Source organism: Martes martes (assembly GCF_963455335.1).
Source record: "Martes martes genome assembly, chromosome: 8".
In the NCBI taxonomy this organism is placed as follows: domain Eukaryota; kingdom Metazoa; phylum Chordata; class Mammalia; order Carnivora; family Mustelidae; genus Martes; species Martes martes.
In genome coordinates this window covers 90,108,366-90,252,544 of record NC_137895.1, presented here as the reverse complement: position 1 = coordinate 90,252,544, position 144,179 = coordinate 90,108,366, and the positions used below count along the sequence as shown (strand labels likewise).

The following is a 144,179-nucleotide window of genomic DNA, read 5'->3' as shown; positions in this document are numbered from 1 at the left end:
CTTATTTCACTCAGCATAATCTCTTCCAGTCCTGTCCATGTTGCTACAAAAGTTGGGTATTCGTCCTTTCTGATGGAGGCATAATACTCCACAGTGTATATGGACCACATCTTCCTTATCCATTCATCCGTTGAAGGGCATCTTGGTTCTTTCCACAGTTTGGCAACTGTGGCCATTGCTGCTATAAACATTGGGGTACAGATGGCCCTTCTTTTCACTACATCTGTATCTTTGGGGTAAATACCCAGCAGTGCAATTGCAGGGTCATAGGGAAGCTCTATTTTTAATTTCCTGAGGAATCTCCACACTGTTCTCCAAAGTGGCTGCACCAGTTTGCATTCCCACCAACAGTGTAAGAGGGTTCCCCTTTCTCCACATCCTCTCCAACACACGTTGTTTCCGGTCTTGCTAATTTTGGCCATTCTAACTGGTGTAAGGTGGTATCTCAATGTGGTTTTGATTTGAATCTCCCTGATGGCTAGTGATGATGAACATTTTTTCATGTGTCTGGTAGCCATTTGTATGTCTTCATTGGAGAAGTGTCTGTTCATATCTTCTGCCCATTTTTTAATATGATTATCTGTTTTGTGTGTGTTGAGTTTGAGGAGTTCTTTATAGCTCCTGGATATCAACCTTTTATCTGTACTGTCATTTGCAAATATCTTCTCCCATTCCGTGGGTTGCCTCTTTGTTTTGATGACTGTTTCTTTTGCTGTGCAGAAGCTTTTGATCTTGATGAAGTCCCAAAAGTTCATCTTTGCCTTTGTTTCCTTTGCCTTTGGAGACATATCTTGAAAGAAGTTGCTGTGGCTGATATCAAAGAGGTTACTCCCTATGTTCTCCTCGAGGATTCTGATGGATTCCTGTCTCACGTTGAGGTCTTTTATCCATTTCGAGTTTATCTTTGTGTACGGTGTAAGAGAATGGTCAAGTTTCATTCTTCTACATATAGCTGTCCAGTTTTCCCAGCACCATTTATTGAAGAGACTGTCTTTTTTCCACTGGATATTTTTTCCTGTTTTGTCAAAGATTATTTGACCATAGAGTTGAGGGTCCATATCTGGGCTCTCTACTCTGTTCCACTGGTCCATGTGTCTGTTTTTATGCCAGTACCATGCTGTCTTGGTGATCACAGCTTTGTAGTAAAGCTTGAAATCAGGTAACGTGATGCCGCCAGTTTTATTTTTGTTTTTCAACATTTCCTTAGCAATTCGGGGTCTCTTCTGATTCCATACAGATTTTAGTATTATTTGCTCCAGCTCCTTGAAAAATACTGGTGGAATTTTGATTGGAATGGCATTAAAAGTATAGATTGCTCTGGGCAGTATAGACATTTTAACGATGTTTATTCTTCCGATCCAAGAGCATGTAATGGTCTTCCATCTTTTTGTGTCTTCTTCAATTTCTTTTAGGAGTGTTCTGTAGTTCCTCGAGTACAGATCTTTAACCTCCTTGGTTAGGTTTATTCCGAGGTATCTTATGGTTCTTGGTGCTATAGTAAATGGAATCGATTCTCTAATTTGCCTTTCTGTATTTTCATTGTTAGTGTATAAGAAAGCCACTGATTTCTGGACATTGACTTTGTATCCTGTGGTAGCTCTATTTTTAAGTTTTTAAGAAACCTCCCTACAGTCTTCATCAGTGGCTGCCCCAGTTTGCATTTCAACCAGCAATGCATGAATAGGGTTCCTTTTTTACCACATCCTCACAAACACATTGTTTCTTTAGTTTTTGATTTTAGACATTCTGACAGGTGTAAGATCATATATTATTTTAGTTTGATTTACATTTCCTTAATGATGAGTCATGTTGAACATCTTTTCATGTGTTTGATGACCATCTGGATGTCTTTGGAGAAATGTCTGTTCATGTCTTTTGCCCATTTGTTAATTGAATTGCTTATTTTTCAGTGTTGAGTTGTGAAATTCTGTGTATACTTTAGACACTAACCCTTTATTAATATGTCATTTGCAAATATCTTATCTCTTTTGGTGGATTGTCTTTTAGTTTTATTCATTATTTCCTTCACTGGGCAGAAGCTTCTAATTTTGGTGAAGTCTCAATAGTTTATTTTTGCTTTTGCTTCTGTGCCTCAGGAAACATATCAGGAAAAATATTGTTATAGCCAATGTCAGAGAAATTACTGCCTGTGCTCTCTTCTAGGATTTTTATGGTTTCAGGGTCACATTTAGGGCTCAACTCCATTTTTTTGTTTGGTGAAAGAAAATCCTTTTTTTTTTTTTTTTTTCCGGTGTAAGAAAGTGGTTTCCTTTCCTTCTTTTGCATATGGCTTTCCAGTTTTCCCAACCTGCAAAGACTTTTCCCATTATGTATTTGTGAAAGAATAATTGAATCATGGGTTTATTCTGGGTTTTTTTATTCTGTTCCATTGATCCATATGTCTACTTTACTGCCAGTACAATACTGTGTTGATTACCACAGCTTGGTAATATAACTTGAAGTCTGGAATTGTGATAACTCCAGTTTTGTTCTTTTTCAAGTTTGCTTTGGCTATTAGGTTTGTGTGTGTGTGTGTGTGTGTGTGTGTGTGTGTGTTTCCATACAAATTTTAGGTTTTGTTTTATTTTGTGGGGTGTTTTTTGTTTTTGTTTTTGTTTTTTCTTTTGTTTTTTGGGGTTTTTTTTTTGGTTTGTGAAAATGTTCTTACTATTTTCATAGGGACTGCATAAAATGGTTAGATTGCTTTGGTAGTATAAGACATTTTAATAATATTTCTTCTTCTTCCAATCCATGAGCATGGACTATCTTTCCATTGATTGTCATTTTCAATTACTTTCATCAGTGTTTTACAGTTTTCAGAGTAGGTCTTTCACCTCCTTGGTTGAGTTTCTTCCTAGACATTTCATTATTTTCAGTGTAGTTGTAAATGGGATTGCTTCTTAGTTTCTCCTCCTGCTGTTTCATTATTGGTATATAGAAACACAACAAACTTCTGTACATTGATTTTGTATCCTTTGATCTCAGTGAATTCATATATTGGTTCTAGTCATATTTTGGTGGAGTTCTAAGGGTTTTCTCTATGTAGTATCATGTCATCTCCAAGGAGTGAGTTTCATTTCTTCTTTACCAATGTACATGAATTTTATTCCTTTTTCTTGTCTGATTGCTGTAGCTAAGACATCTAGTACTACATAGAATAAATTGTGACACTGGATATTCTTGACATCATACTGACCTTCGAAGAAAAGGTCTCAGTTTTTCCCCATAGAGTATGATGTTAGCTGTGGGTTTGTGAATATGGTGTATGTTTTGTTGAGGTATGTTCCTTCTACATCTATTTTGTGGAGAGTTTTATCTTGAATGCATATTATACTTTGGCAAATGGTCTTTTTGCATCTATTGAAATGATCTTTTGATTTTTATTCTTTCCCTTGTTGATGTGATGTATGATGCTTGATTGACTTGCAAATATTGAATCATCCTTGCATCTCAGGTATAAACCCACTTGATCATGTTGAATAATTTTTAAAATATATTTCTGGATTTGATTTGCTAATATTGTGTTGAGGATTTTTGCATCTATGTTCATCAGAGATATTGGCCTGTAGTTTTCTTTTTTGTAGTGTCTTTATCTGGCATTGGTATCAGCATAATGCTGGCCTCATAGACTGAATGTGGAAGCTTTCCTTCTTCTTCTGTTTCTTCAAAAAGTTTGAGAAGAATAGGTCCTAACTCTTTTTTAAATATTTTCTGGATTCACCTGTAAAGCCATCTGGTCCTGGACTTTTCATTTGTTGGGATTTATTTTATTGATTCAGTATTGTTACTTCTAATTTGTCTGTTCAAATTTTCTAATTCTTCTTGTTTCAGTTTTTGTAGTTTATATGTTTCTAGGAATTTATCCATTCCTTTTAGGTTTCCCAATTTGGGGGCATATAGTTTTTCATAATATTCCCTTGTAATTCTTTGTATTTCTGTGGTGTCAGTTCTAATTTCTCCTCTTTCATTTATGATTTTATTTGAGTCATCTTTTTTATGATTAGTCTGGCTAAAGTTTTTTTTTTAAACTTTATTGATCTTTTAAAACACACAGCTCCTAGCCTGCCTGCCTGCTTTTCTTCCTTCCTTAATTTCCTTCCTTCGCTCCCTCCCTCCTCCCTCCTTCCCTTCTTTCTTTCCTTTCCTTCCCTTCCCTTCCTTTCCTTTTCTTTCCTTCTTTCCCTCCCTCCCTCTCTTCTTTCCTTTCTTCATAATTTGTTTATTTCTGTTTTATTTTTGCTCTAATCTTTATTATTTCCTTCCACAGAGTTTGAGTTTTATTTATTCTTCCTTTTCTGGTTTCCTTACATGGAATGTTAGATTGTTTGAGATTGTTCTCACTTCTGAGGTAGGCCTGTATTGATCTAACTTTCCCTCTTAGAACTACGTTTGCTGCATCTCAAAATTTGAAACAGTGTTTTCATTTTCATTTGCTTTCTTGTATTTTTTTTTATTTCCTGTTTTATATCTTGGTTGTACTATTTATTGTTTAATAACATGTTATTTAACCTCCATGCATTTATGTTCTTTCTAGGTTTTTTCTTGTGGTTGATTTCTAGTTTCATAACATTGTGATCAGAAATGATGCATGATATGACTTCAATCTTTCTGAATATATTAATATCTGTTTTCTGGCCTAAAATGTGATCTATTCTGGAGAATATTCAATGTGCTCTTGAAGACAATGTGTATTTTGTGTTGGAATATTCTGAATACCCCTATTAAAAATCACCTGGTGATTTGGGTAGTACCTGGTGAAAATTATCATCAAAGCTAGTGTTTCTTTGTTGATTTTCTGTCACTGACTTATCAGTTGATGTAAATCGGTTGTGAAAGTCCCCAACTGTTATTGTCTTACTACTGATTAGTTCATTTATATTTCTTACTAACTGCTTTATGTATTAGGTGCTCCCATATTGAGTGCATAAAAATTTGCAGTTGTTATTGTTTCTTGTGGGATTGTTACCTTTAGAATTACATAGTGTCCTTTGTCTTCTGTTCCAGTCTTTTTTAAAAGTCTATTTTGTCTGATATAAATATTGCTACCCCAGATTTCTTTTCACATTCATTTGCATGATAATATTTCCCCATCCCCTCACTTTCAATGTTTGTGTCTTTAGGTCTAAAAGGAATCTTCTCCTAAGGATAGCAAATAGATGGGACTTGCTTTTTTATCCATTCCATTACTCTGTTTTTGATTCGAGAGTTTAGTCCATTTATACTTAAAGCAATTATTGATAGGTATGCATTTATTGTCATTTTGTTACTTGCTGATGGTTATATTTGTAGTTCTTCTCTGTTCCATTCTTCTCTTACTCTCTTTTCTCATGGCCTGCTTGATTTCTTTAGTAATATACTTGGATTCCTTCTTTTTTGTTTTTTGCATATCTATTACTGGCTTTTGATTTGTGGTTACCATTAGGTCTGCATATAACATCTTCTGCATATAGCTCTCTATATTAAGCTGATGGTTGCTTAAGTTTGAACTCATTTTTGACTCCTCTCCCTCCCATGTTTTAAGTGTGTCTTTTCATTTGTGAGTCCCTTGACTGAAGTTTACAGATAAACTTACTTTTTATTGCTTTTGTACTTTCCACCATTTTCCTCTTACTTATGGACTTTCCTTCTCACTCAAAGAGTCCCCTTTAACATTTCTTGTAGGACTGATTTAGTTGTCGTGACCTCCTTTAACTTTTTTTTTTTTAACCTGGCAAACTGTTTATCTCTTCCTCTATTCTGAATTTTAGCCTTGATAGATAAAATATTGTTGGCTGCAGGTTTTCTTTTAGCACTTTGAATATATCATGCCATTTCTGGCCTGCAAAATTTCTGCTGAAAGATCACCTGATTGCCTTTTAAGAGTCCTTTTGTATGTAATGGCCTTCTTTTCTCTTGCTGCTTTTAACATTCTTTACCACTACTTTTTGCAATTTTATTTAATATGTGCCTTGGTATAGACCTCCTTAGGTTGATTTTGTTGGCGCATTTCTGTGCCACCTGGGTACAGATTTCTGTTTCCTGCCCCGGATTCAGGAATTTCAGGATTCCAGCTATTATTTCATCAAATAAATTTTCTGTCCCCCTTTCTCTCTTTTCCTTCTGAGTTTCCTATACTGTGAATGTGACTACAATTGATGAAGTAACTGAGTTCCCTAAGTCTATTGTCATTTTGCATATTTTTTCTCTCATCTGCTCAGCTTGATTACTTTCTGTTACTCTGTCCTTCAAGTTGCCAGTTTGTTGTTGCACTTCATCTTGTCTATTTATTCCATCTCATGTGTTTAAACTTCATTTATTGTGTTCTTCATCTCCGATTGTTTCCTTTTAATCTTTTTGTTAAGGGTCTCACTGAGGTTCTCCACTCTTTTCTCAGGTCCAATGAGGATCTTTATGATCATAAATTGAAATTCTATATCAGGTATATTACTTATCTCCATTTCACTGAGGTCTCTTGCTGCAGTTTTGTCCTGGTATTTCCTCTGGGATATATTTTTCTGACTTATCATTTTTTCTAACTCTCTATTTGTTTTTTTTTTTTGTGTGTGTGTTAGGAAAATCAGCTATGCCTCCTGCTTTTGTAAGTAATAGCTTAATGAAGAAGAGATCCTGTATGCCCTGTGGGGGAGTGTCCCTTATTCACCAGAACCTGACACTTAAGGGGTGTCTCTTATGTATGCTCTGTGTGTCTTCCTATTGTATATTGGCCACTTTTCCCTTCATTCTGATCATCTTAGTGGCTTTCTTTGTCTCTTGTGGGCAGTGTTGGGTCCCTGAGGTATTAGTGGCTCAAGTGGGGGCTGCCTTGGGCTGAGTTTAGTCAGACCAGGTGTTTTCCAGAGATGCAGTAGCACCAGACTGCATGGTGCTTCTCCCATGTTGTCCCCTAAGAAGCTTTCCTTGGTGGGTGGAAGTGCAATCAGTCCAACTGTCTTCTCCCAGCCCACTGCTAGGGCTGCAGTCTGACTGGAGTGTAGTTATCTTCCCCTCATCCCAGGGGCACTTTGGAGTGGTGCTGGCTCCTGTCAGGTCTGCTTGCACCCTGCCAGGCTTGTGCCTGAAGTGAATGGGCTCTGGCCAAGAACATATTGGAGGAAGGGGGCACAGAATGCCTGGAAAGTTTGCATGATAGTGAGAGGGAACATGTTGCCATCACTGGGGCTGGGTTGGTGAGGGAGGGTTTTGACAAGGTCTGTGCAAGTCTTCCATGGGACTGGGCCCACCAGCACCACTAGGACAGCCCTGCAAAGTGCAAAGATCCATTGATGCAGTGTTGTCAGGGTTTGTAGTGGTACTCTGGGGAAGGGCACTTGCAGCACCAGGACTGATGCAACTGTGATTGAAAAGAGCAGATCTACTGACGATGGAAGGATGGTCAGTGTGGGTACTGTGTAAGAAAGTTACATAGTGAATGTTGGTTCCCACAGGTAGAATGTGTTTATGCTGCAGGGTAGGTGAGAGAAATGGTGCCTGTCACCTCCTTTGCTCCTGGAGAGTCTCCCAGGGATCTCCATCTCTCCAGGATATGCTCCCAGATTAGTAAATAGCACTTCACATATGCCCCAGGTACTTTTCTTGTAAGCAGCATATCAATTTTTTTTAATCCATTCTGATACCCTATGTCTTTTGATTGGAACATTAATCCATTTTCAATTAGTAATTACTGAAAGATATGAGCGCATCCCATTGTATGACCTATAAAGTCGCTCTTTTTTTTTTTTAAGATTTTATTTATTTATTTGACAGAGAGAGATTACAAGTAGTCAGAGAGGCAGGCAGAGAGAGGAGGAAGAAGGCTCCCCACTGAGCAGAGAGCCTGATGTGGGGCTCGATCCCAGGACCCTGAGACCATGACCCGAGCCGAGGGCAGAGGCTTTAACCCACTAAGCCACCCAGGTTCCCCAAAGTTGCTCTTTCTTAGATTGTCTCTATTCTTTTCTAGCCTTTGTAATTTTTGGTCTCTCTTTCTGCTCAAACATTCCCTTTTAATGTTTCTTGAAAGGCTGGTTTAGTGGTCATGATCTCCTTAATTTTTTGTTTTTCTTGGAAACTCTTTATTTCTCCTATTCTGAAGGACAGTCTTGCTGGATAAAGTACTCTTGGCTGCTTATTTTTATTTTATTTTTTTTTTAAATTTAGCATGTTGAGTATATCATACCTTTTCTTTCTGGTCTGACAGGTTTCTGTGGACAGGTCTGCTGCCACCTTTACACACCTATCCTTAAAGATTAAGGACATTCTCTCCCACACTGCTTTCAAAATTCTCTGTTTATCTTTGTAGTTTGCATATTTCACTATGCTATGTCATTGTGTTGACCTGTTCTTGTTTACTTTAAGGGGAATTCTCTGTGCCTGGACTTGAATGCTTGTTTCCTTTTCCAGATTAGGGAAGTTCTCAGGTATAATTTGTTCAAATAAACTTTCTGCCCCATTTTCCCACTGTACTTCTTCTGGTACTCTTATGCTATGGATATATTATTTTGGTTCATGGACTTGCTGAACTCCCTAAGTCTACTGTTGTGGTCTAATAGCTTTCTGTCCCCTTCTTTTCTGTTTTAATATTTTCCATACTTTTATCTTCTACATCACCTATGCTTTTCCTCTGCTTCTTCAGTTTCTGTATTGATTATATCCAGTCTGTTTGAATCTCTGCTTTAGCATTTTTTTATTTCAGCCTGACTAGTTTTTAGGTCTCTTACCTCTGCATCAAGGGTTTCTCTGGTGTCTTCTATGTTTTTTTCAAGTCCAGCTAGTAGTCTTAGAACTGTTGATCTAAATTCTTGTTTATATGTATTGCTTATATCTGCTTTGAACAAGTCCCTGGCTGTGATATCTTCCTGATCTTTCTTTTGGGGAGAATTCCTCCATCTTGTCATCTTGGTCAAGTTTCTATCTTTTGCATATTATGAAAGGTTGTTATATTTCCTGTACCTCGGGGTAATGCTAAATTAAGAAGAGGTCATAGAGTGTTCAGGGCCTGGCACTTGAGGAAGTGTTTCTGGTGTATGCTGTGTACTCAGCTGTTGCATTTTGGCTGTTCTTTCCCAAGGTCACTCCTCTGCAGAGTTCCTCCATGCTGGCAGTGGGGATTGCTTGGACCTTAATCTAGATGAACTTTGATTTGTTCATTGAACAAAGCCTAGAAAAAAAAGGAAAAAAAAAAAAGAAAAGGAAGAGGGGGTGGTCTGAGAACAAAAGCCTGCTCCAAAAATAGAAGGAAAGGGAACAACAACAAAAAAGACAATTAAAAGAAAAAGAACCCTACAGCTTGATTCCAGAGAATATGAGAAAAAAAGGAAGAAAAAAAAAGAAAAAGAAAAAAAGTCTGATTTTAAAAAGATAAAAAATATTAAAGAGAAAAAAGGAAATAAAAAAAATGAGCAAACAAACAAAAATTTAAACCTGATTGTAAAGGAGGGGGGGAAAAGCAAAAAAAAAAAAAAAAAACGGAAGGAAGAAAGAAAGAAAGAAAGAAAGGTAATTCTGCCTGTCCTATTTCCAGTGGAACTGGAGGGAATGGTGTGGGACACTGTAGATCAGCAAAGGGTGAATGCAGCTTCCTGCCTGTACTGCTCTTTTGGGTGAGAGTCCTACTGTGCTGTCAATCTGCTCCAGTAGAGAAAGGACTTAATCAAGCACAGGGCAGCAGGGTTTGATGTAAGTGGCTTCCACCTCCAGTGGGGACTGCTGTGTTGCTCTCTGATGTACGACAGTCTGGTAGCAGGGTTAAAATGGTGACACTCCATTGTCTAGTCCTGGACAGGGACTCTTAAATCCCCTCTGTTCAGGAAGCCCTCACACTAAAGCAAGGGCCATCTTGTCCAAAGATATAGCTTTCCTGCATTTGTCTCTGGTGTGGATGGGGTTCAGAATTCCAAATCCCATCCACTCCCTCCTCTGTATTAGAGGATCACTGCACTTTTTGTTCCAGAAAACCAGTCCCCTGGCTGGTCAGTTCACAGATTCTATGCTGTGACTCCTCGAAAATCAACAACCAGGTTAGCCCTCCTCAGCACACCTTAGTCCCTTACAGTTGGAAGTCCATATGCTGGCACATGAAGGATCTTTGTCCTTGGAGAGGATATATACCCTCTTCCAAATGTACTCTGGGAAGGGGAATGATCTCTCCCAGTGAGACCCTTGAGATCCCTACACCACTTTGTGCACTCTCCTTGGCCAGAGCAGTCCTTTTTTCCAGGAGCAGAAGATACAACTCTGCTCTGATAAAAGTCCAGCACTTCTGGAAACTCAGAATTTGAGCTATGCTCACTGTTTGCAACAAAACAAAAACAAAAACAAAAAACAAAACAAACAAAAAAACACTGTGTCACTCAGTTCCCCCCAGCTCCCAATCTGTGGTCTGAGGGGTTTCTTCTCGTGAAACCACAATGCTGCACTCTCTCAATCCCCCTCTCCCTCTCTCTATTTTCTCTTCCTTTGGAAAGTGTTCCCTGCCCTCTGTAGCAGGACAGACTTTCTCTCCCCCAATTCACTCCCACTCACCTCATGCCTGCCATGCTATTTCCCTCCATCTATGGAAATCTTTCTTCCAGTCCTCAAATCATTTTCATGAGTATTCCAAGTGATCTGACTTCAATATAGCTGTGTTCCAGGAATGAGAAAAGCCCAGATCTCCCTACTTCTCTGCAATCCTAACTCCTGAACACCACCCCCCAGGCATTTTTCAAACTGCTGCTAATCTGTAGGGCTAATTGTTGTGCTGTCTCTTTAAGGACAGGGACTTAGCTTTCTATTGCCCTCCAGGCTCTCCCACCACCTAGCCACTGATTTTTAAAATTCCAAGTTGTAAGATCTCATGAAATTCAGTCCCTCTGGTTTTCATAGTCAAATATTATAAAGATTCATCTCCTTCCAGGCTCCCTGGTGTGATAGGCTATTTCTCTCCTTTCTCCCCGTCTATGAGTCCCAGGGTCTGTTTAGCTCCCCACCTGTCTTTGCCCTTCCTACTCTCTTCCATATGGTCTCTTCTCTACCTTCAGTTGTAGAGTTTGTTCTGCCAGACTTGGGGTCATTCTGGATTATTTACATGATGCCAGTGTTATCTAGTTGTATTCATGGAATGAGGTGAGTTTAGAATCCTCCCACTCTGGCATCTTTCTAGCCTTTTGAACCACATTGTCTTAATAACATTTATTTTCCTTATTCTAGGCAATTTCTCCTAATATCCAATCAAATATATGTCAGAACATCTCATATGTACATTGTTTTGTGAACTCTTTCTTATTTATATTATCTTGCCTTTCTACACTGTATTCAAAACAATTCATTCAGAAGTATTTTCCTGTTGACACATTAATCCCTTGAATACATCAATCAGTGGTTTAAAGTATACATAAAATTGCATTTCAATTATTTTAACTCTCATTTCATAAGTCCTATTTTTCCAAAATGGTTTCTTTAAAAAAAAAAAAAAAAAAAAGGAGTTTCAGGGATGCCTGGGTGGCTCAGTTGCTTAAGTGTCTGTCTACCTTTGGCTCAGGTCGTGATTCCAGGGTCCTGGAATCCAGTTCTGCATCTGGCTCCTTGTTCAGTGGAGAGCCTCCTTTTCCCTTTGCCTGCTCTTCCCCCTGCTTGCAGTCTCTCTCTCTCTCTCCCTGGTAAATAAATAAATAAAATATTTAAAAAATAAAAAAGAAGTTTCATGTCTTTGGAAAGCTAAGAGTTTGAAAGATACAGGTTACTGAGTTGTGTTTTAAACCAATTAAAGAGAGTTGAGGAGAGCATGGAAAGAAAAAAAGTAGTGACAGTAATAATAGCTAAATTTGATGCTTTTTCAAATTCAGATTAAGAAATAAGCAAGGAGACATTTAGTAGGAATAGAATATTTTTAGGAATGTTATCTCAATGGAAATACTAGTCCAACTTTTAGTCAATAATATCATGAACGATTTAAAAGGTCTAATAAATAAGAGTGCATTTGCTACTACAATTTTCAAATTATGGCCAGCTAATTAAAAATAAATAAATAGAGATTGTTAGACAACCTGAAAATCTGATTATGCCATACTTAGAAAAAGAGAGCACTGAAAATGAGAAATAGAGTCCATAATTAGGAAATTCCATTTGAGATATTTAGAAAAAAAAATTCTGCAAAGAACTTATTATTATAGGAGAATTATCTGTACCTTTTAGAGACTCTAATCATAGGTTAATGCCATAATCACTTAACCTAAAATAATGTTGAACTTAATAATATGGATGTCATATTCATGGTACAACAATGGTAAACATTTTTAGTGGAGAAAAGATTTTATACTATTTTTTAATTGACCAAAAGCTGAGACGTTTCTTGAGACAAAGCATGGGAGTTTCCATAGATTCTTTTGAATAACAAATAAAAACTTTTCAGTCATGGGAATTTTATTTATATTCTGGAAGACTAAATTGATAAATGAACACAAGTAAGACTAAGACTGTAATCAGATAGAGAAGTCCATACTATTCTAATTTATTTTGGAAAAATTAATTTAAACCTACTAAATTCATTGGCAAACCAACTGGTAAGTTTGGCACAACCTTAGTAATTTTAAGCCAAGAAGATATTAAAAAACAGAAGATTACAGGAACTTTAGGTAAGGATGATTACAAGCAGGGGTAAAATAGTACTGTTAGTACTCTTACTTTGTATTCAGAGTGCTCAAAATGTAAACCACATCCCAAGACTGTCCAGATTAGGCTTAAAATATAGGTTTAGAAGATATTAAGATTACTCATTGGAGTAATGAGTACTAATGCTTCCTGAGTTTACATTTTCACTAATCTTTTTAGTTATACTTCTCTCAAACTGATTTTAGCTTCATTGACCTAGCTCTTCTACTGTGCATAATGAATGATAATATTAATATCTTCTATGGTAAATAACTACTAGTAGTTATATAACTAAAGCGCGGCTTCCCGATGGCGCACAGGAAAAGAATGGTGCACAAACAAGTCAGCTGCAAGAGAATGGGAGCAGGGGATGACAGTAGAAAAGACTGTGACCCCAAACAACTCCTCAGTCTCATATTTATTAGAAAGTGGGTAACAACCAACAAAGCCAGAGTAGAGAACACATTGACCATGAGTCTTGTAAATACGTAAGAAGAAAGGCAAAATATGTCTGGTTACATAGTGCATGACCTATAGTGAGCAAGCTCAAATGAAAGGACTGTCTGACTAACTGCTGATGCTCTCTGGGGCAGGGGACATAACAGAAAAATGAAGCAGGTGGCATTCTGCCCTGAAGGGCCAAGCATTCCCAGCTGCTAGGCCTCCATGAAGCAGGCCTTGATCTGACCTGAGTGAGCCAGGCATCCCAGCTGCTGGGCTTCAAGGATGGATATCGTCCTCTCTCCCAGACGCCTGTTGCCAGTACATGTTTTTCTTAAGGCTCTATCTAAGCATGCTTGGTAACTAGTATAATTTCTCATAGGTTATATTTAAAGCAGTACTTTATTCTGAGGGATGGTTATACTAAAGCATCTTTGGATTGTTTAATGATAAAATAATGGCTTAACTTGGAAGTATGTTTAAAGTATGTTTAAAGCAAAGTCATTTGGGTTGACCCATAGCAGGGTTGAAAAAAAAAAAAAAAAAAAACACTTTGAGAGCCTTAAGTTTTAATCTTATTAAATTGTCTCAATATATGTATCTTGTATTCTTTTCTGTGCTTTTTTTTTAATTTCTAAAATTAGATAATGTTCCTGGATCATTAGATTTATTTTCTCAAAATATTAAAAGTACACATATAAAGGATCATGGAAAATGTAATCAGTGGTTTACCTGTTATTCCTGAAATCATTCATGATTCAAATATCTTTTAAGATCTAGTCCATTAATGAACTATACAAAGTATTTAGATAATCATTTTCAAACATATTCAAATCAAGACCCATAGTTAAGATAAAAAGAAATAAAAAATGGCCTAATATGCATATTTTTTATTAAAAATGAAATATGATATGGATATATGAAGACATTTTTATTATATTTAATATTATAACACTCTGTTCATGACATAGAAAGTTTTTGAAAATCCTAGATTGAAATCTTAGATTATGATCTATGGTTCAAAAATCCATAAGTAAATATTTATTTTAATTCTACTATTTTGGTTTTACTGGGGTAGCTATATATGTATATATTTTTGTCTCTTCAAAAACTGATGTTGGGAAAACTGGTCAGCTATTTGCAGAAGAATGAAATTACACCACACACAGAATTAAACTCAAAATAGATTAAAGATCTGAATGTGAGACCTAAAAGCATAAAAATCCTAGAAGAGAGCACAGGCAGTAATCTCTCTGAACCTGGCCAAAGCAACATTTTTCTAGATATGTCTCCAGAGGCAAAGGAAATATGTTTCTGCAACAATCGTTATCATGTCTATAATTTAGATATTGAGACACTGTTCTCCAGTTTCCAGGATTGTGTGCTCTTAGGGCTGAGTTTTAAGTTTGATGCCATTTACAGATTTCATTTTCTTCCCAGATTTTGGTGGAAGCTGATGACCCAGTCACTATTCCTGAGCTTAATAAGAGCTATGATTATTGCTATTCTTAATATATATTCTTTTAAATGTGACCAGAAGAAATAAATGTATTTCCTGTCTTAGAAATATAAGACTAGAATTGCCTTGGTTGTAAATAAAAGCAAAGTTCTTGTTTTGTGGGAAAGAAAACAGAAGCCAGAGATACTAATATTCACAAAGATAGATCTATATCAATATATAATTTGTACAGCATGCTGGTCCATTTATATCATTTTTATATTTCTTATTTAAAATAACAATTGCCTATTTTTTTTGTTTTTTCTTTTCTTTTTCTACTATGTTCACCTTGCCTTTTTACTCTCAAATTTCCCTGAGGACAAGAAGGAATTCATAAAAGAGGTTTTTTTTTTGTTTTTTTTTTTTTTAAGATTTTATTTATTTACTTGAGAGAAAGAGACAGAGAGAGAGAGAGAGAGAGAGAGCGAGCAGGGGAAGTAGGGAGAGGGAGAAGCTGACTCCCTGATGAGCTGAAAGCCCCACCCAGAGCTAGATCTCAGGACCCCCCAGATCATGACCAGAGCTGAAAACAGATGTTTAACCATCTGAGCCATCTAGATGCCCTATAATACGGGAGGTCTTTGATGACAAAATATCTCAATATCTTCTTTCTAAAAGACTAAAACATAGAATCAATAAAAATTCTCTCTAAAATTAACTGTGTAAAAACCACAAGTTGTTAAAATGTAATCTATAAGACATTTATCCATCATGTTCTTTCTTCATTCTTAGCAACAGCATTTTGTCTATGCTATAAGTTCTTAATAATATTTGCTATATTATTTTCTTCCTGTGGGATGAACTTGGCAAGTAAGTAGGGGCTAAGTGTTAAACTTGCATTGTGACTCTTTTTTTCCTTCTATATTTTTCTGACAATCAGCATTCTTTTCATTTAGGAATAGACACATATTTGTTATTAGACACCAGCAAAACTGGCAGATCAAAAGGCAGAGATTATTAGTGTATTTTAACAATGACTGAAATGTTAAATTATAAAATTAGTGATCCTAAATATACTGATGTGATAACTTGGAGACCTCTGTAATTTATTTCAACAAAATAACCTTTGGAATGGGGGAGAGATAAACACATTCATTGACAGTATGAAACATACTTTCTTTTTGCTATTTTAATTATTTAAGTCATAAATGTAACCCCAGATTTTCTTAATTTACTTAAAATGTGAGAGGCAGTGCACTCATAATCTACTTCAGGAGGTTTTTGTCATGAGTTTACCCTTGCCTCTGTCACGTAAAAGCCTCTCACACTGAGAAAATGCAGGCTTGATTGCACACAAGCTTTCTATAGCCTCTGCTCTCAGCAAAGAAATTTCTTTCCATCACTTTTATCTTTCCATATTACCATAAACATTGTTCTGACCTAAACTCCAAGAAGTACAATTGTAAACCTCTGAGTTCTAAGAGATTTCCAGGGAGTAAAACCCTATGACTGGAAGGTAAAACACTTCACAGCTCCCTGAATAAGATGAAGATTGAATACTATCCAAAGACAAAACAATTTTACCTTCTCTGGTCATGGTATAAATCCCTGAGAGACCAGAGTAAAGAAAGGAAAAGGTGCAAAGAGAAATAAACTCAAGAAGCATAGTGATGCCATGACAGGTATCTTTCCAGACAGCTAACAATATAGTGAAGTAAAAGCAGAAGTGTATTTAGCAGCAACCCAATCAACACAGTTTCCCTTTGTCTGTACTTACTTTTCCTGATATACCCATGGAGCTCAGTCTACACTCAGCAAATAGTTTATTCTCAGTTGCCTTGGGACTGTTAAATACAGGTCTGAGCTGCACAGTAGTGGACCCTCCACTGAAGGTAGCACCCAGGCTTTTTAAATTTATACATCTCCATCATTATAAAATAGAATGAATAAATAAACAATTCACTTTTGTTGTGTATTTTTAGTATTATCTTTAAAGTGAAAACAGATCTTTGAAATGAAAATGTCCCAAACAGTTACCAAATTTATTGCCCAAAAAAACAAAAAACAAAAAAAATTTTCAAACTTCAGTGTTAGGCTGTTGCCCTCTTTCTTTCTTTCTTTCTTTTTTTTTTTTTTTTTCTTTGTGGTAATTTTTCTTTTTTCTTTTCAAAAATTTTTTATTTATTTTAAAAATTTCTTTTCAGTGTTCCAGAGTTTATTGTTTATGCACCACACCCAGTGCTCCATGCAATACGTGCCCTCCACAATACCCACCACCAGGTTCACCCAATCTCCCACCCCCTCCCCTACAAAACCCTCAGTTAGTTCCTAAGAGTCCACTGTCCCTCATGGTTCGTCTCCCCCTCCAATTTACCCCAACTCCCTTCTTTCCATCTCCCCATGTCCTCTGTGTTATTCCTTATGCTCCACAAATAGGCGAAACCATATGATAACTGACTCTTTCTGCTCTGACTAGGCAAAATCTCTTCCAGTCCTTTCCATGTTGATACAAAAGTTGAGTATTCATCCTTTCTGATGGAGGCATAATACTCCATAGTATATATGGACCACATCTTCTTTATCCATTCATCCATTGAAGGGCATCTTGGTTCTTTCCACAGGAGACTGTGGCCATTGCTGCTATGAACATTGGGGTACAGATGGCCCTTCTTTTCACTACATCGGTATCTGTGGGGTAAATACCCAGTAGTGCAATTGCAGGGCCATAAGGAAGCTCTATTTTTAATTTCTAAAGGAATCTCCACGCTGTTTTCCAAAGTGGCTGCACCAACTTGCATTCCCAGTGTAAGAGGGTTCCCCTTTCCCCACATCCTCTCCAACACATGTTGTTTACTGTCTTGTTAATTTTGGCCATTCTAACTGTTGTCAAATGGCTAACAGATGCATGAAAAAATGTTCATCATCACTAGCCATCAGGGAGTTTCAAATCAAACCACATTGAGATACCATCTTAGACCTGTTGCCCACTTTCTTTCAAGAACCATTCAGGATTAAATCCTATGCCAGATCTAAAAGTCTCATTAAAAATCCTTGATCTTGTCAACTCTCAGCCCCAACCTACTTAGTATATCCACACTCCATGTGACCAAATCTGGATCTCATTATTCACTTGAAAAATACCTGCTCTGTGCTCAACAAACTTACTTATGCTTTCTTTTTTAAGTTACTATTTTTTTTTAAATGAGTAGAGTTGACACACAATGTTATGTTAGCTTGAGGCGTACCACTTAATGATTTGACAAGTTTATACATTATGCTATGTTCACCACAAGTGTAACTACATCTGTCCCATTACACTGGTATTATAATATCATAGATGGTATTCCTTCTGTTGTGTGTTTTACTCCCATGACTTATTCATTCCATAACTGAAAGCCTATATCTTCCTCTCCCTTCACCCATTTTACCCAACCCATCACCCACTTCCCCTCTGGTAACCATCAGTTTGTCCTCCATATTTACACATCTGATTCTGCTTTTTGTTTATTTATTATCTTTTTTAAAGAAATCACTTATGAGGAGAATCATATAGTACTTGTCCTTCTCTGAGTTATTTCACTTAGAATAATACCCTCTTTGTCCTCCCATGTTGTCTCATGTGGCAAAAAAACAAAACAAAACAAAACAAAAAAAACAAGAAAACCCAAAAAACCAAAACCCTCATCCTTTTCTTTGCTGCATACAATTCATGCACCTATCTATATCTCACCTCTTCCTTTTCCATCTTTCTACTGATATTGATTTCTATTATAATAATGCTGATTTCTATTATAAATAATGTGCAGTAAACATAGTGGTGCATATATCTTTTCCATTTAGTGTGTGTGTGTGTGTATGTGTCCCCCCACCCCAGGTGGAGTGTCTAAATACCCTGTATGGAATCATTAGATCATAAGGCATTCCTATTTTTGACTTTTTGAGGAAATTCTATAATGTTTTCCACAGTGGCTGTACCAATTTACATTCTCACCAAGTACATTTGGGTCCCTCTTCTCCACATGCTTGTCAACATGTGTTACTTTTTGACATTTTGATTTTAGCCATTCTAACTTGTATAAGGTGACATCCTAGCATGGTTTTGATTTTTATTTCCCTGATAATGAGTGATGTTGAGCATCTTTTCATATGTCTGTTGGCCATCTATATGTCTTCTTTGGAGTGATGTCTATCAGATCCTCTGCCCATTCAATGAGATTGTTTGGGTTTTTTGGTGTTCAGTTGTGTAAGTTCTTTATATATTTTGGATATTAACCCCTTATCAGGTATATCATTTGCAAATCTCTTCCCCCTTTCCGTACATATTATTTTTGTTTTGTTGTGCAACAACTTTTTATTTTGATGTAGTCCCAATAGTTTATTTTTGCTTTTGTTTGCCTTGCCTTAGGGGACATATCTAGAAAATGTTTCTATAGTTGATGTCAGAGAAATTATTACCTGTGATTTCTTCTAGGATTATTCATGGTTCCAGGTCTCACATTTAGGTTTTTAATCCATTTTGAGTTTGCCTTTTTGTTTTGATTTTTTCATATTTTTTTAGATTGAATGTGTGGTGTTAGTGGTCCAACTTCATTGTTTTACATGTAACTGTCCAGGCTCCTAGCACTGCTGTTTGAAAATATTGTTTTTCCCCATTGTATTTTCTTGTCTCCATTGTCATAGATTAATTGACCATAGAGTCATAGCTTCTACTTCTGGGGTCTCTATTCTCTTGTATTGATCTATGTTTCTAGTTTTGTGCCAGTACCATACTGTTTTGATTACTATAACTTTGTAGCATATCTTGAAATCTGGGATTGGGATGCTTCCAGCTTTGCTTTTTCTCAGGATTGCATTGGCTAATTTGGGGTCTTCTGTGGGTCCCTATACATATCAGGATTATTTGTTTTTGTGAAAAATGCTTTGGTATTTTGATAAGGATTGCTCACTGAGGTCTCAAGCCACTGGACCCAGATCCTACTCTAGTCTTTGCTTTTTGGATAGATGAGGAGAGGGTCCCTGCAGCTCTTCAGGTCAGAGGAATCTATTCCCAGTCCCTCAGTAGTATCCCTCCTCACTTATGTTTCCAGTAAAGGTGGGGGTGGGGCTCCCTTTTTTACTGTGTCTCCCTGTTTATTCTGCGCTCTTGCCTTTGTCTTTGTCTTTGGTTGTTCAGAAGCTGTTCTGTCAGCCCTAGTTCTTCTTCAGGAGGAATTGTACTACTAATAGGTGTAAATTGGTGTGGTCTATGGAGGAGGTGTGTTCAGGGTCTTCCTATCTCACCACCTTCTCCATTCAAAAGAACATTTTAACATCTTGAAAAGCCTCAAGAACACTTGAAACTTTAGCATTTCATTTTTAATTTAAGGATAATATATGCCTAATGTAATGAGAAAATAATGTCAAAGAATGAAGTGTCAATAGTATTTGGGATATATAAAATGGCCCTTTGATTTTTGATCAATCCTCACTCACATTTTCAGTATAACTGGGATTAAACATTTATAGTATATTCTACCAGAGTTTTCTTTCTACCAGATGTTTTCATATATATTCCCTCGCACAGTCACATTCATACACTCAGACTTGTCTTTTTCCTTATATAATATGGTAATACATATTTACTATAGAAAATATTCTGTAAGTTTCCTTTTTTTAGTTAACAAAGTGTAGTAGATATCATTCATGGTCAAATTATCATCCACTTATAATTGCATAGAATAACAGGGGAGATTTCTGTATAATTTAGTAGTTTCATTGTTGGTTATATTTGAGGAAATCAGGTTGGTACCAATGCATATTATTAGCTACAGTGCTAAAGCCTTTTGTATGCATTCATTTGCAAGTATATAAGTATTTGTACAATATTTATGTGAGGACTGAATTTTTTAAAAATATATTATTTATTTATTTTCAGAGAAAGAATGAGAGAATGAGAGTACAAACAGGGGGAGCAACTCACAGATGGAGAAGCAGGTTCCCCGCTGAGCAAGGAGCCTGAATCCCAGGATGGTGTAATCATGACCTGAGCTGAAGCCAGATGCTTAATCACTGAGCCACACAGGTATCCCTGTGAGTACTAAATTTTGATAGATATTTCAGAATTTCTCTTCCACAGACAAGAATAAAGATGTTTCATTGCATGCTAACCATCATGGATATTGAAGATCATTTGCACATTTTAAAAATGGAAAAGCAAAAATGATGTCATAGCTCACCTAATAATAAAGACAGTATTGTAAAGAACAGATCACATTGCCGAGATTTTGAGGTTAATGAGGTCCAATACCTTTGTAAACTTGCAAAACTTATCCACGTGTCTTAGCATCAATTACTCTTCTCATAAAATGAGACCAACCATCTTCCCTCCTAGGATATTGTAAAGATTAAAGGAGATAATGAATGAAAGCACTTACAGACTAGTTAGGATACAGGAAGTTCTTAGTAGATGAATGTTAAATACTCCTTTAAATTTCATATTCTCCAATTATTAGAGAGGTTGAATTTTTTTTTAACCTAATGTAGTTTTAATGAGTTAAGCACAGGGTCATTCCATATGCTCCAATATGTATGTTTAGAAACACATATATTTTAACAAAAGAAGATTTTACTTGAGAGGTGGGTCAAACAGTGTCATTTCAATGACTTAAGCATAAGGCAATCTCCATATGCTTCTCCACTTAAGTTTACATACACTTATAGCTTAATAAAAGAAGATGCTGCTTGAAAGAAAGATTATGAACAGTGGAGTTTCAATGAGCTAAGCACAGTGATATTCCCATGTACTTCTAAACTTAAGTTTACAGCACTTTTATCTTTCTAAAAAGTTTTTATTTTGATTCCAGTTAGTTAACACATAGTGTAGTGTTAGTTTCAGGTATACACTATAGTGATTCAAAACTTCTGTACAAAACCCAGTGCTCAACACAAGTGCACTCCTTAATCCACATCACCTATTCACCTCATCCCCCTACCCATCCACCTCTCCTCTGGTAACCATGTTTGTTCTGTATTCTAAGAGTCTGTTCCTTGGTTTGTTTCTCTCTCCCTCTTTTTTTCCCTTTGCTCATTTTTTCCCTTAAATTTCACATATGAGTAAAATTATATGGCATTTTTCTTTGTCTGACACACTTATTTCAGTTCACATAATATTTAGAGAGATTGAACATTTTAATAATTGTATTTCTCATCCATGAATTGCTTATTCATAACTCTTCTTCACTTTGGGGGTTATGTCTTCTCATTTATTAGTTGGAGATATTTATGTATTTGGACATAAACTCATGGTGAATTTCTTTTGTTGAATCAAGTTTTCAGAACCTCTCCTTAACTTATTTATGAGGTGCTTTTGCTCAAAAAATTGTATTATGAGTTCATGGTGACCTATTCTTTTAGAGCACTTTTTTTTTTTTTTTAAAGATTTATTTATTTATTTGTCAGAGAGAGAGAGAGAGAGAGAGAGAGAGGAGCGAGAGTGAGCACAAGCAGACAGAGTGGCAGGCAGAGGGAGAAGCAGGCTCCCTGCCGAGCAAGGAGCCCGATGTGGGACTCGATCCCAGGATGCTGGGATCATGACCTGAGCCGAAGGCAGCTGCTTAACCAACTGAGCCACCCAGGCGTCCCTAGAGCACTTTTTTACACCTACTTCAAAATCATGTAAATATTCGTTCATGTTTACTATTTCTATGGTTTTGCTCTTCCCATTTGCCTCTTTAATCCACCCAGAATTTGTTTTTATGTAAGATATTAATCTGTTTTTGTTTCTTTTAAATAAATAATCAACTTCTCTAATATCATTAGGCTAGAGACAACATGAGAGTTTGGACAGTGAGTCACATAGAGCACCAAAGCCATGGTACTCCCTGCAAGTAATGTTTCTAGCTCAGAGAACATGGGTCTGAGAAATTCATACTTCTCATTTTTCAGGAAAAAGAAAAATGGGTTTCTTAGTATCCTCAATATAAGTGTCTAATTTTAGCAAGGCCAAAGCACAGTAGTATTTGACCCTTTTCTGCAATTTCACTTCACCCCATCCACCCTCACCTTTTCCATTCCAGAACACCTGTGGTTTTCTTTCCTTATTTGTTTTAATAATCATACTTTTTCTTCTTCTTTAGGGTGTTCATAGTCATATATGGTCTTTTCCTTTTGGCAATTCAATTCATTTCTACTCATTCATCCATAACACTTTGTTTGTTTTTGTTGAATATTGCTGACACACAATGTTACATTAGCTTCAGGTGTACAACATTGCAATTCAGCAAGTCTATACATACATTGTGCTATGTTCACTGTGAGAGTAAATACCATCTGTCACCACACAGCAGGATTACAATAGCATTGACTACATTCCCTCTGCTGTACCCTTTATTCCTCTGACTTCTTATTCCATAAGTAGAAGTCTGTACTTCCCAATCCTCTTCACCCATTTTGCCCATTGCCCCAACAGCTCCCATCTGGCAACCATCAATTAGTTTTCTGTATTGATGGGACTGTTTCTGTTTTGTTTGCTGGTTTACTTATTCATTTTGCTTCTCTGATTCTACTATAAGTGAAAGCATATGGTATTTGTCTTTCTCTATCTGGTATATTTCACTTGGCATAGTATCCTCTATGTTCATCAAAGTTGTAAATGGCAAGATCTCATCCTTTCTATAGCCAAGTAATATTCCATTGTGTGTGTGTGTGTGTGTGTGTGTGTGTATACATATGTGCATATATATATATATATATATATATGTATATATCCTCTTCTTTATTAATCTATCAACATACACTTGGATTGCTTCCATACCTTGGATGTTACAAATAATGCTGCAAAAAATGTAGGGGGGTGCATATATCTTTTGGAATTAGTGTTTTTGATAAAATATTTTTATTGTTTACAATGGCAAGCAAAGTGATTTGTGTTCCAAAACCATTGGTTTTATATCCACTATTATAAGTCACTAACATGGAACTGACAGTTTTAAAGGAAAACACATCTCAGCCACTCTCATGAATTTTTCCATTTCTTCCAGGATGCCCAGTTTGTTGGCATATAATTTTTCATAGTGTTCTCTTATAATTGTTTGTTCTGTGGTGTTGGTTGTGATCTCTCCTTTGTTATTCATGATTTTATCTATTTGGATCCTTTCTCTTTTCTTTTTGGTAAGTCTGGCTAGCAGTTTATCAATTTTATCAATTATTTCCAAGAACCAGCTCTTAGTTTCATTTTTTTGTCTTTATACCATTTATTTCTGCTCTAATCTTTATCTCAACTCTGCTACTGCTAGGCATTATTTGCTGTTTCTTTTTTAACTCCTTTAGGTATAAGATTACATCATATATTTGAGACTTTTCTTGCTTCTCAAGGTAAGCCTATACTGCAATACACTTCCTTCTTAGAACTGATTTTAATACATCCTAAAGGTTTTGGGCTTTCATACCTTTAATTTTATTTGCTTCCATGTATTTTTTTTTTTTTAAGATTCACATATTTATTTCAAGGGGAGTCAGGCAGAGTGAGAGGGAGGGAATTCTCAAACAGACTCCCTGCTGAGTGTGGAAGCTGACTTGGGTTTTGATCCCAGGTTCCTGAGATCATGACCTGAGCCACAATCAAGAGTTGAATGCTCAACTGACTGAACCACTGAGGTGTCCCCTGTGTATTTTGTTAATTCATCTTTAATTTCCTGGTTAACCCATTCATTTTTTGGTAGGATGTTCTTTAATTTCCTTGTAATTGAGTTCTTCTTGAATTTTTTCTTGTGGTTAACTTGAAGTTTCATAGTGCTGTGGTCTGAAAATATGCATGGTATGATTTCAGTCTTTTTGTTCTTGTTGAGGGCTGATTTGTCAGCAAGTATGTGATGTATTCTGGAGACTGTTCTATGTGCATTTGAGAAGAATGTGTACTCTGCTGCTTTAAGATGAAATTTTCTGAATATATCTGTTAAGTCCATCTTGTCCAGGGTGTCATTCAAAGCCATTGTTTCCATGTTGATTTGCTGCTTACATGATCCTTCTCTTGTTTTTTTTTTTTTCATCTCTTGTTTTAAGTGGGGTGTTGAAGTCCCCTATTATCATCAATGAAGTTCTTTATGTTTGTTATTAATTGGTTTATATATTCAGGTGCTTCCAAGCTGGGAGCATAAACATTTACAATTGTGAGATCTTTTTGATGGTTAGACACTTTAATTTGAATATAATGCCCTTCTTCACCTATTATTATGGTTTTATTTTAAGATCTAGTTTGTCTGATATAAGCGTGGTTACTCCAGCTATCTCCTGACATCCATTTGCATTATAGGTGGTTTTCCATCCCCTCACTTTCAATTTGCAGGTGTCTTCAGGTCTAAAATGAATCTGTTGTAGGAAGCATAAAAATGGATTTTTTTTAATCCATTCTTATACCCTATGTCTTTTGATTGGAGCATTTAGTCCATTTACATTCAGAGTGATTATTGAGAGATATGAATTTAGTACCATTGTGTAACCTGTAGAATTGGTATTCCTGGTGACGTTTTTAAGTCCTTTCTAGTCTTTGCTGCTTTTGGTATTTTTTTTTTTTTCTCCATTCAAAGAACTCCTCTTAAAATTTCTTGCAAGACAGGTAAGTGTTTAAGAATGCCTTTAGTTTTTGCCTGGAAAACTCTTTATCTCTCCTTCTGTTCTGAATGAAAGCCTTGCTGGATAAAGAATTCTTGGCTGCAGGTTTTTCCCATTTAGCACATTGCATATTTCCTTCCATTCTTTTCTGGCCTGCCAAATGTCTGTGGACAGATCTGCTGAGAACCTGGTCTTTCTGCATTGTAGGATAAGGACATTTTTCTCCTTGTCCTTTCCAGGTTTCTTTCCTTATCTATGTATTTTGTGAATTTGATTATGATATGCCTTGATGATGGCTGGCTTTTGTTGAGCTTAATGGAAGTCATCTGTACTTGGATTTTGATGTCTGTGTCCTTCCCCATATTAGTGAAGTTTTCAGCAATAATTTCTTCCAAAAAAACCCTTCTGCCCCTTTCTCTCTCTTCATCTTCTGTGAGTCCTATGATATGAATGTCATTATGTTTCACTAAATCACTGTATTCCCTAAGTCTACCTTCATAGTCCATTATCTTTATTTCCCTCTTCTTTTTTGTTTCATTATTTTCCATACTTTTATCTTCTATATCACTGAGTTGCTCCTCTGCTTCATCCATTCTCCTTTTCATGCCCTCCATTTGTGCTTACATTGCAGTTATAACATTTTTAATTTTGGCTTGACTACATTTTAGTTCTTTTATCTCTGTAGTTAGGAATTCTCTTGTGTCTTCTGAGCTTTTTTCCAGCCTAGTCTGTATCCTTACAATTGTTGTGGTACCTCTGTAAACAAGCTCTCTCCCTGCCACTGCAACACATGTCTTAAACTTTCTTGAACCATTCTCCAGGGCTTCAACATGAGATCTTTGGTGTTCATTTCCTCAACATTCTCTCTGGTACTCAAACTTTTCCTTCCTTATGTCTTTTATTATTTTTAAAAGCTATAATTCCTCCATTATCTCCTTTCTTTTCAGGGTCCTTACAGAAATCCTGCTTTCACTTGAACCCTGAGTGATGTAGGACCCATGCTATAAGAATTTGCAAATTTATGATTTCTTATAATTACAAAATTTTGTGATTCCATATTTAACTGACAGTATAACTTTAAACCAAATATTTTGATTCATGAGAGGTTAGCAAAGACAGGAGGTAAGACAGTGTCTTATTCCTCAGCAACTGTTTGCAGGTATAAACCCCAAAAGATCAAGTAGCTACTAGCACAAAGGAGAAAAGTAGGTTGTGTCTTGCAACATGCTGCATCAAAAAGGAGAGTAGCAGATGTTAATTAGTAAGGAGGAGAGTGGGGGGTTGGGTGAGCCTGGTGGTGGGTATTAAGGAGGATGCATATTGCATGGAGTACTGGGTGTGGTGCATAAACAATAAATCTTGGAACACTGAAAAAAAATTAAATTAAATTTAAAGAAAAGGAAGTTGGAATGAGATGCCAAAAAGAGCAACAATGGTGAATGGTGAATGGTGTTCCTCTTCGTGTATCCTTCTTACTTTTCTCTAAAGACAGTTCCTGTAATCCTATAATTCCAACTGCCATGGAGAATGGGAATTGAGGAGTAGAGTCACCAAGGCATAGGGGACTAACCTCCCTGCCCCAATTAATTTTCCCTTGGCAGACACTTATTTCAGAAGGACATAATGGGAGGATACAGGCTTTTAGGCATTGGCATTTCAGAATATGGTGTGTACTTGATATTACACTGATCAAATCAAATGATTTAGTCTTGTGGAGAGATTCCTCAGAGAATAAAAACACCAGCACGTGGTAATGGGGGAGGGAAAGCTGGCTATGACAAAGGATGCTAGAGATTCTAAATTTCCTAAATCAAATATGCTAAATGTAGATTTGGCCAAATTGCATGAGCAAAAATGAAAGAGGTTAAGGATGCACACAATAAATTGGGTGAGCCTCCAGAATATGGCTGAGCAGAGAAACCAGACTTTAAATCTCACAATTTCTGATTTCTTTTATAAAAAGTTCCAGAAAAGGCAAAAATAATGTATATGGCCTAAAGACATCAATGGATACCTGAATCCAATGGTTGGCATGGGGAATATAGGGAATGTCTCTGAAGACACAAAGGGAATTATTTAATATGATGTGGATATTCTAAATATGCTTTGTTAGTAGTTGTCTAAATATATTGGATTAAAATTATTGCATGTGCTTTTATGTAAGGTACATTAATATATTTCATTACATTGACATAACTATAATGAATCAATAATATTTAATTTATAGATGGTTTAAAGTATGGGAAGATCCCCAAACACAGACATAAATAAATCATACCTTGAATTTCTTCCAAGATTCACTAACATTTGTATAATATAAGTGATTTTGACCAAAGCCTGAGCTTCAATTATTTCTACACAGAACAACTGACAAAATTTATAAATATTATATATTGCAATCAACTTCTTCTAAACTCCTGTTCATATTGACCCTTTTTGAATCCTTCCTATGAATCAAAAAATGTTCTTAGTGACATCTAGAGTAGTAAATCCTTATGAGAAAATTTTCAGTTTACTTTGTCCAGATCCATCAGAGAAACCAGTATCCATAGCATCTCTAGATTTATGAAATGTATTTCTAAGATTATAAAACTTGAAAGCCAGAATTACACCTTAATCCACATACTGCCGAATGGTGGTGTTAACAGTCATGGAAACAATACTAATTGTGATGTACATCTCCATTAGAGCTCTGGAATGGTCAGGTGCTTGTCAATGAACAACAATATTTTGAAAGGAATCTTCTACTGAAGAGTAGGTCTCAACAGTGAGCTTAAAATATTCATAAGCCATGTTTGTTTGTAAACAGAGGTACTGTCATTCAGACCTTGTTATTCCATTTATAAAGCACAGGCAGAATACATTAAGCATAATTTTTAAGAGGCCTAGAACTTTCAGAATGGTCAGTGAACATTGGCTTCAATTTAGAACCACAATCTGCAATAGCCTTAACAAGAGTGTCAGCCTAGCCTTTGAAGTTTTGAAGCAAGGCATTAGCTACTCTTTATCTGTAAGTCTTCATCCACTATAAGTCTATTTCATTGGCATTGAGTGTATGGTTTAGTGTAGTCACCTTCATTAATCACTTTAGCTAGATCTTCTGGATAACTCACTTCAGCTACTACATCAATCCTGCTTACCTTGTACTTTGTGTTATGTAGATGGTTTCTTTCCTTAAACCTCATGATGTGTGCTTGCTTCAGATTTTTTTTTTTTTTTCTGTAGCTTCTTCACCTCTCTCAGTCTTCATAGAATTGAAGAGAATCAGGGCCTTGCTCTAGATTAGGCTTTGGCTTAAGGAATACTGTGCTTGATTTGATCTATCCAGATCAATAAAAATTTCTCCCTATCAGCAACAAGAATGCTTCACTTTCTTACCACTCATGTCTTTCACTGAAGTAGCACTTTAATTTCCTTCAAGAGATTTTCTTTGTATTCACAACCTGGCTAAGTGGTACAAGAGAAATAGCTGTTGGTCTATCCTGGCTTTTTATTGTGTCTTCCTCATTAAGCTTGATCATTTCTAGCTTGGCTTAAAATGATAAATATGATTTTTTCTTTTACAAGAACACTTCCAGATCACTTAAGGTGATTATTTAGCCTAATTTCAATATTTGTGCATGTCAAGGAATAGAGAGGCCAAAAGAGAGGGAGAGAGAAATGGGGAGAGCTGGTCAGTGGAGCAGTGAGAACACACACAGCATTTGCTGATTGTAGTTGCTGTCTTATATGGGCAGTGTTCATGGTGTTCCAAAACAATTACAATAGTAACATCATAGATCATAGATCACCATAACAAATATAATGATGAAAAAGCTTGAAATATTGTGAAAATTACTACACTGCAATACAGAGATGGACAAATGCTATTGGAAAAATGGTGCCAGTAGATTTGATTGATGCAGGATGTCATAAACCTTCAACTTGTAGGAAATGCCGTTATGCAAAGTGCAACAAAGCAAAGCACAATAAAATGAAAATGAATAAACTATACCTCTACCACATTTTGTTTCTCCATTCATCACTTGAAAGTTACTTATGTTTTTTCTACTCTTTGACTCATGCATGACATGTCTATGAAAATGTGTGTTGAAATTTTTGTGTGAACATATGTTTTCAATTCCTAGAAGAAGAATTTCTGGGTTATATGGTAACTCTATATTTACCTTCTTGATGAGATACCAAATTTTCCAAATGGCTACACATTTTACATTCCCACCAGCAGTGTATGAGGATTCCAAATTCTGTACATCATCACTTGTTATTCTGTACAACAGCACTTCTTACTTTTTGTGATATATATAACCAACATATATGTACTCATATATGTACAGACACCCACACATACACATACACATACACACACACATACGTAACTGTCCTATTGGTTGTAAAGTGGTATGTCACTGTGGTTTTGACTTACATTTTCCTAAATACTACTACTCATTTTTTTTTAAAGATGTTATTTATTTATCTGACAGAGATCACAAGTGGGCAGAGGCAGGCAGAGACAGAGAGAGGGGGAAGCAGGCTCCCTCCTGAGCAGGGAGCCCGATGTGGGGCTTGATCCCAGGATCCTGGGATCATGACCTGAGCAGAAAGCAGAGGCTTTAACCCACTGAGCCACCCAGGTGCCCCAATACTCCTATTCTTGAGCATTTTTCCATGTGCTTTTACCCATGTGTATATCTTCTTTAAGTCCTTTGTCTAATTTTGTTGAGTGTTTGTTTTTCTACTGTTCAGTTGTAGGAGTTATTTTATGTAACTTTAACCATGGAAGTGCCACATTCTATCCAAGAAAATAACAAAACTTAAAAAAAAAATTAAAGAGGTCCTAAATAAATAAATAAATAAATACCTCATATTATTTGATAGGAGACCTGACATTCTTAATTAAGATGGTAGCAGTTTCTAAACTGACCCACAGATTCAATATAATCCTTATTAAATTTTCAAGTGCTCTTTTTGCATAAATAAGCAATCTAATCCTAAAATTCATATGGAATTGCAAGTGGCCCTGAATAGCCAAAACAATATTGAAAAAGAGGAACAAAGTTGAAACAGTCATACTTTCCAACTTCAAATTTCATATAAAGCTACAGTGATCAAGAAAGAGAGAATAATACAGGCATAGCCATTGAGCAATAGCTCAAAGGAATAGAACTGAGAGTCTATTATAGACCCATACATTTATGGTCAATTGATTTTTAACTAGAGTGCCAAGATTATTCAAAGGGGAAATAATAGCTTTTTCAACAAATCATGTTATGGTAACTATTTTCATGCAAAAGTTGACTTTAGTCTCTACCTCAAACCATACACAAACATTAACTCAATAGAAATCAAAGACCTAAAAGTAAGATATAAAACTATAAAGTTCTTAGAATAAGCAGCAGGTATACATCCTTGCAACTCTGGATTAAGCAATGATGTTTTAAGTATGACACCAGAAGCACAAGCAAGGAAATAAAAAATAAATTAGAAAATTTACTTCATCAAAATTAAACATTTTATGAACAAAGGACACTATCAAGAAACTGAAATGACAACCCAAAGAATGAGAAAAATAAAAACCAAATCTAATAAGGGTCAAATAATTTTTAAAGTGCTTATTGGAAAGCTTTGGGGGCCTTGAATATAATAACATGAACTTATTCCCTTGTAATTGCCTTAGAAAGGAAGATGGTTAACAATGTTGGCTTAAGGGGTGTCTGGTGGCTCAGCAGTTAAGTGTCTGCCTTTGGCTCAGGGATCTAACCCCACAGGAGTCTTCTCATCCTTTTCCTTCTGCTGCCCTCTCACTCTCTCTCTCTCAAATAAATAAATAAAATCTTTAAAAACAAAAAACAGTGTTGGCTTAAAATAGTAAAACAAATCAGAACACAAACCTGAGCTTAAATTGTTTTCTTCTCAGAGCCACATGGATAGGATTACAGCATTAAGTACTTTTTTTCACCCTTATTTCTCTGATGGCCCATTATATCCAATATGGAACGCATTATATTTCATGGATTTCTTTGCACGTCCATTTTTATTTTTATTTTTTTATCTGACAGGATACCGGTAATACTCACTTCTTTAAAAGCATTTTAAGTATAAGTGAGTACGTGCAGGAGTATTTAAAATATTTTTAAATATTTTTTCAATGATCCCATATGACCAAATGTCCAACCATTCCGCCTTTTTTTTTTTTTTTTTTTTTTTCTAAATATCTCTGTAACCATTTCCTGGAGCTTCAGATTCATTGACATTATTACATTTCAACTCTCAAATAACCCATTTAATTTAAAATATAAGCCTTCTAACTTGCCTCCCAGATTCCAATATCCAAAAACCCATCCTCAACACATTTAACATAGTGTCTTTGTAAGGTAAAAATCTACTTGCATAGGTTTTTGTATTAAAAAAGAAAACTCTCAAAGGTGTCACCTGCATTAGAATCACCTACTATCCATGTTTCTATATTGTACTCCAGGTAAATTGAGAAGACATTTTAAGAGTGAGAATATTGACTTGTGTGTGTGATAAACAAACCATGTGTGTGATTCTTAGTCATTTCAAATTTTAGATCTCTAAACCTACCAGATAACGTCCTGCTACATTTTAGAACATATGAGCTCTTTATGACTTGAAGCCTGCCTTTTTTTCTTTCCGTGTTGAAACAGGTGAGTCACATTTGAAGAACCTCGTAGAGTTCCAGTAATGTATATTGTTATATTGATGTCTGTATTATTCTTTAAAATTCTAATGATGAATATCTATTTAAATTCATTTTTTGAGGAAGTCAATACCATGTTTTGTAGAATAAAAGAAATTTCACATTTGTGTTGATAACTCAAGATAATACTCTACTATAGCACAGAAAGGAATGCATTTAACCATAAAGAGAAGTAGGAAGAAAAAGATGCACTGTGCTGAAATGTTTGGTTAAAATGTTGTGAGGTGAAAAAATATTATGAGGTGAACTAATTGAAGGACAGAATAAGTAAACTTATAAGATGGGTCAAAATGTTTATTTACTTTCTTCTTCAAGGTTTTAAAATTAAATTTCCTCTTCATTTTTTGAAAAAAGAGAAAATCTTTTGGAGTGTGTCCTTGAAAGCTTGTTTCACTTGCTGGTTTCTGAGAGTATAAATGAAAGGGTTTAATAAAGGGGCAACTGAGGTATAAATAACACTTACACCTTTGGATAAAGTCACCCTTTCCTTTGCTGTTGGTTTTATGTAATTAAAGATACAGCTACCATAGGTAAGGGAGACTACAATCATATGAGAAGAACAAGTAGAAAAAGCCTTTGTTCTTTTCTGAGCAGAGGGGATTTTTAGAATGGTCTTGATAATATATGTGTAAGAAAGAACCAGTAACAGCAACGTGACTAGGAGATTTATAAGAGATAAGACAAATGAAAGTAATTCCAGTAAATGAGTGTCAGTGCAGGAAAGCTGCAGCACAGGGGAAGTGTCACACATGAAATGATCAATTACTTTGGAAGCACAAAAATCCAGTGTCAGTCCTGAGGCCAATGGTGGAAACGAAAGCAGAAAGCCAACTGTCCATGAACTGAATAGAAGTTGGTAACACACTTTGTTGTTCATAATGATGGGGTAATGTAGAGGTTTGCAGATTGCTACATACCGGTCAAAAGACATGGCAGCCAGTAGGTAAAATTCTGTAATTTCTAACAAGAGGAAAAAGAATAACTGAGATGCACAACTATTGTAGGAAATTATTTTGTTTTTAGTCATGATGCTTATCAGGTATCTGGGAATACAGACTGTTGTCAATGAAGCTTCCAAGAAGGAGAAATTTCGGAGGAAAAAATACATGGGAGTCTTGAGGCGGGGATCTAGCAAGGTAAGAAGGATGATGGTTAAGTTCCCCACCACACTGAACACATAGTTTAGAAAGAAAAATATAAAAATCACAATTTGTAATTGTGGGTCATCAGTCAATCCTAGGAGAATGAATTTGATCTCTCTTGACTGATTCCTCATTTCAGACCTGAGTACTATTGAATAGAGATAGGAAGACAACTTTAGAATTGGAAAAAAGAGCATTTTTACAAAAGCTACAGGCAGGGGGAAAAAAAAAAAAAAAACATTGTCAGAAACGTAAAGAAGTTTAAAAAAATTGATCCAATTTAACAGGATAGATGATACTTAAAACTGTATTAGCCTAGGTCAATCTAACTGATTGCTGCATTTAAGTGACAGTTATGATAAGAACACTACTAAACTTTTTCTTTTTCCCTATTTGAACTTGAAAGATCATTTAAATTTTAGCTGATTATTTCTGAATGAGGTAAATTCTCTTTCATTTCTAAATAGAACAAAAGCTTGACCTTAAGTGTATTTTCTATGTCTAGCTTAAAAAAATCATTGAAAAATTTCTCATAACATCCAGAAAATTAATACCAATATCTGTATGTAATTTGTTCTTCAAAAATTCTTGGCTCATTAAAACACTTAAAAATTTGTGAAATATGGAAGTAATGACAGTTACACACTATCTCTATGATTGAAATATTCAGATATATACCATTATTTTGTCCTTATGCAGTACTTCCCCATTGTTCCTTTATCTCATTTCACTTATTATTTTTCGTTCATTTCAAATACATCAGTCTTCTCAACAGTTGCATTTAATCATGAAGTTTTGACTGTTACATCTACATAAAAATAGAAAAGTAAATAACAGTTCAAAATTCAATGGATATTACTTGACTTTTACTTGTGGCAATGCTTTCATTTATGATCTAGATATTTACTGCAAATTATAAGTGACTTACCATATCTAGAATACGTTGATATAATTTTCCCCTTATGGGAATATGGTAGAAACAGGGGTCAAAAGTAAATGATGAATATTCTATCTCTAATAATGTTACAAAAAATTCAATGGTTTAAGAGGAAAGTTAATTCCAAAGCATTTCTGCAGAAAGATTCTAAAAATATATATGCATACTAGAAATAATATTAATCTGTTAATAACTTTCACTCTCACTGATGGTCATTAAAATGACAGGACCCAGATATTACAAATAATTAGAATCCTCTTTCAGGCTGGATGAGATTGATTTTCTGTCTTTTTTCTTATGTATTAAGATGAAGGTAAATGTCTCTATAAAAATACTAAGTGAAAATATAATGCTCTAAATGAAAAGTGATTTGGGGCAATCCCTCATATGAAAGGAACCCAAATTTTGTAACAAAGAATTCTTGCTTCAAATTGTGCACTAACAAAATGAACAGTTTTATTACTTTGCTCATAGGATACACAGGGGATTAATTAAAAAAAGAAGAAGAAGAAGAAGAAGAAGAAGAAGAAGAAGAAGAAAAGAAAAAGAAATGCCCCCTGGAGACTCATATCAGGAATATCAGTTGTGTGAAAAATAAGACAACAACCAAAACAAACAAAAAAAGAAGGAAATAAAAACTACTGTGAATTGCCTTAAGCACAAAACTGAATTTCTTTAACTACAAAACATATTCTCCCAAAAGAGAACTAGAAGTAATTTAAACCCTATACTTAATGACAACAAGAATTTCAGATATTCCAGTACCCTGGGACAGTATGACCATTTCTACACATTAAGGGGGTTTAGCGCAAAGGGAAACTGTTCTCTAGCTTCCCCAGTCAATAGTAGGGTTTCATTAACTAGTGAATTAACTATGCCCCAAATTGGAGGTGTAGGGCAGTACTTAATATTTTGCTATTTTTTAAATTTTGATATAAAATATAAAGAAGAAAACCAACCAATAACCATGAAGATCATTTATTCCCAGATCATTTGTTGATCCATCTGCTATTCGATATAATAGTACGTGTTTATAACAAAAAAGAATATTCTACTAGATAAGCATGATATAGCCATTAGTGTCAGGACATTAACATTTGTAGATTATTAACGTACTTCTCCAATGCTATTTAAGTTTCACCAGTGACTAAAAGTTTTTTTAATAGAAGATAATACAACTTAGACTTATATCTTAATTTAATTACCATAATGTTTTAGTTTCCTTTAATTTGGAAAATTCTGTAGTCTTTCCTTAACTTCAAGAATATTGATTGAAATGTTTTCTTTTTTTTCTTCTTTAAATTAACTCTAAGTACATTTTAAAAAATTTTGAATCCAGTATAGTCTACCTACAGTTTTATATTAGTTTCAGGTGTACAATGGAGCAATTCATTAATTCTATACATTACACAGTGCTCTTCAAGGTAAGTGTGATCTTGATCCCTTTCTGTACATGCACACTTGAGCTGCTTCTATATTTTGGCCATTGTAAATAGTGCTTCAAAGGCAGAGTGCACAAATCTTTTTAATTACTATTTTCATACTCTTTGGGTAAATGCCCAGTCGTGGAATTAATGGATCATAGAGTAGCTTTATTTTTAAGTTTTTAGGATGCCTCATATTGTCTTCAACAGTGGCTACATCAATTTGCATTTCCACCAATAATGCACAGTTTCCTTTTGAATTTATTTTTGATTTTTGAATATATTTTTGATATAAGAAAGTGGTCCAGTTTCTTTCTTTAGCATGTAGTTTTCCAGTTTTTCCAACTCCGTTGGTGAAAAAGACTGTCTTCCCACTGCTTACTTTTGCCTTCTTTGTCAAAGAGTAATTGTATCCTGGGTTTATTTCTGAACTTTTTATTCTGTTCCATTGATCTGTGTCTACTTTCCTGCCAATACCATACTGTTTTGATTACTATAGCTTTGTAATATAACTTGAAGTCCAGAATTGTGATAACTCCAATTTTGTTCTTTTTCAACTTGCTTTGGTTATTTGGGTTTGTGATTTTGGTGGCACCCCTATCTAGAACAAATTTTAGAGTTGCTTGTTTTAGTTTTGTGAAACATGCTGTTAGTATTTTGATAGGGATTGCAGTAAATGTTTAGATTGCTTTGGGTAGTATAAACATTTTAACAATATTTGTTCTTCCAGCCCATGAGCATGGAATACCTTGCCATATGGTTGTATCATCTTCGATTTCTTTCATCAGTGTTTTACAGTTTTTAGAGTACAGGTCTTTGATCTCCTTGGTGAGGCTTTTTTTCCTTATTTTATTATTTTTGGTGTAATTGTAATTGAGCTTGTTTCTGTTGGTATGATTTATCCATTCATGTAAATAGGGTGTGAAAGTCACTTACTACTATTGTATTATTATTGATTAGTTCCTTTATGTCTTTTATTAACTGCTTTGTGTATTTGGTGCTCCCATGTTGGGTACATAAATACTTAAAATTGTTTTATTTTCTTGTTGGTTTGTTCCTGGCGTAATTAATTAGCATCATTTGCCTCCTTTTACAGTATTGGTATTAAAGTCTATTTTATCTGATATAAGTATTGTTATTCCAGCTTTCTTTTCACATCCATTTGCATGATAAATGAACAATATATATTTCTTTGAGTATAGAGAGTAAGAAAGGAGCAAATATATGAAGAAAAAAATCAACAAGGAAACAATAGCATTGATGACACAATGGATGGACCAGATGAATTTAGCAGTTGTATTCAGAATATTCCAGCCTAAAACAACAGAATACACATTCTTTTCAAGCGCACACTGACTACTCTCTGGTATAGATTACAGGTTAGGTCACAAAAGAAGTCTCAACAAATTAAAAAAAATCAAAGTCATACCACAATGCTGTGAAACTAGACCACAACACTATGAAACTACAAATCAACCACAAGAAAAAAAAGCAGAAAGAACATGAATACATGGAGGTTACATAATGTGTTACTAAACAATAAATGGGTCAACAAAGATAGCACACAGAAATTAAAAAAAATAAAAATACATGGAGACAGTGAAAACGAAAACCTAATGGTTTAAACCTTTGAGGTGCAGCAAAGGTGAATCTAAGAGGAAAAAAATATGAGAAGGTGTTTTAAAACTGTCTGGTATGGTTTCTACACAGATTTTCTGTAGCATAAACTACATATTGTTTTATATGTTCTCTCTGCTGCTGGCTCACTGGAAATAATTCAGTGCTAATCAAAATTGCTAAAGCAGGACTGCTCATAAAACACTAAGGAATATAAAAGATCATATACATTAGTATTGAATTTGAAAAGGAATCTTGGGGACAGTGTCCAATGAGACAGGGGAAAAAAAAACAACAACAACAACAACAACAAGCAAACAACCACACTAAGTAAAGTTTGCTTCCCTTGACAATATTTTTCAGAGATTAACAACCAAACATCTAGTTCCTAATGCATATCTCTACTGAATGTGCTACCCCCCCCATGCCAATGTTTAAAAACTGATAATCTACTACATAGTACTAAATCCATTCTTGTTTTTTTTAATTAAATTTTTTATTTATTTTCAGCATAACAGTATTCATTGTTTTTTTACCACACCCAGTGCTCCATGCAATCTGTGCCCTCCCTAATACCCACCACCTGGTTCCCCCACCCTCCCACCCCCACCCCTTCAAAACCCTCAGGTTGTTTTTAATTTAAATTCAATTAGCCAACATATAGTAGTACATCATTAGTTTTGAGGTAATGTTCAATGATTCATTATTTGCGTATAACACCCAGTGCTCATCCATCACGTGCCCATTTTAATGCCCATCATCCAGTTATCCCATCCTCCCATCCCCCTCCCTTCTGCAATCCACAGTTTGTTTCCTAGAGTTAAGAGCCTTCAGAAAGGATGAATACCTACCATTTGCATGACATGGATGGAACTAAAGGGTATTATGCTAGGTGAAATAAGTCAGTCAGAGAAAGACAATTATCATATGTGGTTCCATTGTTTACTTAATATTTTTAATCTGCCTTCCAATAAGAAAGTTTGGTACTGTAAGACTGCTAATACTTCATACATTTTTTTCCTTCCCACTCTGTTGCTCACCAGCAATGGACCTCGAAGAGCTTCTTGTTTTGTTTGATTAGAATTTTAATGTATTTGCCAAGTATAATATTAGGAATTAGTACCTTCCCCAACTAGACTATAGTAATATATTCATGACCAAATGAAATAATGTGAGTGTAAAACACCAAAAAAATTGTGCAGGTCCTAAGTAAAAGCTGTAGATTCTTTCAGGTTCCTACAGTTTTAAATATGCATGAAATAAACACAACTTTTTGTCTCTGTTTTGTTTTACAAACCAGTTACCACAAGATCTAAGGCAAATTACTCAACCTTTCCAAGTATCACTTTGCACACCTATAACAGAGATAATCAGTCTATGTTACCATATAGCTGTGAAGATTAAACATGATATTATCTAGGACATACCTGGTTAATTGTTCTTTAGAGAAGAGATATTATTATTTATGAAATTCCTATCAAACATTCATGTGGCATAGGTGTAATGGTGACTGCCTACAGCTCCATCTGTTATATATTTAAACAAATAATACAGATTTGGGAAGCCTGGTGGCTCTATTGGTTAAGCGTCTGACTTCAGTTCAGGTGATGATCTCAGGGTCCTAGAATTGAGACCCATATCAGACTCCCCACTCAGCAGGGTACCTGCTTATCCTTTTCCCTCAGACCCTCTTTTTCTCCTGTTCATGCTCTCTCTCTCTCTCAAATTAAAAAAAATATATTTTTATTTTTTATTTTTTATGATTTTTAAAGCTTTTATATATATATATTTGACACAAAGAGAACACAAGTAGGGGGAGCAGCAGGCAGAGAAGCAGGCTTCCTGCTGAGCAAGGGTCTGATACTAGGATTGATCCCAGGACCCTGGGATCATGACCTGAGCTGAAGGCAGCAACTTAACCAACCGAGTCACCCAGGAGCCCCTAAAATCTTAAATAATAATAATAATACAGTTAAACAAGGGTAGTACATAAAAAAGACATAACACATGCCCTGAGCATAGCTAGAAAGGAGAAGACATATGACTTTTAAATAATTTATAAGCAGTAAAATAAACACTCAACTGAGCATGAAGAACGGGACAGATACTGCAGTTTGTGTGTACAAAATATGATTGTTGGATAATTTATTTCATACTTTTTATAGCTTTAAGAAAGAAAATGTAAGAAAAAGAAATGTGTTATTAGTAATGGAACACAAGATTTTAGAATAAATCCATGAAAAGAGTGTTTACTCAAGTCTTTACAGTAAAAATAAGTATTTTTATTATTTGGAACACTCAGGAAAATGATTCTTGCTTTATAGCCACTGATGTCCTATCTAGTCTTACAAACCAATGAGGAAATGGAACCTATAGAGGGTTTGAAAGAAAGACACAACAAAGTTACTTTAGGTTTAAAAGAAAGCTTAAGGAAATGAGCACATCATAGCAAGTATTTGGGAGATGGATATTAGAAGATACTCTAGAAGTTGAAATTTTATTTGTCCTTTATTGGATCTTCACAATGACAACCATTCATGTTAATACATGATTTCATTTGTTTCTAGAAAGCAGTACTTTATGAAGCAAGTTTCTGAAAGCTTGTTTTACTTGCTGATTCCTCAGGGTATAAATAAAAGGGTTCAACATGGGGGTAATTGAGGTGTTGAGAATAGCTACTCCCTTGGTCAGTGATGCTCTTTCTTTTGCTGAAGGCTTGACATACATGAATATACAGCTCCCAGAAGAGATGGAAATGACAATCAAGTGAGAGGAGCATGTGGAGAAAGCCTTTTTCCTCTGACTAGCAGATGGGATTCTCAGGATGGTGCTAAGGATGCACAGGTAGGAGAGAATCACTAATGCCAAAGTGAAGAGCAGAGTGACAAAAGCAAAGTAAAAGCCAATCATCTCCAAAAGCCATGTATCTGAGCACGAGAGTTGTAAGATGGGGAAATAGTCACAAGAGAAATGATCAATTACATTGGAAGCACAGAAATCTAGCTGGAGGATGAGCATGAGTGGTGGGAAAATGGTAAGAAATCTTCCTAGCCAGGACCCAAAGACAAGCAGGGTGCAGATTTTTTTGCTCACGATGGTGGTGTAATGAAGAGGCTTGCAGATGGCAACATAATGATCAAAGGACATGGCAGTGAGAAGAAAAAATTCAGAAACATCCATGAAGATGAAGAAAAATAGTTGAGCTAAACAATTGTTATAGGAAATGGTCTTGATATTTGTAATGATTGTACCCAAAAATCTGGGGATAGAGACACTGGTGAATGTGATTTCTAAGGAGAAATTCTGCAGGAAGTAATACATAGGAGTCTTGAGATGACAGTCTATCAAGGTGATGATGATGGTAGGTTTCCAGAGACACTTAATACATAAGCCGTAAATAAAAAGATAAAGATTACAACCTGAAGCTGTGGGTCATTTGAGATGCCCAAGAGAATGAACTCTGTAATCATTGCATGGTTTCTCATACTGCTTTTAAACAAAATCTGTTGAGAAACAAGACAAAAAGAAAGAGTGTGTGAACAGTAAAGGAATTGAAAATTTAAGAGTTCCTATTATTAGCTCCAATGAAATGAAGCAATGGAACATTTTTCCTGTGTGCAGTTTTGCAATATCCACTCAGCCTGTTAAAGCATAAATATTTTACACATCCTCTCTTGAAATGGAAAACCATATTCACAGGTCTATGTTAAAAGCCCCCTCAGGGGCACCTGGGTGGCTCAGTGGGTTAAAACCTCTGCCTTTGGCTCGGGTCATGATCCCGGGGTCCTGGGATTGAGCCCCGCATCTGGCTCTCTGCTCAGCGGGGAACCTGCTTCCCTTCCTCTCTCTCTGTGACTGCCTCTCTGCCTACTTGTGATCTCTGTCTGTCAAATAAATAAATAAAATCTTTAAAAAAAAAAGACCCCTCATGAGTGACTTTACATAACACCTGTACCTGTCACCAACTTGTCTACATATGCAATATATTTCTTAATTTTTGTTTATTTATTGTTAGCTTAATTTCACTATAGTTAACACACAGTGTTATATTCATTTCAGTTGTACAATATAGTGAGTCAACAATTGCGTACATCACCCAGTATTCATCAGGACATGTGCACTCCTTAATCCCCATCCCCCATTTCTCCCTTTCCCCCATGAACCTCCCCTCTGGTAATCATCAGTTTGTTCTCTACAGTTAAGAGTTCCTGGTTCCTTGGTTCCTTGGTTCCATATTTCACATTGGATACTCCAATGGGAAAAAAAAGCAGTCTCTTCAACAGATGGTTTTGTAAACTGGTCAGCTACATGCAGAAGAATGCAACTACACCACTCTCCTACACCATACACAAAACTAAACTCAAAATGGATTAAAGTTCTAAAATGTGAGACCTGAAAGCATAATAATCCTAGAAGAGGACACAAATAGTAATGTCTCTGAAATTGTCCATAACATTTTTCTAGATATGTCTCCAGAGGCAAGAGCAATATGTTTCTGCAAGAATTGTTATCATGTCTATAATTTAGATACTGAGACACTGTTTTCTAGTTTCCAAGGTTGTGTGCTCCTAGGACTGAAATGTCTAATTTTGAATTTTAACTCTGATGTCATTTCCAAACTTTGTTGTCTTCTAAGATTTTGGTGGAAGCTGAAGACCCAGTCACAATTTCTGAGCTTAATAAGCTTAATAATAATAAGCTTAATAAGCTTAATAATATAACTATGATTATAGTTATTTCTAATATATATTCTTTCAAATGTGGCCAGAAGAAATAAATGTGTTTCCTGACTTATAAATGTAATACTAGAATTGCCTTAGTTATAAAAGAGTAGAATTCTTTATTTATGTGAAAGAAATCAGAAGCCAGAGATATTATTTAATACATAGATGAAGCCATACAAATAACATAATTTTTACAGCAAACTGGTACGTTTATGTCATCTTCGTGTTCCTTATTTAAATTAACAATTGACATACTTATCTGTTTTTGTTTTTGTTTTTCTTCTTAAACTATGCTCACTTTGTCTTTTTGCTCTCCAAATTTGTCTGAGGACAAGAGTTCATAAAGAAATTTTGTGATGACAAATATTTCCTTGTCTTTTCTCCAGAAGATTGAATAGGTAGAATCAATAAAATTCTTTGTAAAATTTACTTTTAGAAACCACAAATTATTAAAATGTTATCTGTATGACTTTTATCCATCACATTCTCTCTTTATTCTTAGGAACCAGTATTTTATCTATGCCATAAGTTCTTGATAGTATTATCAAGTATTATTATTTTTTCCCTATGGGATGAACTGGCTGAGTCTGTAGGGGATAAGTATCGTTTGTATTATGGCTTTTTTTCTTTTAATTTTTCTTGACAATCAACATTCTCTTCTTTTAGGAATAGACACGTATTTGTTATAACATACCAGCAGAATTGGCAGATCAAAAGGCAGAGATTGTTACTGTGTTTTGAACAATGACTGAAAATATTAAATTTTACAGTTAGTAACTGTACATATACTAGTTTGATAACTAGCAAAATTGGCAGATCAAAAGGCAGAGATTGTTCCTGTGTTTTGAACAATGACTGGAAATATTAAATTTTATAGTTAGTAACTGTACATATACTAGTTTGATAACTTGGGGATCCCTGCAATTTATTTCAACAAAATAACCTCTGGAATGGAAGAGAAATGAGCACATTCATTGACAAGTGTAGAACGTACTTATTTTTTTGATATGTCTAATGACACAAGTCTTAAACATAACCCCAGATTTTCTTAATTTTGCTGCTTCCAGTCGGCAAACGGGAGAAAAATGAGGCACAAACAAGTCAGCTGCAAGAGATTGGGAGCAGGGGACAACAGTGGAAAAGACTGCTGCCCTGAGCAACTCCTCAGTCTCGCTTTTATTAGACAGAAACAATAGCCCACAGAAGAGCCGATGAAGGTCAAATGTCAGTCATATGCCTTGTAGATAAACAAGAAGGAGGGCAAAACATGTCTGTACAAGTAGTATAAAGTTTATAGTTGAACAAGCACATTCAAAGGACTCATCTAAGTAGCCACAGGTGCTCTCCGGGGAAAAAGGGGAGATAATGGAAAAATGAAGCAGGCTGCCTTCAGCTTCAAGGCTGTATATCATCCTCTCCCCCAGAGACCTGTTGCAGTATTTGTTTTTCTAAAGGCTCTATCTAAATGTGCTTGGTAACTAGTAAAATTTCCCAGGGGTTTTATTTTAAGTAATACATTGTTCTGAGGGGCAGTTGCATAATTTACTTAAAATGTGAGAGGCCGTGCATTCATAATCTATTTCAGGTTTTTGTCATGAGTTCACCCTTGCCTCTGTCATGTAAAAGCCTCTCACATTGAGAAAATGCAGACTTGATTGTATGCAAGCTTTCTATAGTTTCTGCTCTAAGCAAAGAAATTTCTTTTTATCACTTTTATCTTTTCATATTACCATAAACATTGTTCTGACCTGAACTTCAAAAACTACTATTGTAAGCCTGCGAGTTCTTTAAGAGATTTCCAGGGAATAAAGCCTTCTGACTTGAAGGTAAAGTATTTCACAGCTCTCTGGACAAGATGAAGATTGACTGAATACTATCCAAAGACAAAACAATTTTACCTCTCTGGTCATGGTATAAATTCCTGAGAGACCAGAGTGGAGACAGGAAAAGGAGAGATAACCTAAGAAGTATAGTGATGCCATGACATGCATCTATCCAGACAGCTAACAATATAGTGACATAAAAGCAAAAGTGTACCTACCAGCTGATCCAATCAATCTGGTTTCCCTTTGTCTGTCCTTATTTTTCCTCATATTCCCATGGAACTCAGTTGACACTCAGGAGATAATTTATTCTCCGTTCCTTTGGGACTAGTTAAATATAGTGCTGAGCTGCACAGTAGTGGACCCTTCAGTGAAGGTAGCAGCCAGACTTTATTAATTTATACATCTCCACCTGTATAAAGAAGAATGAATAAATAAACAATTTATTTTTGTTGTGTACTTTTATTACTAATCTTAAAATGAAAATAGAGTTCTGAAGTAAAAATGTCCAAACAGTTACCAGATTTGTTAAAAAACAAAAAACAAAAAACAAAAAATCCCAAAACATTTTCAGACATCAGTGTTAGGCTATTGCCCATCTTCTTCCAAAAACCATTCAGGATTAAATCCTCTGCCAGATCTAAAAGCCTCTCCAGAAATCCCTTATCCTTTCAAATCTCTGCCCCAACCTGCTTATTATATCCACACTCCACGTCACTAATTTTGGATCTCATTATTCCCTTGAAAAATGCCTTCTCTGTGCTCAACAGATTTACCTATGCTTTCTTTTTAAAGTTATTACTTTTAAAAAAATGTGAATATAGTTGACACACAATATTATGTTAGTTTCAGGTATACACTTAGTGATTTGACAAGTTTATACATTATGCTGTGTCCTCCACAAGTCTAGCTACAATCTGTCCCCTTACACTGGTTTTATAATATCATTGATTGTATTCCTTCTGTTGTGTTTTACTCCCATGACTTATTCATTCCATAACTGAAAGTCAGTATCTCCCTCTCCCTTTCACCCCTTTTACCACTGCCCACCTCTCCTCTCACAACCATCAGTTTATTCTCCATATTTAAACATCTGATTCCGATTATTGTTTCTTTATAAATTTTTAAAAATAAGTCACTTATGAAGAGAATCATATGGTATTTGTCTTTCTCAATTTGAGCTATTGCACTTATGATAATACCCTCTATGTCTAGCCATGCTGCCTCAAATGGCAAGATCTCACCCTTTTTTATAGCTGTGTATTTTTCCATTACATATGTTGTATATACATACACACACTAAGAGATATATATGTACACATATACATATATATGTACATATATGTGTGTATAGATATAGATATATCACCTCTTCCCTATCCATTCATCTATTGTCAGACACTTAGGTTGCCTTCATATCTTGGTTGTTGTAAATAATGTAAAATAATGTCAGTAAGCATATGGGTGTGTATATTATTCAAATTGGTGGGTTTTAAGGGGGGTCGAAAATACCCAATAATAAAATCATTGGGTCCTAAGGTATTTCTATTCTTAATTTTCTGAGGAACCTCCATAATGTTTTCTACAGTGGGTATAATAATTTACATTCTTACAAACAGCATATGTAGGGTCCTTTTTCCCCACATCTTCCCAACATGTGTTATTTTTTGTCATTTTGATTTTAGCCATGCTAAACTGGTGGAAGGTAACATCTCAGTGTGGTTTTGATTTGTATGTCCTTATTGATTCATGATGTTGAGCATATTGTCAAGTGTCTATTGGCCATCTATATGTCTTGTCTATTCAGGTCATCTGCTCATTTTAAAATCAGATTGATTATTTTTTGGTGTTTAGTAGCATAAGTTCTTTATATATTTTGGAATTTAACCCTTATCAGATATATTGTTTGCAAATATCTTCTCCTATTCAGTAGGTAGACTTATTATTTTGTTCATGGTTTCATTTGTTGTACAACAACTTTTTGTTTTGTTGTAGTCCCAGTAGTTTATTTTCATTTTTGTCACCATTGCCTAAGGGAACATATCTAGAAAATTGTTGCTATAGTCCCTGTCAGAGAAATTACTGCCTGTGATTTTTTTTTTTCTAGGATTATTTATGGTTCCAGATCTCACATTTAGTTTTTTAATTCATTGAGTTTATTTTTTTTTTTTAATTTGAGTACACTGGGTTAGAAAGTAGCAGGTTTCATTCTTTCATGTGTAACTCTCCAGTTTTACTAGCATTTTTTATTGAAAATACTGTTCTTTCCCCATTGCACTTTCTTAACTCCTTTTCATAGATTAAGTGACAATATGATCATAGGTTTATTTCTTGGGTCTGTAGTCTGTTCTATTGATGTATGTGTCTGTTTTTGTGCCAGTACCGTACTATTTTGATTACTATACCTTTGTAGTATAACTTGAAATCTAGGATTGGGATACCTTGAACTTTATTATTCTTTCTCAAGATTGCTTTGGCTATTTGGGGTCTTCTGTGGTCCATACACATTTTACGATTATCTGTTCTTGTGACAAATGCTATTGGTATTTTGATAGGGATTGCTCACTGAGGTCTCAGGCCACTGGATGCAAATCCCAGTCCAGTCTAGGCTTTTAGGGTATATGGGGAGACAGCATCCCTGCAGCTCTTTGGTGCTTTTAAACTGCAGCTTTTTCTTCTGTGCCCAAGGACAGAGGAATCTATTCCCAGTCCCTCAGCACTAATCTTCCCATTTATGTTCCTAGCAAGGGGGTGGGGCCTCACTTTGTCACTGGGTCTCCTGTTTATTCTGTGCTCTTGACTTTGTCTTTGTCTTTGGTTGTTCAGAAGCTGTTCAGTCAGCCCTAGTTCTTCAGAAGGAATTGTACTACTAATAGGTATAATTTGGTGCAGTCTGTGAAGAAGGTGTGTTCAGGGTCTTCCCGCCACACCATCTTCTCCTATCAAAGATGCATATTAATATCTTGAAAAATCAGAAGAATATTTGAAACTTTAGCTTTTCATTTTCAATTATAGGAGTAGATTGCATAGAATACCAGAGGAGACTTGTATGTAATTTAACAGTTGCTTTGTTGGTTAAGTTTTAGGAAACCAATATCACATCACTAGCTATAGTGTTAAATCCAATTGTATACATTCCTTTGCATATATACAGATACTTGTAGAATATTTATGTGAGTCTAAATTTTGATAACTATTTCAAAATTTCCCTCCTACAGACAAAAATAAAAACCCATTGCATGCTAACAATCACAGATATTAGAAATAACTTACATATTTTATAAACGGGAAAACAAAATGAAGCCACACTTCACTTAGTAATAAAGACAGTCTCATAAAGATCAGATCGCAGTGTCCAGATGTTGAGGTTAAAGAGACCCAATATCTTTGTAAACTTGCCATCTGTCACCATACAACAGGATTACAATAGCATTGACTATATTCCCTCTACTGTACCTTTTATTGCTGTGACTTATTTATTTCATAACTAGAAATCTGTACCTCCCACTCCTCTTCACATATTGTGTTCATCACCCCCAACACCTTCCATATGGCATTTGTGATTTTGTCCTAATACATGTTCTCCATATTGTTCTCTGCACTGATGGGTCTATTTCTGCTTTGTTTCATGCTTTACTTGTTTATTTTGCTTTTTAGAGTCTACATATAAGTGAAAACATCTGGCATTTGTCTTTCTCTATCTGGCATATTTCAATTGGCATGGTATCCTCTGTGTCTATCAATGTAAATGGCAAGAACTCACCCTTCTTTATAGCTGAGTAATATTCCACTACACACACATGTGTGCGCACACACACACACACACACACACAAAACCACTTCTTTCTCTATTCATCTCTCAACATACACTTAGGCTGCTTCCATATCTTGACTATTGTGAATAATGCCACAAAAAATGTGAGAGTGCATAAATCTTTTGGAATTAATGTTTTTGATAAAATATTTTTATTATTTATAATACTAAGCAAATGATTTATGTCCCATATCTACCAGTTTATATTCACAATTATAAATCATTTACATGGAACCTACAGATACTTTAAAGGAGGACACAACTCAGCCACTTTCGTGATATATAGAGTGTTTAGCAAATGAGCTCAGAATTTCCTATAGCTGTGACATGGATGTGGGAAGATAGCAGATTAGAAGTTTAAATTTTTTTCTCTTGTTAAATCTTCATGATAACGTTAGTTTATATTAATCAGAACTTTTTGATTTCTTTGTATAAGACAGTACTTCAAGGACCAAACCTTTGAAGGTTTGTGTCTTTCTGGTTCCATAGAGAGCAAATGAAGGAGTTCAGCATGGGGCCAACAGAGGTATTGAGAATAGCTACTTCTTTGGTCAATGAAGTCCTTTTCCCCCCTGCTAAGTAATTAGCATATATGGAAATGACAATGAAAATCATGTGAGAAATATTAGTGAACTAAACATTTTTTTCTTTCACTAGCAGATATGATGTATATTGGACAATATCACAAATGCCAAAGTAAATAGCAAAGTAACCAAAACAAAGGAAAAGCCAATTACTTCTAGGAGCCATGCATCTGAGAAGATAGTTGTATAAGGAAAAGATAGGCACAGACAAAGTTATGACACTGGACGCACATTTATCCAGCTGGAACAGGAACATAATGTGTGAGGAAATGGTCAGGAACTTACACAGCCATGCACAGAGCACAAACAGGTTGTATAGTTTCCTGTTTATGATGGTGATGTAATGAAGGAGTTTACAAATGGCAACAGAGTGGTCAGAGGACAGAGCAGTTAGAATGGGAAATTCATTCACCTCCATGAAGATAAAGAAAAATTGTTGGACTATATAACTCTTATGAGAAAGGATTTTGTCCTAGGCGATGATTGTCCCCAGAAATCTACAAATACATAGAGTGGTAAATGAGATTTCTAAGATAGAGTAGTTTCATCTAAGAAACACATAAATGTCTGTAGATGAAAGTCTATGAAGTTTAGAGTAATGACAGCCAGGTTGCCAGTGACACATAATATGAATGTGATAAATAAAAAGAGTAAAATCACAAGCAGAAGATCGGGATCATCAGAAAGGCTGAGCAGGACAAAATCTGATCATTGTATGGTTGTTCATCCGTGCCCCCCCCTTTTTTTCCCTTTTTTTAAAGATATGTGACAATATTGATGAGTCTGGGGGAGTTTACGTTAAGTGAAATAAGTCAGTCACAGGAGTACAAAAGTTGCATAATTCCACTTATATGAGGTGTTATAATTAGTCTAACTCATGGAAATGGAGAGTAGAAAATTGGTTACTTTGGGATGGATCAGGGTGGGCAATGGGGAATTGCTGTTAAGTGGCAGGAGTTCAGTTCTGTATGGTAAATGAGTAGCAAAGATTTTGAAGATGAATATTGTTGAAGAACATTGTTTTCTGTACTACATTTTGCTTAAAGTTAACAGTACTGTATTGTAGATAGTCCAAGATGGTGGATGAGTAGGAGATATTAGTTTTTGTCTGGCCCCAGGAATTCAGCTAGATAGCTTTCAAAGCATTCTGAACATATGTGAATTCAATTGGAGATCTAAGAAAAGAAGAGCTGCAACTTTACGAATAGAAAAGTGACCAATTTCTGCAAGGTAAGAGATGTGGAGAAGTGAATCTGAGGTGATCTGTGGGTTGATAAGCTGAGGAGGGAAGGAGGCTTCATCAGCCAGCTACTGGAAAACAATATAGCAGAGAGCCTAAAATCAGAACTTTTAGAAGTCTGCTCCATTGAGGGCCATCCCGGTCTGAAAGGTGCTTAGGTGGTAGAAACAGGGTAGGATACTTGGTGGCACAGTGTGGTCTCAGGATCCCCAGAGTCACAAGAAGATCAGGATGTGGCAGAGTTCCCAAACATCAGAGCAGGGAAGCTGGCTGCAATCAGTGAGCCCAGGAATGGACTCTCAGGTCAGGTTGCCATATACCATGAAGAGCAGCATGGCTGACCCACCGTCCTTCAAGCAGGGGCCCAGCAAGAGGCAGAACTGTTGTGAGACCCCCTTTCCACCTGTGGAAGGAGTGACATGAGTGTGAACCACAGGAGTCTGCAGGGTTTGGAGACTCTAAATGGAGTTACATGCCTGGGATAGAAATGCACTCTCACAGGCTGGGTGGGCACTAAGAGTGGATGGAGGCCAGGGAGATGGGAGTGATTGACTACTTTTATCTGAGGGCACACTGAGGAGTGGGGCCCTTTTCTTTAGTCTGTGGGGCTGGAGACTGGGAGGCTGCCATTTTCATTCATATCCTCTAAAGAGGCAGGGAAAGCCTTCAGGGAACAAAAGCCACAGGGAGCAATCAGAGCAGATTACTTAGCCTGATCCCTTGGCAAGGGCAGTGCCAGTCTGGGGCAAATACACTGGAGAATCAGTGATCTCAGGAAGATCAGCAAGAACATCTGACTCAGACCAGGTTTACAGATCATAGGAAATTGCAAAACTCCAGTGCTAGGTGAAAACAGTATATAGAATATATAGAATTCATGGTTTATTCCCCACAATTCTTTTATCTTTCAATTTTAATTTTTTTCTAATTCCCTATTCAACCAATTTCTTATTTTGTCAACTCTTTTTTTTTTTAAAGGACTTTATTTATTTATTTGACAGACAGAGATACAAGTAGGCAGAGAGGCAGGCAGAGAGAGAGAGAGAGGGAGCAGGCTCCCTGCCAAGCAGAGAGGCAGATGCGGGGCTCAATCCCAGGACCCTGAGATCATGACCTGAGCTGAAGGCAGAGGCTTAACCCACTGAGCCACCTAGGCACCACTTACAACTCTTTTCTAAAAATCTTTTTAACGTTCATTTTCACCCTTACATTCTATCCTTTTATTATATTTAATTTTATTTTTGTGTATATATATATATGTATGTGTATATATATACACACATACATATATATACACATATATATGTATATATATATATATTTCTTTTTTTACAATTTTGGGATGCAATTTCTTCTAACAAACAGGTAACAAACAGATACATCAAGAATCTAGTATATAGCAATACAAGCCTTTCTCAAGAAACAAGAACGGTCTCAAATATACAATTGAACCTTACACCTAAAGTTGCTGGGAAAAGAACAGAAAATAAAGCCTAAACCCAGGAGGAGAATAAAATTAATAAAGATTACAGCAGAAATCAATGAAGTAGAAACCAAAAAAGCAGTACAATAGATCAGCAAGACTTGCACCTGGTTCTTTGAAAAAATTAATAATATTGATAAGCCCCTGACCAGACTTATCAAAAAGAAGGAGAAAGGACCCAAATAAATAAAATCATGAATGAAAGAGAGAAATCTCAACCAACACTGAAGAAATACAATTATAAGAACACTTTAGGAGCAACTATATGCCAATAAATTAGGCAATGTGGAAGAAATAGATGCATTCCTAGAAATGTATATCCTACTAAAACTGGAACAGGAAGAAACTGAACAGACCCATAAACCAGCAAGGTAATTGAAGCAGTAATCAAAAATCTCACAACTAACAAGGGTCCAGGACTGAATGGTTTTCCAGGGGAGTTCTACCAAACACTTGAAGAAATACTATTCTTCTGAAAGAAAGCCTGTTCTTCTGAAGCTTGTTCAAAAAATAGAAATGGAAGGAAAACTTCCAAACTCTTCCTATGAGGCCAGGATTACCTTGATCCCAAAATCAGAGAAAGACCCTACCAAAAAGGAGAATTACAGACCAATATCCCTGATAAACACGGATGCAATAATTCTCACCAAGTTACTAGCCAATAGCATCCAAAAGTGCATTAAAAGGGTAATTCACCTCAACAAAGTGAGATTTATTCCTGAGCTGCAAGTGTGGTTCAACATCCACAAATCAATCAACATGATATACTGCATTAATAAAAGAAAGGACAAGAACTGTATGAGCCTCTAATAGATGCAGAAAAAGTATTTGATAAAATACAGAATACTTTCTTGATTAAAACTCTTCACAGTATAGGGAGAAACATACCTCAATATCATAGAAGCCATATACAGAAAGCCCAGACTAATATCATTCTCAATGGGGGAAAACTGACAGCTTTTCCCCTAGGGTCAGGAACATGGCAGGGATGACCTCTCTCACCACTATTGTTCAACATAGTACTAGAAGTCCTAGTCTCAGCAATTAGACAACAAAAGAAACAAAGGACATCCTAATTGGCAAAAAAGTCAGACTCTCACTTTTCATAGATAGCTTGATATTCAATGTGGAGAACCCAGAAGACTCCACCCCCAAATTACCAGAACTCATGCAGGAAATCAGAGTGGCAGGATATAAACTAAATGCATGGAAAACAGTTGAATTTTGTACACTAACAATGAGACAGAAGAAAGAGAAATTAAGCAGTGGATCTCATTTACAATTGCACCAAGAACCATAAGATACATAGGAGTAAACCTAACCAACAGGCAAAGGATCTTTACTCAGAAAACTATGGAATACTCATAAAAGAAATTGAGGAAGACACAAAGAAATGGAAAAACACCCCATGCTCATGAACTGGAAGAATAAATATTGTTAAAATGTCTATGCTACCTAGAGCAATCTACACATTCAATGCAATCTCTATCAAAATACCATCAACTTTTTTCACAGAGCTGGAAAAAAAAATAATCCTAATATATGTATGGAACCAGAAAAGACCCTGAATAGCCAAAAGAATGTTGTAAAAGAAAACCTATATTACAAATCTGTAATCATTCAGATGCTATGGTAGTGGCACAAAAACAGACACATGTTGTCTTTTGAATGCTATTGGCTATTGGAATAGAATAGAGAACTCAGAAATGGACCCTCAACTCTATGGTCAACTAACCTTCGACAAAGCAGGAAAGAAAATCCAGTGGCAAAAGATTTTGTTGAAAAAGTCTTTTCAACAAATGGTATTGGGAAAATTGGACAGCCACACGTGGAAGAATGAAACTGGACCATTTTCTCACACCATACACAAAGAGACTCAAAATGGATGAAAGATTTGGATGTAAGACAGAATCCATCAAAATCCTTAAGGAGAACACAGTCAGCAACCGCTGCGACCTCAGCCACCATAACTTCCTGCTAGACAAATCTCCAAAGGCTAAGAGAGACAATGGCAAAAATGACTTTATCCAGAGAAAAAGCTTTTGCACAACAAAGGAAACAGTCAACAAAACTGAAAGGGAACCTACAGAGTGGGAGAAAATATTTTGCAAATGTCTTATCAGATAAAGGGCTTGTATCCAAAATCTATAAAGAAATAATCATACTCACACCTAAAGAACAAATAATCCAATCAAGAAATGGACAAAGGAGGGGCGCCTGGGTGGCTCAGTGGGTTAAACCTCTGCCTTCAGCTCAGGTCATGATCTCAGGGTCCTGGGATCGAGCCCCGCATCAGGATCTCTGCTCAGCAGGGATCCTGCTTCCTCCTCTCTCTCTTTCTCTCTCTCTCTCTGCCTACTTGTGATCTCTGTCTGTCAAATAAATAAATAAAATCTTAAAAAAAAAAAAAAGAAATGGACAAAGGACACTAATCAACATTTCCCTAAAGAAGACTGTAAAATGGCCAACAGACACATGAGAAAATGCTTCACATCACTCGGCAGCAGGAAAATACAAATCAAAACCACAATGAGATACCATCTATAGCAGTCAGAATGGCTAAAATTAACCATTCAGGAAATGACAGATGTTAGGGAGGATAGAGAAAGGGGAACCCTCTTACACTGTTGGTGGGAATGTGAGCTGGTGTAGCCACTCTGGAAAATAGTATGGAGGTTCTTCAAAAAGTTAAAAATAGAGGTACCCTATAACCCAGCAATTGCACTATTAACATTTACCTCCAAAGATACAAATGTAGTGATCCGAAGGGGCACCTGTACCCTAATGCTTAAAACAGCAATATCCACAACAGCCAAACTATGGAAGGATCCCAAATGTCCATCAAGAGATAAGTAGATAAAGAACACGTGGTGCATTTATACTATGGAATACTACTTAACCATCAAAAAACATAAAATCTTGCCATTTGCAATGATATGGATGGAACAAGAGGGTATTATTCTAAGCAAAGTAAGTCAATCAGAGAAAGACAGTTAGCATATGATCTCACTCATATGTGGAATTTAAGAAAGAAAATGGAGAATCACAGGGAAAGAGAGGAGAATATAAAACAAAGTGAAATCAGAGAGAGACACATAAACCATAAGAAACTCTTAATCATAGAAAACAAACTAAGGGTTACTGGAGGGGAATCAGGTGAGGGGATGGGGTAACCAGGCAAAGGACATTAAGGAAGACACATGATGTAATGAATACTGGATATTATATAAGACTGATAAATCACTGACCTTACCTCTGAAACTGATGAAACATTTTATTTTAATTAACTGAATTCAAATAAAAATGAAAGAAAACATTACTGTATTGTGCCTTTAAAAATACAAATGGGTAGATCTTAAATGTTCTCACCACTTTACAAATATAATTTGTACTTATTCACAACCATAGCAGTCAGCTATATAATCCCATATTATTAATAATCACTACTATTTATTGATAACTAACTACACTATGTGCTTGACAGATTCATCTCCATCCCTATAGTACATTACATGCGCCAGATTTATCTGATATCTGACTTACCAGTTACCATCTGACTTACTAGAGGGAAGCCTCTATTGAGAGAGGCTATAAAAACCCTGTTTGTCAACTATTTGCCTTCTTTCACATGCAAACTATACTTCAGTCAGGATGAAATTGAGAAACCATTCATACATTTTCTCTTATATTTTGAGTCCCCTTCAATTTTTTGTCACTTACTTTATTTTTTTTCTTAACAAATCCTGTGCTATATTTCTCAATTGAATACATTGCACAAGGATCATTAGGAATGTTGAACGACTACTTAGGATTGTAGTTTATTTTTTATTAATAAAAAGTGCCTTCTATTATTTAGGAAATACTTTAAAATCCACAATTCTTATTTAACCTACACATGCATGCACACACACACACACACACACACACACACAAACACCACACATACATATCATCCAAAATACTTTAGGCACTTACTACATTGAGTAGAATGGAAGAGTATTTTAACAGATGAAATTCTAATTTTATACGAGATGGAAAAATTTGTTCTGTTATGAAGTTTTTATTTTCTAAAAACATGAGTGATTTTGTTTAGGAATTAAATAATTTACATAAATGCCAGTTTTAAACTAGTCTAAAACTAGAGAAAGAGCTATGCATCTATATTCTAGTGTAGTGAGAAAACGGAGCTTACATTCTATGTAACTAGAGAAAGAATGTATTCTATTGATCTCAAACAGCTTTTTCCTCACTTTTTCTGCAGTATGTATTGTAAGAGTCATTATGGGATTTGGAAATATGGGAATCTTTATACTGTTAAACATCTATGCTTTTTTGTTTGTTTAAGATTTTGTTTATTTATTTATTTGACAGAGAGAGACTCATGAAAGAGGGAACACAAACAGGGGGAACGGGAGAGGGAGAAGCAGGATTCCTGCCGACTAGGGAGCCTGATGCTGGGCTCCATCCCGGGACCCTGGGATCATGACCTGAGCTGAAGGCCGATATTTAACGACTGAGCTACCCAGATCTATGCTTAAAAAAAAAAAAAAAAGTTAAATTATATGGATATACCCTATTAAGTATGCAATTTTTTTTATTTTAAAATAAAAGCATCCACATTTTCAATAAAACATATGGCATTTGAGGATTTTTTTTTCCTAGAGAAACTGCAAGATATTGAAGGAAGTTTCTGACAAAGATCAATGAAAATGACAAGATTATATTGTCTGTTTTGAGTAAGAAAAATATCACATCAATATTTATACAGTGTCTCATCCATTCCAGGTGATAACTGTTTTCCTAAACAAAACTCAAATACAACTTTCTGAATAAAACAATTATTGTTCAAGAAGTTGCAACTAACAATGGGTTCAGAAGAATGGGAGCCAGAAAGTCATATGAAATTATTTCAGTTGAATGGGAAATATATTAAATGTGCTTGTAAACTGTTAAAAAGAAAGAAAGAAAGAATGAATAAGGATAGCAGGAAGACCACTGTGATTTAAAGCTGGCTCAAATTTCATGTTTGTATATTTTAAGTTGCCCTGCAATGTACCTAATTTGTGACACCACAGCATTTCATTTGCTTGAGAAAAAAACAATCTTCCTTGCCTTGTCCATGAAGGCTCACTTGACTTGCTGGTTCCTTAGGCTGTAAATAAAAGGGTTCAGCATGGGGGCTACTGAGGCTTTTAGCACAGCACTCCCTTGCTCAGAAACACTCGGTCTTTTGCTAAAGGTTTAATATATATAAAAATGCAGCTGCCATAGGAGATGGAGATGACAATCATGTGGGATGAACAAGTGGAAAAGGCCTTTGTCCTCTGACTAGTAGAAGGAGTCCTCAAAATTATTCTGGTGATATATACATAGTACAGTAATATCGATGCCAAAGTGAACATTAAAGAAAATAGAGACCAGGAAAACCCCACTATCTCTAGGAATTTTGTGTCTGAACAAGAAAGTTGCAGCAGGGGAAAATAATCACAGTTTAAGTGGTCAGTAATATTAGACCTACAATAATTAAGGTTTAAGAGCGACATGAGCACAGGGAATATGATTAAGAATTACATCAGCCAAGCCATGAAGAGAAGACAAGGAGTCTGAAAACTGTAGGATTCGAATTAGCAAAGTTCCAAATATGGAGCCAGAATTTGGCTGAAATAGTATGTCATTTCGTCTACAGGTGAGATTTCAAGTGAACTGAAAATAGCAGTGATCCATTAATTTCCTCTCTTTTACCAGTGAACTCTTCAGTTAAGGCAAGTTTGAAAACATTCAGTATCACAGAGCTTGAAGGGCTAGAACAGGTAGTTTTCCCCATCTTTTCTGACTCCAAATAACACCTGTTAACTTTTGGGAATGTGAGCATGGGTTTCTTCCCAGTGAGAATAACCTTTGTGCTCTTGCTTCAATTGTTTACTGGTTTCCCATACTCTGTAAGTTAAAGCTTAATTACATTGAGAATCCTCAGAAATGGGAAAGATCCTGTATTTTTTAATGATGTGTGTGTTTTAGCCTTACCCATTGATTAACTTTTGCTAACATTCCACCTTTCCAACTCCTCCTACTATCTCATGGGTCAGATATACTAGAGTCATTGCCTCCAGCAACCTTAGAAGTTAGAGATAGAGGGGAGAAAGAAGCAGGAAATAATTTAAGCTGGAGAGCTTAGAATAGAGTTTGATCACATCTGAATTCCTGGTCATATTTTATGATGTTTCAGCCAGCATGTAATTATTCTGACCTGTATAGCTATACAGATATTTATACCATTTCATATTCTCTTTCTATTTAAAATCATATGAATTACTGCTATTAGTATGGAAGAATTTCCCTAACTTAAAGAGGTAGGAAAGCACTCTCCTAGAAAACTTGGGTGAATAGTTTAATTTCTTGTATGTGTTTTCAAAGTAGTAGGTTTTAATTTCTTTTTTATTTTCATTTTCTGTTTTTCATTATTATTACTTATTAAAGATTTTATTTCTTTATTTGACAGAGAGAGAGTATAGTAAGCAGAGCAGAAGGCAGAGGGAGAGGGAAAAGCACGCTCCCCACTGAGCAGGGAGCCTGATGCAGGGCTTGATCCCAGGACCTGGACTCATGACCTGAGCCAAAGGCAGATACCTAAGTGACTGAGCTACCCAGGCATCCCTAGAGCTTAAAATTTATACCTGTGCTAGCCTCATGGAAAATTATACTACATTAGTAATAACATAATTTATTGCCCTATTTTTATCACTTTACTGCTCATTCTTCCTTTAACAGAAACTCCTCTATTCTACCCTGTAGAGATGTAATTTTCAACCAGATTGCCAAAGGTATTGGAAATGACATGAGTGGATAACACGCATTTAAGCATTTATAATGTCAGGATCTTGACATAGTGCCCTAAATAGTGGAGGTAAATTGAACAAGAAGATGTGAAGTCTCTCTTTCTCTTTTTTTTCCCTAAAGACATTTATTTATTTATTTATTTATTTATTTATTTATTTTTAGAGGGAGAGAGAGTGGGACAGAGTGGGATTAGGGACCAAAGGAGAGAATCTTCAAGCAGACTCTCCACTGAGTGTTGATCCTGACAGGGGGCTCAATTCCACAATGTATGAGATCATGACTTGAGTTGAAACTCTCGGTCCCTGAGCCTCCTAGGGACCATGCATCTCATCTCTACTAAGCTGCTCCCAATACCGATATAGCACTTCAGGCAGAGGCAGTGAAAAAAGAAATAATTGGCAATAGAAGGACTTGACTTTGGTTGTTTTCAAAGCACTTGCATTGAGCTATCTGTTGCCAACTCACATCACATAATACATTCTTAGTTGTTCTGTCAGTTCTGTAGAGAAACTGGGATGCTATTTCTGAGGGTTCCCTTCCATGTATGGTCTTAATTTATGATTTGTCAGTGATAGGACTTGGCACAAAATTTGGAAGTTGGAAGGGAAGTGGAGGCTATTGCTCTACAGTTTGAAGCCAGGCTGGTGCTTGCAGGCTAGATCATAGTGGATTTTCAGGAAGTGTTTGAAAACTACCAACTTTATTGCTAAGATATAGGTAGATGCTTTCTCAGAAATAACTGAGACTTGCTGTGATTTCCCATTAAGCTTTCTTGAAGCATTCTCACAGGGCTTCAACATGAGATCTCTGGTGTTAGTTTCCTCAACATTCTCCTTGGTGTTCAAACTTTTCCTTCCATAGCTATCTCTTTCATTATTTTTAAAAGCTATAATTCCTCCATTATCTCCTTTCTTTCCAAAGTGCTTACAGAAATCCTACCTTCACCTGAACCCTGACTGATATAGGACCCATGCTGTAAAAATTTGCAAATTTATGATTTCTTATAGTTACACCATTCTGTAATTCTATATATAACTGGCAGTATAGCCTTAAGCCAAATATGCTCATTCATGAGAGGTTAACAAAGATGAGAGGTAAGACAGTGTACTATTCTATAGCAAGTCTTTGAGTACAAAGCCCAAAAGATCAAGTAGATACTAGCACAAAGGAGAAAAGTAGGTTGTCTTGCAACATGCTGCAAGATGTTAATTAAGAAGTTGGGATGCAATGCCAAAAAGAGCAACAAAATGGTGAATGGTGTTTCTTTACATGTATCCTTCTTACTTTTTACATGTATCTTATCCTCTAAAGACAATTGGTGTAATTCTGTAATTCCAACTGCCATGGAGAATGGTAATTGAGGAGTAGAGTCAACAAAGAATAGGGGAATAACCCCCACCCACAATTAATTTTTCTTTAACACTTATTTCAGGAGGACATTATGGGAGGATATATGCTTTTAGGGACTGGCATTTCAGAATATAGTGTGTACTTGATTATGACACTAATTGAAACAAATCATTGAGTCTTGTGGAGAGATTCCACAGAGAAAAAGAACACCAATGTGTGGGAACTGGGGAGGGAAGGCTGGCTATAACAAAAGGATGCCACAGATTCTGAATTTGTTAAATCAAATATGGTAAATTTAGATTTGCCAAATAGCATTAGCAAAAAGGAAAGACTTTAAGCATGCATGGAATAAAATGGGTGATCCTCCAATTGTGAAATTAAATTTCACAATTTGTGATTTCTTTTATAAGAAATTCCAGAAAAAGTAAAAGTAATTGATGTGGCCAAAAGACATCTGTGTATATCTGAATCAATAGCAGGCATGGAGAGTAAAGGGAATGGCTCTGAAGAGGCCAAGGAAATTATTAAGCATGATGCAGATATTCTATATATGCTTTGTCAGCTGTTGTCCAAATTTATTGGATTAAAATGATTGCATATGCTTTTATGTAAGATACATTAATAAATTTCATTACATTGACACAACTAGAATGAATCAGTAATTTTTAATTTATAAATGGTTTAAAGTATGTGAAGATCCCCAAACACAGAAATAAATAGATCATACTTTGAATTTCTTCCAAGATTCACTCTCATTGGTATAATAGAAACGATTCTGACCAAAATCCAGGGTTCATTTTTTTCTACACAGAAAAATAACTGATATTTATAAATACTACATGTTGCAATCAACTTCTTCTAAACACCTGTTCATGTTGACTCTCTTTGGCCCCTTGCTATGAATCATGAATGTTCTTAGTGGCATCTAGAGTGGTAAAGCCTTTCCAGAAAATTTTCCATTATTTTGTCCGTCCATTAAAGAAATCAGTATCCATGGCATCTCTAGCCTTATGAAGTGTATTTCTAAAATTATAAGACTTGAAAGTCAGAATTACCCTTTGATCCATGGGCTTAAGAATGATTGTTGCGTTAGCAGTCATGAAAACAACATTGACCATATTGTACCTCTCCATCAGAACTCTTGAATGGTCAGGTGCATTGTCAGTGAGCAGCAATATTTTGAAAGGAATCTTTTACTGAGGAGTAGGCCTCAACAGTGAGCTTAAAATATTTAGTAAACCATGTTGTAAACAAAGGTGCTGTCATCCAGACTTTGTTATTCCATTTATAGAGCACAGGCAGAGTACTGTTAGCATAATTGTTAGGCCTAGGTCTTTCAGAATGATCAATGAGCGCTGGCTTCAATTTAGAGTCACTGGCTGCCTTAGCCTTAACAAGAGAGTCAGCCTAGACTTTGAAGCTTTGAAGTCACTCATTAGCTCCTCTTTTCTATCTATAAACAGGCTAGATGGCATCTTCATCAACTATAAGTCTTTTTTATCTGCATCAAAAGTGTGTGGTTTAGTGTTGTCACCTTCATTAATTATCTTAGCTAGATCTTCTGGATAACTCACTTCAGGTACTACATCAGTCCTTGCTTCTTCACTGCATACTTTAATGTTATGGAGAGGGCTTCTTTCCTTAAACCTCATGAGCCAATCTCTGCTTGCTTCAGACATTTTTTTTCCCCTGTAGCTTCCTCGCCCCTTCCTGCCTTCACAGAATTGAAGAAAATTAGGGCCTTCTTCTGTGGTAGGTTTTGGTTTAAGGGAATATTGTGGCTGGTTTGGTATTCTATCCATACCACTAAAACTTTCTCCACTATAATAAATATAATAATGATGAAAAATCTTGAAATATTGTGAGAATTACCAAAATGTGATACAGAAAGGAACAAATGCTGTTGGAAAAATGGCACCAATAGAATTGCTTGATGCAGGATTGTCACAAATGTTCAACTTGTGAGAAATGTAGTATATGCAAAATACAACAAAGCAAAGCACAATAAAGTGGAATATACCTGTACCACATTTTGTTTATCCATTCATCACTTAAAGGTTACTTGTGTTGTTTCTGCTATTTGGCTCTTATGCCTGATCCTCTGTGAAAATGTGTGTTGAAATCTTTGCATGAACATATGTTTTCAATTCTTAGAATTTCTGGGTTATTTGGTAACTCTGTGTTTACCTTCTTGATGAGCTGCCAAACTTTTCCAAGTGGCTGCGTGTTTTACATTCCAAGCAGCAGCACATGGGGTTCTTAATTCTCTACATCATCACTCGTTATTATGTACAATAACACTTGTTGTTTTTTGTGTTACATATAACCAACATATATGTACTCACACCCACACAGTCACACACACATACACATACTTAACTGTCTTAGTAGCTGTGAAGTGGTATGTCATTGTAGTTTTGAATTACATTTTCCTAAAGACTACTGTTCTCGAACATCCTTTCAAGTGCTTTTTGTCTGTTTGTATATCTTCTTCAAGCCCTGAATATTTTAAAATATCAGGACATGCAAATCATTACAATTATATTTTCTGTTGATATTAAAGAAAAAGTAATGACTAAAGTACATTCTAAATGTCAGTGTCAACTATAACCCATTTCCAAAATCTTCCCTCAACAATAGATTTTTGTCATGTTTTTCCAATGCCATACTTTCATATTTAAGTTATAAATCCAGAGTTTATTCTATACTTTCACTCTACACAGAAAAAGTCATTCATTTATTTTATATCATTATATTTTTTGCTAACTGTATTAATCTACTTAGTTATTTATCATTTGATATTAAGTTCAGTAAATGAGATGATACTTTTCTAAATCTATGCCATGTATGGGAAGAAACAATTATAGGAAAGATAAATAAAAGAGAAAAAATGTTATCCTTAGTTTCATCTTTCAAAATGATACAAGAATATGTGTGATTAATAATTTATAATTTCTTCAACACATTTATACTCATGAAATCATCTGAAGTTGATGTGCATATTAGGATGATTCTCAAACCAGGCTTAGGTATTTGCTGAAATTATTAAGCTGCTCCAGCCTTCAGGAGGAAGGTATGTTCAATAATTTCTTATGATTGTTAGTATATTATTTGTCAGGTTTAACTGAAATATTTGTAATTGCTCATAATTCTCTAACACAAATTAAACAACTAGTTTCAATGGAATATACTCTAACGCACAATGTTTTATTTTTTAGTTTTGTTTATTTTTTTAGAGATTTATTTATTTTAGAGAGAATGAGAGAACGAGAGTGCATGATAGGAAGGGCAGAGGGAGAGAATCTTTAAGCAGACTCCCCACTAAGCATGGAGTGTGACATGGAGCCTGATCTCACAACCCATTAGATCATTACTTGTGCCAAAATCAAGGGTGGATGCTTAATTGACTGAGCCATTCAGGTGCCCCCACAATCTTTTCAAAATAAACTCATATTTTCTAATTTGATCATCAACACTAATGGTTATTTTCTGCCACAATTATCTTTTCATTTCATTAAATAGAGTGTGTAGCAATAATTCAAAAGATATAAATAATTCAAAATTATTCAAAATATATAAGTTCAAAAATATATAAGTCAACAGTAATTCAAAAGATATAAATAAATATCAGGTTTTTTTTAAAGATTTTATTTTTATTTATTTGACAGAGATCACAAATAGGCAGAGAGGCAGGCAGAGAGAGAGAGAGAGAGAGAGGGAAGCAGGCACCCTGCTGAGCAGAGAGCCTGATGCGGGGCTCAATCCCAGGACCCTGGGATCATGACCTGAGGTGAAGGCTAGAGGCTTTAACCCACTGAGCCACCCAGGCGCCCCAATAAATATCAGTTTTAAGTAGGTTGTAAATAGGTACAAATAAAGAGTTGTAATAACTTTTACATTGCATGCTACATTAAATATAAAATAAATAAAATACTTCATATTCTTGACTAGAATTCAAAGCTAACAGAGACAGATTGAAAACTTAGCTCCATTTCTTTCAGATACTCACAGGGAAATGATGTGATGAGAAAAAAGTATCTCTTGCAGGACATGAAGAAAATTAAATTCTTTGGAACAAAGATTTTTGTGCAAAAAATGCTTAAGAAGAGATAAAGATGAATATCAAAGACATGAAAGCAAAAAAAAAAACATAAAAAACCAGAAGAAACTGTGTATTGGAAGCTACTACTAGATATATTGATATTATTAGGGGTTCCTTTGTTCATTTCCTTTATATAAAATGCAACAAGAATTCATTTGCTTGAGAAGGAAACAATCTTGTGTATAATGTTCAAGATGGCTTTTTTCACCTGCTGGTTCCGCAAAGTATAGATGAAAGGATTCAAAAGTGGAGCCACGGAAGTGTTGAGCACTGCAATTACCTTGGAAAAGGATATTCTTTGTTTGACTGATGGTATAACATACATGAAGATGCAGCTGCCATAAGAAAGGGATATCACAATCATGTGAGAAGAACATGTTGAAAAAGCTTTTTTCTTCTGATTAGTTGAAGGGAATTTTAGAATTGTTAAGACAATAAATGTGTATGATATTATCACCATTAACAACGTGACCACAAGTGTCATCGATGCAGAAATGAATCCCATGGTTTCAGTGAGCTGTGTATCTGAGCAGGAGATCTGCATGAGGGGAGTTGTATCACAGTAGAAATGGTCAATAATTTTGGAAGCACAGAAGTCAAGATTTATGCCTAAGAGGAGAGATACAAAGATGGTAAAGAATCCAGCAAGCCAACAACAGAAGACAAGTTGAGTGCAGACCTTACTGTTCATGATGGTTGTGTAATGCAGGGGCTTACAGATGGCAACGTAACGGTCATAGGATATAGCAGCCAGCAAGTAAAATTCAGATGCACCAAGAAGGAAGGCAAAAAACATTTGAGTTGCACAACAATTAAAGGAAATGGTTTTGTCTCCAGTTGCCATAGTAACCAACAATTTAGGGATGCATGTAGTAGTATAGGAAATTTCTAAGAAGGAAAAATTCCAAAGGAAAAAATATATGGGGGTCTTGAGGTGAATATCCACCAGGGTAAATGTGATGATGATCAGATTGCCAGTGATGCTCAGCAAGTAGCTGAGAAGCAGAAAAACAAATAACACAACTTTCAACTGTGGGTCATCAGTCAAACCTGCCAGGATAAACACTATCACTTGTGTGTGGTTTCCCATTACTGTCCTCTACTTTTCCAGTTATAGACAGAAAAGAAAAACAGAAAGAAATTGACAATCCCAGTGGTAAAATAAGAGTGATTTAAATGTCTAAAATAAAGTTAGCAAGTGACATTTCAGATAGAGTAACACAATGTTTGTTCAGGTTTTGAAGACGGATATGCCAGGAAGTTTGCATTTTCAGAGTATCTGGACAGCGATTTTCATCTTCAGTTTGTAATTCTACTGGAGAATAACCTATACGATGATAGAAATTGTTGATTTTTTAAGGAAATAAATTTGATGGAAATTAAAGGGACATATCAAACATAGAAAAGTGCTTTTCCTTTCTTGAATTTACACCATTGGAATGGATGCCATTTCTTGTTCAGTTAAAAGGTTTGCATACTAGAAACAAAGTGGTATCTGTCATTAAAAGTACAGCAGCCCATTTATTGCATTTAACACACACACACACACACACACACACACACACCCCTTGCTGTCATCAATAAATAAGGCTACCATAACTTTACCATTTTCTTCAACTAATCAACTCAAATGCCTGATTCTTGTGTCATTTACTTTCATGGCTAATGAGATACAATTTAAGATAAGTGACTTTGAGACATTGGGAATATATTTATTTGCCATCCTTATTAGTGTTTCCATTTCTTCAGTATCCCCCCTTCCCAGTTTGTATCTTGAAACAGAATCAGTGGCAACAATCTGTAATTTCAGTGCGTATAACAAAAAAGTTCACTTTCCTGTGCATGTTATGGTTCTGAGAATAGATCAAGTAAAATAAGATGAAAATGAGAATAAAAGGTAGAGATGCAGAGAAAAATATACAAATTAGTATTCAGGAAATTGTCTGAGATGTTAGAGGTAAAGAGAAGAGGGAGATAAAGACAAGAATTTACAGAAACCTAGAAGGTAAGAAGGATTTAAAGAGACAGGATAATGAGTTTGATAAAAAAAAAAAAATTAGCAGAAGATTTAAAATAGGCAAATTACTAAGACAAATTTTTTTAATATAAAATACATAAATTGGTAACTAAAATATGTAACTTATTAAGTAAAAATTTTAAGGAGAAAATGTTCACCAATAAAATTCTTCCCTATCTGCTTTTGTGCTTTACACTTACCATTTTATTCTTTGTCTAAAATACAGACTGAAAACTTGAACAATTTTGAGATCAGCATGGCCTAAGGGAGAGGAGGAGTGAGAGTATTTGGTACATTTCAAACACATATTGTATCTCAGAACAGTGGTGACACCAGTTTTAGGAAGCATATATTTCCCTATCCTAATGACACTCAGCTAACTCATAATTAAAGAAATATTAACTGTAGGATACTATTTTCAACACCTGGCATACATTGAGACAATTGAATTTTCAGATTTTCTATGCTAGTCAGTTGGAAATCAGGTTTAAGTTTGAAGGAGTATATTATCCAAGTCATCACCTTAAAAGTGAAACATTTTGTGCAAGTAACTATAGGACAGATTATAGTCTATTTCTCCAAAAAAATTATTTGTATCTCTAAGGAATATTTCCTTCCCTGGTGTCTTCATCAAAAAGCACAATAAAATAATTAAGGTTGGCTTTGGGCACTAGATAAGACAATACTGTATGTCTTAATACCAAGGTAATTATTTTCAACCTCAAAAACATAAATTATTATTTTTTAAAGAGTTTATTTATGATAGAGATAGTGAGTGAAGGAACACAACCACGTGGGAGCTGAAGAGGGAGAAATAGGCTCCCCTCCGAATAGGGAGCCTATTATGGGTCTGGATCCCAGGACACTGGGATCAGGACCTGAGCCAAAGGCAGATGCTCAAGGACTGAGACACCTAGGCTCCCCACAAAACATGTTATTATTAAAAGATATGTACAGGGTTACCTGGGTGGCTCAGTCAGTTAAGCGTCTTCATTTGGCTTAGGTCATGATCCCAGGGTCCTGGGATTGAGCCCTGCGTTAGGTTCCAGCTCAACAGGGGAGTCTGCTTTTCCCTTTGCCTCTGACCCTCCCTGCAGCTCATGTTCTCTCTCTCTCACATGCTCACTCTCTCTCTCTCTCTCTCTCAGAAATAAATAAAATCTTATAAAAAATAAAAGGCATATATATAAATAAAAATAAATATATAAGGACAAATAAAAGTTGCTTCCAATTATATCTAGAGGCATTTACAGGAGGATTCTAAGATTAAAAAAAAATGAGATCTACTATTAAAATCATCTTACTAGGGGCACCTGGGTGGCTCAGTGGGTTAAGCCGCTGCCTTCGGCTCAGGTCATGATCTCAGGGTCCTGGGATCAAGTCCCGCATCGGGCTCTCTGCTCAGCGGGGAGTCTGCTTCTCCCTCCACTTCTCTCTGCCTTCCTCTCTGCCTACTTGTGATCTCTCTCTGTCAAATAAATAAATAAAATCTTAAAAAAAATAAATAAATAAAATAAAATAAAATCATCTTACTAATGTAAAAGAAAAAGAAAGGACTATTGTTTTTCCTGGACATTCCTTTTACATTCACATAATTGTGAAGCGATCTATTATAAATTTTTCTTCATTTACACAAAATATCCCAATGGCAATAACTATAGGTATACACATACCTATAACACATAAAACAGAATTTTACTATGTCAAATTATTTCTTTGTCCAACTTTAACCTTTAAACACACCAACTATCCCCGACACACACTGTGCAAAAATTAACAAAGCTCATATTACAAAACCATTAGAAGACAATGTGTATAATATGTACAATGATGTTTACTTGCATTAGATACTGTGAATATTGGTGAAATTTAAAAACAATTTTCAATACCAAATTTTCACTGTATTCTATTTGTCTTCTGTCATCGTTTTCCCCACAATCAAAACTTAAAAGTTTAGAAAATTTAAATTAAATACTTTAATGGTAAAAACAGAACAACATGGGTTAAACATAGCTAACAGGAAATATGGTTTTTAAATTTTAGACATACTAGTGGTGCCTGGGTGGCTCAGTCCTTAAGCATCTGCCTTCAGCTCAGGTCATGATCCCAGGGTCCTGGATTTGAGCCCCACTTCGGGGTCCCTGCTCAGTGGGAAGTATGCTTCTCCCTCTCCTACTCTTCCGGCTTGTGTTCTCTCTCTTGCTGTGTCTCTCTCTGTCAAATAAATAAAGTCTTTAAAAAATAAATGAATAAAATAAATTTTAGACATACCTCTTCTTTTCATTTTTTTTGAGTCTTTAATCATTCTGACAAAGACCTAAAAACTCAAACACCTTTTCAAAAGAAGACATATACACAGATTTATTCAGATAAAATGATCTCTGCTCCAATCTTTAAATCTTTTGTCATCGTACTGAACAGACTACATTGACATTCCATTCCTCTCTGAATGGGTCTCCCTCCAGCTCACAATCTATTATTGTTTTTTCTTATGTATTTATTTTTTTTAATTTTTTTAAAGATTTTATTTATTTATTTGACAGACAGAGATCACAAGTAGGCAGAGAGGAAGGCAGAGAGAGAGGAGGAAGCAGGCTCCCTACGGAGCAGAGAGCCTGATGCAGGGCTCGATCCCAGGACTGATCCCAGGACCCTGGGATCATGACCTGAGCCGAAGGCAGAGGCTTTAACCCACTGAGCCACTCAGGGACCCCTTTTCTTATGTATTTAAGACAACTTTGTAAATGGTTTCATTAACTGTGTTTTTTTGTTTTTTGGTTTTTTTTTTTTGGTAGGTATTTAGAGTAGTATATTAAATTTCACCATTGCTACAATTTACTTATTTTTGCATTGAATTCTTTTCCATGTATTATCCTCAATGCCATATAAATTAGTGAACATTTGATCCCATTGAATATTTATGCTTTCTGGGCCCTGAAGGAAAATATCAAAAGATGATTGAAGAATTTGCAGGAGGATATGAGATCCAAGAACACCATTCCCAAGGGATCACATATTTATATTTTATTACAAAATTCTCCCCAACCACCAAATATTGGGGCACCTGGGTGGCTCAATCATTAAGTGTCTGCCTTTGGTTCAGGTCATGATCCCAGCTCTGCACTGGGCTTCCTGCTCAGCGGGAAGCCTGCTTCTCCCTCTTGAACACCCCCTGTTTGTGTTCCCTCTCTCACTGTCTCCCTTTCTGGTCAACTAAATGAATAAAATCTTAATAAAAATAAAAACAAAAATATATTTTAAAAAACCTGCTTTAAAAGAACTATTTATTTGAGAAAGAAGAGACTGAGAGAGAGATTACAGGCAGGAGGGAGGAGCAGAGGGAAAGGTACAAGCAGACTCCAGTGTGAGCCAGATGTGGAACTTGATCTCACCACCCTGAGATCATGACCTGATCTGAAATCAGAAGTCAGTTGTTCAACCAACTGAGTCACCCAGGCACCCTGAAAAAAGTACTTTTAACTGTGTCTCCTGAGAATTCAGTTTAAACTTCCGTAATATGTGATTTTTCTTCTGCATAGTCATGTTTTGAATTCAAAAATATAGATAAGGATTTAAAAACAGGAAAAAAATATATTTCTGTTGGTAATGAAAAGTTATAATATTAGTTGGAGAATTTACTAACCTGTCATAGAAAACACTGCCTCAAGTTAAATATATTACTATTAACCCTGTAGATACACCTAAGGTTTCTTTTTATGCATGACCTCAGTGTCTTTTCTGAAAGGTGTCTTTTTCCAGATAATCTTTGTGATATGATCTAGTGGATCTTAAACTGATATTTCTTAATACCCAAGCGTTCTCCACTCCCTCTGTGTTAATGGAATATTTATCTATGCCTGTAGCTAGCCTTCCTTGCAACTTGTTGTGACCATGTGACTAAATTATAAACAAAGGATGTAAGTGGAGATGTTGTGCAATTTCTATGGATTATCCTTTGATAAAAGAAGTTTGCCCTCCTCTTGCTCTCTACCCCCTCTCACTGTTGTGATGCAGACGGGATACAAGCTATTTAGAGCCATGAGGATAACCAATCACACTAGAAATACACTGACCATTCAACAAGAGAGAGCACACCCAGGTTCTTGACACCACTGCAGGTCCTTCCACCTTAGAAACACAGTGACTTCATGGAGAACTTTCAACATACCAGTCTGAACGTTTAAATGGGAAAAAAGTGCAGTATTTTTGTTTAAATCCTTGTGATATTTGTCTTTCTTATATTCTACCAAATCCTTATTATCAAAATTGTTTCCTATATCTATGTATCTTCTCTGCCCACTTTTAACTTAAATTATTTATCTTTTTGGTGTACATGCTGAGGTTATTAACACCTCATTGGATATATCCTTTGCAAGTATCTCCTTCTGTTCATAGGTTGTCCCTTTGTTTTGTTGATGTTTTCCTTTGCTGTGCAAAGTTTTTTATTTTGGTTTAGTCCAAATGGTTTGTTTTGGCCTTTGTTTCCCTGGCCTAAGGAGACATATCCATAAATAGGTTGCTAAGGCCAATGTCCCAGAGATCACTGCCTGTTTTCTTTCAGGAGTTTTTATGGTTTCAGCTCTCACATCTAGATCTTTAACCCATATTGAGAATATTCTCTCCTCCTCCCTTCCTCCCTCATTTTGAGATTATTTTTGTGTATAGTGTAAGTTGTCCAGCTTCACTCTTTGGCATGTAACTGTCCAGTTTGCCCAACACCATTCTTTGAAAAGTGTCTCTTTCCCCAGTGTATATTTTTGCCTTCTTTGTCATAGATTCATTGTCGATATATGTGTGGATGTATTTCTAAGCTCTCTACCTGGTTCTATTGATCTGTGTGCCTATGTTTGTGACTATATCATGCTGTTATGACTCCTGTAGCTTTATAGTTTATCTCAAAATCTGGATTTGTGATAACTCCAACTTTGTTCTTTTTGAAGACTGGTTTAGCTTTTTGGAGTTTTTGTGATTGTATAGAAATTTTAGGATTATTTGTTCTAGTCTGTTAAAAAGCTATTGGTATTTTGATAAGGATTTCATTTTCATAGAGATTGAATCTATAGATTGCTGCATAAGTATTTCTTAAACACTCAATACCCAAGTTGTGAATTTCTTAGCTCTTCAATGGAAGTATTAGTTCTAGTTATTTTATAGACTGTGTGCTAAATATATGTAGATCTTCTCAGGTCTCTTTCTATTTCTTTTATGTTCATGGTTTTGGTCATTTGAACCTCCCTCTGATATACTTGTGAATTTTTTATTGTATACTCAAAACCATATTCAAATGTTAATGGCATGGATGATGATTTATTCCTACAAGGAGGATTTTATTCATTCTGGCACACATTAAAAGCAGGCAACCTTGACCAAAACAAGGAATGAGATTATTCTAATCTCTGTCCCATACTTTTTGAGAAACGGTAAATTCATTGTGATTATTCTTAGGTGTAAGATTTCAGCGGTATTGACCCAGGCTCCTCCACATTGGCAAATCATAAATGTCAAATATTTGTCTGCAGAGACTAGGAGACAGCAGGAATTTCTTTTTGGATTCGTCTTCCGTTATCTGTGGCTTTGTATTCATGGTCTCAGGCTGCTACTGCTTGCCACTTAGGATTTATCAAATGTGATTGGAGGAAAAACACTACAAAATATCAGGTTCAAACTATGGAAAGAGTCTAGATGTCCATCAACAAATGAGTGGATAAAGAAGAGGTGATAATGGAATATTATGCAGCCATCAAAAAAATATTGTCACTTGCAAGGATGTGGATGAAACTAGAGGCTATTATGCTAAGTGAAATAAGTCAACCAGAAAAAGACAATTATCATATGATCTCACTGATATGAGGCATTTCAGAAACAAGACAGAGCATCATGGGGGAAGGGAGGGAAAAATGAAACAAGATGAAATATAGAGGCAGACAAACCATATGAGTCTCTTAATCTCAGGAAACAAACTGAGGATTGCTGGAGGGGAGGGGATAGAGTGATGCGTTGTCTGGGGGATGGACATTAGGGTGGGTATGTGCTATTGTGAGTGCTGTGAATTGTGTAAGACTGATGAATCAGAGACCTGTACCCCTGAAACAAATAATACATTTAGATGTTAATAAAAAAAGTCAGGCTCATTCATCTTCAATTCCTTTTTATGCAAGATCTTTTCTATCCAACGTAAGCCCTGGTTGGCACTGACAGATGTGGATTCCAATTTATTTCTCTCTAGCCTCATGTGAGAGAAGACAGCAAATGCCTGCCATTTTCTGCTGGGAAATTTGCCATTCATTATATAAGAAAGACCAAGAAGCTAATAGGAAAATTATAGAATGTATGACATCCTCTCAGTCAGTATAATTTTCTCAAAGACCACAGCTTCCCAAATCCTAGCGATTTTTGCTCTCTAATGACACAAATTGTTTTCTGTTCTTTTTTTATTTTTGTTTTTTTATGTTTTAGGGTGGGTTCTTTTTCAATAAACTCTTTCATTCAAGAAAATTTTACCCAGTTTTTGCTAATGTAAATGTATTTTATCAGCATATTATTTAAAAATGTATTTATTTATTTTTAATTTTTGTTATTGAATTGTTGATATGCAATATTATGTTACTTTCAGATTTACAACATAGTTTTTTGTCAATCCTATACATTATTCAAACCTCACCATGATTACGTGTTGTGACCATCTGTCAACATACTATGTTATTAAAATATCATTGACTATGTTCCCTTTGCTGTACTTTTCATTTTTGTGACTTATTTATTTTGTAAGTAGAAATTTGAAATTGTTAATAATAACCTTCTCCTCTATTTTGCACCTCACCCAAACCTCCCATACTACTCTTAAAATAAAAAAGACATGTAAAAAAAAGAACATCTCTTGATGCAGGACTGTTAACCAAAGTTCTAAATTTGTTTGTATTTCATTAGTTTTCTCCCTAATTTCCTTTTCTTATTATAGGCTCTAATCTAGGATACCATATTGCATCCTTTCACTTAAGTCTTATCTTGCTGTTCATGTTCTTGTTGGTTTGAATGAGTACTTGCAAAGCAATTTCAAAAGTGTTTCTCAATTTGGATTTGTCTCTCTCTTTTTCAAAGAAGAAGATGAGGGTTCTATATTTGGAAGAACTATTTAAGAATGATAAAGCACTTCCTCATCACATCATATGTGGGGTACATGATATCAACATTCCTCACAACTGTTAATGTTTCCCTTAACAACTTGTATAAAGTTTTGCAGTTAAAAACAAAAACAAAAACAAAAACAAACTCTGTATTTTTGGTCTATAGTTTCTTTTTGGAAGCAAGTCACTAAAATAGCCCACATCTACAAAAGTAAGAGGGTTAATAAACTCTACTTCCTGGAAAAATCAGTACATCTATGTATTTTTAGAATTCTTCCATAAGGCAGAACTGTTCCTTCTCCCACATTTATTTATGTCAATATGGACTCATGTCCATAAGTTTTGAATCTAGCCTTGTGACTTCTAGCTTAATAGTATATTAAGAGTATTCTTTTTGTGCCTCAGTTGGTTAAGCATCTGCCTTTGACTCAGATCATGATCCCAGGGTCCTGGGATCAAGTCTCCCACTGGGATCCTTGCTCAGCAGGGAGCCTGCTTCTCCCTTTACCTGCCACTCTCCCTGCTTGCGCTCTCTTTGTCTATCTTACAAATAAAGAATAAATAAATAAAATCTTTAAAAAGAAGAATATTCTTTATTTTCAAGTATTTCAATAATTAAAAACTTTTTTCCCCAGTTGTGCCATGGTTTAGAAAATATATTTCAAAATATTCTGTGTACTGAAAAAAAATTTATAGCACTTGAAGTTTAAGCAAACTATGAACCTATATTCTTAGTCCATCACTCTTTTCCCTTACACATTTTGCCATACATTTCATTTTATTAATAATACCCAAGACATTACTACCATCATTGCTTCAGTCACTCATATTTTAGAGTAGTTCAGGTGAGAATGCAGATTATATTTTATCTTCCTTTATTCAATTTTTGAAGCTCTTTGTTTTTTGAGAGATTTCAAGTTTTTAACTTATATCATTTTGTTTTTTCTGGAAGAAAGTCCTTTAACAATCTTGTGGGAGGGATACCTGGGTGGCTCAGTGGGTTAAGCATCTACTTGCAGCTCAGGTCATGATCCCAGGGTCTTGGGATGGAGTCCCAGGTTGGACTCCTTGCTAAGCAGGGAGTCTGCTTCTCCTTCTGCCAGCAGCTTCCTCTGCTTTGTGCTTTTTCTCTCTCTGACAAATAAATAAATAAAATATTACAGAAAAAAAATTTCTTGTGAAATAGGTATATTGGCAACATATTCTCTCAGTTTTAGTTTATTGGTGAAAGTTTTTATTTCACTTCCATTTCTGTATGTAGAAGTCTAGATTGTCACCCGACTGTCTTTCTGTTGACATTGCTTCTGATGAGATCAGGCCTAATTGTTGTTCTAGTTTATATGTAAGTGATATACTTTTTCCCCTCATTGCCTAAGATTATCTTTTACCTTAGTTTTTCATCAGTTTAGAAATATATACGCCTGGTTTGGGGTTTCTTTCCTGCTTGTGTTTTCTGAGCCTCTTCAATCTATATTTTAGCATTTGTCAACAACTGGAACATTTGTTCCAGTTCTACACACACACACACACACAGTTTGGAATTAGGTGTGATGTCTCATTAGGGAAAGTGAGTAGAATACAAAGACAATGAAGATAAGGGGCTCAGATGGAGTTTGGAGAACTGGGGCTCCTGTTGTTTAGGAATCAATCACAGGAAGAACCAGCAGAACTAAAAATGAGGAAGGATTGCCAATATGCTCAGAGAAGTCCATAAAATAATGTTTCATTTAACCAGGGCAAATAAATGTTACTAAATAGAAAGCAGCAATCGATTGTGCCAAATAATGCTGAAATATATTAAAATGACAAAACAAACAAACAAACAAACAAAAAACCCAAAGATGGCTCATGACTCTGGAAAGGTGGAGTTTGAAACAATAGAGTTAATGGATGGGTGGGTTACAGACCAGTGAGAAGGTTGAGGAGAAAATGTGAAGTAAAAATGTAGTGATGGCAATAATAGCTAAATGTAGGCAAAGGCTGATGCTTTCTAAGTTCAGATTGGAAAACAAGCAATGAGACACTTATTAAGAAGAGAATCTTTCAAGTATTCTGATAACAGTGGAAAACTTAATTTAGCTTTTATTAAATAGTATCATAAATGAAATATAAAAATAATCAAGGTAAATAAAATTTTAAAAGATGGCATCTGTAACTAAAAATTTCACATTACAACAAACCAATGGAAAGAAATGAGTAGAAATTTGTTAGATAATCTGAATATTGCAATTATGCTACTTTTGGGGGAAAGGAAGCCTTAATAATGAGAAATGTATTCTAAAATTTAGGAAATGACATTTGAGATTTTCAGAAAAAGACCAGAGTCTACCTAACACTAATTTTTTATGGGACAATTATCTTTATCCTTTCATACATTAATGTTCAGACAACTTAACCTTACATTATTTTTCAACTGAATAAAAATATTGATGTTGAATTTATAGTAGGAGATATGCAAATAAAAATTTTTAGTCAGAGCATAAGGGATTCAACTGACCAAAATGTGAGATATGTTTCCCAAGACAAAGCATGGTAGCTTCTGTAAGTTTCTTTTGAGTTTCATATAAGGAGCTCTTAATCACAGGGTTTTACTTAAATTTAAGAAGATTAATTGATGAAAGAACAAAAACAAGACTGTGAGCATAATCAGATGGAGAAATCCATACCTATTAGAATTTATTTTGGAGGGGCGCCTGGGTGGCTCAGTGGGTTAAAGCCTCTGCCTTCAGCTCAGGTCATGAACCCAGGGTCCTGAGATTGAGTCCAGCATCAGGCTCTCTGCTCAGCAGGGAGCTTACTTCTTTTCTTCTCTCTCTCTGCCTGCCTCTCTACCTGCTTGTGATCTCTGTCTGTCAAATAAATAAATAAAATCTTTTTAAAAAAAGAATTTATTTTGGAAAAATTAAAACAGCTAATTTTATGAACAAATCTATTAACCAATTAGAATGATCTTCGTAAGATAGATGCCATTGAGGGTGCCTGGGTGGCTCAGTCATTAAGTGTCTACCTTAGGTTCAGGTTATGATCCCAGTATCCTAGGATGGAGTCCCACATAGGGCTCCCTGCTGGGCGGGGAGTCTGCTTCTCCCTCTTCCTCTGCCTGTTGCTCCCCTGCTCTTGCTCTATCTCCTGCTGTCAAATAAATAAATAAAAACATTTTTAAAAGATAGATGTCATTGAATTATTTTAAAAAATAATGTATTGAGGATGCAGTTATCCAGAAAATTGAATGATTTAGTCTCCTTCGAAAAAATAGACAATGGTCTAAGAAGATGATATTTTTAAAAAAGATTTTACTTATTCATTTGACAGAGAGAGAGAGAACAATCAGGGGGAGTGTCAGGCAGATGGAGAGGGAGAAGCAGATTCCCTGCTGAGCAGGGAGCTGGATGCAGGCTCAATGCAGGGCTTGATGGGGGGCTCAATGGGGGACTTGATGAGGAGTTTGTTAGGGGGGCTTGATTCCAGGACCCAGGATCATGACCTGAGCCAAAGGCAGATGCTTAACCAACTGAGTCACCCAGGCTCCCCAGAAAGGTGATATTTTAATTGAATACTTAGAGGGCTCAGGACAGTTTATATATTTGAGACAAGAAATTTTAGAAAGCACAAGATGTGGGAATTTTACAAAAGTATAATGGCAAGCAGAGTGAAAGTGATACTACTAACACTCTTTTACTCATCATTCAGAGCACTCATTTTGTTAAGAAAATAAAGATCAGATATCTATCAGACAGGTCAATAATATCTGGAGAATAAGCTTAAGATAAAAATTTAATAGATAACAAGATCTTCAGTTGAAGTAATGAAAACTAAGTCTTCCTGAGTTTAAGTTTTCACCAATCATTTTAGTTGTGTATCTTTCAAAATTATCTTAGTCACTCTGAACTTTCTTTTGTTACTATATATAATGCTAATAATAATTATATTACAATATTGTTTCCATAATTATGTGATTTATATAGAATACCTAGCAGTGCATGCACTTAGTGGATGGTCAACAGTAATATAAATCTTATTTTTATATCATATTTATTGTCTGGCCTACATCACTAGAACAGCAAAGCTGGAACCTTTTCTGGTAAAGCATTTCAGCATTTCAGGTGGAAGGTCTCTCAAGAAGCAAGTTGTACTGTATTTAAAAAGCTATATTATTTGTTAAAGACCAATTTAACAAGAACAGAAGCAAAAACAAAGCAAAATCCAGCAGTAGTAAACTCTTTGGGCAATCAGGATTGTGAGGTCAAATGTTGCAGTTCTAGTAGACATAATATAAAGTGATATTTCATAGGCAAAAAACGTAGAAGGCAGGTGGTGCAACTGTCATCTGTCTAGGGTTAGGAAGAAATAGGAATGGGAAAGTCTTAGTTTAGAAGTGCCAGACCATTATTAAAATTTAGAGAATCTGTGATAAATAACTTGTAAGTGACAGACATCTTAAAATACGTAAGAAGATTTTTCAGAATAGCTCCAAATGAATTAGTGGCTAACTTGGACAGTATGTTATTTTTTCCTTTTTTTAAATTTAAGTTCAATTAGCTGGCATATAGTACATCACTAGATTCAGATGTAGTCTTCAATAATTCATTAGTTGCATATAACACCCAGTGCTCATCACATCATGTGACATCCTTAATACCCATCATCCAAAGACCCCATCCCCTGGACAGTATGTTTCAAGCAAACTCATTGTATTTGGCACCTTAATAGGATCAAAATAATCAGCATATTGAGACAGCCTTAGTTTAGGTTATTCTTGTACAGCCGACCCTTGTACAATACAGATTTGATATTCACCATTCCATTTACGTGTAAATTTTTTTATAAATACAGTACTGTAAATGTATTTTTCTTATGATTTTCTTAATAATGTTTTCTTTTATCAAGCTTATTTTATTGTAATATTACAAGATATAATACATATAATATATAAAATATGTGTTAATAAACTGGTTATGTTATCAGTAAGTCTTCCTGTCAACAGTAGTCTATATACAGTAAACTTTTTAGAGAGTAAAAAGTTATACATGGATTTTACTTTGCAAGGGGCATTGCCCCAACTGCTATGCTCTTCCGGGGTCAACTGTATTAGACTGTCTCAATATGGATACATATATATGTGTGTATTTATACATATATGTACAGCACACATATATACATACGTATACACACATACACATGTACATATGTATGTGTACATGTGTATGTGTGTATATGTATGTGTATACACACACACATATATCACTACAACATTCTTGAAATCATATTTGTGACCCAAATATCTTTTAAGAAGCAGTTCATTCTACAAGCTTTACATAAACATATAATATTGTCCAGTCGATTATATATGTAGACTTCCTCCTGCTTATATTTTATTCAGCTCCTTAAGATAGCATTATTCAAACATATTTTCTTCTAAATAACTAGTTCCTACAGAACACTCTTTAGCAAAACAATCATATTTTTAATAGACAATTTCAAAGATGAGCACCACCATTGATGACTAATCTCTGTTAAAATTTTATTATAATTACTTTAAACATAATTATTGCCAACAAATTGTATTTTAAAAATATAAATGAATATAATGTTTCATTATAAATTAATGAGTAATTTCAGTAAATAAACTCAGTGTTTAAGAAAATAAGCCTGATCACAAACAAAGATAGTAATAACATTTGAATTGTGTGTTACAATAAGTATAATTCAAATTAAACAATATTTTGTAGTCTTGAGTAACTAGGAATTATAGACAAAAGAGACAGATTGAAAAATGTGACTCGATTTCTTTCCTATATCTAGAGGAAAAGGAAGTGAGATGAGAAAAAAAGATATATCTCATGAAGAATATAGGAGCATTAACATTAAAAACAAAGGCTTTTGTGAATAAAACTTGAAAGAGATTAAGATGAGTATCATAGGGATAAAGGGAAAAAAGAGGAAACTATGTACTACTATTGAATACTACTATTCAATACAATTCAATACTACTATTGAATACACTGGTATTATATGAGACTTCTTTGTTCATTTCCAGTATGTATTATGCAACAGGAAACTCATTTGTTTGAAAAAGAAACAATTTTGTGTACAATATTCACGAAGGCTTTCTTCACCGGATGGTTCTTCAAAGTGTAAATGAAAGGATTCAAAAGTGGAGCCACAGAAGTATTGAGCACTGCAATTCCCTTGGAAAAAGATATTCTTTGTTTGACTGATGGTTTAACATACATGAAGATGCAGCTGCCATAAGAAAGGGATATCACAATCATGTGAGAAGAACATGTTGAAAAAGCTTTTTTCTTCTGATTAGCGGAAGGGATTTTTAGAATTGTTAAGGCAATATAGGTATATGATAGTAACACCATTATCAATGTGACTACAAGGGTCACCAAAGCAGAGACGTATCCCATTGTCTCTAAGAGCTGTGTATCTGAGCAGGAGATCTGCAGCAGGGGAGTTGTATCACAGTAGAAATGATCAACAATTTTAGAGGCACAGAAGTCAAGATTTAGGCCTAGGAGGAGAGGTGGAAAGATAACAAAAAAACCAGCAAACCAACAACAGAAAACAAGTTGAGTGCAGACCTTACTGTTCATGATGGTTGTGTAATGCAAGGGCTTACAGATGGCAACGTAGCGGTCATAGGACATAGCAGCCAGCAAGTAAAATTCAGATGCACCAAGAAGGAAGGCAAAAAACACTTGAGTTATACAACAATTAAAGGAAATGGTTTTGTCTCCAGTTGCCATAGTAACCAACAATTTAGGGATGCATGTAGTAGTATAGGAAATTTCTAAGAAGGAAAAATTGCGAAGGAAAAAATACATGGGGGTCTTGAGGTGAGTATCCACCAGGGTGAGTGTGATGATGGTCAGATTGCCAGTGACACTCAGCAAGTAGGTGAGAAGCAGAAAGACAAATAACACAACTTTCAACTGTGGGTCATCAGTCAAACCTGCCAGGATAAACACTATCGCTTGTGTGCGGTTTTCCATTATTGACCTTTACTTTTGCAGGTCTAAATAAAAAAGAAAGGAAGAAAGAAATTGATGATCCCAATGGAAAAATAACAGTGATTTAAGTGTTTAAAGTGATATTTCAGATAGAATACAATTCTCATTCATGTTTTGAAGATGGATATGCCAGGAAGAACTATAGTTTACATTTCCAGAGCAGCTGGACAGAGAATTTCATCTTTAATTCAGTTCTACCAGAGAATAACCTATGTGATTATAGAAATTGTTGAGCATTTTTATACAAGAGGAAATATCAGATGGAAATTAGAGTGCATTTTAAAACATGGAAAAATACTTCTTCTCTCTTGATTTTATGCAAGAGTTGAGATAGATCCCATTTCCTATTCAATTAAGAGATTTTCATTCTAGAACCAAAATGATTATTGTAATTAAAAGTACGTCAGAAAAAGGTTTTCATAAAATATACACATACTTGATCCTGTCAATAAACAGGGTTACTATAACTTTACCATTTTACTCAACTAATCAAATTCAAGTGCCTGATCTTCTGTCATTTCTTTCATGGCTAATGAGATACAGTTTCAGAGAAGTTAATTTGAAATATCATGAATGATTTTATTTTTTATCCTTCTTAGTACTTCCATCCCATCAATCTCTGTTATCATCCCTCTCTTCCCATGTTGTACTCTCAAACAAAATCAATAGGAACAGTCTGGTAATACTGGTGTGTGTAATAAAAAAAAAAAAAAAAAAGTGCAGTTTTCCTCTAAAAGTTATGATTCTGAAAAATGAAAAAAAATATATAAATGACAGTAGTGAATATATAAACAGATAAAAATATATAAATAGGGTTTCAGGACATTGCATGAGCAGGGAGAAAGATAAAGATAAAGCTTATGGAAACCTAGAGATGCTATGGTTTTTAGAAATAGCATAGTGAAGGGTGCCTGAATCAGATAAGTGGAAGACTCTTGATTTTGGCTCAGGTCATGATCTCAGGATCCCAGATTAAGTCCACTCCATGCTCAGCACGGAGTCTGCTTCTCTCCCTCTCCCTCTGCCCTTTCCCCCTGCTCTCTGTCTCTTTCTTTCTCTCAAATAAATAAATAAATAAATAAATCTTAAAAAAAAAAAGAGAATAGTGAGTTTATGGGAAAAAAACAAAAGAAGTAAATTAGTAAGTAAAAGTTAAAAGAAAATTAAAGCTTCAAAATTAGTATAATCTTAAAATTAATAATATGTAAATTAGTAAGTATTAGTAAATAAAAATTACAAGAAAAAGTTTACCATAAAATTTCTTTCCATCTGCTTCTATCCTTTACACTTACCATTTTATTCTTTAAAATACAGACTGAAAAGCTGAACAATTTGAGGTTAGCATGGCCTAAAAGAGATGAAGAGTATTTAGTAAGTTTCAAACACAGTGAATCACAAAATAGTGTTGACAAAATTTTAGAAGACATGTATTTCCCTATCATAAGGATATTCAAATATTTGGCTAACAAGTAATTAAATAAATATTAACTATAGATAACTATGGTTATCACAACACATGAAATATATTAAATGAAACATTCAGATTGTTCTGGTTTGCACACCTATCAAATTGGAGATCAGGATTAAGTTTGAAAGAGGATTTTTTCCTAAATTGTCCTCTGAAAAGTACAATCTGTACCAACAATTATAGGGCAACTTATAGTGCTTTTTTTTTTTTTAAATTAATGATTCTAAGGAAGATTTCTTTCTTCAGTATCTTCATATCAAACACATAAAATAATTAAGGTTTAGTAATGGGACCCAGATAGAAAATATTTTCTGTTTTGAGAATTTTGATATAATTATTTCCAATCTCTAAAACATATTTTATTATTTCAAAGACATATAAATAAAAATAATCATACAAGCACAAACAGAATTTGTTTTCAGTTATAACTGGAGGCATTTATAGTAGAATTCTAAGATAAAAAATAAGATCTGTTGTCAGTCATATTAATAACTGAGTGGATAGAAGTAAGGACTGTTGTTTTTCCTCCACAGTCCTTTTACATTCACATAATTGTAAAGCGATGAATTATAAATTTTTCTTCATTTACACAAATTACTCCAATGGCAACAACTGTAGGAATGCTTATATCTAAATCACCTTAAGCACAGTTTTATTATATAAGGTTATTTTTTTGTCCAACTTCAACAGATACACACACCAACAATCGCCCCAACATGCATTGTACAAAAATTAACAAGGTCACATTACAAAACCGTTAGAAGTCAGACCTAGGTTAGATATTGTTAATATTAGTGAAATTTTTAAAAAGTAATGTTTTTAATACTTAATTTTCATTGTATTCTGTCTTTTTTCATGATTTTTCTTAAATCACAGTTTAAAGGTTAGAAAAAGTAGGGTTAATACCATAATGGTAAAAATAGGAGAAAATAGGTTAAAACATATCTAATGGAAATATGGCCTTTAAACTTTAGACATACCAATTCTTTTCACCCATTTGAGTCATAAGTCAGTCTGCCAAAAACACTTAAAAATTAAACACTTTTTTTGGAAGCTATTAAACAGACTTATTCGGACAAAGTATCTCTGGTTTAATATTTAACTTTTTTATCATCAGGCTTAACAAACCACACTAACATTCCATTCCTCTCTGAAGGAATCTCCCTTTATCCCACGATCTATGATTATTTTTCTTACCTATTCATAACTACTTTGTAAATGGCTTTAGGGCTTTTTTCCAGATTTGTAGACTAGTATATTAAATTTCCCCATTACTACAATTTACTTATTTATGTATTGAATGCTTTTCTTAGTATTATTCGCAGTGCCATATAAAATTCATAAACACTTGATCCCATTGAGTATTTATGCTTTCTGGGCCCTGAAGGAAAATATCTAAAATTATGATGAGTTCCCAGAAGATAAGAGATCCAAGAACACCATTCCCAAGGGTTGCAAATTTATACATTAAACATGAGTTCTCCCCAGGCACTAAATACTTAAAAAAATAAACTATATATATTTTTTCAAAGCTACTTTTAACTATGTCTCCAAAGCTTTCAGTATAGATGTCCCTAATCTGTGTTTGCCCTTCCACACAGATGTGTTTTGATATCCCAAATACATAGATAAGAAATTAGAAGTTTTAAAAACAAAGATTATTTTAGTTGGTAATAACAGGTGACAGTTTTAGCTGGAGAACTTATTAGCCAGTCATAGAAAAAAAACTGTACCTGAAATAGCTAAAATTTTATGTCCTAAATGCTATTTTGTTTCTATTCTAAATTTAGCCTTTCCTCCAAAAGTCTTTGCAAAATGATCTAGTAGATCTTAAACTTATATTTCATAACTCCCATTCTTCACTTCCTCAGTATTAATGGAATATTTATCTATGTCTATAGCTAGACTTCCTTGCAACTTGTTGTGACCATGTGACTAAATTATGAGCAAAGGTTATAAGTGGAGATATGCAATTTCCATGGATTGTCCTTTGATGAAAGAGGTTTGCTCTTTTCCTCTTTACCACCCTCTCATTGTTGTGATATCAGCACATGGGAAGACAAGCCATTTAGAGCCATGGATATGAGCAACCATACTAGGAATACACTGGCTGTTCAACAAGAGCCCAGGTTCCTGACACCATTGCAGTAACTTAGAAACACAGTGACTTCATGGAGGAGTTTCAACATACCAGACTGAACATTTAAATAAGATAAAAGTAAAGCAATTATTGCTTAAAGTGCTACAATATTTGTCTTATATTCTACCAAATCTGTGGTATTTTTTTTAAAGATTTTATTTATTTATTTGACAGAGAGAGAAAGGTCACAAGTAGGCAGAGAGGCAGGCAGAGAGAGAGGGGGAAGCAGAGAGTCCAATGTGGGGCTCAATCCCAGGATCCTGGGATCATGACTTGAGCCGAAGGCAGAGGCTTTAACCCACTGAGCCACCCAGGCACCCCCAAATCTATGATATTAATCAAAACCTGATCTTTTACCTCGAGTCTAACAGGTTGGCCAACCATCATTTCACAGATACTGAACAGAGGGATCCTATTGGGTCAGTGACAGAAAGCTTTATTATTTATTATATAGCAGGAAACAGGAGCTTCATAGTCTTATCAGTTCCCTTTCTCTGCAGAGAAGGACTCTAATGGGTATTGTGTTACACAGTGCACCTACATCTAAAGCTGAGGAACCCCTAAATTAGTAAATTCTCAGTCTTTTGAAGAGGAAAACCTTCCTAATTTTGCCCTACTAGAAGGCAGTATCTTTTTTTTTTAATTATTATGTTCAGTTAGCAGTCAAAACCACAGGTAGATACTACCTTACACCAGTTAGAATGGCAAAAATTAACAAGACAGGAAACAACAATTATTGTCAAGGATGTGGAGAAAGGGGAACCCTCTTACCCTGGTTGGTTGCAATGGAAGCTGGTACAGCTACTCTGGAAAACAGTATGGAGATTTGTAAAAAAAGTTAAAAACTAGAGCTTTTCTATGTCCCAGCAATTGCATTACTATGTATTTATCCCAAAGGTACAGATGTAGTGAAAATAAGGAGCATATGCACCTGAACGTTCATAGCAGCAATGTCCACAATAGCCTAAATGTGGTGGGAGACCAGATGCCCTTCAAGAGACGAATGGATAAAGAAGATATGTTCATATATACAATGGAATATTACTCAGCCATCAGAAAGGATGAATAACCATCATTTACACTGACATGGGTGGAACTGAAGGAGATTATGCTAAGTGAATGAAGAGAAGCAGAGAAAGACAATTACCACACGGTTTCACTCATATGTAGAACATATGGGATGGCATGGAGGACATTAGGGGAAGAAAGGGAAACTGAATGGGAAGATAGTATTTTTAATATACTTCTAAGGGGAAAAAAATCTACCAAATCTGTTGCAAAATATTCCTGAATAGAGAGTCCAGAGCAAAAGCTATCACAACATGTAGAAATGTTTCAGAATTTCCACCCACAAAATCCATCCCTCATTTCTAAACCAACTTAGCTTCTGCTGCAAATTTACCTAAGTATGTTCCTCTGTTGTCCTCTCTGATTAATCTGCAGGTCTCTTTTATCACTCCCAAGATGCCAGTCACAGTGTTCTCCAAAGGGATGCAAGCCAGCGACTACCCCTCACACAAGTATAAACCCAAGAGTGCCTAAGGTCTCCTAGAAAGAGTTTACAATTTTGGAGGTTGGCAGCAAGTTAAAAATCCATCATTCAGATTACAGGTTAGTAATGCTTCTGACATAGCTTTCAGCTGGCTCTCAGGGCTCCCTATTCAATAACTTGTTTTTGGAGGGACTGCTTAAGTATATTTAATCCAATCTCTCCTATTTGTTCAAGCCATCAGCCATGTGACATTTGTCTGCTCCACTGTATGACTTAAAATAAGAGTGAGGAAGACATTTAGAAGTGTTTTGCCTGACTAAAATAAAAAACACAAGGAAGAACACATACTGGTGAGGATGTGGAGAAAAAGGAACCCTTGTACACTGTTGGTGGGAATGCAAATCAGAGCAGCCACTGTGGAAAACACTATGGAGATTCCTCAAAAAATTAAAAATAGAACCACTGTATGACTCAGCAATTCCACTACTGGGTACTTACCCAAACAATTTTAAAGCATTAATTTGGAAGGATATTTGTACCTCTATGTTTACTGCAGCACTTTTTACAAAGAGCCAAATTATGGAAGCAACACAACCCAAGTATCCATTGATAGTTGAATTGATAAAGAAAATATAATAATTTATCTATCTTTCTAGTATCTATCATCTATCTATATATCTATCATCTATATTCAATTGAATATACATATACAATTGGATATTACTCAGCCATAAAAATGAATGAAATCTCGTCATTTGCAACAAGATTAGATCTAGAGGATATAATGCTAAGTAAAATAAGTCATTCAGAGAAAGACAAATAACATATGATTTCTCTCACATGTGGAATTTAAGGAACAAACAAAGAAAAAGAGACAAACCAAAAAGTAGACTCTTAACTATAGAGAACAAACAGATGGTTATCAGAGGGTAGGTGAGTGGAGGGATGGGTGAAATAGGTGAAGGGGATTAAGAGTACACCTATCATGATGAACAATGAAAAATGTATACAACTGTTGAATCACTATATTGTACACTTAAATTGAATGTTGCACTGTATGTTAATTTTACCGGAATTAAAATAAATTTTGAAAAGAAGTATTTTGCCTGAGGGTGAAGGTAGGTGTGTGGGGTGACTAGGAGGTGCTGGAGAGGTTCCCTATTGTCTCTATTATCTTCAAAGAACCATCTGATGGAGGATGGCTTACCTAAAAGTCAAGCAAATTTAAAATTCTTGCACTGAAGTATTTGTCTTTTGGAGAAAGGCTCCAGAGACAGTTCTTAGTGGCAAAGATCATTAATAGTCTTCTGGGGTCTAAAGTGTCCTCTTGCCTAATAACAGGTTTTCTCTATTTCTCTCTCTCTCTCCACTTCCACAAAATCTGAGTAGTCCATTCCAGACCTAAAATTTCATCCAGTTTCCAGTCATACTCTTCTCACATTCAGACCCCTTATCTAGAGGAGTCAGGGGATGAGGGACAAGGACAATTTTATAAAACTTACCAAGAATTAAGCTTGAATCTCTTAGAACCCTTGTGGCCATATTACCATCTGGAATTTGTACCAACTAAACTGATTTGAGTTTGTTAAAACAATATTAAAACAATGTATTGGGTGATATTATTAAATATAATAGGTCTGTGTCACAATGGAGACCCTGAGCTTAGAAAAATACCAGTACTTTAAAGAGGCTGCCAATAAACCTGCCCAGTCTTGCCCAGTGCAAGACATTATCTTAATTCTAGTTAGGAAAAAAAAAAAAACAAAACAAAACTTCCTTCTACCCTTGAAGAACAAATGATCTTTATCTCCATTGCTGAATGATATAAAAATAATTGTAAAAGTAATGTAGAGCAAGAGCTAATACAAGATATGTAGAAAGTCCATGGACAATTGGCACTCAAAAGTCATGACTGCACAGCTGGTTGCACGAAACACCCTCCTAAGGAGGATTTTTTCTTTTTTTAACTAGCTATCTGAACTTGAAGTGTTTGAAAACAATAAGAAGATAAGATAAGATATGAGGAATCCTTGGCATCAAGTATTGATGAGTTACTTAGATTATCACTTAGAAAGAAGCTTCTATTGGGGCACCTGGGTGGCACAGTCAATTAAATGTCTGCCTTTGGCTCAGGTCATGATCCTGGGGTCCTGGGATTGAGCCTTGCTTTGGGCTCCCTGCTCAGCTGAGAGCCTGCTTCTCCCTCTCCCTATTTCCCTCCCCCTGCATATGCTCACTCTCTCTTTCTCAAATAAATAAGTAAAATCTTAAAAAAAAAGAGAAAGAAGTTTGCATGAAAGGATAACCTTTTTCAAAGTAAATAGAGATGATACAAAACAATATGATAAGCATGTGAAATATATTCACTATCATGAATATCTATGGTGACTATAACTAATAATGTTTGATGGTATATTTGAAAGTTGCCAAGAGAATAAATCTTAAAAGATCTCATTGCAAGAAAAAAAATGTAACCATGTATGGTGACAGATTGTAACTAGACTTATTGTGGAGATGATTTTGCAGTGTATATAAATATCAAGTCATCATGTTTTACACCTGAAACCAAAACAGTGTTATATGTCAACACTTCAGCTGAAAAAAAAGATCAGAACCTCCTTTGTTTTCAGTAACAACTGACATAAGGCTATAAGAGATAATAAATTTCTTGAGGGTAGTCATGGGAACTCCATGGTTTGCTGAGTATAAATCAAGCTAAGAATTTAAAGCCACAAACTTGTCATTTTCTTTCTCTCTATATAGTTAGATACAAACTTCTTGCCTTGTAGCACAATAGTGAATATATTTCACATGCTTATAGGCTAACATTCAAACTTCAAAAAAGAAAACTTATATACCAAAAAGTATTGTAGTAATTGTTCTAGTCCATTTGGACTACTATAACAAAATATCAGAAGACTCTGTGTCATACATAAAAAGAAATGTATTTCACATGGTTCTGAAGCGTGGAAAACCATGTTCAGAGTGTCAGCGTGGTCAGATAAGCACCTTCTTCCACATGGTGGAAGGAGGGGGACAGAATTCTCTGGGGTCCTTTCATAAGAGCACTAATTCTGTTAGTGGTTTTCACACCCATGATCTAACTACCTCCCAAAGGCCCTATCTCCTAATACCATCACCTTTGGGAGTTAGAATTTCAAAATATGAATTTTGGGGTACATATTAAGACCATAGCAATAATTCACCAACTTACATTGACAAAAGCCTGGGGGAATATATGTGAGAATAGATTCTAAGGGTGATATACCAGAGAGAAAGTAAATATAATTCCATGTCAGGGTGAATTTATTGATATATTTTTAATGATTGTGGGTTTTTTTTTTGTTTTTTTGTTTTTGTTTTTTGGCTCTAAATTAGGCCTTTACTTCCAGAAAGTTGGTTTACCAGCACATCATAGATCAGGGTGAGGCCTGAGTAGTGACTATTGATTTAATGGAAGAGTTCAAGCTTCTGATGATGGTTATAATTTTTTGTTCAATTAGATAACTACTTGAATTTGTGACTGACTTATCCTGATTAAAGCTGAAATATTAGAAAAATAAGTCCAAAGATGTAGAATGACAGCAACATGGAACATTTTTTTAATGCACAGGAGGGTATTAACAACATTGAAAGGTATTGTAATTGCTGGTCTGAAGTGAAAGTGGGAGATAATTTCATTATAGTGAGCTTCCTCATTTCACTGGAAATGATGGGATTTTGGGAAGGTAGAGGTCATGTAATAGCACTTAGCTGACATTGGCAAGATGGGTACGGTTACTTATTACTTGGTAGGGTTAGACTGGATATCAAAATTGTGTGATATACATTAGTTTGAAAAAGACATTATGCTGCTCCTAAGGCTAAAATAAATAAACAATCCATTAAGTTCCAATTTAACCTATATAATTGAAAGAACTCTAGTTTGGGTGAAAGGAAGGATAATATAGCCATTTAATGGTGTTAGACTCCTTATCCAAATAAAGACTTTGGTGAGTTCATAGAGCCAGAACCCATGAAGGAAGTTATCCTTGAGGAAGAGTCATGCATTGATATTAGTATCTTAATCTCCTTCCAGTTTTCCTGAAAGGATATAAATTCTTTTGTCAGGAAAACTGTCCACTGAAGAGGGTAAAATCTGGAACTTTCTGGGATTGTTTCACCTCATCTCTGAGCTAATCTTAATCTTATTGTGATGATAGAATGCTAGGGTACACACTTATTAGAGTGGAGAATAATGAGGGTGGGGAAAGTTTTATTGATAAGTGGCAGTTATGTGTTAGTCTCATTTACAGTGATAATACTGCATGTGAAAAATCATCCTGATATATTGTTAAAAGAGATATACTCAGGACCAAGTAGAAAACCATGGACTTAACCCTCATAAACAAATAATAAATCAAAGCATCTTTCCCTGGAAAAACTGCAGTACTTGGTACTAACATCAAATACTTTAAAAAATGATGCAGGAATGGTAATCCATTCCACATACCCATTTAATTCAAATATTTGCCTACCCTATCCCAGATGAATTTTAGAGGGTAACAGTAGATTCATATGCTGAATTAGGTTATAACACCAAATGCAATGTGTTTTAAGTTATGGCCCACTTATTGATTTAAATCAAAACAGTATTGGCACTAAATATTGAGTTATTGAATTTTAGATTTTTTTTTTATTAATAGAACATAGCAGGTAGATTGCGTCACCTTGAAATAGTAAAACAGATAACAAATCAGACCTTCATCCTTGCTTTAGGGCCATCCCTAGCCTTTTGCTATTATTTAGACCATGGGCAAGCAAACCCAAATCTGCAGTACAAGTCCACAGGCTATTTTTGTATAGCCTTCCATCTAAGAATGGTTTTTACGTTTGAAGGTTCAGAAGAGGAAAGAGGAGCAGGTTGAGGGAGTAGGGAAGATAGGAGAATGGAGGAAGCATATAACGGTATGTTAAGATATATTTTTAAAAAATGTATCAGGGACTCAGAACTTCTCAGGCAAAGTATTTTTTAAATACACACTAAGAGAAATATATGATTTTATTTTACAAATAGACATATTCCAATTTTCTCTTTTATATGATAACAAATACCCATCAATAGTATGCTTTCATGAAGATATTTCTCTACCATTCTGTTCCAAAATACATGATATTTTATTTATTTTTAAATTTAAATTCAATTAGCCAATATATAGTACATCATCAGTTTCTGATGTAGTGTTTAATGACTGCGTATAACACCCAGTGCTCATATCATGGGCCATCCTTAATGCATGGTATTTTAACAGTATGTGAAAAAGTAACCAGTTTTCAAAACAGAATTGTAGCAAGCAAAAGAAATTTAGAAATTGATTTAAATTATTGCCATAGTTTTGTTACTGAAGATTATATAAGCTCAATAATTATGAAAATTGCTCATCCACCCATTTGGAAAACTTAGAATTATTATGATCTCTATTAAAATATTCCAAGTAAAAATTTCTGTGCACTTTAAAAATGTTGATATAAAAATAAAAGTTTAAGCAGCACATTAACATTAGAGCAGACAGAATTGCAGTACTTCAATATCAAAAACAAATTCAAATAGGACAGAAGAATAATTACTGTGACTCCCTTGTTTTGATGCGATTAGCATGCAGGGTGAAGCATTAGTTTTGAACTATGAAGACCTTTCTTTTTCTTTAAATTAATTAATTAATTTATTTGACAGACAGAGATCACAAGTAGGCAGAGAAGCAGGCAGACAGAGAGGGGGAAGCAGGTTCCCTGCTGAGCAGAGAGCCTGATGCAGTCCTAAATCCTAGGACCCTGAGATCATGAGCTGAGCAGAAGGCAGAGGCTTTAACCCACATAGCCACCCATGTGCCCCTATGAAGATGCTTCTAACTACCAAGATCAGATAGGCCTAGAATAAGAATTTCATTTAACTTATCACATAATAAACTGATATTTGCAAATATAATAATATATGTTATATCAAATTGAATCTTATAGTTGTACTATTAATATTAAAATTAATTTATATCATAAATCTGTATTATGAACTATATTGATTCTTTGCTTAATGTCTTTGCTTAATTTCTATTTTTCTATTAACATATTTAAATATTCTATACTATAGTGAATATATAATTTATAAACAAATATACAGATACTGTGAAATTCAAGTGTTTTTGTTTGTGTTTTATTTTTTTACTGGTAGAGTATATGATAAAGAATAATAATAATAAGCAAAAGAAATTTACAAATTGATTATTTGAAATGACTGCCACGACCTTGATTTATAGAAGCAAAAAAATTCCATATTACTTAAGGACATAGTGGTTAGTAATTCAATATCTCTAATAGTTATAGGTCAATTTCCATTTTTTATTTTGCCTTGACTCAGTGACAATTTGTGTGTTTCTAGAAGTATGTGTTTTACAGCTAAGTTTCACAAATCTAGGTGGTGCATTAACAATATAGAATATGTGTAAAACTGAATCTGTGAATTCCAGAACAGCGGAAAAGAACATGGAAAAAATACAGTCTATTTTGTTCTCCTCTGAGAGAATTTTTAGAGAAAATAGATAAAATCACCAAATAAAAAGGCAAATTATTTTGGCCTAAATAAGGGACAGATAAAGGGAGAGAATTAAGCTTTGGAGATTAATTAGACCACCATGAAAATTATAGCAAGAAAAATAGTTATTATTATTTTGAATATAAGCATTTAGAGTTCTATGAAGCACTTTATCCTTCTTGCTCTATTTTACTCAACCTCAGTAATATCACTAAAATGATTCACTTCATTGAGAAAATCTCAATCTTTTTGATCATGTGTTTAAAAGCATACTGCACTTGTTTGTTCCTCAGTGTATAAATGAAGGGATTCAACATGGGGGCAACTGAAGTACTGAGCAGGGCTATCCCTTTATTTAAAGATACTCTGTCCTTTACAGAGGATTTCACATACATGAAAATGCAGCTGCCATATGAAATGGACACAACTACCATGTGAGAGGAACATGAAGAAAAGGCTTTCTTCCTCTGTTGAGAAGAAGGTATCTTCAGTATAGTCCTGATGATGTTTGCGTAGGAGAGAATCACTAATATCAGTGTAACCAGGAGGGTCAAAATGGCTGAGAGAAATGCCATTAAATCTATTACATCTGTGTCTGTGCAAGAGAGCTGTAATATAGGAGAAAAATCACAGAAGAAATGATCTATAGCATTGTCTGCACAGAAATCTAGCTGGAGACCCACAAGGAGTGGTGGAACAATTACTATAAAACCAGCCAAACATGAAGCAAAGACCAACAAGTTGCAGACTGTCACTCATGATGGTGGTGTAATGCAGGGGTTTGCAGATGGCCACATAGCGGTCATAAGACACGGCAGCCAGAAGAAAAAATTCAGTTGCACCCAAGACAATAGTAAAAAACAGCTGTGTTGCACAACTATTGTAAGAAATGGACTTGTCACCTGTTGCCATACTGGCAAGAAATCTGGGAATGCAGACAGTTGTGAATGAAATTTCTAAAAATGAGAAACTTGGGAGGAAGAAATACATGGGTGTCTTTAGATGAGAGTCCAGTAGGGTGAGGGTGATTATGGTTAGATTCCCACTGACACTTAACATGTAGGTGAAAAGAAGGAGAAGAAAAATGACCACTTGTAATTGTGGATTATCGGTCAGTCCAAGAAGAATAAAGGTTGTTACTGTGTTGTGGTTTTTCATTGCTGACTTCCAAAAAAAAAAAAAATTAAAAAATGAGAAATAAAGGGTATAATCTTGCGTGAGATACCTATTTGCTTGAGATTGTCCATACATGTGTTGTTCCCACCACCCAGCCTCCTTCAGTGTTATGCTAGTCAACAGTAACAGCCTCTAAAAACTTGCTCATATAATTTGTACTCAAAATTTCACTAACTGAGTGTAACTCTAGGAGTTTCATTTTTCAAGTGTCATAAATTCAGGCATTCCAAAAGGATAATATATGGTATATGAAAGTCATATAAAAATAGAAACAAAGAAAAATTCAGAAAAATTGTCATAATATTTTAACTTGTGTCTTCTGTAGTTGCAGTTTTTTCCCAACCTATTTAGTTCAGATTAAGTTATTTTACACCATCAGGTAACTCATTCCTCTTTGCTAAACTTATTTCTTTCTCAGTTTATTACTCCTTATGATGTATTCTGTAAATTAGATTTCAGCTGAGGACTCCCTGCCTTTTAAAAATCATAAACTTGACCTAAATACCTGAGTGGGGATTCAGTACTTTCACCAAACTTCTCTAAACTCTTCAAGATTGAAATCCTCATGACCTCTTTAGGTCTGCTTTCCCCCTTTTCCTGAAGACTTGGGTGTACTTTTGTCTCACTCACCCTGGTTATTCTCTTTTCTCTGATATAGACCCAAGTAGAAAGGAAGTATATCCTCATGCATGATGACTGTGTTGTTCGTGTAGCATTCTTCGTTTACTTTTGCAGTAACAGAGTAGGGTTCTAGAAAACAAACCATTTAAAAAAGATGTTATCTACTCATGCCTGGAAGATTGTTTTAGTGTCATTGCTCTGCATGGCTCCCCCTTTTGCCATGGTAGCCTCTTCTCTCTTACTCATGTCCTTCTCCTTCTCTTCTCTTATCCTCTTGTTTTATGGTTAGCACCTTACAATCCAGAATTTTATTAGCCTTTTCAATTTTTTTACTTTCCATCTTTTTCATACAATGCCTAAATCCACATGTTTATCATCTCAAAAGTGTATCACCAACTTTTTCTAAAGCATGACCATATTTTCCTTAAGAAGAATGTCATGTTATTTTAAAACTATTATATGCATTTTAAAGCTATTATATTTCACACAGTCCAGTTCAGATGTTAAAAAATGTAGAGATATTTCCAATGGTTATAAATAATTACAATATGACTAAGATTGTTTTCCTCTTTTACTTCATTCCTTTCTTACATTTTTTCCTTTCTTTCCCCAGATTCTCCAATGTATCAATTTTCTTTTTTTAACATTTTTTTAATTTATTTTTTTAATATCTTTTCAGCAAAATAGTATTCATTGTTTTTGCACCACCCCCAGTGCTCCATGCAATATGTGCCCTCCTTAATACCCACCACCTGGCTCCCCCAAACTCCCACCCCCCGCACCTTCAAAACCCTCAGATAGATTTTCAGAATCTGTAATCTCTCATGGTTCACCTCCCCTTTCAATTTCCCTCAACTCCCTTCTCCTCTCCATCTCCCCATGTCCTGCATGTTATTTGTTATGTTCCACAAATAAGTGAAACCATATGATAATTGACTCTCTCTGCTTGACTTATTTCACTTAGCATAATCTGTTCCAGTCCCATCCATGTTGCTACAAAAGTTGGGTGTTCATCCTTTCTGATGGAGGCATAATACTCCATAGTGTATATGGACCACATCTTCCTTATCCATTCGTCCGTTGAAGGGCATCTTGGTTCTTTCCACAGTTTGGCGACTGTGGCCATTGCTGCTATGAATATTGGGGTACAGATGGCCCTTCTTTTCACTGCATCTGTATCTTTGGGGTAAATACCCAGTAGTGCAATTGCAGGGTCATAGGGAAGCTCTATTTTTAATTTCTTGAGGAATCTCCACACTGTTCTCCAAAGAGGCTGCACCAACTTGCATTCCCACCAACAGTGGAAGAGGGTTCCCCTTTCTCCACATCCTCTCCAACACACGTTGTTTCCTGTCTTGCTAATTTTGGCCATTCTAACTGGTGTAAGGTGGTATCTCAATGTGGTTTTGATTTGAATCTCCCTGGTGGCTAGTGATGATGAACATTTTTTCATGTGTCTGATAGCTATTTGTATGTCTTCATTGTAGACATGTCTGCTCATATCTTCTGCCCATTTTTTGATATGACTATCTGTTTTTTGTGTGTTGAGTTTGAGAAGTTCTTTATAGAATCTGGATATCAGCCTTTTGTCTATACTGTCATTTGTGAATATCTTCCATTCTGTGGGTTGCCTCTTTATTTTGTTGACTGTTTCTTTTGCTGTGCAGAAGCTTTTGATCTTGGTGAAGTCCCAAAAGTTCATTTTGGCTCTTGTTCCCTTTGCCTTTGGAGACATGTCTTGAAAGAAGTTGCTGTGGCTGATATCGAAGAGGTTACTGCCTATGTTCTTCTCTAGGATTCTGATGGATTCCTGTCTCACATTGAGGTCTTTTATCCATTTTGAGTTTATCTTTGTGTACAGTGTAAGAGAATGGTCGAGTTTCATTCTTCTACATATAGCTGTCCAATTTTCCCAGCACCATTTATTGAAGAGACTGTCTTTTTTTCCACTGGATATTTTTTCCTGCTTTGTCGAAGATTATTTGACCATAGAGTTGAGGGTCCATATCTGGGCTCTCTACTCTGTTCCACTGGTCTATGTGTCTGTTTTTATGCCAGTACCATGCTGTCTTGGTGATCACAACTTTGTACTAAAGCTTGAAATCAGGCAATGTGATGCCGCCAGTTTTATTTTTGTTTTTCAACATTTCCGTAGTAACTTGGGGTCTCTTCTGATTCCATACAAATTTTAGGATTATTTGCTCCAGCTCTTTGAAAAATACTGGTGGAATTTTGATTGGAATGGCATTAAAAGTATAAATTGCTCTAGGCAGTATAGACATTTTAACAATGTTTATTCTTCCGATCCAAGAGCATGGAATGGTCTTTCATCTTTTTGTGTCTTCTTCAATTTCTTTTAGGAGTGTTCTGTAGTTCCTTGAGTACAAATAGTTTATCTCTTTGGTTAGGTTTATTCCCAGGTATCTTATGGTTCTTGGTGTTATAGTAAATGGAATCGATTCTCTAATTTGCCTTTCTGTATTTTCATTGTTAGTGTATAAGAAAGCCACTGATTTCTGTACATTGATTTTGTATCCTGCCATGTTACTGAATTGCTCTATGAGTTCTAGTAATTTGGGGGTGGAGTCTTTGGGGTTTTCCATATAAAGAATCATGTCATTTGCAAAGAGAGAGAGTTTGACTTCTTCATTGCCAATTTGGATATCTTTTATTTCTCTTTGTTGTCTGATTGTTGTTGCTAGGACTTCTAGTACTATGTTGAACAAGAGTGGTGAGAGTGGGCATCCTTGTCATGTTCCTGATCTCAACGGGAAGGCTGAGAGCTTTTTCCCATTGAGGATGATATTTGCTGTGGATCTTTCATAGATAGATTTTATGAAGTTGAGGAATATTCCCTCTATCCCTATACTTTGAAACGTTTTAATCAGGAACGGATGCTGGATTTTGTTAAATTTTTTTTCTGCATCAATTGAGAAGACCATGTGGTTTTTCTCTCTTCCCTTATTAATTTGTTCTATCACATGGATTGATTTGCGAATGTTGAACCATCCTTGTAACTCAAGGATGAATCCCACCTGGTCATGGTGGATAATATTTCATGTGCTTTTGGATCCTTTTTGCTAGGATCTTGTTGAGAATCTTAGCATCCATATTCATCAGGGATATTGGTCTGAAATTCTCCTTTTTGGTGTGGTCTTTTCCTGGTTTGGGGATCAGGGTAATGCTGGCTTCATAAAAAGAGTCTGGAAGTTCTCCTTCTGCTTCAATTTTTTGAAACAGCTTCAGGAGAGGCATATTAAGATCTCCTACTATTAATGTATTCATATCAATATGACTCTTTATCTTGATTAATAGTTTTCTTATGTAATTGGCTGCTCCCATATTGGGGGTATAGATATTTACAATTGTTAGATCATCTTGATGGATAGTCCCTTTAAGAATTATGTAGTGTCCTTCTGTATCTCTGAGTACAGTCTTTAGTTTAAAATCTATTTTATCTGATATGAGAATCACTACCCCAGCCTTCTTTTGGGGCCCATTGGCATGAAAGATGCTTCTCCATCCCTTCACTTTCAGTCTGGGTGTATCTTTAGGTTCAAAATGGGTCTCTTGTAGACAACATATGATGGATCCTGTCGTTTTTTTCAATCTGCAACCCTGTGTCGTTTTATGGGTGCATTTAGGCCATTCACATTGAGAATGATTATTGATAGATACGTTTTTATTGACATCGTGTTACCTTTGAAGTCTTTCTTTCTGTAGATATTCTCTATATTTCTGTTCAATGCTCTTCTTAGGATTTTTCCTCTTTTATAGAACCCCCCTTAATATTTCCTGCAGTGTCGGCTTGGTGGTTGCATAGTCTTTTAAGCCTTGCCGGTCTTGGAAACTCTTTATCTCTCCATCCATTTTGAATGTCAGTCTTGCTGGATAAAGTATTCTTGGCTGCATGTTCTTCTCATTTAGTGCCCTGAATATATCTTGCCAGCCCTTTCTGGCTTGCCAGGTTTCTGTGGATAGGTCTGATGTTATTCTGATGGGCTTTCCTCTGTATGTAAGGAACTTCTTTGTCCTAGCTGCCTTCAAGAGGGCCTCCCTACAATTATAATTCCTCATTCTTACTATCACGTGTCTCGAGGACTTTTAAAAATCTATAATCTTGGGGGGAAACCATTCTGCCTCTAGTACATGAACGCTGGTTCCATTCGTGAGATTTGGAAAATTTTCATGGAGAACTTGTTCCACTATATCTTCTAGACTTCTTTCTTTCTCCTCCCCTTCAGGGATTCCAATAATTCTGACGTTGGAATGTTTCATGGCATCATTTATTTCCCTGATTCTGTTTTCATGGCTTATAAGCTGTTTGTTCCAGGCTTCCTCCTGATCCTTTCTCTCTATTTGTCCTCCAGATCACTAATTCTATCTTCTGTCTCAGTTACCCTAGCTTTTAGAGAATTTAGATTAGATTGGAACTCATTGAGAGCATTGTGAACATCATCCCTGGTGGCTTTCAGTTCTGCCTTAACATTGTGAACATCATCCCTGGTGGTTTTCAGTTCTGCCCTAATCAATTCCGTTTTGTCATCCTTGGTTTTCTCCAACCTAACTATTGCCTGGATAATTGTTAGCCTGAATTCCCTTTCAGATATATTGTCTATGTACATATTGTCTTCTGCTCTGTTGCAGAAGGCCCATCCTCTGTATTTTTCTTCTGTTGGGGATTCCTCCTCCTAGTCATTTTGGTGAGAGATGGCTGAACAAATGTAACTGGATGTATCGACCGTGGTACTGTCAAGGTGCACTCTGGAACGCTTCTGAGCAATCAGGAGTCCCCACCCAATGGAGAGAAATAAGAAAAGAAAAAGAAAATAAAAAGAGAGAGAGAGAGACAGGAAAAAAAGGGAAGATAAAAGAGAAGGCTCAGCCCAAATGGGCCCCAAGGTAAGTTTTATGAAGTATACAAACAAAAACAGACCAACAAAAAGACTGATAAAAGTATATGATGAGAAAAATATATATATATATATATATATATATATATATATATATATATATATATATGTAGAAAGAAAAAAAAAAAGAACCTCGTCAAAAAGAACCCCAAATATAAGATTTATATACTATCAGGACAAACACTAATACACAGAAACACTGGCGGAAGAAAAAGATGGGAGACTGTGTATAAATTCTCAGTGTGGGTGAGGAAGTTTATTTTGATTCTTCCTGGATGTAGCTTGATATCTTTGTTAAAGGACTCAACTTTCCTAAGATAAAGAGGGATTAAAAATTGGTTTACCTATAGGGGTAGCACTGATTGGGGAAAGGGGATTACCTTGAAGTTTAACTCTATATGAATATTAAAAAATAAAAATAAAAAAAGAATAAACTAAACTAAACTAAGCTAAAATTTAAAAAAAATTAAAAAATAGAAAAGCAAAAGAAAAACACGGGTATATGTTTCAGAAAGTTTAGGTTAAAAGGTTATTATGGAATTTGATGTACTGGGCACCTCACTGTGATGGTAAATAGGTTAAAAAAATTATCTATATAAAAAAATGAACCAGAATAGTGGGAACGAATGAAAAATAAAAGTTGTATCTATGAAGTAGTGGTGGTTGTTCTCTTGTCGTTTTATTTTGTTTTTTTTCTTTTTTTTCCTGGTTGGTTTTCTAGGGGAGGGAACTGCCACATGGGTTTTCAGGCAATGTTCCCTGAGTTAAGTCCTCCCGCCCCCCTCAAGGGGGTGGGCTCTGAGGAAACCTGTTTTTCAGGCTTTTGTTCTCTGGAGGTTTTTATGTTTGTTCCTTTGTTTTCTCTCACCTTGACAGCCTTTGATGTTTTTTGGAGGTTTAGAAGAAAGCAAACTGCACCCCGACCTCCCTCTCAGAGAGAAGCCTCAGTCTGTTCCCCCCTTGGTGCTGCAGAGCACATAAGTTCCCCCTGGGCCGCTGGCAGAGCAGGTTCTGAGTCGCGGTCCCTGGGGATGCAGGATCTCTTGCTTGTACCCAAAACCATGGCAGCAGCGGCTGTCTGGGCAGCTCCAGACCACCAGAGAGGTTCCAAGCAGCGATTGTACACTGAGATTTTCCCCCTGGCCTGGGCTGGGAGTGCCTGGTCTTTCCAGGTCCGAGAGTGCTGCGCTGGTGCCTTCCTGCACCTCTCTCAGGGGAGGGTGTGGGACGCGTGTGTCTCAGGCTCTGATAGCACAGCACAGCGATCGCATGGAGAGTGCAAAAAGCCTGTGTTTCTGCTGGCTGGTGAGGCTCCCAGCCCCTCACGGGAGCCGGACTCCATGCGCTCTCAGGCACGCTGGCGACTCAGGGACCAAGACCTAGTTTCTCCGCCACACTCTCTCTGGCTCGGTGCCAGGGGTGGCTGTCCTCAGTCCGGGGACTTAAGCCCCTATCCCTAACAGCCCTGATTCCCACAATTTCCCCCAGCATTCCTTTGCTCTTTTTGAGTGCTTTCAACCAGACTCCAGGTTAATGCTGGTCCCCAGACGCAGGGCACTCTCATACTGGGATATTGCTTTCCAATGGGTCACCTCTGGTGGCTCCCTCCCCCTTTGGTTTATCTTCCGATATTAGTCTGACATCCCACTCCGCTTCACCTGCCCCCTGGCGTCTTCTGCCCCCGTAGAGATCCAGACATGTGTAATTCTGATCTCAGGGTGATTTCATGGGTGATCAGAGTTCTTTGGTAGGTAATCAGCTCACTTAAGGGTACATGTTGGAACGGTGCCTCCTCCTATTTCCCCGCCATCTTGTCTCCTTCCCCAGTGTATCATTTTTCTAAAAATGTCTTCATTCTGGCTATTTAAGCATAATTTATACTCAGTGATTAAATTTTTGAAATCCAAGTTTGGTCTACTTTCCTTTTCTAAGGTCTATTTTTTAAGGTAAAAAGCATAAGAAAATGTCAGTCAGCAAAGGATGAATTATATAGGGTACAAATTATAAAGTTAGAAGTGAATTCATACATGCATACTCCCGAGCTAAATTTAAATTACAAAACTGCAAAAAAAAAAAAAAAAAACCACACACAAAAACTAAAAAACTATTGTAAACTACTTGACATCATTATCTTCTTTTAACTCCAAATAAAATACTTGGTGAATGGCAATAAAGTAGTCACTGTTTCTGACTATTTTGATAAGCCCAGGGACTTCTGTAACTACGTTGGCAATTTATCAGTAAGGGAGAGGAGATTCCTTTGGGATATGAAACTGGATATTTTATGAAATGTTTAAATTCTATTGAATTCAATAAGAGGAAATTTCTCAAATTTAGTACTAATTCATTTTTCCAATGTCATATTTTACAATATTCACAATGATCCTATATACCAAAAACATATGTAATTATAATTATCTGAGGAAAACAACATATTCATTTAATAAAATACATTTCTGAGATTCTTTTGAATGTTATGAAGGATATCGATTCAAAGCTTGATTCCTACAAAGTGAAGGTTCAAAGATTCCTTATTAGGACAAGCCAACTGAGTTGTAAAAAAAAAACAAAAAACAAACAAACAAACAAACAAACAAACAATAGTTCTAACTTCATGGCATTTATTTCAATGGCTTACAAATGAATCAACTTTTTTGTCCAGGTTCATGCAATTAATATGACTAAAATTTTAAAAAATTCCCCAACCTTACTGTATTTAGTAGCAATTTCATTCCCAACTGTCTTCTTTTGATTTGAGTCCCAGAACAGAAGAAATTTCTTAATGTTGCATATCCATCATATTTTTATATTACTTTAAACTACTTTTAACTTGCATTCTTATCCAAAATACATTAACCCCGACATCTCACACTCAACTGTGTGAGCTCAAAGATTTTATCAGGACAAGAAATTTATCTAATTTCATTTCTTCTTTAAAGAGCCATATCTCCAATTTATATTAAATTTGGAGGACATTTTCTGTATTACATATAAAGTAAATGTATTTCTTAAAAAAAAAACAGAATAGAGTGGTAAAAAAAGATTTCAGTCTCCTTGTTTACTTTGAGATGTTTCTGGCCTACATGAGAAGTACAATTGCTTCTTTTGTAGTTTTAGGATTTGATTATTTTTGTGTACTCTGCCATTGATCTCAAGAGGATTTAATGACAAAACAATTTTTAAAAGATAGAAACATTTACCAAGATACCATTGTACAGCTATGTTAAAAATACATGGATTATTTATTAAGTGAAGAAAACTCTATAACCTGTAAACTCAAATGTAAAAACAAAATAAAATCTTCTTTTGAGACATCTATATGTTGTAAGCCATAAGGAGTTTTTCGAACTTACATCTTACATATCCATAACAAATACACATTCCGCACTAGAAAAAATGAAACTACACAATTCATATTGTGAAAAGACTTTAGGGGGATTATTACCAAAAGTTTCAATCCTGATTCAATAACGGGCTTATATTATACTTACCTAAGTTAAATCGTGCAAGGCCATCCTCTTGAGTGGCAGTTTTAAAGACTTAATTAAGTTTTAAGATTTGGAAGCCAAGATATTTCATCATTGATAAAGGAAATATTAAATGTGTGACATTACCAGGGCGCCTGGGTGGCTCAGTGGGTTGAGCCTCTGCCTTCGGCTCAGGTCATGATCTCAGGGTTCTGGGATCGAGTCCCACATCGGGCTCTCTGCTCAGCAGGGAGCCTGCTTCCCTTCTCTCTCTGCCTGTCTCTCTGCCTACTTGTGATCTCTCTCTCTCTCTCTCTCTCTGTCAGTAAATAAATCTTTAAAAAAAAAAATGTGTGACATTACCATGGCAGGATCAAAATCATAGAGATCTAGACTGAAGGGAAATGAGTTTCTCAAGACAGATAATAGGAGTCTAATGTTTACACCTGCTATCTAAGTGTCTACATCCAATCAGCAGGAAATTTGATTGATCTACACAAAATTTCATTTCAATTCATTTTACCTATTTTTTATCTCTATTGCTAAGTACTTAAACTAATACTGTCTTCTATAATGATAAACTTTAAAATTACTGCAATTTTACATATTAGATACTTAAAGATATTTCAATGAAGTAAAAATATATGTGCTGAATGTACAATTATCATACTATATAACTTGGTTACTTTTCACGAACTCAACATACCTACATAAGCCGCGCTCAGATAAAGAAACAGAATGTTACCAGTACTAGAGAATCCTCCTTTTTTTTTTCTCTTCTGGTCATTAGAGCTTAGCCACTGTTCTTATTTCCAATGCATCAGATCATTTTTTTGCCACATTTAACACAATTTAAATTTATTTCCTGAAAATCTCAATCAAATGTGCAGCACAGATGGCAGAAATTTTGTATATTTGAAGCTGCAATGTGCCTATTCTACCCTATGACATCATTCAGAGATTGATTTTTAAGGCTCTGCTCTCTTCAACATAGATCTACAGTCAGCCAGCAGTTGGAGGAACAGAGATTGGTGAGTCACCTGGGAGATTTTTATTGCTAATCCTGGAGGTCATTTTCATAATTTCCATTGTTTCCATTCATAAGAACCCAGTTATATAGACAAGACAAAATGCAAAATCTCTAGGATACCCAATCTCAACTTGTGTCCATCAAGAAATGTTTCATGATTAGACACAGTGTCTGCTACAGGTGTTAAGATTCTAATCCAGTCTACTACTGTCTTCCACCTGGTCTAAATAGTAGCCAGTAATAACCTTCAAAATAATCTTTGCTTCCTTCCCTCATCCAATTTATTTTCTGTAGAGAAGAAAAAAAGTATGTTCTCTAAAATTTAACTCAGGGGGCACCTGGGTGGCTCAGTGGGTTAAAGCCTCTGCCTTCGGCTCAGGTCATGATCCCAGGGTCCTGGGATCGAGCCCCACATCAGGCTCTCTGCTCCGTGGAAAGCCTGCTTTCTCCTCTCTCTCTGCCTACCTCTCTCCCTACTTGTGATCTCTGTCTGTCAAATTAAAAAAAAAAGTCTTAAAATTTAACTCAGGTTTTGCTACTTCTTTACTGAAATTATGTCCTAAAACCTATTGAATTGCAGACAGTGAGTGGCCAGGAAGAATCCTTGGCATAGCTCCTCACCACCCATCTTCATACTCTTCCACTCTTTCCTTCTCTGCTGTTATCATTTGTAACACTGACTCTCTTTTAATTCTTCAAGCTCTTTTTCACCTCTATCCCTACCTCTGCTCTCACTCTACTTCCAAATTTCAGGCCTCTACTTAAATGTCATTTCCAGAAAAAAGTCATTTTCTAAAAAGACCATATATGAGGAGACCCTTCCCTTCTTTAGAGTCTTTACTTCAGACTTTTGTTCTTTACAACATTGTCAATACTAGTTTTTACATACCTTTCTTCTCTCTCTCACTTTCTCTTTTATCTTTCTGTTCTCCTAGGTAATCCTCATTTCAGAGAAGGGAGTTGTCTGCTATTTTATTTCATCCCTATATGCTTAGGATCTGGGAGTATCTGGGGTATCCCTCAAACTAACTAGAAATTGAATGTGTTGAATAATTTAAAAATTGAACTTTTTGGATATGAGATTGATTCATGGTTATCCTGAAATTTTGTGCATGTTGAAATAAGAAATAGATGATGTCATTAAGTAAGTTGTAGCATAATAAGAGAAAGCCTGGGAAATGACCATGGAAGAAATTTGGAGAAGGGAGGGAATAATGATGAGCTAATTTTCAAAATATTAAATTCAGGGTGTCATCTATATAAAAATATTCTGTTATAGTTCTTCCTAATTTTTAGATAAATAATCTACACTGAAAACTAATAATTCAAAATTAAACACTGGAAGCATTTGAAAATAACTTTAAGATAAAATATTTTAGAATGAGAAAAATATCTGTTAAAAGGCAATGAGTTTATAGCAGCAATGGCCACGGTCACCAAACTGAGGAAAGAATCAAGATGCCCTTCAACGGACAAATGGATAAGGAAGATGTGGTCCATATACACTATGGAGTATTATGCCTCCATCAGAAAGGATGAATACCAACTTTTGTATCAACATGGATGGGACTGGAAGAGATGATGCTGAGTGAAATAAGTTAAGCAGAGAGAGACAAGTATCATTTCGCTTATTTGTGGAGCATAAGAAATAACACAGAGGACATGGGGAGATGGAGAGGAGAAGGGAGTTGAAGGAAATTGGAGGGGGAGATGAACCATGAGAGACTATGGACTCTGAAAAACAATCTGAGGGTTTTGAAGGGGCGGGGGGGTGGGAAGTTGGGGGACCCTGGTGATGGGTATTATGGAGGGCACGTATTGCATGGAGCACTGGGTGTGGTGCATAAACAATAAATTTTGTTACACTGAAAAGAAATTAAATTTAAAAAATTGTATCTTTTTCATAAAAAAAAGGCAATGACTTATCAAGCTTTGAGAAGACATGGGGGAAATCTTAAATGCATATTACTAAGTGAAAGAAGACAGTCTAAAAAGGTACATACTGTATGAGTCCAACTATACGATATTCTGGGATGAGCAAAATTATGGAAATAGTAAAAAGACCGTGGTTGCCATGGCTTGGGGTAAGGGTTTAGGGATGAATAGATGCAGACAGGATTTGTAGGGCAATGAAAATTCTCTTTGTGATATGATAATGATGGATACATCTCATGCATTTGTCCAAACCCAAAGAGTGTACACACCAGGAGAGAACTGTAATGTAAAACTATGGACTCTGGGTGATTATGATTAGTCAGTGTAAGTTCATGAGTTGTAATGAATGGATCACTCTGGTGGGGATTGTTGATACTGGAGGAGACTATGCACGTGTGGGTGAAAATGTTACGGGAAATCCCTGTACTTCCCTCTTGATTTTGCTGTGAACCTAAACCTGCTCTAAAATAATAATAATAGTAATAATAATAATAGTAAAAGTCTTAACTAAAAGAAAGAAATATGAGAGAAGAAAATCTAAGTTTCATATCACAAAGCATAAATAATAATAAATGATAATAAAAATAATAAAATGATCTCCAGTTCCTCTTTAGTTCCTAGCCTTGTCTTAAAGAAAGCAATACAAATTACCCCCAAAACTGCTTATTATTACCCTAAGGAATTGTGTGCGTACCAAATGACTTTATTATTGTGTTATTCTTCCTCAGAATATTAATTCAGTAAATTTATTATTTTTTATTAAAGGTATACATATTTGGGATGCCCGGGTGGCTCAGTCAGTTAAGTGTCTACCTTCAGCTCAGGTCATGATCCCAGGGTCCTGGGATGGAGTCCATCCCAGGTTCCTGCTCAGAGGGGAGCCTGCTTCCCCCTCAACTTGCCTCTCTCTCTCTCTCCCTCTCTCTCTCCCTTTCTCTGGCAAATAGATAAATAAAAATCTTTTAAAAAAGATATACATATTCAAAGTTCAAAAGTCAAGAATCTTAGAATTATATTAATGAAAATTAGTAGCCTCTTGCCCTCAGGAGACTTTCATGCACCTTAACTCCTATTCTCCACAGCTCTCAGCTACTAACAGGTTTGTATCCTCTATTTTATACATTACTACTTCTTAATATTTTGAGTTAGGAATTATTTAAATATTTACTGGCTTAACTATGGAATTTGAGCACTTGAAATTCTTACATTTCCCATCCTTCCTACCCACATCCCTTTTTAATATTTAATATAATTTTGAACATAATTTTATTTTAATGATCTGTTGGATTTTTATACAAATTTACATTATTTTGACAGTGTAAAATTTTCTTCCATCTGAGCCAAATCTTGGCCTATATTCTGTTTCTTTATTTAACAATCTTCTGTTTCCACTAGGCTTCATTTTTTCATTAAAATAATTACAAGGTAGATGGTAACTACACTTATTGTGGTAAGCATTTGGTAATGCATCTCAGTGTCAAATTACTATGTTGGGCACCTAAAACCAATATAATATTCTACATCAACTATACCTCAATTATTAAAAAATTGCATAAGTGTTTTTGTACTCTTCAATATTCTCTGTTCAGGTAGCTTCCTGAAGTGCTGCTATACCCTCAGTAGACTCAAATACATTTAGCAAACTCTACCTTTCTTTCTTTCTTTCTTTCTTTCTTTCTTTCTTTCTTTTTTTCTCAGTTCTAAGAGTCTCTGAACTCTTTTTCCTTCCAACATCATCAGAACTCATTGCTTTCAAGGCCTAATGCACAACTATTGTATGGAGATGCTTGTTTCCAATATGGCAACATAGAGATTCATTTTACCTTTCTCCTACTCCCAAGTGTGGATAAAGTGCAAGGATATTTAAGTTTCTTCACATTGCAGTGCCCTCTTTTAAGAAAACAACCCCCAAATTATGAATGCGCATTTATAAATACAAGATTAGGAACAAACGTGAGATTTATTTAGGATGAAAACAGTGATAACCAGTCACACATTTAATTAAGCTATTAAAATCATAAAGTCCAGAAAATAACACAATTTGTTTTAACTATATCATATAGTTCTGTAATACCTTTTTTCCTTAACATGTTTAGTGTATTTTTTATGATATTGCCATAGATTTTTTTTAATTGATCATCTTAAAATGTACAGTTTAGGGCCATTTAGTCCATCCATACTGTTCTGCAACCACCACCCATAGTAAGTTCCAAACATTGCTCACCCAAAAGAAAACTCTGTAGCCATTTAGGAGTCATTTCCCATCCCTTCTTTCACAATCCCCTGGCAAATAATAATCTGTTTTCTTTCTCTGTGGATGTCCAGTTTTGGATATTTCATGTATGTGTAATCATACCATTTGCGACCTCTTATGTCTGGGTTCTTTCACTTAGGATCATGATAGCGAGGTATATCCACATTGAAGCATGTATTAATACTTCACATTTTTTCTCTTTGGATAATATCCCATTACACATGTATATCACATTTTCTTCATCCATTCATCTGTCAATGGACATTTCAGTTGTTTCTGTTTTTTCACTACTGTGAATAGTACTGCTATGAACAATAGCATACATACAAGCACTTGCGAACAAGTTATTTGGGTCAATACCTAGGAATGGCGTTATTGAATCATATGACAATTTTATGTTTAACTTTTTCTAATGGAACTCCCAAACTTTCCACAAAGGGTATGTCATTTTACATTCCCACTAACAATACACTGGGCTTCCAATTTCTTCATATTCACGCCTTTTTTTTTTTTAAACAATGGCCATTCAGCAGTTCCCCGCCTCCCCCCCCCCACCCCAGATGGCCATAATTGAAGTATAATTCACCATGGTTTTCATATGCATTTTTTATTATGACTAATGAAGTGTAGCATCATTGCATGTCCTTGTTGGCCATTTGAAGAAATGTCTGTTCAAATACTTTGCATATTTTAAAATTGGATTACTTGGGATTCTTTTTGTGTTTTTGTTGTGGCTGACTTGTAATAGTTCTTTATATAGTCTGGAAGTAGAACCTTATCAGATAAGTGATCTGAAAATATTTCTTCCAGTTTTTTTTAATACTTCCATGGCAGGGGCACCTGGGTGGCTCAGTGAGTTAAAGCCTCCGCCTTTGGCTCAGGTCAGGATCCCAGGGTCCTGGGATTGAGCCTGCATGCATCCGGCTCTCTGCTCAACAGGGAGCCTGCTTCCTCCTCTCTCTCTGCCTGCCTCTCTGTCTACTTGTGATCTCTGTCAAATAAATAAATAAAATCTTTAAAAAAAATACTCCCATGGCAATGTCCTCTGATGCACAAAAACTTTTAATTAAATAGTTTAAAATATTTTATTTATTTATTTGAGAGAGAATGAAAGCAAGAGAGATCCAGAGGGAGATGGGGAGAGAAAAGCAGACTTACCATTGAGGGAAGAGCCTGTTGGGGAGGCTCAATTCCAGGACCCTGAGATCATGACCTGAGCCAAAGGCAGACACTTAACCCAGGCACCCCAGACTTTTAATTTAGATAGAGTCCAATTTAATTTTTTCTTTTGTTGCTCATGTTTTTGGTGTCATGTAGAAGAATTCACTGCTAAATACAAATCAGTTATTAAGATAGACCCCAACATTTTCTGCCATGAATTTTATAGTTTTGGTTCTTACATCTAGGTCATTGATATATTAATTTGTGGATAATATGACCCAGGGCTCTAATATTCTTAGCATGTGGTCATCCAGTCATCCCAACTCCATTTATGTAAAAGACTATTCTTCTCTCCATTGAATAGTCTTGTAACCTTCTCAAAAATTAATTGGCCTTAGATATACGAGATTATTCTGGACTTACCTATTCTATTTGATTTCTCTCTAAAGAACTAAAAGTTCTTTCCAATTCAAATGTTATTTATTTATTTATTTATTTACTTATTATTTTTGTCTAACTGTTCCATCTAGAACTTCCAGCACAATGTTGAATAGCAGTAGGAAAAAGTGGACATCCTTGTCATGTTCCTGATGTTTGGGGGAAGGCTTTCAGTCTTTCAGCCTTGAATGTGACATTAGCTGTAGGGTTCTCATGAATGCTTTTCAGCAGTTTGAGGAAGTTCCTTTCTACTCTGCATTTACTATATTTTTATTATGAAAGCGTTTCAAATCTTGTCAAAGCCTGGCTTTTCCTGCATCAATTATAATAATCATGAGTTTTTTCCCTTTATTTCATCTTCCATCATTGAAATATTATGTAAATTGATTTTTTTTTAATGTTGGATCACCTTACATTCTATCCCACTTTATCATGGTATCTTACCTTTAAATACAACTAAATTTGCTTTCTCAGTATTTTGCTGAGGATTTTTGTATTGATAGTCATAAGGGATAGAGATCTGTATTTTTTGATGTTTTTATCTGGTTTTAGTATCAGAGTAATGCTGTCCTCATACAATCAAAGAGGATGGGTATTATAATCTCCAGCATTTGGACGAGTTTGAAATGGATTAGTGTTAACTCTTTAAAGCTTTGGGAAAATTCATCTGGTTTTAGATAGTCTTTATATAGAGGTTTTGAATTACTGTTTCAATTTCTTCAATAACTATAGGTCTATTAGATATCTCACCTGAGTAAGTGGTAATTTGTGGGTTTTTATGAATTACTGTGTTTCAGTTATGCTATCTAATTTGTTTATGAATTACTGTGTTTCAGTTATGCTATCTAATTTGTTGATGCACAATGACTCGTAGTATATTCTTATACTCCTCTCTATTTCTACAAGGTCAATAGTCATGAACCAACTTTGATTCCTGATTTTAGCAATTTGAGCCTTCTCTCTTTTTTTCTTGGTCAATCTAGCTAAAGGTTTGTCAGCTTTGATGGCCTTTTGAAAGAAACAACTTTGGGATTTACTGATTTTCTCTGTTTTTCCCTTTACTATATTTCATTTATCTCCACTCTAATATTTATTATTTACTTCTTTCTGATGGCTTTGGGTTTATTTTACTCTTTTTTTCCCTAAATCTGTAAGTTTGAAATTAGATTACTGATATGAGATCTATCTTTTTTGTTAAAGCAGATGCTTAAAGCTATAAACTTCCCTCTAAACACTGCTCTTACTGTATTTTGTAAGTTTTGATAGCTTGTATGTCTGTTTTCATTTGTCCCTAAGTGTTTTCTAATCTCCTTTGTGATTTATTCTTTGACCCATTAGTTGTTTATGGGTGTGTTTTTAAATTCCACAGGCTTTTTCATACATATCAGAATTTTGGTCTGAAACTACTGAGAAGCCAAAATGAAGACGTAAACAACAAATGGCTTATATTGTCTAACTATGTTTACATTATCCAATTTAGTAGCCATTAAAAATTAAAATATGTCTAGTCGAAACTGAGATGTGTTATGAATATAAATGTACATCATATTTCAAAGACAGTACAAAAAAAGTAAAATATCTCACTAATTTTTAATATGTAATGACAATCCTTTGGATGTATTGGGTTAAATATCTTATTAAAATTAATTTCACTTGTTTTCTTTCACTTTTAAAAATAAGCTTATTAGAAAATTTGAAATTGCAAATGTGCCTTATGGTTGTGTTTTGCAATACATTTCTATTGGACAGTGCTGATTTATAATATCTTCTGCTTTTTTAGGTTTAAATTATATACATGTATATAATAGACCTTTTGATATTATCCCTAGGTCACAGAGGCTCTGTTCATTAAATACATATAATTTACTTTTTTTGTTTTTCAAATTGAGTGGTCTCTATTAATCTTTAAGTTCACTCTTTTTTTTTTAATTAAATTTTTTATTTATTTTCAGCGTAACAGTATTCATTGTTTTTTCACCACACCCAGTGCTCCATGCAATCTGTGCCCTCCCCAATACCCACCACCTGGTTCCCCCACCCTCCCACCCCCCGACCCTTCAAAGCCCTCAGGTTGTTTTTCAGAGTCCATAGTCTCTCATGGTTCACCTCCCCTTCCAATTTCCCTCAACTCCCTTCTCTTCTCCATCCACCCTTGTCCTCTATATTATTTGTTATGCTCCACAAATAAGTGAAACCATATGATACTTGACTCTCTCTGTTTGACTTATTTCACTCAGCATAATCTCTTCCAGTCCTGTCCATGTTGCTACAAAAGTTGGGTATTCGTCCTTTCTGATGGAGGCATAATACTCCATAGTGTATATGGACCACATCTTCCTTATCCATTCATCTGTTGAAGGGCATCTTGATTCTTTCTACAGTTTGGTGACCGTGGCCATTGCTGCTATAAACATTGGGGTACAGATGGCCCTTCTTTTCACTACATCTGTATCTTTGGGGTAAATACCCAGCAGTACAATTGCAGGGTCATAGGGAAGCTCTATTTTTAATTTCTTGAGGAATCTCCACACTGTTCTCCAAAGTGGCTGCACCAGTTTGCATTCCCACCAACAGTGTAAGAGGGTTCCCCTTTCTCCACATCCTCTCCAACACACGTTGTTTCCTGTCTTGCTAATTTTGGCCATTGTAACTAGTGTAAGGTGGTATCTCAATGTGGTTTTGATTTGAATCTCCCTGATGGCTAGTGATGATGAACATTTTTTCATGTGTCTGGTAGCCATTTGTATGTCTTCATTGGAGAAGTGTCTGTTCATATCTTCTGCCCATTTTTTAATATGATCATCTGTTTTGTGTGTGTTGAGTTTGAGGAGTTCTTTATAGATCCTGGATATCAACCTTTTGTCTGTACTGTCATTTGCAAATATCTTCTCCCATTCCGTGGGTTGCCTCTTTGTTTTGTTGACTGTTTCTTTTGCTGTGCAGAAGCTTTTGATCTTGATGAAGTCCCAAAAGTTCATCTTTGCCTTTGTTTCCTTCGCCTTTGGAGACATATCTTGAAAGAAGTTGCTGTGGCTGTTATCAAAGAGGTTACTGCCTATGTTCTCCTTGAGGATTCTGATGGATTCCTGTCTCACGTTGAGGTCTTTTATCCATTTCGAGGTTATCTTTGTGTATGGTGTAAGAGAATGGTCAAGTTTCATTCTTCTACATATAGCTGCCCAGTTTTCCCAGCACCATTTATTGAAGAGACTGTCTTTTTTCCACTGGATATTTTTTCCTGTTTTGTCGAAGATTATTTGATCATAGAGTTGAGGGTCCATATCTGGGCTCTCTACTCAGTTCCACTGGTCCATGTGTCTGTTTTTATGCCAGTACCATGCTGTCTTGGTGATCACAGCTTTGTAGTAAAGCTTGAAATCAGGTAACGTGATGCCACCAGTTTTATTTTTGTTTTTCAACATTTCCTTAGCAATTCGGGTCTCTTCTGATTCCATACAAATTTTAGGATTATTTGCTCCAGCTCTTTGAAAAATACTGGTGGAATTTTGATCGGAATGGCATTAAAAGTATAGATTGCTCTGGGCAGTATAGACATTTTAACAATGTTTATTCTTCCGATCCAAGAGCGTGGAATGGTCTTCCATCTTTTTGTGTCTTCTTCAATTTCTTTTAGGAGTGTTCTGTAGTTCCTCGAGTACAGATCTTTAACCTCTTTGGTTAGGTTTATTCCGAGGTATCTTATGGTTCTTGGTGCTATAATAAATGGAATTGATTCTCTAATTTGCCTTTCTGTATTTTCATTGTTAGTGTATAAGAAAGCCACTGATTTCTGGACATTGACTTAGTATCCTGCCACATTACTGAATTGCTGTATGATTTCTAGTAGTTTGGGGGTGGAGTCTTTCGGGTTTTCCATATAAAGAATCATGTCATCTGCGAAGAGAGAGAGTTTGACTTCTTCCTCGCCAATTTGGATACCTTTTATTTCTCTTTGTTGTCTGATTGCTGTTACTAGGACTTCTAATACTATGTTGAACAAGAGTGGTGAGAGTGGGCATCCTTGTCGTGTTCCTGATCTCAACGGGAAGGCTGCAAGCTTTTTCCCATTGAGGATGATATTTGCTGTGGGTCTTTCATAGATAGATTTTATGAAGTTCGGGAATGTTCCCTCTATCAGTATACTTTGAAGCGGTATACTTTGAATCAGTAACGGATGCTGGATTTTGTCAAAAGCTTTTTCTGCATCAATTGAGAGGATCATGCGGTTCTTCTCTCTTCTCTTATTGATCTGTTCTATCACATTGATTGATTTGCGAATGTTGAACCATCCTTGTAACCCAGGGATGAATCCCACCTGGTCATGGTGGAGAATCTTTTTCATGTGCTGTTGCATCCTGTTTGCTAGGATCTTGTTGAGAATCTTAGCATCCATATTCATCAGTGATATTGGTCTGAAATTCTCCTTTTTGGTGTGGTCTTTTCCTGGTTTGGGGATCAGGGTAATGCTGGCTTCATAAAAAGAGTCTGGAAGTTTTCCTTCTGCTTCAATTTTTTGAAACAGCTTCAGGAGAATAGGTGTTATTTCTTCTTTGAAAGTTTGGTAGAATTCCCCAGGGAATCCGTCAGGTCCTGGGCTCTTGTTTTTTGGGAGGTTTTTGATCACTGCTTCAATCTCGTTACTAGATATCGGTCTATTCAGGTTGTCAATTTCTACCTGGTTCAATTTGGGGAGTTTATAGTTTTCCAGGAATGCATCCATTTCATCTAGGTTGCTTAGCTTATTGGCATATAACTGTCGAAAATAACTTCTGATGATTGTTTCTACTTCCTTGGTGTTAGTTGTGATCTCTCCCTTTTCATTCTTAATTTTACTAATTTGGGCTTTCTCTCTTTTCTTTTGGATTAGTGTGGCCAATGGTTTATCGATCTTATTGATTCTTTCAAAAAAACCAGCTTCTAGTTTCATTGATATGTTCTATTGTATCTCTGGTTTCTACCTCATTGATCTCTGCTCTAATCTTGATTATTTCCCTTCTTACGTGTGGAGTTGGTTTGATTTGTTGTTGATTCTCTAGTTCTTTAAGGTGTAGAGACAGCTGGTGTATTCTGGATTTTTCAATTTTTTTGAGGGAGGCTTGGATGGCTATGAATTTCCCCCTTAGGACTGCCTTTGCTGTATCCCATAGGTTTTGGAGTGAAGTGTCTTCATTCTCATTGGTTTCCATGAATTGTTTAAGTTCTTCTTTGATCTCCTGGTTGATCCAAGCATTCTTAAGCAAGGTGGTCTTTAGCTTCCAGGTGTTTGAGTTCCTTCTGAACTTTTCCTCGTGATTGAGCTCCAGTTTCAAAGCATTGTGATCTGAGAATATGCAGGGAATAATCTCAGTCTTTTGGTATCGGTTGAGCCCTGATTTGTGACCCAGTATGTGGTCTATTCTGGAGAAGGTTCCATGTGCACTTGAGAAGAATGAGTATTCTGTTGTTTTAGGGTGGAATGTTCTGTATATATCTATGAGGTCCATCTGGTCCAATGTGTCATTCAATGCTCTTATTTCTTTATTGAGTTTCTGCTTCAATGATCTGTCTATTTCTGAGAGAGGCGTGTTAAGATCTCCTACTATTAATGTATTCATATCAATATGACTCTTTATCTTGATTAATAGTTTTCTTATGTAATAGGCTGCTCCCATATTGGAGGCATAGATATTTACAATTGTTAGATCATCTTGATGGATAGTCCCTGTAAGAATGATGTAGTGTCCTTCTGTATCTCTGACTACCGTCTTTAGTTTAAAATCTAATTTATCCGATATGAGAATCGCTACCCCGGCCTTCTTTTGAGGCCCATTAGCATGAAAGATGCTTCTCCATCGCTTCACTTTCAGTCTGGGTGTATCTTTAGGTTCAAAATGGGTCTCTTGTAGACAACATATGGATGGGTCCTGTCGTTTTATCCAATCTGCAACCCTGTATCATTTTATGGGTGCATTTAGGCCATTCACATTGAGAGTGATTATTGAGAGATACGTTTTTATTGACATTGTGTTATCTTTGAAGTCTTTATTTCTTTCAATTGTCTCTATATTTCTGTTCAATGCTATTCTTGGGATTTTTTCTCTTTTATAGAACCCCCCTTAATATTTCCTGCAGTGTCGGCTTGGTGGTTGCATAGTCTTTTAAGCCTTGCCGGTCTTGGAAACTCTTTATCTCTCCATCCATTTTGAATGTCAGTCTTGCTGGATAAAGTATTCTTGGATGCATGTTCTTCTCATTTAGTGCCCTGAATATATCTTGCCAGCCCTTTCTGGCTTGCCAGGTCTCTGTGGACAGGTCTGACGTTATTCTGATGGGCTTTCCTCTGTATGTAAGGAGCTTCTTTGTCCTAGTGGCTTTCAAGAGATTGTATCTACAATTATGATTCCTCAATTTTACTATGAGATGCCTGAATGTTTTTTTGTAATTTATAATCTTGGGGGGAGACCTTTCTACTTCTACTACATGAACACTTTTTCCATTCGCAAGAGTGGGAAAATTTTCATGAAGAACTTGTTCCACTATATCTTCTAGACTTCTTTCTTTCTCCTCCCCTTCAGGGATTCCAATAATTCTGACGTTGGAATGTTTCATAGCATCATTTATTTCCCTGATTCTGTTTTCGTGGCTTCTAAGCTGTTTGTTCCAGGCTTCTCCTGATCCTTTCTCTCTATCTGTCTGTCCTCAAGATCACTAATTCTATCTTCTGCCTCAGTTACCCTAGCTTTTAGAGAATTTAGATTAGATTGGAACTCATTGAGAGCATTGTGAACCTCATTGCTGGTGGCCTTCAGCTCTGCCCTAACATTATGAACATCATCCCTGGTCGCTTTCAATTCTGCCTTAATCAATTCCGTTTGGTCATCCATGGCTTTCTCCAACCTAGCTATTGCCTGGATAATTGTTAGCCTGAATTCTCTTTCCGACATATTGTCTATGTTGATAGCTGTTAGCTCTGTTGCGGAAGGCCCATCCTCTGTATTTTTCTTCTGTTGGGGATTCCTCCTCCTAGTCATTTTGGTGAGAGATGACTGGACAGATGTAGCTGGATGTATCGACCATGGTGCCGTCAAGGTGCACCCTGGAACGCTTCTGAGCACTCAGGATTCCCCACCCAAACGAAAGAAAAAAGAAAAGAAAAAGAAAAGAGAGAGAGAGAGACAGGAAAAAAAGGGAAGATAAAAGAGAAGGTTCAGCCCAAATGGGCCCCAGGGTAAGATTTATGACTTATACAAACAAAAACAGACAAACAAAAAGACTGATAAAAGTATATGACGAGAGAAAAAATATATATATATAAGCAAAAAAAAGGAGGAGCCTCGTCAAGAAGAACCCCAAGTGTAAGATTTATATACTATCAGGACAAACATAAATACACAGAGACACTGACAGAAGAAAAAGATGGGAGTATGGTTATAGATTCTCAGTGTGGGCGAGGAAGGTTATTTTGATTCTTCCTGGATGTATCTTGATATCTTTGTTAAAGGACTCAACTTTCCTAAGAAAAAGGGGGATTAAAAATTGGTTCACCTATAGGGGTAGCATTGATTGGAGAAAGGGGGTTACCTTGAAGTTTAACTCTATATGAATATTAGAAAATAAAAATAAAAAAGGAATAAACTGGACTAAACTAAACTAAAATTTTTTTAAAAATTAAAAAAATAGAAAAGCTAAAGAAAAACACATGTGTATGTATCAAAAAATTCAGGTTAGAAGTTTATTATGGAATTTGATGTACTGGATATCTCACTGTGATGGTAAATAGGTTAAAAAATTATCTATATAAAAAAAGAAAAAAAATGAACCAGAATAGTGGGAATGAATTAAAAATAAAAGTTGTATCTGTGAAGTAGTGGTGATTGTTCTCTTGTAGTCTTTTTTTTTTTTTTCCTTTCCTGATTTGTTTTCTGGGGGAGGGGGCTGCCACATGGGTTTCCAGTCAATGATGTTCCCTGAATTAGGTCCTCCCGCCCCCCTCAAGGGGGTGGGCTCTGAGAAAAACAGTTTTTTCAGGCTTTTGCTCTCTGGAGGTTTTTATGTTTGTTCACTTCTTTTCTCTCGCCTTGACAGCTTTTGATGGTTTTTGGAGGTTTAGAGGAAAGAAAACTGCACCCAGTCCTCCCTCTCAGAGAGAAGCCTCAGTCTGCTCCCCTGCAGGTGCTGCAGCCGCTGGGCCGCTGGAGCGGGTTCTGAGTCACGGTCCCTGGGGACGCAGGATCTCCTGCTTGTACGCAAAACCAAGGCAGCGGTGGCTGTCTGGGCAGCTCCAGACCGCCAGAGAGGTTCCAAGCAGTGATTGCACACTGAGATTTTCCCGCTGGCCGGGGCTAAGAGCGCCAGGCTTGCACGCACCTCTCCCAGGGGAGGGTTTGGGGTGCGGTGTCTCTGGCTCTATCGGCTCTATTGGCTCTATCGCCGCGTGGGTCCCACAACACCAGGCTGGGCGTTCGTGCACCTCTCTCAGGGGAGGGTGAGGCACGTGCGCATCTCCAGCAAGGTGCGGGTTCTGCCGTCTGGTGTGGCTCCCAGCCCCTCAGGGGAGCCGGACTCCACTCGTTCTTGGGCACGCTGGCGGCTCAGGGACAAAGACCAGGTTTCTCCGCCGCACTCTCTGGCTCAGCGCCAGGGGAGGCTGTCCTGGGTCTGGGGACTTAAGCCCCTGTCCCTAGCCGCCCCCATTCCCACAATTTCCCCCCACAATTCTTTGCTCTTTTGAGTGCTTTCAACCAGACTCCAAGTTAATGCTGGTCCCCAGATGCAGGGCACTCACGTATTGGAGTATTATTTTCCAATCGGTCGCCTCTGGTGGCTCCCTCCCCCTTTTGTTTATCTTCCGATATCAGTCCGACGTTCCCACTCCACTTTACCTGCCCACTGGCGTCTTCTGCCCCCCGTAGAGATCCAGACGTGTATACTTCTGATCTCAGGCTGATTTCATGGGTGATCGGAGTTCTTTGGTAGGTAATCAGCTCACTTTAGGGTACAGGTTGAAAAGGCGCCTCCTCCTACTTCCCCGCCATATTGTCTCCCCCCCTTGAGAACTCTTATAATGGAACAGAGATATAGTTTTAGTATTTTGAAAGGGAAGGTGTTATTAAGAAACAAGAGCTAATGTAAACATCATGTCACTTCAGAAAGAAGTGAAAGGACAGATATGACTATATATTGGATGGTGCAATGGCAAAATTGGGACCCAATCTAAGCACTTCTTTTGCAATTTTCCTTATTAACTTTCCTTATATATATATCTCATTATGATTCTATTTGAATAAAAACAGAAATCTTTGTAGCAAGTTCTTAAATGCTTGCTTTACCTGCTGGTTCCTTAGAGTATAAATGAAGGGGTTTAAAAGTGGAGCAATAGAAGTATTGAGAATTGCCACTCCCTTCATTAAGGATATCCTCTGTTTGACTGAGGGTTTAATGTACATGAAGATGCAGCTGCCATATGAGAGGGAGATGACAATCATGTGAGAAGAACATGTGGAGAAAGCCTTTTTTCTCTGGTTGGCAGAAGGTATTTTTAAAATTGTCAAGGCAATGCATGTATATGATAGAATCACTAACGCCAAAGTGACCAGTAGAGTCACCAAAGCTAAGACGAAACTCATCATTTCCAACACATGCGTATCAGTGCAGGAGATTTGCAAGAGGGGAGCAGTGTCACAGTAGAAATGATCAATGATATTGGAGTCACAGAAGTCCAGGCTTAAGCCTAAAATGAGTCCTGGAAAGATGATGAGGAAACCAGTGATCCAAGAGCTAAGGACTAACTGGATACAGATTTTGCTGTTCATAATGGTCGTATAATGCAAGGGCTTACAGATGGCAACATAACGATCATAGGACATGACAGCCAGGAGATAAAATTCAGATGCACCAAGAAGGAAGGCAAAAAATAACTGAGTTGCGCAACAGTTATAGGAAATCGTTTTGTCACCGGTTGCCATGCTCACAAGCAATTTGGGGATGCAGACTGTTGTATAAGAAATTTCTAAGAAAGAAAAATTTCGAAGAAAGAAATACATAGGGGTCTTGAGATGAGAATCCAGCAAAGTGAGAGTAATGATAACTAAGTTTCCTGAGATACTTAACAAGTAGGTGAGGAGTAGGAAGATAAATAACACAATCTTCAATTTGGGGTCCTGTGTCAATCCTGCTAAGATAAATACTGTCACAGTTGTACGGTTTTCCATCTTGACCTCCTGATATACTTTTGCTCTGGTAAAAATATTAAGAAAAAAATATATACAGGTACCAAGGATAAAATATGATGATAACATTGTCAAAATATTAGTAATTGCTATTGGTTATACATACTAATGATTAAAGTAAGATAAACTCTAACAAAGGTTGTTAAATTGTTTTTGAAGAAAGACAAAATATTTTCTACAAATCTGATGAAATAAAAACCCATCTTAAAAATCATCTTTATAGTGTGGCTTATATTTATGGTAATGAGGTAAAGAAATGAACAGGCATGTAAAAAATATATTTCCTCTTTTCTCAGTACGTAAGGACTAAAATGTCATTGTACTTATACTCAGCCTGATGACTATATAAATATCATTGCCTCAAGGAACTGACCATGTGTGCAACAGAGAAACAAAATGATGTATGAGTGTTTAAGATGGTTGAAATAGAAATCCAGCTTTAGGTATAAGATCATCCTGGAAGCAATTCAGTATAACAACTGTAGCTCTTCCCAGGTTTGGCCTGTGCCACAACTACTCAGCTAATGAACACACTTTCTTGGTCCTATCTGATTTTTTATTCCTACAAATCAGTGTAGTGGGTTTTGTCTCCATTCCATCTCTTCATTTCTTCACTTTTATCATCTCCATGCCAATATTAAATTTATCTGATTGCATAGTAAAACTAACTTGAAAAGAATTAAACAAATTCAGTGTTTCTTCTGGTTATAGTTCTGAAAACAGGAAGAGAATAACACAGTAAAATTCAAAATAAAGTGAATAAGCATTCAGAGAGGGGAAAGTGAAATAGGGAAGGAAGAGAAGGAAGACAAAAGAAGTAGAAAAGAGGTAGCACCGTAGGGGAAGGCCATAAAGAGAAAAACTTACCATTAAGATTAGATTCTTCTTCAGATGAGACAGTGACTGGTATTTAGCTCTTGGCTTTTTACCTGATGTGTAGTAATGGGTTACAGCAAAGCTGTAAGAGGAAAACAGAAAAAATTCTAGCAAATTTTACTGTGATGATCAGTCACTTGGCAAGTGTTCAGACACTTGCAGGTAATACCTACTGACCCCAAATAATATGGTAAGCCAAAAGCCAAGCCAGTTCAAAAGCCAAGGCAATTCAACGTCCCTGCCTATTGATTTGTCCCTGAGTTGATTTTGTGGTTGAAAATTATATAAGCTTTCATTAGACTAAATGTCATGAAAACTCCTGGGTATAAGCATTTCATCCCTTGGGGGCAAATTTCTTGTTTGATGACTTCATTATCAGTTATGCTTTTTTATGGACTTCATTATGAATATGAAACACTTATTATACAATAGTTTTAGTTTCAGGAGTAGAATTTAGAGATGATCACTTACATGTAACACCCAGTGTTCATTACATCAAGTGCCCTCCTTAATATTCATCACCTGGTTACCCCGTTCCCCTGCCCACCTCACCTCCAACAACACTGTTTGCTCCCTATAGTTAGTGTCTTTTATGGTTTGCCTCCCTCTCTGTTTTTATCTTATTTTATTTTTTTCTTCCTTTCCTCTATGTTCATCTGTTTTGTTTCTTAAATTCCATGTATGAATGAAATCATATGGTATTTGTCTTTGACTTATTTTGCTTAACATCATACCCTCTAGTTCCATCCACATAATTGCAAATGGCAAAATTTCATTCTTTTTTTTTTAAATTTCATTCTTTTTGATGGCTGAGTAATATTATAGTGTGTGGGTGTGTGTGTGCGCATGCATGCATGTGTGTGTGTATCTCATATCTTCTTTATCAATTCATCCATTGATGGACATCTGAGTTCTTTCCATAGTTACCGCTATAAACATCGGGGTGCACGCTCCCATTTGAATCATTATGTTTGTATCCTTTGTAGTAGTAGTAGTGCAGTTGCTGGGTTGGGGTAGTTCTATTCTTAACTTTTTGAGGCACCTCCATACTGTTTTTCAGAGTGGCTGCACAAGTTTGGATCCTCCATGGACCTATAAAAATTGTTTACATTGGTGGGAATGTAAACAATTTTTATAGATCCATGGAGAATGCATTATTATATACTGAGGAATCAAAGAAGTATAAGTCAATGTCCCTGACTATTGTAGTATACCAATATATTGAGGAGACAGAATTTGTGCATGAATATAGCAATATACAATGTGCCATAAACTTAATAGTAAATGAGACTCATTCTTACTATGGGGAGAGATTAATAATGGATGCTTAAAAAAAAAAGAAAAAGATGGATTCAAAGCTAAGCACTGGAGATAGATTAGGAAGTAGAGTAAGGTATTTTAGGTAGGATAAACAGTGTGAAAAAGGTACCCACGAATGAAAACTCATGAATTACTAAAAATTTATCAGAGAGAATACAATACAGTTTTCTCCATGAAATACTGAAGGTCCTAGAGATTCTGGCTATTAGTACAAAAGTGTAATGATATCTTCTTGGTACTTACACACATTCTCCCAAACCTAAGGGACAATTCCTGAGACAACTAATTCTACTATAATGGCTATAGTAATTTGGGTCAAAAACAGATCTATCACCCCAACAAGTAAAAATTTTATCAAATCAGACCTAGTTTTTCTCCTGTTCCCCAATTCCCTAGATATACACTGGAACAGTGTATTATAATATGTTCAACAAGCCTATTACTTTTATTTATTTATTTATGTACATTAAAAGCTGCAAGAAAATTTTTCCTACCTTCAAAATCATGAACACATTTTTATTCAAAAATGATGTCATTTAATAAGTCAATTTAAGATCCTCTATAATTAAGATAAAATCAGAAAAACTTAAATCTATTAATATAAAGAAATTACTCAGAGTTTTAGACGTTTATTTTCAGTATATGGATTATAAATCAGTCTGCAAAACACAAAAACTTACAAACTGTTATTTTTTTTTTAAATATTTATTTATTTATTTATTTGACAGAGAGAGACATCACAAGTAGGCAGAGAGGCAGGCAAAGGGAGAGGGGGAGGCAGGCTCCCTGTTGAACAGAGAGCCTGATGTGGGGTTCGATCCCAGGACCCTGAGACCATGACCTGAGTGGAAGGCAGAGGGTTAATCCACTGACCCACCCAAGTGCCCACAAACTGTTATTCTTAAAGGTATAGAAACAATTATATAGGCAAGGATTTTGTTTGTTGATGTTCATGTTTTTTATATCCCTTTGCAGGATAAAGCACTTAGGCTTACTTTTTTTTTTCTTCTTCTTCTTCTCAGGCATCACACTGAAATATGTAATTCTTAAAATAAGTTTTAATACTTGTGGGCATTTCATGATTAGCTATTTCTAGCTCAAATCAACAATTTAAACACCAAAGTATCTCTTTTATTCTTCATAGACAAGTTTTTTTTTTTTTAAAGATTTTATTTATTTATTTGACAGAGATTACAAGTAGGCAGAGATGCAGGCAGACAGAGAGAGAGGAGGAAGCAGGCTCTCCGCTGAGCAGAGAGCCCGATGCGGGACTCGATCCCAGGACCCTGAGATCATGACCTGAGCCGAAGGCAGAGGATTAACCCACTGAGCCACCCAGGTGCCCCCATAGCCAAGGTTTCTAAGTTAATACAACAAGCACTAAAATTAAACTACTGTTATCCTATCAGATGATTATGGTTTATTTCCAGGTAATGCCCTAAACTGTGTGCATATCTCTCCAAGGAATTCAGCTCCAAAGGCAATATTTCCCTGAGGATCTTTCATTTGTTTACTATATAAGAGATACCAAAATATAGACTCCTTTCTATCTCCTTCAACTATGTTCTTAGGAGATTCTGTACAAAATATACTATATTAACATATTGTGCACCCCCTTTATCTTCATTAATTTATTAGTTCATTTATTCTTTCCTAAAATACCTATTTATTGTGTGCTTGAAATGTATCGAGCACTCCTGTATGTCCTGACAGCTCCCTTACCCACTTCTGCCATGTGAGGACCTGGAGACAAGTCTATGAAACCTGTGAAGCCAGCTCTTACTAGACACCAAATCTGCTGGCACCCAGCTCTTAGCCTTTCTAGCTTCTAAAACTGAGAAATAAATGTCTCTTGTTCAAGGCACCGAGTTATGGTATTTTGTGACAGCAGTCGAGATAGACTAAGACAGAAATAAAAGCAGAATTCATTGCCAACAGACTTGTCCCATAAGAAATGTTAAACAAAGTTCTTAGGGAAAACACAAATGATATAGGTCAGAAATCTGACCTTCATCAAGAAAATGAGAGTGTTGAAGAAGGAATAAAGGAATAAGTACATTCAACTGGATTTTCCACTAAAGTCACTGTTTGTGAGTAGAACCAACTTTCTATTAATTATCATTTATTAAAATTAATTACAAATTCATTGTTACTAGTATGTTTCTGTCTTTAATAAATGGCAATATTCTGAGGCCCAAATTAGATTATCTCTGACCACCTTCTTTCTTCATTCCCTATTTTCTTCTTCTTTATCTCCATCATATCCTTTCCCACCTTCCTTTCCCCTTCCTTATTATTGCCTCTTTTCTTGCTTTAATCAACAGATGGTTTTAAGGGAAACTTTATTGGACAAGACTGACAGTCAGGGTTACAGAATTTACAGAATGCCTTCCGTATTGCCAACTTGGACACATGATAACGTAGAAGAATCAATGTTTTCAAAGTCCATAACTTTGAAAAGTGACATAAATTTACAAAATCAAGAAGCCAAGTGAGCTCCAAGCATGATAAAATGCCTACACACATTATAATCAAACTGTTAAACAACAAAGACAATGAGAAAAAAGTGTGGTTAGAGAAAAAGAATGCATTACATACCATGAATGTTGGAGGACAATGGCTTGAACAATTTCTGACTTCTTTTCATAAGCTAGGGAGGCCAGAAACTAGAGAGGAATCTTTAGAATGCTGAGAGAAAAAAAAATTGTCAATTTAGAATTCTATACACTAAAACTATCCTTCAACATGAAAGGGAAATAAAGACATTTTCACGAACATTTTTCAGTAACACATCTGTACTACAAGAAATGCTGCAGGAAGTTCTTCAGCTGAAGAAAACTGAATCCAGCTGGGAAACTGGAATTCTAGGGAGGAATTAGAAATATCAAAAATTTGAAATATGGGGTAAATATCAGAACTAATTTTTCTTCAATGAGCCTGAAATAAAAAAAGAATTATTCACAAAGAAATGTAAATATATGTATATTAAAAGAATTATTTTAAAATTAGTAACAAAAATTCTATCTAAACTAAAAGTTCAGCGGATGGGCTGAACAGCAGAAGAGTGACTATAAAATAAGAGTGAACTTAGGAGACAAGATGGCGGGGAAGTAGGAGGAGGCGCCTTTTCAACCTGTACCCTAAAGTGAGCTGATTACCTACCAAAGAACTCCGATCACCCATGAAATCAGCCTGAGATCAGAAGTATACACGTCTGGATCTCCACGGGGGGCAGAAGACGCCAGTGGGCAGGTAAAGTGGAGTGGGAACGTCGGACTGATATCGGAAGATAAACAAAAGGGGGAGGGAGCCACCAGAGGCGACCGATTGGAAAATAATACCCCAATACGCGAGTGCCCTGCATCTGGAGACCAGCATTAACTTGGAGTCTGGTTGAAAGCATTCAAAAGAGCAAAGAATTGTGGGGGGAAATTGTGGGAATGGGGGCGGCTAGGGACAGGGGCTTAAGTCCCCAGACCCAGGACAGCCTCCCCTGGCGCTGAGCCAGAGAGTGCGGCAGAGAAACCTGGTCTTTGTCCCTGAGCCGCCAGCGTGCCCAAGAACGAGTGGAGTCCGGCTCCCCTGAGGGGCTGGGAGCCACACCAGACGGCAGAACCCGCACCTTGCTGGAGATGCGCACGTGCCTCACCCTCCCCTGAGAGAGGTGCACAAATGCCCAGCCTGGTGTTGTGGGACCCACGCGGCGATAGAGCCAATAGAGCCGATAGAGCCAGAGACACCGCACCCCAAACCCTCCCCTGGGAGAGGTGCGTGCAAGCCTGGCGCTCTTAGCCCCGGCCAGCGGGAAAATCTCAGTGTGCAATCACTGCTTGGAACCTCTCTGGTGGTCTGGAGCTGCCCAGACAGCCACCGCTGCCTTGGTTTTGCGTACAAGCAGGAGATCCTGCGTCCCCAGGGACCGTGACTCAGAACCCGCTCCAGCGGCCCAGCGGCTGCAGCACCTGCAGGGGAGCAGACTGAGGCTTCTCTCTGAGAGGGAGGACTGGGTGCAGTTTTCATTCCTCTAAACCTCCAAAAACCATCAAAAGCTGTCAAGGCGAGAGAAAAGAAGTGAACAAACATAAAAACCTCCAGAGAGCAAAAGCCTGAAAAAACTGTTTTTCTCAGAGCCCACCCCCTTGAGGGGGGCAGGAGGACTTAATTCAGGGAACATCATTGACTGAAAACCCATGTGGCAGCCCCCTCCCCCAGAAAACAAATCAGGAAAGGAAAAAAAAAAAAAGACTACAAGAGAACAATCACCACTACTTCACAGATACAACTTTTATTTTTAATTCATTCCCACTATTCTGGTTCATTTTTTTTTCTTTTTTTATATAGATAATTTTTTAACCTATTTACCATCACAGTGAGATGTCCAGTACATCAAATTCCATAATAAACTTCTAACCTGAATTTTTTGATACATACACATGTGTTTTTCTTTTGCTTTTCTATTTTTTTAAATTTATTTTTAAATTTTAGTTTAGTCCAGTTTATTCCTTTTTTATTTTTATTTTCTAATATTCATATAGAGTTAAACTTCAAGGTAACCCCCTTTCTCCAATCAATGCTACCCCTATAGGTGAACCAATTTTTAATCCCCCTTTTTCTTAGGAAAGTTGAGTCCTTTAACAAAGATATCAAGATACATCCAGGAAGAATCAAAATAACCTTCCTCGCCCACACCGAGAATCTATAACCATGCTCCCATCTTTTTCTTCTGCCAGTGTCTCTGTGTATTTATGTTTGTCCTGATAGTATATAAATCTTACACTTGGGGTTCTTCTTGACGAGGCTCCTCCTTTTTTTGCTTATATATATTTTTTCTCTCATCATATACTTTTATCAGTCCTTTTGTTTGTCTGTTTTTGTTTGTATACATCATATATCTTACCCTGGGGCCCATTTGGGCTGAACCTTCTCTTTTATCTTCCCTTTTTTTCCTGTCTCTCTCTCTCTCTTTTTCCTTTTTCTTTTCTTTTTTCTTTCGTTTGGGTGGGGAATCCTGAGTGCTCAGAAGCATTCCAGGGTGCACCTTGATGGCACCACAGTCAATACATCCAGCTACATCTGTCCAGTCATCTCTCACCAAAATGACTAGGAGGAGGAATCCCCAACAGAAGAAAAATACAGAGGATGGGCCTTCTGCAACAGAGCTAACGGCTATCAACATAGACAATATGTCGGAAAGAGAATTCAGGCTAACAATTATCCAGGCAATAGCTAGGTTGGAGAAAACCATGGATGACCAAACGGAATTGATTAAGGCAGAATTGAAAGCGACCAGGGATGATGTTCATAATGTTAGGGCAGAGCTGAAGGCCACCAGCAATGAGGTTCACAATGCTCTCAATGAGTTCCAATCTAATCTAAATTCTCTAAAAGCTAGGGTAACTGAGGCAGAAGATAGAATTAGTGATCTTGAGGACAGACAGATAGAGAGAAAGCATCAGGAGGAAGCCTGGAACAAACAGCTTAGAAGCCACAAAAACAGAATCAGGGAAATAAATGATGCTATGAAACATTCCAACGTCAGAATTATTGGAATCCCTGAAGGGGATGAGAAAGAAAGAAGTCTAGAAGATATAGTGGAACAAGTTCTTCATGAAAATTTTCCCAATCTTGCGAATGGAAAAAGTGTTCATGTACTAGAGGCAGAACGGTCTCCCCCCAAGATTATAAATTCAAAAAAAACATCCAGGCATCTCATAGTAAAATTGAGGAATCATAATTGTAGATACAATCTCTTGAAAGCCACTAGGACAAAGAAGCTCCTTACATACAGAGGAAAGCCCATCAGAATAATGTCAGACCTGTCCACAGAGACCTGGCAAGCCAGAAAGGGCTGGCAAGATATATTCAGGGCACTAAATGAGAAATGAGAAGAACATGCATCCAAGAATACTTTATCCAGCAAGACTGACATTCAAAATGGATGGAGAGATAAAGAGTTTCCAAGACCGGCAAGGCTTAAAAGACTATGCAACCACCAAGCGGACACTGCAGGAAATATTAAGGGGGTACTATAAAAGAGAAAAAAATCCCAAGAATAGCATTGAACAGAAATATAGAGACAATTGAAAGAAAGAAAGACTTCAAAGATAACACAATGTCAATAAAAACGTATCTCTCAATAATCACTCTCAATGTGAATGGCCTAAATGCGCCCATAAAATGACACAGGGTTGCAGATTGGATAAAACGACAGGGCCCATCCATATGTTGTCTACAAGAGACCCGTTTTGAACCTAAAGATACACCCAGACTGAAAGTGAAGGGATGGAGAAGCATCTTTCATGCTAATGGGCCTCAAAAGAAGGCCGGGGTAGCGATTCTCATATCAGATAAATTAGATTTTAATCTAAAGACGGTAGTCAGAGATACAGAAGGACACTACATCATTCTTACAGGGACTACCCACCAAGATGATCTAACAATTGTAAATATCTATGCCCCCAATATGGGAGCAGCCTATTACATAAGAAAACTATTAATCAAGATAAAGAGTCATATTGATATGAATACATTAATAGTAGGAGATCTTAACATGCCTCTCTCAGAAATAGACAGATCATCAAAGCAGAAAATCAATAAAGAAATAAGAGCATTGAATGACACATTGGACCAGATGGACCTCATACATATATACAGAACATTCCACCCTAAAACAACAGAATACTCATTCTTCTCAAGTGCACATGGAACCTTCTCCAGAATAGACCACATACTGGGTCACAAATCAGGGCTCAACCGATACCAAAAGACTGAGATTATTCCCTGCATATTCTCAGATCACAATGCTTTGAAACTGGAGCTCAATCACAAGGAAAAGTTCAGAAGGAACTCAAACACCTGGAAGCTAAAGACCACCTTGCTTAAGAATGCTTGGATCAACCAGGAGATCAAAGAAGAACTTAAACAATTCATGGAAACCAATGAGAATGAAGACACTTCACTCCAAAACCTATGGGATACAGCAAAGGCAGTCCTAAGGGGGAAATTCATAGCCATCCAAGCCTCCCTCAAAAAAATTGAAAAATCCAGAATACACCAGCTGTCTCTACACCTTAAAGAACTAGAGAATCAACAACAAATCAAACCAACTCCACACGTAAGAAGGGAAATAATCAAGATTAGAGCAGAGATCAATGAGGTAGAAACCAGAGATACAATAGAACATATCAATGAAACTAGAAGCTGGTTTTTTTGAAAGAATCAATAAGATCGATAAACCATTGGCCACACTAATCCAAAAGAAAAGAGAGAAAGCCCAAATTAGTAAAATTAAGAATGAAAAGGGAGAGATCACAACTAACACCAAGGAAGTAGAAACAATCATCAGAAGTTATTTTCGACAGTTATATGCCAATAAGCTAAGCAACCTAGATGAAATGGATGCATTCCTGGAAAACTATAAACTCCCCAAATTGAACCAGGTAGAAATTGACAACCTGAATAGACCGATATCTAGTAACGAGATTGAAGCAGTGATCAAAAACCTCCCAAAAAACAAGAGCCCAGGACCTGACGGATTCCCTGGGGGAATTCTACCAAACTTTCAAAGAAGAAATAACACCTATTCTCCTGAAGCTGTTCCAAAAAATTGAAGCAGAAGGAAAACTTCCAGACTCTTTTTATGAAGCCAGCATTACCCTGATCCCCAAACCAGGCAAAGACCCCACCAAAAAGGAGAATTTCAGACCAATATCACTGATGAATATGGATGCTAAGATTCTCAACAAGATCCTAGCAAACAGGATGCAACAGCACATGAAAAAGATTCTCCACCATGACCAGGTGGGATTCATCCCTGGGTTACAAGGATGGTTCAACATTCGCAAATCAATCAATGTGATAGAACAAATCAATAAGAGAAGAGAGAAGAACCACATGATCCTCTCAATTGATGCAGAAAAGCTTTTGACAAAATCCAACATCCGTTCCTGATTAAAACGCTTCAAAGTATACCGATAGAGGGAACATTCCTGAACTTCATCAAATCTATCTATGAAAGACCCACAGCAAATATCATCCTCAATGGGAAAAAGCTCACAGCCTTCCCGTTGAGATCAGGAACACGACAAGGATGCCCACTCTCACCACTCTTGTTCAACATAGTATTAGAAGTCCTAGCAACAGCAATCAGGCAACAAAGAGAAATAAAAGGTATCCAAATTGGCGAGGAAGAAGTCAAACTCTCTCTCTTCGCAGATGACATGATTCTTTTTATGGAAAACCCGAAAGACTCCACCCCCAAACTACTAGAACTCATACAGCAATTCAGTAATGTGGCAGGATACTAAGTCAATGTCCAGAAATCAGTGGCTTTCTTATACACTAACAATGAAAATACAGAAAGGCAAATTAGAGAATCGATTCCATTTACTATAGCACCAAGAACCATAAGATACCTCGGAATAAACCTAACCAAAGAGGTTAAATATCTGTACTCAAGGAACTACAGAACACTCCTAAAAGAAATTGAAGAAGACACAAAAAGATGGAAGACCATTACATGCTCTTGGATCGGAAGAATAAACATCGTTAAAATGTCTATACTGCCCAGAGCAATCTATACTTTTAATGCCATTCCGATCAAAATTCCACCAGTATTTTTCAAAGAGCTGGAGCAAATAATACTAAAATTTGTGTGGAATCAGAGGAGACCCCGAATTGCTAAGGAAATGTTGAAAAACAAAAATAAAACTGGTGGCATCACGTTACCCGATTTCAAGCTTTACTACAAAGCTGTGATCACCAAGACAGCATGGTACTGGCATAAAAACAGACACATAGACCAGTGGAACTGAGTAGAGAGCCCAGATATGGACCCTCAACTCTATGGTCAAATAATTTTGACAAAATAGGGAAAAAATATCCAGTGGAAAAAAGACAGTCTCTTCAATAAATGGTGCTGGGAAAACTGGGCAGCTATATGTAGAAGAATGAAACTTGACCATTCTCTTACACCATACACAAAGATAAACTCGAAATGGATAAAAGACCTCAACGTGAGACAGGAATCCATCAGAATCCTCAAGGAGAACATAGGCAGTAACCTCTTTGATATCAGCCACAGCAACTTCTTTCAAGATATGTCTCCAAAGGTGAAGGAAACAAAGGCAAAGATGAACTTTTGGGACTTCATCAAGATCAAAAGCTTCTGCACAGCAAAAGAAACAGTCAACAAAACAAAGTGGCAACCCACGGAATGGGAGAAGATATTTGCAAATGACAGTACAGACAAAAGGTTGATATCCAGGATCTTAAAGAACTCCTCAAACTCAACACACACAAAACAGATAATCATATTAAAAAATGGGCAGAAGATATGAACAGACACTTCTCTAATGAAGACATACAAATGGCTACCAGACACATGAAAAAATGTTCATCATCACTAGCCATCAGGGAGATTCAAATTACAACCACATTGAGATACCACCTTACACTAGTTACAATGGCCAAAATTAGCAAGACAGGAAACAACGTGTGTTGGAGAGGATGTGGAGAAAGGGGAACCCTCTTACACTGTTGGTGGGAATGCAAACTGGTGCAGCCACTTTGGAGAACAGTGTGGAGATTCCTCAGGAAATTAAAAATAGAGCTTCCCTATGACCCTGCAATTGCACTACTGGGTATTTACTCCAAAGATACAGATGTAGTGAAAAGAAGGGCCATCTGTACCCCAATGTTTATAGCAGCAATGGCCACGGTCGCCAAACTGTGGAAAGAACCAAGATGCCCTTCAACGGATGAATGGATAAGGAAGATGTGGTCTATATACACTATGGAGTATTATGCCTCCATCAGAAAGGACGAATACCCAACTTTTGTAGCAACATGGACAGGACTGGAAGAGATTATGCTGAGTGAAATAAGTCAAACAGAGAGAGTCAAGTATCATATGGTTTCACTTATTTGTGGAGCATAACAAATAATATAGAGGACAAGGGTAGATGGAGAGGAGAAGGGAGTTGAGGGAAATTGGAAGGGGAGGTGAACCATGAGAGACTATGGACTCTGAAAAACAACCTGAGGGTTTTGAAGGGGCGGGGGGTGGGAGGGTGGGGGAACCAGGTGGTGGGTATTGGGGAGGGCACAGATTGCATGGAGCACTGGGTGTGGTGAAAAAACAATGAATACTGTTACGCTGAAAATAAATAAAAAATTTAATTAAAAAAAAAAAGAGTTCTAAAATTTGACCCCTCTCTCTTCTTCTTCCATTTAAGTGTAGCAAGTATTTGAATGATTATTTTAATCAACTTTATGTATTAGTTCATGGAGACTTAATTATTTCCATATCTGTTTAGTATATTTTATTTTTATATTTGATTTTTGGTAAAATTTTGATCAGTTCAAAACAATTTTATGATGACTTCTTTGGGTTTTGCCTTGCTTGTCTTTTTATGTCCTGATACACATTCTCTATTGCTTTTAAATAAAGGTATTTAAAATGGAAAGTTGCAATTAAAATATCACTGTCATTCTTTGTCTTGATATTAAGAAAACCCACTATGCTAGTATAATAAAAAATTGTGGTATGTTATTTTTATTTTATATTTTATGCTGTAAGAGTAAATAAGTATATGTTGACTCATGTATGTCCCAAATCACATAACATTTTTTAAAAGATTTATTTATTTATTTGAGAGACAATGAGAGAGCATGAGTAGGGGGAGAGGCCAAGAGAAAGAGAAGCATACTCCACACTGAGAACAGAGCCTGACACAGGGCTTGATCTCACAACCCTGATCATGACCTGAGCCAAAATCAAGAGTCAGAGACTTAACAGACTGAGCCACCCAGGTGCCCCATCACATAACTTTGATTAAGAATAAAATGCAGCCAAGTTTAGGGAAGAATGGTGGGAGAGTAGGGGACCTTGATTCATCTGGTCCTTTGAATTTAGCAGGGTATCTATCAAGTGATTCTGAACACATACACATTCAACCTGAGATGTAAGAAGATTTAGCTGGATCTCTACAAGCAGAAAAATGACTATTTTTTGAAAGGAAAGAGGTGTGGAACTTTGAATCTTTGAGGGAAATATCAGAAGATAAATGGAGTGGGGAGGGAGCCTCCATAAGCCAGCCACTGGAAAGTGATCTAACACTGGAGCACAAAGTCAGGACCCTTAGAAATCTGCTGCAGTGACAGACATCCCTCTCTGAAAAAGGTACAGAGGATGAATAGGGTAGAATTCTAGGTGAATCATTGTGGTCTCAGGATTCTAGGAAACTCAGAAATTATGGGGGGGAGCCTGAACTGATAGAGCGCCCAAAGGGTGGAGCAGGGGGACTAGTTAAGGTCAGTGAGCCCAGAGGGGTTTGGTCATCCTAAAACTTAAGCCAGGTCACTAGGGAGATGACTCTCTGCCTGAACACCACAAAAAGGACTAGAAGGTGTGGGGTATTTAACATCTCAGGGGAGATACAAAACAGCTTGCACCCACGACAGGGCAACAGCTCTCAGGGCACTGTGACCCCTGAAAGGAAAGTGGGGCTGCACCCAGCCATGACCTGGCTGCTGAGGAAGAGGGTGCACATGTGAGCCCATAGCTGCTAGTGATTGCAAAGTTACAAAGTGCAGAGATGCTCACAGATCCCCCCAGGAGAGTTGCAGCAGGCATGAATAGTGAGAGTCTGTGGAGTTTGGTACACACAGAAGCGGAGACAGTTTAGCCTGGAGGGTTTATTGAAGAAAGGGGACTACAAACTTGTGGCTCTGGGTCAGAGATTCCCATGCAACCATATTTGTTCTGACCCTCTAAAGAGAAGTGGAAAGCCACCAGGGAACAAAATCCAAACAGACAGATGATCAGCTCACATTAAGCCCATCCCCCTGACAAGGGGTGGGGCAACTACACCCAGGCAAAGATGCCTGAGAAGCTAAACTGAAGTTTCCCTCCCTAGAAGACAAATTGGAAGAACAAGTGAATCGTAAGCTTATTCCCACAGGACTGTAAAACTTCAGTTCCAGGGGAAAATAATATAGAGAGCTCCAGATGTTCTCTCACGACTGGTTTATACTTCAAGCTAAAATTTTATGTTTCTTTTTGTTTCTTTTCTTTTCTTTTTTTACCATGTTCCTGTATTAAGAATAGTTATTTCCCAACTTGTTTTTAAGTCATTTTTAACCTTAATTTTTGTCGTGTGTACATTTTATAGATTTATGCCCCATACTAGCCCATTTTTCACTCTATTCAATTTTATCTTGAGATATATAAATATATAGATATATAGATATTCTTTTTTTAAGGATTTAGATTTTTTATTTATGTATTTACTTATTTATTTATTATTATTTTTATTTTTAAATTACTTTTCAGTGTACTAGAATTCATTGTTTATGCACCACATCCAGTGCTCCATGCAATACGTGCCCTCCACAATACCCACCACCAGGATGGCCCAACTTCCCACCCCCTTCAAAACCCTCAGATTGTTTTTCAGAGTCCATAGTCTCTCATGGTTCATTTCCTCACCCAATTTCCCTCAACTCCCTTCTCCTCTCCATCTCCCCATGTCCTCCGTGTTATTTCTTATGCTCCACAAATAGGTGAAACCATATGATACTTGACTCTCTCTGCTTGACTTATTTCACTCAGCATAATCTCTTCCAGTCCCATCCATGTTGATACAAAAGTTGGGTATTCATCCTTTCTGATGGAGGCATAATATTCCATAGTGTATATGGAACACATCTTCCTTATCCATTTGTCTGTTGAAGGGCATCTTGGTTCTTTCCACAGTTTGGCGACCATGGCCATTGCTGTGATAAACATTGGGGTACAGATGGCCCTTCTTTTCACTAAATCTATATCTTTGGGGTAAATACCCAGTAGTACAATCACAGGGTCATAGGGAAGCTCTATTTTTAATTTCTTAAGAAATCTCCACACTGTTCTCCAAAGTGACTGCACCAACTTGCATTCCCACCAACAGTGTTAAGAGGGTTCCCCTTTCTTCACATCCTCTCCAACACACGTGGTTTCCTGTCTTATTAATTTTGACCATTCTAACTGGTGTAAGGTGGTATCTCAATGTGGTTGTAATTTGAATCTCCCTGATGGCTAGTGATGATGAATATTGTTTCATGTGTCTGATAGCCATTTGTATGTCTTCATTGGAGAAGTGTCTGTTCATGTCTTCTGCCCATTTTTGGACATGATTATCTGTTTGGTGTGTGTTGAGTTTGAGAAGTTCTTTATAGATCCTGGATATCAGCCTTTTGTCTGTACTGTCATTTGCAAATATCTTCTCCCATTCCGTGGGTTGCCTCTTTGTTTTCTTGATTATTTCCTTTGCTGTGCAGAAGCTTTTGATCCTGGTGAAGTCCCAAAAGTTCATTTTTGCTTTTGTTTCCTTTGCCTTTGGAGATATATCTTGAAAGAAGTTGTTGTGGCTGATATCGAAGAGGTTACTGCCTATGTTCTCCTCTAGGATTCTGATGGATTCCTGTCTCACATTGAGGTCTTTTATCCATTTTGAGTTTATCTTTGTGTACAGTGTAAGAGAATGGTCAAGTTTCATTCTTCTACATATAGCTGTCCAATGGATATATAGATATTCTTATTTCTTTGCAATTTTTAGATGTAGTGTCTTCTAACACAGAGAAGAAAAATCAATCAGGAACAGGTAGTTCAGCCTGCTTTGTCCACCCTGAGAAATTATAATCTCTTCCCACAACAAACACTTTTTTTTTGGGGGGGGTGGGATCATCTTAGCTTTGTTTGCATATCTGTGGCCACTTATCACCACTTCAGATTTTTTCTAGGGTGTGTTTTCCTTGCATCATGGTTGATATTTTGGATTTTGTTCATTTGCTCAACCATCCCTTGGCAGAATGACTAGGAGGAGGAACCCTCAAGAAAGAAAAGTACCAGAGATATTGTTCTCTGCTATAGAACTAATTGATATGGATATAAGCAAAGTGTCAGAGATAGAATTTAGGATAGCAATCATGAAGTCAATAGCTAGGCATGAAAAAAAAAACCATTAGTGACAATATAGAACCTCTATAGGCAGAAATGAGATTTAATCAGGCCAAACTTAAAAATGCCATGAATAAGATGCACTCTAAACTGGATCCTCTAACACCCAGGGTAAAGAGGCAGAAGATCAAATCAATGATCTATAAGATAAGCTGATGGGGGAAAACTGAACACTTTTCCCCTAAGGTCAGGAGGACAAGGATGCCCACTCTCACCACCTTTGTTCAACATGGTACTAGAAGTCCTAGCCTCAGCAATTAAACAATGAAATGAAATAAAAGGCACTCAAATTAGCAAAGAAGAAGTGAAAACTCTCTCTCTTCACAGATGACATGATACTTTATCTGAAAAACCCAAAGGACTCCACCCCTAGATTACTAGAACTCATACAGCAATGCAGCAACGTGTCAGGATACAAAACAATGCACGGGAATCAGTTGCTTTTCTATATACTAACAATTTAACTGTAGAACGAGAAATTAGGGAATCAATACCATTTACAATAGCAACAAAAACCATAGGATACCAAGGAATAAACCTAACAAAAGAGGTAAAGGATCTGTATTCTAGAAACTACAAAACACTTATGAAAGAAACTGAGGAGGACACAAAAGGGTGGATAACAATTCCATGCTCATGGATTGGAAGAATAAACATTGTTAAAAAGTCTGTGCTGCCCAAAGCAATCTACACTTTCAATGTAATCCCTGATATCAAAATACCATGGATGTTTTTAACAGAGCTGGAACAAATTATCCTAAAATTTGTATGGAACGAGAAAAGACCCTGACTTGCCAGGGGAATGTTGAAAAAGAAAACCAAAGCTGGGGGCATCACAATGCCTGACTTCAACTATATTACAAAGCTAGGATTATCAAGGCAGCATGATTGGCACAATAAAAGACACATAGATCAATGGAACAGAATAGAGAGCCCAGGCATCAACCCTCAACTCTATGGTCAACTAATCTTCAACACATCAGGAAAGAATATCCAATGGAAAGAATACAGTCTCTTCAATAAATTATGTTGGGAAAATTAGACTGCCACATTCACAATAGTAAAACTGGACCACTCTCTTATACCATACACCATATACAAAGATAAACTCAAAATGGATAAAAGACCCCTATGTGAGACAGCAATCCATCAAAATCCTAGAAGAGAACACTTTGACATTGGCCACCACAACTTCTTTCAAGACCCATCTCTAAAGACAAGGGAAACAAAAGCAAAAATGGACTTTTGGGATTTCATCAAGATAAAAAGCTCCCCATTGCAAAGGAAACAGTCAACAAAACTAAGAAGCAGGCCATGGAATGGGAGAAGATATTTGCAAATGGCATTACAGATAAAGCGCTGGTATCCACGATATATATCAACATCACTAGCCATCCGGGAGATACTAATCAAAACCACAAAAAGAAACCACCTCACACCAGTTAGAATGGCAAAAATTAACAAGACAGGAAACAACAATTGTTGGCCAGGGTGTGGAGAAAGGGGAACCTTCTGACACTGTTGGTGGGAATGTAAGCTGGTATAGCCACTCTGGAGAACAGTATGGAGGTTCCTCAAAAATAGAGCTACCCTTCGACCCAGAAATTGCACTACAAGGTATTACTGAAGAGATAGAGATGTAGTGAAAAGAAGGGGTATATGCGCCCTAATGTTCATAGAAACAATATACACAATAGTCAGACTGTGGAAGGAGTTAAGATGCCCTTCAATAGATGAATGAATATAGAATATGTGGTCCATATATAAAATGGAATATTGCTCAACCATCATAAAAGATGAACACCTACCATTTGCACTGACATGGATGGAACTGGAGGGGATTATGCTAAGTGAAATAAGTCAAGCAGAGAATGACAACTATATTGTTTCACTCATACATGGAACATAGGGAATAGCATGGAGGACATTGGGGGAAGGGAGGTAAACCTGAATGGGATGAAAGTAGTGAGGAAGACAAACCATGAGAGACTCTGGACTCCAGGAAACAAACTGAGGGTTACAGAAAGAAGACGGGTAGGAGGATGGGGTAACCAGGTGATGGGTATTTAGGAGGGCATGTGTTGTGATGAACACTGTGTTATATGCAACTAATGAATGGTTGAACACATCAGAAACTAATGATGTACCATATGTTGGCTAACTGAACATAATAATAATAAAAAATAAAACTATTGCCAGAGCTAAGCATGCACTACTGGAAAGAGAAATTTTATTATTATTATTATTAATCATTATCATTATTTACCCTTTAAATAAATAATAGAGATACGGTTAAAAAAAAGAAAAAAATGCAACCTGGAGAGATCACATTCGATGCTTTACAAGCTACTCCTTATTCATCTTGGAGCTACCTTTGTTCCTCAGATTTTACATCTATAATATAATAATTACCATTTTTTTATTTTGAGATATTTTTTGGCAAATTTGAAAGTATAAAATAAGCATAAGTATATTCCAGATTAAAAAAATAATAATATGAAAATTTGTAGAGTAAATTATTCTGATTTTATCTTGTAAAAAAATACATTTCAAAGAGGTACAGGAAGTTAGACCCATCACATGGCTAATAAGATAGAATTCAAATTCACTTTTGCTTGATTCCAGAGGCTATGTCTATCCACTACTAGCACTCTCCAATCAGTTGGTAACAAAGAGTGGTTTATGTGCATACCAAAATGGTGATGGCTTCAGTTTTGGGGTTGAGCATAGAGATTCAATAAATAAAAGACTCTCAAGCTGATTCCATTAGCTGGTATTGTAGTTTACCACAGTGCCTTGTCATTTTATATATGTGACATGACACTTAAAAATCTGGAAAGCTCTGTAGTATAGCAGTTATGTAGTTGCAGGATGTTTCTTATAGTTTTACCATATGGCCTAGTATGGAATCAAATTGTCTTGAAATAGATAATTGATTTTATATGCACAAAATAATCTCCCCCTCTCTCTTGTTGTCTCTTCTGGCTTTCTCTCTCTCTCTTTCAGTCTCTCTTTCTGTCTGTCTGTCTCTCTCTCTCTCACACACACACACATACATATCTTTCTCTATATATCTCAATAATTTTCTATTCTTTTCCATTTTTTTTTCCTTTTGGTAAAATGATTTCCATAAATCGTATAAGAGTCCATAAACCACAATTAGCCAATCAAGTCTTTGGACTGTCTGGTTAGTTCAAGATTACACTTCAATCTGAGACTTTACAAATGATCATATTCTCTCTACAAATAAGAACTAAGTGTTGGGCACGAGATCAAAGTCAGTTCAGTAAAACTCAATTCAATAAATTTTTATAAATGTTAAAGAGAATATTCTTTTCTGTTATAATTACAACTATAAAAAATGAACACAGAACTTTCAGGGATCCATTAAAAAGAGCATATTTACCTCATTATGAAGCCAGGGTAAAGAAAAGCAGAACCAAGTAATAAACTGATAGACTATGAATACCAACAACTTATTTGATTTTCTGTAACCAATAATAACAAAAACTAGCATCCTGTGGAATTTCAGGTTGGGTTTTCTATATTTCTAAACAAGATTAGTCTATCTAATTGTCTTATCTACTAAATGTTCTATCTACTCCACCATGTACCTTTTGGCCCTTCGTGGATTTGTCCTCAGGTTCAAAGCAAGAGAAAATAAAAACTTTTACTTCTTATTTTCATTTTGTCTATTAAGTTTTTACTTAATGTTTATGCAAATATCATCAGGCAAAATATTTCTTAGAAATTTGTTCCTGATATATAGATATAGATATTGACTATATATATAGATATATAAATATATAGATATAAGTCCTCTGTGCCCTGCCTAGTCATCACTCCTCACCCCTCAACCCCTAAGAACCACTGATTTTACTGTCTTCATAGATTTCCTTTCCAGAATGTTAGATATTTGGAATCATAAAATATGTAGTTTTTCAGATTGGCTTTATCACTTAGTGACATGCACATAAATTTCCTCTGTCTTTTCATCACTTGATGTCATTTCTTTTTAGCACTGAAAATATTCTATTTTTAGAGGTATCATAGTTTATCCATTGACCTTCTAAAGGGTATCTTAGCTGCTTCTAAGTTTGGGCAATTGTGAATAAAACTGCTATAATGATATGTGTGGACATGTTTCCATTTCCTTTGGGCAAATACCAAGATGGGTGATTGCTGGATTGTATGGTAAGAGTGTATTTAATTTTGTAAGAAATCACCAAACTGTCTTCCAAAGTTGCAGTACCATTTTGTATTTTACCAGCAACAAATGAGAGTTTCTGTTGCTCCACGTCTTCATCAACATTGGGTGTTGTCATGTTCCAGAATTGACCATTTTAATATGTATGCAGTGATTTCTCCTTTTTCTTTTAATTTACATTTCCCTGAATATACATGATGTGGATCATCTTTTCATGTGCTTAATTGCCATCTTTATATCATCATGGGTGATGGGATGTGTCAGGATCTTTGGCCCAGTTTTTAATCTTGTTGCTCATTTTCACATTGTTAAATTCTGAGGGTTTTTGTGTATTTGAGTTGACAACACTTTTAAATGTGTTTTCTCATTGTCTCCCAGTGTGGCTTGTCCTCTCATTGTCTTTTGCAGAGCAGAAGTTCTTAATTTTAATGAAGTCCAGCTTATCTATTATTTCTTTCATAGGCTGTGCCTTTGATGTTGTATCTAAAAGATCATTGCTAAACCCAGAGTCATCTAGGTTTTCTCTATGCTATCTTTAGAAGTTTTAGAGTTTTGTCTTGTACATATAGGTCCACCCTCCATTTTGAGTTCATTTTTGTGGTGAATATAAAATCTGTGTCTAACATGCGCAGAATCACATGAGAAAGAACTGAAACCTGTGTTAGCTCTTGGTGCCTCTGAGCTCAGGTTTACTGGTATCCTATAAAAGCTTGGGAACTTTGCCATGGAGCTAAACCTAGATAACCAGATCTGGAGTTGGAGAAAATGAAAAAAAGATCCAGGTGCAAATGGAAGAATTACCAACAAAATAAACCCAGCTGTCTCCTACCAACAAAATAAACCAGCAGATAAACAACAATCTGTGAACTACAAAATGATTTCTGCTTTACTCCATTCTCCAAATATCCCAAATAATCTCTCTAGTGGCCCACTGTAACAGGAAACAAACAGAGAAGGGAAATCCTAGAAAAATAACTCAGCCTGGCCAAGTTGAAACATTAAAAGCCTCCAGAAATATATTGCCAGAATGCCTAAAGAAACCTTTGAAGTTCATTATTTTGATTTTGGTAATGGTTTCAGAGGTGTGTACATGTATCAAATCTCAAGTTAAAAACTTTATTGGATGCACTTTATTTTGCATAAATTGTAAGTTGCATAAAATTGTAAAAATAAATAAAGAAACAAGACAAAGAAAAACAAAACAAAACAGCAACAAAACCTGTAACCCAGCCTGAACTCAACTCAGATTCTAATTAATTTAAGAGACTCAATTATTACTCCCTCTTATTCCTCTGGATTTCATGATTCCTCTCCCTGATTAACTTTTTTTTTTCTATCTTCTGCAGATTTTCAACTACTTCAGCATAATATTCCTAGGTTTTGTTGGTTGGTGTGTTGATTTACTTTTGTAGTTTAATTAAATCAGGGATTAATGGAATTTTATCTGTTTTAAAAATAATTACCTCTGTCAAATAGTGTTCAGCTACATATTATTGTTTGATCTTCTTTTGAAACTGAACAACCACCATAGTGTGACTTAATGTTTTGGGGAACTATGATTGATCTACTACTGATGATGTAGAAAACAAATAATCAGGGGAACTAATGAGTCAGTTACCTGTCAATCTAAAAAACTAAAAAAGTATAAAACTTACCCACTTGTTAACATCAGCTATGTGTCTGGCCTTTAGGTGTTTTTTCTGATGAAATTATGGCAAGGTGTATATGACCTAACAAGTTCTACATTTTCAATCATCTTTTTCCTCCATGGTTCCCAGGGCTCTCTTTTAGTATCTCTGAAACTTAGTAGATTTTGCATTACTAGATGGATCAAGAGTACAAACTTAACTATATGCTTTAATGTAAATTTGTTAATAGCTCTAGGACTCAATTTTCTTCATCTGTACATTGAAGAGATTAAAGTAGAAAAATCTGTAGCTTCTTTATTTATTTATTTTTTGCTTCTTTACATTTTAAAATTACCCATACTATGAGTCTGGCCCATGCTTCCTGAAAAATTAATATAGACAAGAAATGTTCAGAAAATATCAGCTTGTGATGGACATTCTGCTTTAGGATATTAGATTATCAAAATTTAAATTTAGTATGAAATTTAGAAAGAATATGATTTAAGTTTACAAAACTATTAACACCATAGATACCATTAATATAGCTTTATTCCATATGCTTCTAAAAGAGAACCAGAACAATGACTAGGCACAACACTAAATTTGTATGAATTTGCTATAATGATTTTGTGCTAATTAACCTAAATTAGAATCATTCCTTTACCTCTTTCCTAGATTCACTCGAGTTTAAAGTGTGTATAAATCATTATTAATCATTTTCCTATCAGTTAGAAAACAAACATATATTGATTTTCCCCTCTTCAGAATTTTCTTTATCTTAAACATTGAGTAGCTTAAGTTCTCAGTAACTGATTATTGTGGAAACACTAAATTTAAATCTGAACAATATAACTTGAAAATTAACTTTATGTTAATTCATTAATATATTATTTAAGCTGTTATTAGCAAACTAAAGTAGATTTCCCCTGGGTGTATATTTGATTATTCAATTACCAAATACAGAGATTGAACACTATATGGCAGTGGATAAGAAAAGCTCTGTTGTAAAAAACACACTATTAGAAGTCATATTCACAATTCTCACAAATCTTTTCTTTAAAAGTAAGGTACAAATAAAGAAAAGTAGCACAAAATTGTTAGAGGATACACACACACATATACATACTTACAGGCCTGTAAAATTTTAAGAAATAAAGTGATGGCACAACAGGTTTCATTAAATAAGTAGTTTTACTGTTTTGGTGTTCAGTGAACAGTATTGATAATATATGACAACAAACACTTTAATGTTATAATAATGCACATCTACAGTCTTTCAAACCTTTATTTATTATTTATTATTGTTATGAACCTCAGTTAGTTTCACCTTCTTGAAAACACTGTTATCTTGCTGACCATATCTTTGAAGGCTATTTTCACTTGCTTGTTCCTTAGGGTATAGATGAAAGGGTTCAACAGAGGGGCGACTGAGGTATTTAAGACAGCCACTCCCTTATTAAAAGTTTCTGCATCCTCAACAGAAGGATTTATGTACATAAAGATACAACTTCCATAAGAAAGTGAGACCACAATCATGTGAGAGAAACACGTAGAAAAGGCTTTTTTTCTTTGTTGAACAGAGGGGATTCTCAGAATTGTCCTGATAATGTACATGTAGGAAAGGATCACTAACACCAAGGTGAAGAGGAGGGTAATTCCAACAGAGATAAACTCTATCATTTCTATGAAATGTGTGTCTGAACAGGACAGATGCAACAGCACAGTATAGTCACAGCAATAATGATTGATGACGTTGGATGCACAGAAAGGCAGCTGGAGAGTCATCATATGTGGCACAATGACAACCAAAAAACCAGAGAACCAGGAACACAGGACAAGTTGAATGCAGAGTCTCCTGCTCATTATAGTTGTATAATGTAGGGGTTTACAAATGGCAACGTAGCGATCATAGGACATGGCAGCTAAAAGATAAAATTCAGTTGCTCCCAGAAGAATGGCAAAAAAGTACTGAGTGAAACAACCAGCAAAGGAGATAGTCTTATCTCCCGTTCCAATATTGACTAGCATTTTGGGGACAAAGACAGAGGTAAAAGATATTTCCAAAACGGAAAAATTCCGGAGGAAGAAATACATAGGAGTCTGGAGTCGGTAATCCAGCAGGGTCAGAATGATGATGGTCAAGTTTCCCATGATGCTTAAGACATAAGTTAGCAGCAGAAAAAGGAAAAGCACAGCTTGAAGTTCAGCATCATTTGTCAGTCCAAGGAGAATGAATTCTACCACTGATGTCTGGTTTCTCATCACTAACTTCAGACAAATTAAGACAGAAAATAATAATGACATGAAGTGATGAACACATTTTCTTATTTTACTTTATAATTAACACAGGCCTTGCTTCTTAGGAACATTTTCAATTGCTCTCACAATTTTTTTCATTAATTTATCTTTTCCTTCCTAATCTTTCTATTTTGATTTTCCTCTAAGTTGTTATGAGTACATGTGTATACTATGTATATGTGTATATATATTACGTGTCATATGCATATGGACAAATCTAAAACAAATTAAGAGGGTAGATTTTATTTGATTAAATAGATTTCTTACATCAGCCTTTTAACTCTCAGTTTATTAGCAAATAAAGTAAATATAAATTAAGGTATGAACTACAGAATTAAAATTGAACTTGGTTGTTTTCTTCTTTTTGTTGTTTTATATTTTTTCTTCTTTCAATTTCTCATTTAGAATAATAATTCTGTGCACCTACAGAAGCTCTAAGCTTAGATTGATTTTTCCCTTTTTTATGATTCTAAAATCTATCTTAGCAATTTTGTGCAGTTGCTATCTTATTGCACTACAGTATATGTTATTTAAAAGGACACTGACAAGGGGCATCATCTGGTGTTAACTTTAACACAGCTTCCTTCTCCACCCCGCAAAGACCTTTGGCCAAGACTTCTCCATTGTGAAGACTCAAAGGGTCCAGTGATACTCTGGCAGCAGCCCCATTTTTCCATGGAGGTAGCAGAAGGAGCTTAGGTTGCCTTCGATTCTCCCACACTATGCAAACTGCAAATGGTTCTGAAATTAGAACATATACTGCTATACTAAAAAACTTAGGGACATGGAGAGTCAGCTAGAATAGAGGAAAGGAAAGTCCTAGGTGGGTAAAGAAGTAGGGCAGCCCATTGAAGAGCCAAGCTGCTTTGTCCAATACCTGTGTGCTTTAATTAAACAAACTCAGACTGCCAACACAGTAGACCTGCTCAATTCACCTTCCAAATCAGAACAGGACTAACAAGTTCAGGCTTGTGTTTTCTACTATGCACAGTAGATGAGCTTCTGCTGGTGAGGAGAAGCTCACAAAGCAGGATCTCTACTCCTGCACAATATGATGCTAGGCACACAACATGCCCAGCAGCTGAATAGCTGCAAATGCCAGGGCTGCCCAGATAATAGGCATCATGACTTCTAGTAACTTCTTCACAACTAGAGCCTCACATCCCTTAGCATAGAGGTCAGAGGGGTGGGCCAGACTGCCATTACAGCTGCTGGGGGGTCTCTCTGCTGCAGCTAAGAGGGACACTCTGGTTTTTGGTCTCTTTGAACCATTCTGTTTTTTCCCAGCCTGACTAGTTGTGAGTTCCACAACAGTGCAGCTCTCTCTGTACATAATCAAGAGACTGGCTAGCAGCATCAGGTTCAGTTCCATTGTAGGTCTTATATACTTTCTGAATGCTGCGATCAACCTCACTTTCCACCTTTGCTCTGTAAGCACATCCCAAAACCACTACAATAACTTCTGTGACAAAAACCAAGCATAGGATGATGACAAACTTGGCAAGTCCACAATGGCTTTCTCGGATTGTGGCACAGCAGCCAATTAGGTCAATAATGAAAAGCAGGACTCCTACAGCTATGATCACTACCACAGGGAAGAGAGTATACACATTTTCAAAGAAATGGTCACAATCATCATAAGTGATAAAGACATAGGCTCCCACATAGCATAAAATGCCACCTGCCCCCCAGAAGATAAGGTTGAGAAACACCAGCACAGTCTTGGAGGAGTGATGCTGCACTGGCCCATGATGCTGCAGCTGCTGGGGCCCTGCTCTGCCAGAGGGCTGTGCTCACCTAGTAAGGTGGCAATGGCTGGCCCAGGCACCTCCGTGCACCCAGTACCCTCCTTGCAGTAGCAGAGCCCTGGCTCCAGGCCTGATGATTTTTCCCTTAATTCTTCTTCATTTTTTTTTTAAAGATTTTATTTATTTATTTGAGAGTGACAGAGCAAGCAAG

At 36.1% G+C, this 144,179-nt stretch overlaps 5 protein-coding genes and 2 pseudogenes across 8 annotated transcripts; all 7 read right to left on the bottom strand.

Annotated features, from left to right (window-relative positions):
• Positions 1-32,127: 32,127 nt before the first annotated feature.
• LOC308347484 (olfactory receptor 6C6-like) lies at positions 32,128-33,066 on the bottom strand (the record flags this gene model as incomplete). Its single annotated transcript, XM_080810958.1, has 1 exon — positions 32,128-33,066. The coding sequence occupies one exon, from the start codon at positions 33,064-33,066 to the stop codon at positions 32,128-32,130; it is 939 nt and encodes a 312-aa protein (XP_080667084.1).
• A 6,397-nt stretch (positions 33,067-39,463) lies between these two features.
• On the bottom strand, positions 39,464-40,395 carry LOC308347499 (olfactory receptor 6C3-like; the record flags this gene model as incomplete). Its single annotated transcript, XM_080810970.1, is given in 2 exon segments — positions 39,464-40,275; positions 40,278-40,395. Coding segments are annotated over 2 exon segments (930 nt in total).
• Positions 40,396-55,657: 15,262 nt separating this feature from the next.
• Positions 55,658-63,957, bottom strand: LOC308347489 (olfactory receptor 6C1-like; annotated as a pseudogene). The gene is made up of 2 exons: positions 63,493-63,957; positions 55,658-56,130 (listed from the first exon to the last, which is right to left on the bottom strand). The product of its transcript is annotated as an olfactory receptor 6C1-like (transcript).
• Positions 63,958-78,067: 14,110 nt separating this feature from the next.
• Positions 78,068-79,006, bottom strand: LOC308347463 (olfactory receptor 6C74-like; the record flags this gene model as incomplete). The annotated part of the gene is made up of 1 exon (XM_080810939.1): positions 78,068-79,006. One exon carries the CDS (start codon positions 79,004-79,006, stop codon positions 78,068-78,070), a length of 939 nt encoding a protein of 312 aa, XP_080667065.1.
• Positions 79,007-90,910: 11,904 nt separating this feature from the next.
• On the bottom strand, positions 90,911-91,847 carry LOC308347471 (olfactory receptor 6C74-like; the record flags this gene model as incomplete). The annotated part of the gene is given in 2 exon segments (XM_080810946.1): positions 90,911-91,439; positions 91,441-91,847. Coding segments are annotated over 2 exon segments (936 nt in total).
• A 25,091-nt stretch (positions 91,848-116,938) lies between these two features.
• On the bottom strand, positions 116,939-142,184 carry LOC308347494 (olfactory receptor 6C6-like; the record flags this gene model as incomplete). Of its 2 annotated transcripts, XM_080810967.1 has the most annotated exons (2): positions 116,939-117,823; positions 142,134-142,184. In XM_080810967.1, the coding sequence occupies 2 exons, from the start codon at positions 142,182-142,184 to the stop codon at positions 116,939-116,941; spliced, it is 936 nt and encodes a 311-aa protein (XP_080667093.1). The 2 variants fall into 2 exon arrangements, with proteins under 2 accessions (XP_080667093.1, XP_080667092.1); XM_080810966.1 differs by lacking the exon at positions 142,134-142,184 and having other exon boundaries at positions 116,939-117,874.
• Positions 142,185-143,240: 1,056 nt separating this feature from the next.
• Positions 143,241-143,970, bottom strand: LOC308347124 (tetraspanin-3-like; annotated as a pseudogene). Its single transcript has one exon. The product of its transcript is annotated as a tetraspanin-3-like (transcript).
• Positions 143,971-144,179: the final 209 nt, after the last annotated feature.